This window comes from Aythya ferina, assembly GCF_964211825.1.
Source record: "Aythya ferina genome assembly, chromosome: 5".
NCBI lineage: Eukaryota > Metazoa > Chordata > Aves > Anseriformes > Anatidae > Aythya > Aythya ferina.
This window is the reverse complement of record NC_140301.1, coordinates 62,833,236-62,973,176: the sequence shown is the minus strand read 5'-3', so window position 1 is coordinate 62,973,176 and position 139,941 is coordinate 62,833,236. Positions and strand designations below refer to the sequence as shown.

The window sequence follows — 139,941 nt, the reverse complement described above, 5'->3', positions numbered from 1 at the left end:
AGAAATAATTAGCCGAGTGGGAAATCCGTTCCCAGCCAATTAATGGTAAGAGGCAAGGACTGCACGATAAAAAGTCAAGGCCATATTTAACTGTTCTCAGCTCATCCTGCTTCCAGTAGCACGAAAGCGAAGGAACAAATTCTTTTTTCATTAAAAATAATTGGATAATAAGTATCATAGCAGCCGTGGGAACCCGAGAGAGGAATTGGACTCACATTCCTCTGGACAGCACAAAAAATTGTCCTGAAGTGGCTCTTTCCACAGCACAGGGAAGGGGTGCTTGGAGCAGGGGGCTTCCCACACCTGTCCCACGGCGATGGGATGCTGGCCCTACTGGCTTGTGCAATAAAACAATAAAAAGATGGTGGCAAAATCACAGAATCACAGAATTTCTAGGTAGAATTTCTAGACCTCAAGATCATCGAGTCCAACCTCTGACCTAACACTAACAGTTCTCCACTAAACAATATCCCTAAGCTCTACATCTAAACGTCTTTTAAAGACCTCCAGTGATGGTGACTCCACCACTTCCCTGGGCAGCCCGTTCCAATGTCTAACAACATTGGTTCTTTGGTTCACATAAGAGAAAGAAAGATGCAAGTCTACAGCTCTGGCTGAGACATCCTCAGCACTGTCAGGCACTTGCGGACACAGGGTTGGGCACTGGACATCTTTCATACACAAAGTGTGAAGTATCACCTCCAGACAGCAAACATTTTTCTGCTGCAATTGAGCCTTCAAACCCACAAATCTCAGCAGCAAGTACCACACAAATCTTTAAAATGTGGCAGTGGGTAGGCAGTACCTGCAGGATTTGATGCTCTTGTAACCTTTGATGAGCTGCTGATCTTCAAACCGATCTTACAGCTGCTGAATTTCCCTCCCCAGAATTACAAGCGGCTGTTGGTTGTTGTTAGACTTTTATTTTACTTTATTTTACTTTATTTTATTTAACTGCTTCTTCTGCTTGGTGGGCACTGGTCCTGGTGATGCCATGGCCATGTCACAGGGGACAGAATGTTGGCGGTGGCCGTGTCACAGGGGGAGCAGCTATAAAAGGGCCACAGCAGGCCAGGACGGCCAGTCCAGCCGAGGAGCAGCCAGATGAGTTGGGGCTGAGGAGGGAGAGGAGAGGCCCTCCATGGCAATGAAGGGCGGCCGCTCCCCTCCAGCTGTTTTTTTTTATTATTTATTATTACAGATAGAATCCTGGAAAACGACAGAGCAAGACGGCCTTCAACATTCAACAGGAGAGATCCATGGACTCCATGGCCACATGATAAGGAAGGTCAACACCCAGTCCCTTCCCATATTGTGCCGCTGGCACCAGCCCCACTGATGTCACGGCCACATCACAGTGGGGCTGGTGACATGGTGGGCCCAGGAGACGCCTGGTATTACACATGGCGGTTCTCTTGTTGCCCGTACTTGCTTCTCTGCTAGACTCAGCGCTGGACACAGATGCGAGCCCATGACACATCAACATTCTACAGGACAGATCCTTGGACTCCATGGCCACATGATAAGGAAGGTCAACACCCAGTCCCTTCCCGTATTGTGCTGCTGGCACCAGCCCCACTGATGTCACGGCCACATCACAGTGGGGCTGGTGTCAGGGTGGGCCCAGGAGACGCCTGGTATTACACATGGGCGGTTCTCTTGTTGCCTAGCCTCAGCGCTGGACATGGACATGAGCCCATGACACGTCAGCATTCTACAGGAGAGATCCTTGGACTCCATGGCCACATGCTGAGGAAGGTCAACTCCCAATCTTCCCACATTGTGCTGCTGGCACAGGCCCTGGTGATGTCAGGCCACATCACAGTGGGGCTGGGGACAGGGTGGGCCCAGGAGAGTCCTGGTATTAGTCATGGCGGTTCTCTTGTTGCCCATACTTGCTTCTCTGCTAGCCTCAGCGCTGGACACGGACGCGAGCCCATGACACGTCAGCATTCTACAGGAGAGATCCCTGGACTCCATGGCCACTTGCTAAGGAAGGTCAACTCCCAATCTTCCCACATTGTGCTGCTGGCACCAGCCCCACTGATGTCATGGCCACATCACAGTGGGGCTGGTGACACGGTGGGTCCAGGAGGTGGGTGGCACAACACACAGGGGTTCGCTTGTTAGTGCTTTTGCTTCTCTGCTAGCCTCAGCGCTGGACAGGGACATGAGCCCATGATACCACGCTCCTGGCCGCCTCTCCTTGATGCACCGCTGGAGACGCATCAGCATCCTACGGGACGGTCCTACAGAGGAGCAGATGGTGCCATCAGCTGCGGACGAGAATTCTGCAACACCCCACACTTGCTATATGAACTTGTCTATATTTAACCTTTTATTAATAAAAGAACTTTTCTTAATAAAATGTAATTTTGAGAACCACTATGAATTGTGATGAAGTATCTTTTAGCTGTTTCCTGCTGATTTCCTGTATGCTGTTCTCCCACAAAGACCAATGGAAACTTAATACCCATTGTTCAGCCATGGGGCCATATTTACACTTCAATCCCTTGTATGCATAAAATATTAAACTGCTCCTACACATGTCTAGAATTAATTTATTTGGGAAGAAATCAAAAAGCTAAAACATTCTATCTTGAAAATAAAATGAAACTGGAAAGCTAACCCACAAAAGGTATTGTTATCCCTTCACACTTTCACAGAATCACAGAATTTTGTTGTCCCTTGTTATCCCTTCACAGTCATTGCAGCACTCCAGTCATGAGAGTGGTCCCACCACGTCTCCATGATGGCAACCAAGTCATAGCCTGCCTGCTGCACGATGGCTTCCAGCTCCTTCTGTTTGTTACCCATGCTGCATGCATTAGTGTAGATGCACTTCAGCTGGGCCATTGCTTTATCCCCTGGCCTTGCCATTGTTCCCCCTGGCACAGCTCCAACAAGCCTTGTTTCAGCCCCATCCCCCATCTTACCTAGTTTAAAGCCCTCTCAATGAGCCCCGCCAGCTCCTGGCCCAGGATCTGTTTTCCCCTTAGAGATAGGGACCCGTCTGCGGCCATCAGTCTGGGTGCCAAGTAAAGCACTCCATGGTCAAAAAAAACAAGATTTCTGTGCTGGCACCAGCCTCTGAGCCATGTGTGTATCAGGTGGGCTTTTCGTGTCCTGTCAGTACCCCTCCCTGCCACCATAGGGATAGACGAAAACACCACCTGTACTCCCGCTCCCTCCACTAATCGCCCCAGCCCCCTAAAGTCCCGTTTGATAGCCTTGAGGCTTCTCTCTTCACTGTCATCACTGCCAATTACTGCCAAATACTCACATCGATCACATCCTTGGGAACTGTGCAAACATATGTTTGGTGAAAGACTCCTGCAGCATGGAAATTTCTTCAGGCTTTTTTATGGGAGTTGCTTCCATGCATTCGGTGCCAGCACAGCCTCATGGATTGTCAGGTGTCCGATCACACAAACAAACCTCTGGGATCATCGGGTACAGCTGTCTCAGAATGGCTTGACGTGGGTGTCTGCATGGCATTCATCATCACAACAGAAGAACCAATGTTTTTGTCAAAATACCCAAGTATCTCACTGGATAATTCACACGTGGAAACAGAGACCAAATTCATCAAATAAATTGTCTGTGAGGGACAGTTTCCCCAGAGCATGGGTAGGAAAAGTTGCTGGAAACAGAATAAACTGTCAGCATCTCACTTCAAGATGTGAAACGTGAGCTGACAATGCTGTGACTTATGGAGAAACAAGGCTTATTTGGGGACAGATCAGTACACAGGAGCTGTGCCAGCAGAGGTGAAAGCAAGGGACTCGGCTCTGCTCGTCATCAAATTGCAAGGGCTAATATTTTATAAGTCCAAGAGATAGGCAGTGACCTTCCCCTTCAGAGTCTAAAATTGTTTCTGGGTTGAGCCTTTTAAAAACAAAAGGTATATTTTCATCCGAGTACAAAATGTCCGAGATCTTATCTACAACCTAGTAATTCACTGTGAGAAAACTTGGGTGAAAAGATTTAAGAGCACTGCTTGCCATGTACGAGCCTGCGCTTACAAATACTCATTTAGGAGCTGAGAGTTCACCTTGACCTAGAATATATAACAACGATAACAAGACATTAAATACAAGGCTGCTCCAGCACACAATGCAGCATGTTTCTCCCTTGGATGAGTGTGTTGAATAAAGATACGTCAAACCATCCCACTTACATGACATATTCCTGAAAATTATGGCTGTTTCCTGAATTCACAAACTTCTCCTCCAAGCTAAGGCTGTGCCATGAATATGGATCTGGTGAGCTGTGACCAGAGGGACCAGACTTTTCTGGGACAACAGAGGGGACAAGACACCCATGAGAATGTTAGCAATGCAATTGCCTCATATATTTTGTGCCAACCTGTTGTATTAACCAGCAGTTTCTTTGCCCGTGTGGGTTATTCTTGGCTGGGGACATGGTGCCTCGACATCACTGAGGCAAATCAAACCACATCAAGCAGTTGGGTTCCTCATGGGCTCTGTGTCCCTCTGGCAATGAAATACTCCAGCCCAGGTGTGTGGTGGTGAGCTGTGATTTTAGCATCAGTCCCAGGGGAGACCCTCAGGGTGGGAAATTTTCCCTGGGTCACAAATCCCAGCTGAGGCTTCTTCCAGTTAAGGAGCTTCAGACTTGGCTTGGCTAAGGCGATCTGGAACAGGAGGAACATTTAGATACTATGAAACTTCCCTAGAGAAAATATGATCCTGAGCACCTACATGGCTAGGCATCACCTTCACACCAGACAGCGCTGGATTAGCACTGGCACAGGCCTCCTAGTGAGGTGGTTGATGCCCCAAGCCTGTCAGTGTTTGGACAATGTCTTCATTGCTATGCACTAACTTTTGGTTAGTGCTGAAGAGGTCAGGCAGTTGGACTAGGTGAGCTTTGAGGGTCCCTTCATACTGAAATGTTCTGTTCTGTTCTGTTCTGTTCTGTTCTGTTCTGTTCTGTTCTGTTCTATTCCATTCTATTTTGCCCTAAAAACACTGTCCTGCCTGGCTGAAGCACAGTTCTGCAGCAGATACAGGTGTCTCTGGTGGCCTTTAAGGAGGGAAGAAGAGCATTCAAGCAGCCTCTGGTCCTCAAGGGCGGAAGCCAAAAATCCTATTGCTGGCACTTTATGTGTTCTGCTCTTGCAAAATTCACAGAATGAATTTAAAACTTCATGTTAGCCCCAAATCTGCTTGCTACGGTGGTGGTGGTCCCAGCCTCCATCCTGTCCTGTTCTCTGCAGCTTCAGTTCTGGGGTGAAGAAAGCTGCCTGAGAAACATCATGGTAGGACAGGTGTAAATCTTGTTCTGGCTCCAGAGAGGGGATTTCTCTTTGAGCTGGAACCTGGGAAGCACTGCATCAGGATGGATGGCAAGATATCAACAGCAGGGGACTGTGGTGGAAGAGCGATGGAGGAGTTGATGCATTGTCACATACTTTGATGGGTCACGGTGGGGTGGTTCAAAATTAGTGGGAAAAAAATATATATTCACAGACAATGGGCAGTATATATAAACTAGAGAATGTCATGGTGTTCCTGGTAAGATGGTGAGGCTGGGCAGCATCTCAAAATGCCAGGGGCAGAAAGTGGATTTGGCCATAGCACATAGTGCCACCAGGCAGTTAATGTGCATGTGGCCCCAGAGTTTGGTGGCAGGCTCCCACGGTGGCCTGTCCTTGGACATTTATGGGATACATTCCAGCCAAGTGCTTTTTCTTTGTCCTGTCCACACCCCAGTACTCTTTTTCCACCTCTCAAGTGAGAGGAGGATGGAAGATCTCACACTTAGATATTTACAAACTGTCTGGGAAACAGTATCACTGTTTCTGGTTCCTTAATCACTTAAGTAGTGACAAGAGTTAATGGTCCCTGATGCTTTTCTAGCAAATGTTCCTTGACATGCCATTTTCTGCACATCTCAATGATAGATGGGGAGCAAGAAGTCACTTTATGACAACCCTTCTCAATTATTTAATAAGTCAGATTCTAATAACCTGGGGGAGTCCACTAGAGAAATGATAGAATAAATGCAGTTTTCCATTTATTCTGCGAATAGCTAGAGAGGAGAGTGGATTGTCCTCTCTCCCATTGCCTGCCAGGTTGGGTTCTGGGACAGAGACCTTCTGTATTCCCGCCTCCATAGTTCTGGTAGTTTTCTGAGACACAAATGAAAGCAGTAAATGAAAATGAGGGTGCTCATGTACAGCAGTGTCACCATTTCTTGCATTGCAAACATGCATGCTCGTGCATGTTAGAGAAAGTAGGCTGTGAGTTATGCTGCCCTTGGTCCCATACATCTGTAGCATCCCTCTCTATCTCTTGAAAGGAACACCAAGCTGAGCATGCCAAATGCAGAGAGCATCAATCTGAGTGCAGCAGAAAGCCACTTGCACAAAGCCAAGGACACCTTCAGCTGGCTCCTGATGCCAGCCCCAAAGCCAGTTGCTGCCCAGCCTTCCCCTGCCTATTTAGCAAATAGGAGCAGGAGCTGGGAGTGCTAAATGGTTAATCCAGACTGTTTGTTGAAGATATGTCTCCACAAATGTTATACCATCTGGTGCTCTGTGCAAGCTGGAGGAGTGGGTGCTGTATTTTCATAACAATACGCCCTTCTACTCTCGCTGATTAATAACATGAAGCTATTTTGTCTTTGTTCTTTTGTATTTTAAAATATTTGTATGAAGTCTTCTCAATGTGAAATCCAGTAATTATCTTAAGAGCTGAGTCAATAGGTTCTTTGGGCAGAGAAATTACACATTAAACTGAACAGTAAAAAGCTCAATGGGAAGCATCTCCACACCAGCCCCAAGATCACTGAAGTCCTTTTTTGCCCTGGTTCTATTATTCCCATGAGCCTTTTACCAGATGTTGTTTGGGAGCAAGAGGGGCTGAATGCAAGCATTGAGGAGCTGCTACAGGAAAAGGATTGCATGGCTGGCTCGCCTCCACCTGAAGTCATGGGGCACTGGGTTACACCATCCACCTTCAGGCCAGGGTCACATCAGAGCAAGGTGGGTCCACTGCCTGCGGCCCCCACCTTAAATCTGCTCCAGGAGGGACAGCAGAGACCCAGAGCCCTACAACTCCTGCCCTGACATCCCCTTTTTCACTGGGGTGAGCTGCTGCAAAGCCTGGGGCAGGAAGGGAGGTGAAAATGTCTGCCTTGAGCCTCCTGCATGGGGTGGTGGACATGGACTTGCTCTCCTATGAAAGGGACGTTTAGGGAACACCACAGAGGGATAAGCTTCAAAGCAAACAATGTACTTGCCCTCGAGTCAGGAGAAGTCCATGGTCCACCAGTGATCTCCAAGCCTGCACAGGAACAAAAGCTCCTGAATTATCTATCTATTTATTTATTAAAAAATAAAGAACGAAAAAGGAGGGAAAAAAAGGTTAAAAAAAAGGTCATTCCTAATATGAACTGAACTGAGAGCCAATCTATGTAATGCTGCATATTTGCAGGTGTGCTAATGCCAGCCCCTCTTTAGCTATCAGTAAATCCGAAACAGAGATTTAAACCTAACCACAGATACTCTGCTGTCAAAGGCACAATTCTTCTTTTATTTAACATCCAGAAGATCCAACTCATCCAGGCAGAACCCTTCTGGTTCCAGCAATGAGCAGCTTGTGAACAGGGAGCAAGGTTAAAAATGTGCAACTGGAAGGGGGATGATTTAAATAGTGCACTTTGTAATGGTTACAATTAATAGGCAATTTCTCATCAAGATAAAGGTCCCTAGAAAACTTTTTTTTTCCCTCTGCAGGAAGCTTTATGACACCAAGCAGCTCCAGTTTTATGCTGGAAGACCCAATGAAATGCTTCCACCCTTCCACCTGGTGCCCATCGTATTTAAAGCAGTGGGAGGAAATCACGACAGCACAGCACATCCAGCGTCGGGTTTGGTTGATTTCTGCCCCCAAAAACACCCCCACCTGCTTCCCAGCAGCCACCTGCAGAATTTTCCCCTCATTTCAGAGTTTGGCTTCCCTTCTCCCTCTTTTACCTGTTGTGCCCATGACAAAGTTCCCAAGTACAAACGAAGTGACCCCAGTCAAGCAATAAAGAAACAAATCCTGCACCAGCTATCTCCTATCTGACAGTTGGTATGCGAATGCTTCACTGGCTTTACTGTTTAGCCATGAAACCTTCATCATAAGTGTCATTTGGCTTTAACTTTGCAATAAGGTAATTATAGCACCATGCTTATTAAAAACAGACTCCATCACAGCCGACGTTGACTGATGTTGGTTGGAGTTCGAACTTGACAGCCAAGTAGGATGAGCAAGTGCATCGGGGTGCTAACGACGTTATATTGCAAATGCTGTTTATTTTCTGTCAGCTCTAAACTATGCAGTAAATAACACATTATAAAAAAAGGAGATCCAGAAATAACATTAGGTTAAAATGGAACCATCGATTATCCCCCTTCTTCGGCGTTTGGAAGATTTCTTTCCTTTTTTTTTTTCTTTCTTAATTTTTCTTTTTTTATCTTGAAGCATTTGTGCAGGGCTTTTTTCTTTATTCATTAATTGCTTTCTTCTGACTCCTCTGTTCTGCTTCAGTGCCCATAAATCAATGTAAAAAAGATAAAATGCTACTATTATGAAATGAGTGTAAAACAGTATTTAAATAAATTTCCTTCTGCATACAGAGCCAAATATTTCCCTCTACCCTGGCTCCCAAAACATCCGCTCCTGCTGAGAATGAGCCCAGTTTTCCTACCCCAAAGCAGACCTCAGCTCTTCCCTGTTTTAAAACCCTCCCAGAGCAAGGTGCTGGAGGGCAAACCCACAGTCCAGTGAGCCATTTCCTCCTAACACCCAAAAGGAAACTCAGCACCCACTTACACCAACACCAAATACTCCACTTACAGCAATTGTCACAGCACCTTCACCCACCCCTGCAGGTGGACACAGCAGTGCTAGCACGGTCTGCCTGGAAGCCCAAAATATTCCTAATTGGAAAAGTGGGCTTTTCCAAAAATCAGCTCTTTCCCAGGAGGGTGTTTGAAGCTGGAATTTTTTCTGTGATTTTAAATTACAAGTTTTTCACTTTTTAATATTTTCCATCTGGGAGAAGCTGGAGCAGGAGCAGGGGAACTAAGAAGGAGTAGTGGAACACCTTCCTTTCTTCTCCAGGCATTCAGAAAGAGAAAAATGAAAATAATAAAAAAAAAAAAAAAAAAAAATCAAACTTGGTATTTGTTTAAATAAAAAAGTGTTTAAAGACTTTGCAAATTAAATCAGGCCGAGTGGGGGCTCAATTTGGGCAGTGGGACAGAAGTTGCTTTTAATGAGGCTGAGCCAGAAAGTTTGCATTTTACAGGACCAGTGCTGGAAACATCGGACAGCTTTGAGAAGATGTTAGAACAAGTATGAAATTTCCCATCTGTCCCTCTCTGAGAGGAACAGAGGCTGGTTTTGCTTGGAGATCTGTGGTTTGGGGGGGCTTCTGAAGATCAATATCCACCTCACAGCCAGAGGAACCAAGTTCTGTGGACTATCTTCAACACAAACAGGAGCACTTTGTACGCTTCTCTCAACTGGGTTAAAGGGTTGAGACACTGGCAAAGAAAATACCAGGAAAAATGCACTTATCGCTTGAATTAGCTCTGCATGGAAATTCTTGCGAGTGCTGGGATGAGCAGTGGGCATTTTCACCCATGTCTGAATATCTTTGAAACCTCACTGATGTGAGTAATATTTTATTTAAGCAAAAGCATTTCACTAACACTGGCCTGCCCTATTCCAGCACTGGCAAAATGATTTGATTTCTCCTCAGTATTTAATTTTTTTAAATATTAAATTTTAATTTTTGAAAAATTAAATACATTTCCTTAGGAAAAAAAATAATCCAATTTGAAATAAATAATTCTGTCCCCTAAAGCATCGCTAAAACAGATGGGTTCCTGGAACTTGTGCCAAAAAGCTTAATTTTTACTCCATTTCATTTCAGAATAAAATTATTTAAAGCAGCAGAATTTCTTGGAAAACAGTTTTCTGATTGCCAGCCTAGTGTAAACTAAGTGCTAGCTGATCAGTGTCATTTATAGACCCGATCCCTGCCCCTTGAAGATCTCTCCCACTTGTAGGTCAAGATCAAAGGGCCGAGGATGCTAAATATTCATCACAAAGAGTTTATTTGCATAGGAAGTACAGCCCAGCAAGATTTCAGCATTACCCGGCAGCTTTCTTCAGGATAAAACGATTGTGGGGTGGGGAGGGGAATTCTTTGCTGTTAACAATACGGTGCAAAAAGGTCAAAAAGAAATCCAGCTGCAAATTACCCAAGAGACCATGAAATGTGCCCTCTTCGAGTCCCCATTCCTGCGAGTGGCTCGCCATCCTCCCCCTCCGCTCGCTCTGTTATTTAAGATGAATCCAGGCAAAGCTGATGTCGAGCTCTCTGACCTTTTGGGGCAGGAGATGGGGAATAGTTAGGCTGGTGTCTGACACACAGTCAGCTCTACTCAGAATAAATTACTGCGTCTCATCTGAAGCATTCTTCTGGCAGCTTCTAAGGGCTGGGTATTATTTTAATTCAGCTTAATCGGCCACAGACAGAACATGGGATGAGAGAGGTGTCAGCTCGTCTCAAAGCTCACTGCACTCATGGGTTTCATGGGCACAACACCAGGCACAAGGCTTGGTCCCAACAAGTGCAGAAGAGTTTTTGTTGAAAATCTGTTTTGGGGAATCTTTTGTTGTTTCTTGTGAAATTATTGGCTTTAAAACCTATTTCTTACAAATGTGCTTTTGAAGCTACATTTTTCTTAATATTAGAAACATTTGAAAGTACTCATTGATGAAGGAAATTATTTTGAAATTTTTATCCCATAAAAGTAGGTCAAGTTAAGACTTGGAAACCAAATACAGGAGCTCTTCAGCTATCTCTGTATTGATTAGTTCATGAAATACTTCCACATAAAACATAGAGGATATTCTAGAATTTGTTGTTTCAATGCATCTCAGCAGCCAGTGAAGCAGAGCACTCAGCTAATTGTGTGATTTCCCATGACAGACCATGTCCCACCTGGGCAATCCTGACTCATCATCAAGAGAAGTAGTACAAACAGGAAAAAAATGTTTGGTTATTTTTTTTTCCAAAATAATTTTCAAAACGATGTTTTATATTTTTTTTTCTTTTTATTTTATGGGGAGATTAATTCTAATTTAATTTCAGCTCAGAACTGGAACAGCTGTTGGGTTGTCAGCATCTCATGTGATACAGAAATACAACCACATGAGTTCTGACCAAAATCCCAAAACCCAAGCTACCTATTAGCAAAAACATCCCTAAAGCTTCCTACTCTGAAAGGTGACTCCAGAAAATGGTTTATTTCTTCTTCAGCCTGCAACAAACATTCTCATCCAGCTCACACAGGAACAGAACATAGTCCTTGCAACCCCAGGGAGTTTGTTGGTCCATCAGAGCCACTGACCTAAAGGATGCCTGGGCTGTTTTGTTCCTTCTTGACAATTACTCTCCCCACACGCCTTTTTTTTTAATTTCTGACAGCCCAAAGATTGAATCCATCACATTATCTCTCCATCCTCTTTATGTAAAGTTGCTTAAAAACTTTGCTCATTTTTCCTCATAGAGAAATGATAAAATACCAATCACTGAAAGCAGCATGCACAATTGTGCAATCTACTCCTCCTTGTCTTCAGAGACACTTAACGTCTATGAATTCTTAACCAGGAGCTAACTCTTCATTCATCAAATTCATCAATCATCTCAGTTGATACAAAATATTTTACACGAGTATATTTCCATATTCTCTCTGACTGAATTATTTTAGGAAATGATTTGAGCTGCCTACTGATGCCTTTCTTTTAAGTAAGAAAATCCCACCACATGTAAGAAAAGTCCTCATCCTTCCTGAATTGGACTACAGGGTGGATTATTTCTGGAGCTGCACCGCTAAAGGAGACACACAGTCCAGGAAGAGCATCGCAAAGATAATTGCATAAGGGCCATACTCAAAGGCATCCGACCCATTTGGATATCACTTGTTAAAAATCTCCATTCACATTTCCTTTCCACTATCCTGTTACACGCCCATTCAAAGCTGTTATCATAATCTCCAGCCTGGGACAAAAGTCTGTGAATGTTCTTACGCAAGCAGTTGACATCTCTTACAGGCCATTAGTTTCTGTATATTTAACTTGAAAACCACTCCGTCATTTGGATACAATTCAGTTCATTAAAAGCTCATTTCACCTTCAAAACTGCCAAACTTCTTGCAGTGGAGACCTGGGATTCTCCTCCTATATCCTTCCCATCACTGATCAGAATTTACAGAAGTACCACAAAGCTTTCTTCCATTAGGGTTGTAAAGAAGTAATTCAGTAATTCTGCCCAACTTGTATTTAAAAATTTGAGAACATTTTCAAACTCCTACTTCAAATATTTGAAAGTAATATTCATAGATCATCTCCCTTTTCTCTCATGCGACCACGTTAACACTGCCTAGGGAATATTCTTGATATACCATATTTTAGATCATGAGCTTTTCTATATAACTGCTGTTGTTTGCATTTATTCATCAAAAGAGTAGACAGAGTACAGAAAATGTTTATGTTTTCTCCTTGTTAGCCCTGGCCTTAAAGAATACATCTGAAATTCCTATTTCTGCAGGCAATAATGCCACATATCTTCCACTGTCCCCATCACCTGTCCAGTCTGCGAGGTGATTAACTCTATGATCACTATAAAAATGTTTTATTTAGTGGATAATTGTAAGTACTGGTATCTACCATTTCCAAATCTCTTGCTTTATTATCCTTGTTCAAGAAGGTCTTAATATTTAAGTGATTTACTGATCACTTAAAATGCCAGCCTACCCATTAGAAGGTACATTTCACTATGCATTGCCTAATTTTATAGTACATTATTTCTTTATAAACAGACACATTACTCTGAAGCATTAATTAAACCTCTTTGCCCATTATGAACTCCATTTGGAAGACAACAACGTAACCAACGGCTCATCCTGATGGATGGGTCTGAGGCTCCACATTTGGCTCACACCAAAGAGCTTCCCGAAGAGTGGTGCTACCGGGGAACATTACGCCATGGAAAGCAGTGATTTGTGGAAAGAAAGAGTTTAATGAATAATACATGGCATTTGCACTTCAGCAACCCAGTTTGCTAAACTATTTTGCATCAATAACCTGGTACTAAAAGGCTCTGTTTATTATTGCAAGCCTCTAAGGCTTTTTGAAATAGAATTACATCAGCCACATTTATAATACTTAAAGTTTGAAGCAAACTGCAGCTCGTTACATCACTGGAGAGAGCCCTCTCCCAGGAGCATCTTCTGAACACATCTCTAGTGAAACTTTGAGGATTTTCATGTTTTCCAGCACAAAGACAGGACATTTACTGCCAAGTTGGACAGGAGTGGTCCATCCACCATCTCTTTATTTTTTTCTCCTGGATTAGAAGTCCTCAGGGCACGACCACTCAAGATGAAGGAAGACTACCCCTGAAAGCCATCAGTAAGTAAAAACTCTCCTCATTAGGCCTTCTACATGAGATTAATTCATCCTTCCCAGCACCATCACCCGTTACCACCAACATTCATGGAGTTTCTTGCAACACAGGTACCCATCCCACAGGCTCAGCCCATTTCCAAAATCTGTGGGCTCCCAAGGCAGGAGGCAACCCCAGACTTTATGCCTTACTGCTCCCAACAACACAATGCCATCTTGCCCTGGAGGGTCCCCCTCTTCTGAGCTTCTCTCCAAGACAGATAGCCTGATTTAGGAGATGGCCTGCAAAGAAATAAAAATCCAGTTCTCATTACTGGCTCTTGGGTGTTTCAGTCTTTACATATTTTCTTCTCAGGTGTGCATATCCTGAGTTATTGTCTTGTATGGCCCCCCCCCCCGCATCTCTTCAGAGGCCATGACAGCCACTCCACAATTCAAGGATTCAGGCATTCAGGACAGCATTGTGCCCTGCTGCGTCTTAACATCTCAGTTACTGTAGGTAAATGTTGACTTTCTAACACTGCAGGTGTATGCACAGATGTTCCCTGTATTTAGGATGGGAAATAAGCATGGTTTCTCAGGTACCACTGTGTGGAGCTGACTGGGAAATGATTTAGTGGTGCACATTTTAACTGAAAAAAGACAAAAAGCTATTAAAGGTTGTAGGAGAAGTGCTGTCACAGTTGGAGGACTCTTGGCGGAGTTGAAACAAAGACCACCCCATAGGGACTCAATTTATTATGAGCACAGATAACGCCAGGAACAGCAGCACATGCACCAGAGGCAGAGCAAAGCTTGACTTTGACTCACTGGAAACTCAACCACCACACTGGGCACTTCACCCTGTGCCTGCAGAAAGCAGCCCAGAGGGCTCCCAGTTAGCAAAGCCACATCTCAGCTACACCCAGAGCTCCACACAGGCCTGGAAGAGACACAAAATGCATTAAAAGACAAAGGCAATGCAAGCAGGCTGGCAGCTCACGTTGCTTGCCAGCTATCGGTGTGCTCCAGAAGAAATGAGCTGACAGAGAAGGATGGGCTGGCAGGGCTTGATGCAGACCTCAAAGGAGGTGGCTGAACTTCTCACAGATTTGTCTCACACACAAACAGTGGGCAGAAGCACATGCATGGAGCACACAGAAGCCATCCCACCACCTTCCCCACCATCCTCACTGCCCTGGGTCCGGGTGCGAGGCCACCAGCTGAAGCGTATTCATTCACACATGAACCCTCTTAACACAGAAATCTCCCCAGAGGCAAAGGGAACTCATTTGGATTCAACAGGAGAGCTATGAGAACAGCTGCAGAAAGTGATGGCTCGGGAGGGAGCTGGAGGCTTGGAACAGAGATAACGCCGGGGGACATTCATCTTCTGGCAATGAGAGGAAGACATGAGGGAGGAGAGCCAGGCTGCTGTGGAGGTGGACAGAGCTGCTCCAGTGCTCCCCAGCCCTTCCACAGACACCCCAACTGGTCAGACCCTCACCAACCAGTCCTACCAGCACCCCAGGGCTTCCTCCAACCTCCCAGTGTGTACAGCTTGCCACGTCAAAACAACCCAAGTGGAATAAAACTCCCCTCTTTTTTTTTTTATTTGGGCTTTATGTTTACAAGGAAAAAAAAATCCAAATCACAAATTGCAGCCCTCTCTCATCAGTTACATAATTACTCTGCTGCTGCTAATTAGCAACTGACTGTAAGCATAACTTTTATCCCAGAAGCTGTCCCCTGTTCGGAGCAGGGCTGAAGGCACAACCCAGCACCACGCTGGTGCTGAGCAGCCCTGCAGACACATCAGCTGGCCGCTGCTCTCCCCGCATTCAGAAGCTGTTGCAGGGGCGAGCCAAGAGAAACACAGAGCGATGTTCGATTGAAAATTAGGAGGAAAAGCAAACGCTTAGGAAAAACCCGCTCAGCTGCACAAAAAAGCTTACCTGGGCCAAACAGTGACAAATTGCTCACCCCACTGTCAGACCTGGAGACCTTTTCAGCAGAGATAGAGGAACACGCTGAGAAATGCCAAGTTACGCTCAGCAGAAAGATCTGGGACTGATGCAATTAAATCCCTAAAGGTCTAAGGGTAAATACAGCCGCAGTAATGAAGAGGGACATCGGACTCCAGATAATTAAATGTTCATTTTGATGCCAAGGGGATCAGAGTCCAGAAGCAGAAACCAGGATCCTGCCTGCAGCCAGCAAAGGGAAAGGCGGTGGGGAATGGAGTAAGGTGATGATGAGGACGGGGCCAGCCTCAACCCCAGAGCACCCGGCTGCAAGGGACACCACAGGGAACGTAGGGGGCAGGTGGGAGGAGGTCTGCAGGGACTTCATGCCTGCAGGAGCAATATTTGAGGGCAAACGACAGAAATCCCACAAAATCCATGCAGGATCTACAGTCAACACAGGGGGAAGAGCACAATTCCCCGCAGCACACTGTGAACAGCTGAGGAAGACTGGGGGATGTGGAGGAGTTTTCTCATTCCCAGTGACAGATATCAGAGTGCTCTCGTTAAGCCAAGGTAACAACCCCACGAGCAGGGTTTACAGTAATGCATGGAGACGGACAGCTTAAGAAGGCATTTAGCAGGGGTGAGGGTCAGGAGCATCACTGTAACTGGATATTTCAGTCACAGGTGCATAACCCCAGAATTTCCTGAAATATTCCTTGCAAAGCTCAACATAATTACAAAGGGTAGGCATTGTTTGCTACAAAAAAAAAATAATATAAATAAAACACAGATCCCTGGTGGTTGGATGGTGGCACTGCCTGAGCATCCTGAATTTCCCTTTTCCTTAGGCCCAATGCAACCACAGCACCTTGGGCTTCAAAGTGAACTCCAAAAGAGATTTAACTTCATCACCATCAGAAGCTGGGGGTTTCTTCATTGTGCAAGAATATAAGACAACTGTAATTTCATTTCAAGGGGAAGAAAAAAAAAAAAAGGCACGTGGCACTGCTGGTTTTGGCACAAGTTTCCAAGAGATTCTTCTTCCATCACTGCAGGAAGGGGCTCTGCCAGACATTGCCTGCAGTGCCTGGACCTACAGCACATCGATAGCATCTCCTTCCCAGATAAATAAAAATTAAAAATGTGTAAAAAATTAAGAAGATACTATTAAGAGAGGAGAGCTTCCACTACAAATGGGCATTTTCATTGAAATGATGAAAAACAGAATGGAAAAAAAAAAAAAAAAAAAGAACTGTTCAATGTCACTGAAGATTAGTCATTAGTGACCACTTCAATGAAAACAAGTATCAAATCATGTCTTTCTTCCCCCAGACAAAGCAGTCATGGGCAAATTAGGATTTTCCTCCTAGAGTGCTCGCTAGCATCACCAAGCAGGGGCATGGAGCAGGCAGCAACCTCCACCAGCTGATTGCTCTTTCTCCTGAAGGTCCTGGCTTTCAGGAGCATCCACTGCCTTCAGAGGGGCCTCGAGCATCCAACATGCCTCAAAGAGTGGCCATGGGGCAAAGCCAGAGCTCACCTGGAGCCTGCAGCCTGCACACCCGGCCCTTACCAAGCATGCCAGCCACGATTTACAAAGTCACGTCACTCCCTGCTGTGATCTCCTCTCAGAAGGTGCACGGCCACAAGACAGACCTTGCCAAGCCAGCAGTGAGGTCAAAATGAAACACCCTGAAGGACCAGCAGAGAGGTGATGTTTTTCTCCTCTTTAAGAATTCAGCATCTAGAAACGTGCGTGGAAAGGGAGCGCTCGCAGCAAGGCTCCCGGTCTATACTTAGACTAATTACTTGCATCTTAACTACTTTGCAAACCCACAGAGAGAACCAAGTTAACTATTTCCCCATCTGAGGCTTTATTTTATTAATGAAAGCACTGCCAGAAGAATGACATGTTTGTTTTAATGATCCTGTTCCCCTAATTTACACAGCGCAGTCACTCAGGCCCTGCGTAGATTTGCAGATCAGCAAATGAACCTTGTTAGTGTGTGTGTGCAGCTCACGCGGGCAAAAACACTAACTAGCTTGATTTGCTGATCAGCAGATTTGTGAGATATTTAAATGCCTGTACAGCTCTAATTCATTAAAGCAAATCTAATGATTTTCCCATCAGCATTTTCACACCACCCCTTGCTCCCCTACAGAAGCGGTGGCTGTAGCAGGTGGCGGCTCAGTAACGTGACAACTCTGCCAGCACAGAGCCGTGGGACAAAGACTTCAGCCTGCAGCACAGCAGCAATCCTGCAGCACCTGCACCCTGTGGGAAGCACCAAAAGGCAAACACGGGCCCCACACATGGCTCAGCCCCACCAGCACCCACCAACTACCGCAGGGAGGCTGAGCATCGGCTCCTGAGGATGCATCTCCCAGCTTGTACGCTCCTTTACGCTCTCCTCTGTTCCTTGCATACTCTGCTCAGTGCTCTTTGCAAGCTAATTCTCCTCCACCAAACCCCTAAACTTATATTTTTGACTGTGAACATGCAGCTTCCTTCAAGCATACAACCTCAGGTGGTAATCCCAGCCCTCCACCTTTATTCCAGGTATATGAATGTCCATCACTTATATTGTGTGAGCAGGGGGGGACAGGACCCAGAGCCTTGCAGAGCTCCAGCAACTTCACCTCAAGAGGCAAAACCTGGTGAAAGGGTAAGAACTTCATTATTGAAAGCTGCAGCTTCCCAAACAGGCAGGCAGCAAACCTGCACAGAGAGAAGCGGTGCCAGTCGGAGCAGCTGTTGGAAGGGTTTTTTCTTCTTCAGAAAACAAACAAACAAAAAATTAAAAAGACAGACACTGAAGATATGGGTAATCAATATGAAAAGATTTTCCTGAAATTACGATTACATTTTCTTTTGCTGTGATGCTTCCCTCTCTTTTCATGATTTATTTCCTCAAACAGTGAAAGCTTTTGACCATGGGGAAAGCATTCTCCGCATCCAGAGCTCTCCTCCAAAACATCGCTTTTCAGACAACATGAACAAAAAATAGCGATGCAGTCTCACCTCGTGGAGCTCCGCACAAACACTGCCTGAGGCTGCCCAGCCCAGCAGCTCTGTCCCAGCACAAGAGGACTGTGCTCTTAGAAAACACACATCCACCCCATCCCTCCTGCCTTCCCCCCACTCGCTCGCAAGCTCTCCTGCCCTTCCCAGGCTGCCTGTGCCAGGCTCAGCCTCCCCAGGTCCTCACCTCCACCCCAAAGGACTCGTGTCCAAGGCCAGCACTCACACTGGGCATTTCCTCAGGCTGCTCTAGAGTCTGCAGAAACCAAAGCCAAATCCCCTCCCCGGCCGTTGGCGGGTGCTCCATTTGGCAGATATCTGGGCAAACCAGATGGATAAATACCCAAAACGGACACTTAGCTCAGCCCTGGCATTAGCAGCTATACCTTGCACACAGATGGCATCTGAGCTGGCTTATTTGCAGAAGTACACAGGAATCGGCCCTGCAAGGAGCAGGCTGGGTTTTGGGGACACAGAAATCATGAGTGAAACCTGAGCCCCAGGTTCACATACACCTTGGAGCAAATATACAACAGAGGGATCTGTGGTAGTGCCTTCAGGTGGGCTGAATGCCCGTCCTTGTCCTGCCTCAGCCACCTTTCCCTTCCCACCTTCCCTTTCCTCACCCTTCCCTTCATCCTAATTCCATTCTACTGGATCCTCGCAGACATCCCTTCTGCAAACCATACCCAAATACATGCACAGTCAGGATGGAAAATAATTGTGCAGCTCCCAAGGAAAAGGAAATTTTTCCCAGTCCCCAGAGAGGAAGAAAATTCATGCACAAAATGTGCAAAGTGTTCTGCTTGCCACGGGGTTCATCAGCCCCTGATGTATCGGCAGGGACAGTGGTGTGGGCACTGCTCAGGGTCATTTCACATATCCCACAACCCCTGTTGGTCCACAAGGAGTGGGCACCGTGCAGAACGTAATTAATATAGAGCACAAGGAAAGGAAAAACACCCACCAGCAGGCACCAGAAGCAAGCAGTGCCTGCACAGGACACCACCAGGCTTTAGGTCTGACCCAAACGACCAGCACTTCTCACACTTGTTTCGAAGCAAGCCTTCAAGTGAGCAGCAGGAATACAGCTGGTCACACGTCACCGCTGTGAAATGCATTAAGCCATTTGATTTAATAAATGATGCAATTACAATTATACATATTAAACACGACTGGCCGGTGTACAGCCAGCTCCCGAGCAGCGTGTTTCAGAAAAGCTGCTCTGTCAGCGTACACCAGGCAAGATGAATTAACCAGACACACCGAGTGCTTCTACGGGGAAAGGCAGACGAGGCACGTCCGCGTGTCCATCTCTATTAACTCAGCCCCTGCTTGGATTTCTGCTTTTGTGGCAGGAAATGGGATTCCTGCAAGGGAAGGCACAGAGCACATCACCGGCAGACATGGGTCATCCAGCGCATATACCTCACTCATACAATGCACCCTGCTAACAAAGTCTCGTGGCATCCCTCCACCAGCACTGCACTTGGTCCTTTTAGGTACTGAGGGTCAAGAGATGCTACATGGATAAGCGTAAATGAAATTTCAGTGACTGAAAATACACTATCCTTTTCCTGCCCCAAATGTCATATCATAGTGAACAAAATTTGTTTTTTTTTAAATGTCCTGAACTTTGCAGAGATACAGATATGTAGGTATAGAGCACAAACCCCCATGAACAAATGCACCAGCCTCCTGCAAAGCAAACTAGAAATAAACAAAAATCTCGTGCTGTAGATTTACACCAGCCCCTTGCCACGTGCTTGCTGTTGCTGGGTGTGTGACCAGTCCTAGCAGTCAGAAGTGATCAGGGCGATTGTGGTGGTCAGTGGGAAATGGTCTAAACCCTGAGTGGGCCAGCTCAGCTTTAGTGGCTTTAACGAACGTTTGGCTGTTCCACAGACCACCTCTTCCTCCTCTGGGGCAGTTCCTCTCACTTGATCCAACGATTTCTACTTCTGAGCCACAAGTCCAACAGAAGAGGAGACCCAGAGCTTTTCCCTTCCTATAGCCCAAGAGAACCCACCCCATCGTGGAGACTTCTCCCAAAGCGGAGTCCAAACAAGCAGATGCTCCCCTGCCTTCGAAATAAACAGCACTAAAACGCCAGCAGCTTGGGTTGCCCTGTGTGCTCAGGGTTTGGTTTTGTCTCGTGCTCCATCTGGGTCCCTCATGCTGCTCCCAAGAGGCACTGTGTCAACGTGTTATATTTGGGCATGGGGAAAAAAAAAAATAAAAGTGAACAGCCTCTCTGGAATTCCTTCATTTGCCATTTTTATCATCTTTAAGAGCACCTACTTCCAGATGGAAATGCAGACTGGCATGAACTGCGAGCCTTCCCTGCTGCCTTCTGTTCACTCCTGCTTTGCCAGGAGAGATTATGTCCCCGGACAAGCTGGAGCTTCACGCCCGCAGCAGACAGCCCCACTGAGTCAGTCCTTCCCGGGCTCATTTTAGCCATTTGCATTAACTTTTGGCATTTGTTTACAAGCCCGTGGTCTGGGTCTGACAGATCTATGTTTACCAGACTACATTAGGATGCTGTCGGATTATTTCTTTTAAAATGGAGAAATAGGGTATTAAGAATCATTTTAAATGAGAGCTTTGACGAAAATATCATTACACTTCTCTGCGAGGGGCTCGGTGCCATCCCCTCGTGGCCGCACTGCCACAAGGGCACCTTGCAGAGCTCTGAAACCAACTGCGCCCACTCCAACTTCACCCCGGTGCCCCCAACCCCAGTAATTACTGCTGCAGATCTCCCTGTCCCCCAGCACGCTGTGCAAATTGAAAAATACATTCCTGTCTCCCAGCCCAAAGCCTCCTCGCTAGCAGCCAGCAGAGAAAATCCTCATTGTGGAGCAGCGCAGAGCCAACACACACCGAGCTCCGCAGCGTCGCGTGCAAACGAGGGACGGAGCTAACTCGATTTTAACGGCACTGGACTGAGAAGCCCAAATCTAAAAAAAGGTAAAATAGACAGAGAAGGATAGCCAGTTGTCATGGCAACAGCAAGATATGAAAGCAAGAGCTGATGGAACCTTTACAGTTATTTAAATGCTTATTATAACATTATGCAAAACGGCTGAGTAAAGAAAGCGGAGAGGTTAACGTACTTATAAGAAAAACAGTCATCGTGGGATGAGCAAGGTAACAATTTATAAGTCAAAAATAAGGCCTTGTTTAAATAGAGCCATTTGAAATAATGATATAATTATGCCCTCTTAAATTAAGAAGGGAAATTTGTTTTGAAGAGTGGAGGAAGGAGGGGATTCTTGTTGGGCCACAGCGCTGGGTGCTAACTCACTGCTCCCCGACAGCACAAGTCCTCCTCCAGCATCTGCCCTTTGCAGCCCTCAGCCCCAGAGGGTTGGCTTGGGGCAAGGCAGAGGCATTTCTCATGTGAACCAGCACTATTCGTCCTCTTCCTCACCAGTCTCACCATAGTGTTTTTATTGTTTTGCAGCAGCTCTGTTTGGGTTCCCACTTTTTCCCCTAGGGCACGTTGCACTCTGAGCAGTGACACAGCACGAGCACAGGTCACATCATGGCAACGCAGAGAAGATTTGGGGCCAGGACTTCCTCTGAAACTCATTTTGTGCAAAACCAAGATATTGCCACACACAATCAAAGGCAAATCAAGGTGTGTCAGAACAAGCTCAGCACCCACAGAGACCTGCTATGTCCCCGTTTTCCTGGTCACCCACCCCCTGTATGAGCTCCATAGGTCCAGAAGGATTTATTACCCTTCTTCCTGAGAAGAAAGGAAAGAGATTCTTGTGACTTACCTCTGCAGTCCCCATAATTCACCCAGAGCCTGGATCGGGCCAGCCTGGTGGGGACTTTCTTCTGGAGAGGCAGGCAGGAGCTGAGCAGAGTAAATCCCAACACATCTGTGCCCCAGTCTTCAGGCTCGGCTCCTTCCTACAGTCATTTGTCAAGCGCTTTTCATCTGAAACATGATTCTGGGATTCAATTACTTTATAAAGTCAATATTTTAGGTCACAGCTTATGCATCAACAAAGACATCTCCTGGGATTCAAGCTTAGCGCGATGCAGCTCAAAGTAATGTTCCCCGCGCTGCTCCAGCTAAAAAAGTCAATAAGGTGCGTTTGTTCCCCCCACATTTCACTCTCAGAGGCTGCAAAATTATTGTTCACTTTCATAAATTTAAAGCTTCAAGAAGGAGCAAGCATTCCTGGCCGCATTATTTCCAAGGAGATAAGAGAGGATTGCTCCCCTGCTTCCTCTCCACGTTCTTGGCAGGTTTTCACTCCCGCTGAGCTAATAAACAGGCTCCGGTCAAAAGATTTGCTCAGGATGGGTTTGCCCACGGGAAGGGTCAAAGCAAGGTCTGGAGCATCACCGAGCCCCTGTGATGAGATGAATTTCAGGTATCAGAGACAGATTTTCAGCACTGGAGGATCACCAAGCACCCAGCCCATGGCCTCAATCCGAACCCCCCAGCAAGGCAGAGCCCCAGCTGCACCCTCTGTTAGCTCAGGTGTCCCAGGAACATGCAGAGGGGCCAAAGATAACCCAGGGTTGGAGACAATGAAAATCTGAAGTTTTTGGGCACAGAGGAGAGGAAGGAGCCCTACTGAAGAACAAACCTTGCACAAGGAACCAGCATGACACAAAGCAGAGGTGTCAATGAGGGGAAGATATCAGGATAAGCTGGTTAAAAACACCCTCAGGCTGGAAACTGAGAGAAGGCCTCTAATAATCTAAAGGGAAAAGGCTATGAGAGCTTTTTTTGTAAGGAATAGGAGATAGGGAGGACATCTGCCTGGTTTTTGGGTGGCTCTGGATGGATTAAGGAAGGTGGCAGGCACAACCCTGCAGCAACAGCAGAGAACAGGAGCTGGAGACTCCCACTATTGCAGCTTTGTCACCACGCAGTACAAATATAACTCCTCAGGATGTTAATTAAATGCTTCAGGCAGTCTAGGAATAAAAGTTCCACATTTCATTTAGGATGGGGGCTCTGTCCCTCCTTGTTATGAAACTGAGCTCAATATTAAATTAAATACTTCAGATTATTTTTTTTCCCTCCTGAAATCATCCAAACAGTAAATTTTGAGTCTTTGTTTAACAGGCTATCTATTGATCTTTGCCAAGGCCACAGCACTTCATAAATCTCCACTGAAGCCAGAAAAGCATTAAAAAAAAAAAAAAAAAAAAAAAAAAAAGACGGGATTAGAAGTTAATGCAATTCAGATCACTTTCTGAGAAATACTTTCAAGTCCAGCAGCATATTTTCAGCAAACAGACCCCAAGGAAGCCCTCCTGCTCAGGGCACACCACAGCCACAGTGCTCAAGAAGACCCAGGAGCATGAGTGCACCCATTGCAAGGTTGGGGCTGGATTTCAGATTTCATCTGGCCCCCACCACCCCCTGCTCTCCTGTCTCGAGGCTCAGCGGGGAGCAAAAATGTGGTAAAGGTGCCTTTATGCCCTCAGAAGGAAGAAGAGCTTTCACCACCAATATTCAACAGGAATATTCAATCTGAGCTCCTTAGAAATGGAGAATTGCTAATTAGCTTAACAGCTAATGAGGATTACCCAGCCTAGGCACCTTACTGGGTTTGCTCCAGCTGAGGTTGGGGCTGAGCCTCCTGGTGCTGAGCAGAGCTCTGAGGGTGGCCAAGGGAGGTGGTCGGCCAGCCAGGGCATCCCCCAAAACTACCCCAGCCCCAAATCAGCCCCAGCAGGAAGAGATGAAAATCCTCTGGCCCTGCAATGGCTCTTTGTGCCAGTTTTAAGGCATGCTTTAGGAACTTGTTACCACCAAACAACCACGGAAGGCTATTCAATTAACAGAAGTTAGTTAAATGAGAAGACCAAACAGCAGCAGCACCACGTTTAACACCAGATAGAACAAACACTCTCCTTTGACACTCTTTACCCATTGATAAGGTTTGATAAAGCTGTTAGCTTCACAGGCATTTTCTGGCAAATGAGCCATAAAATAGGAGAGTTTAAGTATTATCCCTAAATGGCAAACCTTCCAATTATGCTCGAAGAAAAATTACTACATCCTGCTAATTATAGCATCCATGGCTTGGGTTTGTTTGAAGAGAAGCTCACTTCATTTAAAATAAATACCAATTTTGAAAGCAAGATGGGGGTGTGGGGAGAGAAGAAGGGAAATGGGAGATGAGAGACCTGGTGTATGTGAAGCAACCACGTGCAATGGGAACACACTGCAGCAGGTGCGGGGCACCACATCCATCCTGCTGGGACAGCCCCATCTCCAGCACCCCCTTTAAACTGCTCCAGAGCTGGCTGCCAGCCTCCTAAATTACCTCGGGGATGCAGCACATCCTCACAGCTCCACCCGCATCCCAAAATAGGGGGTTCTCCACCCAGCTTTGAGCTGGGACCCGCAGCCAGCAGGGCAGTGGCAGCAGCGGGATGTCCCACATGTGCCAGGATCTGTCACGGTTTGGGGGATGCTCTTCTCCTGCTGCCATGGGTAAGACGAGACATGCAGGTGGATGCAGGTGGAGTTGCGTGTCTGCGGGTGGAGAATGCCCCTAGGCTGCGTTCCCCACAAGGGGGGGCCTCCCCTGGCGTGACATGATAAAGGCAGCAAGAAATCCTTGGGCTTAATTCTCAACAGAAGGATTAATTTAATAATAAAACAGGGTGGTTTTTTTTTTTTTTTTTTTTTTGAAAACACCCAAGTTTTCAGTGAGAAGAAGCAGCAAAGGGGAAAAGAGCAGCAGGAGCAGGTGCAAGACCCACTGCTGCTGATAGCAGCACCACAGCGTGACCACACCAGGCTGAACCAAGACAGGGTTTTGGTTTCTCTCGTTGGTTTCTCTTTCTCCTGTGTCCTGCCCCACGTTAGCCCGGACTGCAGGGAAGCAGAGAACATCGTGCCATTCACCAAATGGGCTCACTCACTGGAATTTAGTGCCTTCTTTTGAACAGCATTGAGGCCTTTGGCCCTTCGCTGCCACATTCGTGCAAAGCTTGTGGCCCACCAAGGTGTCAGGAGCTGCTGCAAGCTTGGCAGAGGAGAGGCGAACAACATGTGGTAGAAAAGGGCCAGTTTCATGAAACATAAAAGCGTGATTTTGAGGCAACATGCTGGTTCTTTTTGGTTACAAACTGTTGCATTTTGTCAAGAGGTCAGAGGAGGACCTGTGCTGGGTTTTGCTCCATCCTTCCTTTTACTCTTATGCAGGGGCATGGGGATGAGGCACACAGGAGGAGAAAGGAGTTGGGTGCAAATCGCCAACAGACTGAGAAAAATACAAGTAAAACTCAAGAAATAAACCTTCTTTGAGATTATTTTTAAATAAAAATCTTAGAAGGAAACTTCTAACCCTCCATGAGGGGTTTGTGGGATGGAGGCAGGTGCCATAGGGAGCACCCAGCCCTGGCGGCTCATGGAGCAGATCTCTGGGCACCGTCAGCTCGGCTGCCAATCCCAAAGCACTGCTTTTTGCAAGGATCCCACAAAAGGCTCTGTTTTGACTGGCAGTCCTGCCTGCGAACTCCCTTGCCCAACACCGAAACCAAAACACTGCAAGGCGTGCAAACAGGCGAAGAGAAACAGTTCTGAGATGGGCAGGGATGAATATTCATGGCAGTATTTTGGTTGCATCCACACTATCTTTATAACACTCCAAGGCTGGAGCTCGAAACAGTGACAGCAAGAAGAAGCCTAATTAGCATGAGAGATAGTAATTAAGGATGTAAATGGAGTAGACACTGTAACGAGGGCAGGAGGGCACCAGTGACACCCTGCCCATCCCAGTGCCTATCCCAGCCCCCTAAGCTCAGTATTTCCCTCTGCTTGCACAAATAAAAACAGAGCCCAGCGCACTTAACACATAGACAGGTGCCCAAATCCTGACACGGGGATGTTTTGTAAGGAAAAAAAAAAAAAAATTGAGGGCTTTGCTGGCAGGCAGCCCCTCCTGCTCGGTCAGCAGCAAACACTGCATGGTGAGCAGACCGCACAAACGCAGGCTTTGGAAGAGCTGTTAAGAGAGACAGATTAAAAACTGGGGCTGTAGGATTCATTAACAGAAATGGGGAGGTAGTGAGGTGGTGGAGAGACTTCTGAGAGCCCCGTGCCAGGGTCAGCCTCCCCAGATCAGGGCATTCCCGTGGCACGTCGCCCACGCTCCCTGCTGCAGACACCTCGCTGCGTGGTTGTGTGCAGCCTGTTGGACCGGCCCGCGGGTCCCACCACAAAAATTCCCCCAAGCCTCACCATAACAGCTCCTAAAACAAAAGGACAAAATAAACTACCTGCCCTAAAAGTCAGAGAACAAGAGGAGCTGTCTCAGCAGACTCAGTGAAGCACGGAGCAGCCACATCTGGAGGCAGCCGCACACCCCTGGGCACAAGCTCTGCCATCCCCCAAACACTCTGGGATTTTCCATGTGGGCAAAACGTGGGCTGAACAGGATCAGGAGCTAAATCCCACTAAAAAAGGCACTAAATATGTTAATATCTATCCAACCCGCTGAGCCAAGTGACAGGTCTCCGGTATAAATGCATTGCCCTCGTGATAAAAGTGGTCATACTTTCTTCTAGGATTTTCTGAACCCTTTCACACCAGATATGTCACAGAAGGACTGGCTATTTTGAAAGCACTGGAAGTGCAGGCTGGTGATTTTTAATATGCATTGCATTTTATGGCTCAGCTACCAGGTTAATATGCAGTGTCAAGGATTTCAATGGGACTATATTTATAAGCATCATTAATTCATGTGAGTTCATAATAATCCCATAATATGGAATTAGCAGTATTCTGCTTTATCCAAGGTGCTATTAAGATATATATCATGCAAAGACCAAGGCTGTTCCACAAAGCAAAAATACAAAGGCAAAACAACTCCAGCAGCATGTTATTAGTAGATGAAGTGTTAAGGAAGGGAAGCTCGCTGAGCAGAGGTGGAAGCTGAATCTCCTCCGCTTTCCTGCATCACCACTGCTGCACAAAGAGGAACACGACCCAGATCTCCACCCTCGACACCGAGCCCGGGCAGGGCTCAGCCCACATTGTCCCCGTGCCACTCAGATGGGTCCCCAAGGGCACCTGGCAAGGACAGGGGACCTGGGCAGCTTCCCAGAGCCTGCAGAACAGGCGCCAGCCCTACTCAGGATCGCATTAGGTATACAACATCATTCAGCTGGGAGCAAAAGCCCTCCAGAAAGCGTTATTTCTTAACCACTGTTATATACTCTGAGAGGGAAGCATTCAGGAGGAATTAGGAAAAAAGCAGATAAATGAGCAGGGAATTCAGGACTGGGCTCCTGGGACTGGAATGGAAAAACCCACAGCGCTCGCTGTAAAACCTGCTGAAGATGACTGCAGTCGGCTTTGCTCCTCTAGCCCCAGGAAAGGGATTTCCTGGGACTGCTTCACAGTTGCTCAGTTTGGGAACAGCTCGAAAGAGGACACCCAGCATCGCCTCTGGTCCCGATGGCAGCCTGCAAGCTTTGCTGAGCATCATCGAGCAAAGCCCCTGCGAACACCACCGCTCACAAACCACACCTGTGCTTCTTTTTTTTTTCCCATAAAATTGTTGAATAAAAAGCAGAAGAGGAAGCAAAATATTTCACCTACAAAGTGCAGGAAAAAACCCTGTGTGGATGAACCTGCACCCAAAATATCAGCGATTTCCCACGTGGGGTGGCCATGGGACCTCTGCAGCACTGCGCCCACCAGCCACCAGCATGGCAGCCCCTGGGGGTGCCCCTGCATCCAGCCAATTCGCCAAGTCTGGGAGAAAACCCACCTCCAGCCCTGCAACAAACCAGCACACAGATCAAAACCTTGCTCTTCGGCTTTTGAGAATCTGATGGAAAAAAAATAATTTCCTTTGATGGATGCAGGGAGCGGTGAGCTCAGCCCCGTGCCACACCGAGGTCCCGGGCAACTTGCTGCCACCCTCAGGCTGGGCATGGTGGGCTTGCCATTAAGCTCTCCCCTCCTAAAAAATCCCTCCCCACCTTGGTTTTGGGTTTGGGGTTTTTGTTTTGTTTTGTTTTTACCTCCAAACATGTTGCTACAGCAACCCCAGCACTTTATCAGCACTCAGGGGAAAATCCAGCTCGGATTCGGCTGCTCCATGGAAACGCGTCTCAGCATCTTGGGCTCCACACCAGTGGGGACGAGGCAGGGGTGAGAGGTGCTGCAGGGGTACCATCGGCATGGGAGAGCACCCCAAAAGCCCCTTGCGATGATCACAGCCTCTGCAACACAGCTGCGAGGGGAGAAGTGTGGGTGTGCAGGAGCAGGAGCACCACGCTGGCCACAGTGCACACCCTAAGAGGCTCCTGTTGGAAATAGTTCCCTGGTTTCTTGAAATTTTAATGCTTGGTGGAGTAACTGCTGACCCCGACATGACATACAGGGCTGGGTTTGGCAATCCCATATAAATCCCACTTATCATGCCCCAAGACTTTGTCCTGTAGCGCGTGCCACACACCTGCCACATCTTTGGAGCATGTGACAGTGGTTTATGAGCTCTTTGGGGACCAGCTGGCACATAGGGCCATTAGAAGGCCACCTGAACTGCTGTTACACAGCAAAATCATCAATTTTGTGATGTCTTTGGGTATTCAAGTGATGGAAAGGAGAGGCGGGCTCTGCATCCCGCAAGAAGATGCCCACGTTGTGCACACCCGCACTGCCACAGCCATCTGAGGGGCAGCCAGCAGCAAACTGGAAAAATGGCCAAAATGGCCATTTCCAAGAAAATTAATGTGCTGATTAACGTGTGTGCTGAAGTAGCCACCTCTCAGCCCTGCACCACGGTCATGGTGCTTTCCTGCAAGAGCAAACTCTGTGGCTCCAAAGGGCTCTCTGATGCTGTGGATGGAAAAGAAAACCCCAAAATAATCTGAGCAAGCCTCATGAAGGTCTCTCCCATTTTGGTGCTGCTCCTGATGGCCAACACAGTCACGGTGGTGGGGTGACCTCAGGCTCCTCCATGACACCTTTTATGTACCTCAATTCAACACCCCCTAAAGGTTTCCTTGGCCAAAGTTGGAGAATACTCCCAGCAAAGTACTGAAGTGCTTAAAAAATTGATTTCTTCCTCTTGATTTTGCATAATTTTCTTTATTCTGTCCTCCAAGGTTTCCCTCTCCCAGTTTCCCAGCTTTCTGCTTTTTCCTAGGAGGGCAGAGTTCCCCCCTGGTCCCACCGTGCTGGGTTCTCCTTTCTTCTTCCCCAGCTGCCCCGCTCGCATCTCAACGTATTTCTCCTCCATCTCGCTAACGAGCAGATTTTCAGCCTGGTGGAATTTAAGATAAAATTAATATATTGGCAGATATCCACAGCAGCCTCTCAGGTGTTCATATTGAAAATTATTATTTTCAACAGTTCATGGCTCATTTCTTTAAAATTAAAATTAGTGTTGTGGCAGCCGGGGATAATTTCCCAGATGCCTGCATGGAGGAGAGCACAGACCTGGATGACGTGAGGAACCAGGCTCTGCTGCCCTTGGACGTGTCCAGCCTCGGGGTGTCCCACGTCCATGCTACCGAGGGGTGACCCTGAAAAGGATTTGCCCTAAAAGCTGCACTATAGCAATGCAGCTCTTACCAAAAGTTTAATCTGGTAGAAAATGTTGCACAGGACAGAACTGGGACCAGCAGGTGCGTGCACGATATCCCAGTCTGAGGGCATTTAGCGAAAATAGAGTAGACCCCATGCTACAGGCAGTGTTCTGGTTTGCATGGGGTAGGGTGGCATCCGCTGGGTGACCCAGCCATGGTGACAGGGACACCACCCATCTCTGCTGCTCTTTGGGGATAAAACTTGTGTTTGGGTGGCCACAGGGCTCTAATTTAACTTGGCTTTAATTTGTGCCTGTGCAAGAGCAGTTGCCCATCTACATCCTACTGTAATGCATGCCCACTGTGTCCTGCCACCTCCTGCCACCTCCTGTCACCTTCTGCCACCTCCTGCCACCTCCTGGCACACCAAGGGTCCCCACACAGCACCGGGCACTGCACAACCTGGGGTCCCAGAGGAGAGCTGAGGACCTGGCTGTCCCCTCCTGCCCTCAGCCACACAGCCCAGGGGAAACAGAGGCAGCGGGGACCGTGGGACAGCCTGGGGACAGAGGGACCCCAGCAGGTTTTTTCCTGGTGCTGAGCAAGGCACAGGCCCGCGTGGCACAGGAGCATCCTTACGCACTGTAAATTACCGGGAAACATTAATAAACAGCTCCATCTACTGACATCCTCACCTCCAAAACCCAGACCCCGTGGGAGCATCCTGTGCCATCAGCCACATCTTGCCAGGGCAGAGCCAGCCCTGGCTGCCACCCGGGCACAGCCCCACAAAGCCCACGGGTCCGGGAGCACCCTGGCAGCATTCCCTGGGGAGAGCAGCGGTGTTTTAGGGGGGAATTAAAATCAGCACCCCCCAGCCCACCTCGCCCCGGGCAGCTCAGCACCCACTGGGGGCAGCAGGCATCCAAAGGCACCTGTAAAATACAAAGGTACCAAAACAGAGCCAAAAAAAAAAAAAAAAGCAAAAAAGCAAAGGGGTTTAAAGGTGGGATGTGAGCTCTTGAGCAGGTTTCATGATGTCCTCCAGGAATCCCCTTCCCATGTGCCTATGGGATGAAGACCACTCAAAACCCTTCAAAAAAAAGACCAAAGCCCTTAGAAAACGAGCTGAATGGTGAGCTGCCATCCAAGAGATGCCCAGTGCTCCCTGGCTATAGGCAAAATGGGCTCGTTGCCCTTGTCACCCATGTCACCGTCACCAGTGCCACCAGCCCAAACAGATTTCCCACTTCAGCTCTTTATGGTAAGATGAACAGAGATGCATGAGAATCATGCTAAAACCCTGACAGAAGCATTTAGAGATAATTATCACCTTATAAACCCTGCCAAAAGACCCACAGGGACAGGGCTGCATCCACAGGGCTGGGAGGTTCCAAGCAGAGGAAGCCTCCTGGTGCCCCCAGCCAGCATCACCCCCTGCAGGACTGGGACCCCGTCAACAGATGCTCTTTCCCAAACCAAAAATCACTGTTTTGACCACAAAAAATGGGCTTTGGGGCCGGGTTGAAGCTGGAAATGGTGCCTGTGCTCCTGCAGGATCTGGGGGCCGTGCGGTGGCACAGGGCTGGGTTTGCAGCTGAGCAGAGATCACAGCCAGCACCGAGCACAAAAACGTTCCTCATGCAACTTTAACCTCGCTGCACAAACTTAGTTTCATTTCCTTGTTAAAGTTTTATGCCTTCCTGGGAGGTGTGTGTGGGGGGGGAGATCTGTCAGCGCTGCTGGCATTTTTTATTTGTGTTTCCACTCTCAGCAGATAAATCAGCCTTTATTGCCCAGCAGCCGCGCGAAAGCAGAGGCAGGAGGTTGAGAAAAGGCTGGTGGGGGGTCTCTGGCCACAAGGGATTGAGGTCCCACTGCTCGAAGCAAGTGGACACTGTGTGGCAGGGTGGAGAGCAGTGAGGAGGGCTCCCTCTCCTCTCTTCTCCTCTCATCTGCACACATCCATGCAGTGGCTTTGGGTCTGCAGAGCAGGCTGAATAACTCACCCATGGTGATAACCCCCCGCTGCAGGCTGTAAATAGGAGATTTTCCTGCACCCCCGTGCAGGTCTGGGACAGGTTGGGTTCAGCCCATGAGCACAGCCTTGCTTTAGCCCACCCTGGTGGTCCCCGAGGACCAGGAACAGGGGCAGAGGTCCTGGGCAGATAGGGACAAGATGTGGGACACAACATCAAGAGAAATTACTTCTCTCCCCTTGGAAAAGAACCAAATCAAATGAAAACAGGCGCTAAAAGCTTGCTGATGCATCTGCAGGAAACCTCAGACTGGCTGAGTTGGTTTTTTTTTTGCTCAGCTTTCACCCAGCCAAAGGGATGGAGGAAATATTAAGCCCACCCATGGGTTAAGTTAACATTAAACCCCAAGGCTTTGACCCATGTAACACCCAGAGGTGAGTTCAGTTCCCTTACAGCAGGAGCTGGGACAGACCCCAGATGAGATTTACCTGGTGGTATGCAGGGTGCAGGTCCTGGGGTTGTTGTGGCAGAGCCAGGTTCCAACAGCGCAGCCCCTGGGCTAAAATGCAAAGGTAAAAATAAATAAATAAATAAATAAATAAGGCATGCAAGCCAAACAGTAACACATCTTTTCAGCAAGGGCTGTCGTGGACCACCTGAAATTCCATTTGCCATTTCTCTCTATAAATAATAACTTCAGGCAGATGCTCTGCTATTAAGGGATGTTTTTTTTTATTTATTTATTTTTACTGCTACATAGAATAGCTGTTTGTTTGAATATATAAATAATCACCACTGTTGGGGTTCCCAGGGCCACTTGGGTGCCAAATTCTACTCCCGTGTGAGCAGCCTGCCCTGATTTCCTCCCCACCCACAGGAGCTGCCTCCTCGTCCTCCATCCCCCGTCCCCTTCTCCCACTGATGCACGAGTTTCCCTGAAAAAGCTTAATGACAGCCTGTACCAGGAGTTATTGTTCTTTAGATCCTAAGGGACCTTGCTGGGCACCGATCCTCCTCCTCACCAAGGGGATGCTTGGTGTGCTGGGTCGGGCTGTGAGAAACCCCAAAAGGCTCACAGGGATTCACTGCATGGGGCTGGGACTTTCAGCAGGGACAGTTTGGGAAGTGATGGGGAGAGCAGGGCAATGGCATTTCTGCGACAGCAGTGGAGGAACACACCAGAGGCATTTTCTCCCCGTGCCACAAGCCCTGCATCTGTTAATGACTGAAAGAGCCCCTTCCTATCATTAGATTTTGTGTAGGTGAAATGAATTTAGGCAGGCTGTGGTGAGCAATTAGGGGACTAATGATGATCTCTTTCTGCGCCCGTGAGGATGCTCAGGGAAAGCTGCATCCCATGACCTCGGTGAGAGGCAGGCACAGGGTAACTCCGTGTATTTGCGGACAGTGAGGGGAATGGACTGCTGGCAGGATTAATGCACCCACAGCTCCTTACAAGCACGAGCAGTGGGAGACAGCAATGCCAGGAAGGAGATGGTGCTGTGCAGGGAAACCTCTGCCCCCCCAGAACATCCACACGTCCCCCTACCACTGCTCAGGCAGGCGATGGCACTTATTCATCCTCACTCAAATCTACTTGCTTAGCTCCAGCCTCATCCCTAATCCCCCTGGGGCATGGGATGCTCTTTCCCTCGCCCCCACCAACCCTCCTGTTCTCAGAAATGCCCTTTGCTGGTGCAGGTTTGGTGGTTTGCTGCCTGTCCATGGGGAGGTGGGTTTGATGGAGTATCCCTTTTTTTAGTCTCCCTCTGTGAGCAGCTCTTGAGAAGAAACAAAACGCTGCAGCCCCAGTGTTTTATGGATGTCACAGCTTTAACATTCCTTTCAAAACAGGCTGCGGACATGAGAGGCTGGTTTGTCAACCCAGCCATCGCCCGGGGCTAAGCCGCTAATTCTGCTGCATGGCTGAGGCTTGCTCTGAACCAGCTGCTTTTCCAAGACCAGAAACTTTCCTACCTCAGCATGGGGCTGCAGGAGCAGCCATTTCTGGTCCTTAAACACCATCACTCTCCTTATCTCACCTGGAGCTCGTGGTTCCCTTCACATGCATCATGTCACCCAGAGCATCTCCCCAGTAGTGATACCCAACTTGCCAGAGCCCCTTCTGCCAAAACCCATCCTTGGGGGCTGCCTGGTCCTGTGTGGTTAATAGTAACCACATAGGGCTTCCAGAGGTATCAGATGAATGAAACCGAGTGTCCCAGGCTCTGCAGCGAGCACAGGGCTCTGTTAATTAAGAGTGGATGCACAAAATGTGGATGAGACCCTAGCAGGCTGCTTATCTCCAAAAACTCACAAGGGCAAACAAGCAGGTTCCCCCCAGGGTTGATCCCAGGCAAGAACATAAGAGTGCACCAGACTCTGACAGAGATGCCCACCCCTAAAAACCCTCGATAACAGCAGTTTCTCCCATTTATTTTCAGTGTTGGCGGAGCTCATCCCATGCACAGTTTTGGGTTGCAAAACTTATTAAATAACTCATGTTTTCTCTGTTCATGTTGGCACTTGCTCTTCTGTGTATTTTTCCTGTCTAATAAGGGCTTTGCAAACACTTCAGCCTTTCCTGCAGAGGAGTGCTGTTCAGAGGTCTCTCTCCTCTGCTTGGCCAGCTGTCCTCATAGCACGTGGAAGTGTAATATCTCCAGTGAGCTCCGCTTCTCTGCCAAATGAGATAGGAACTGGGCAGCAAGCTGAAGAATTAAGGGAAAAGTCAGCAATTGCTTATTTCATTTTCTCAGGAATTCAAACTAGGAAGTACAGCCCAACCCAGCAAAGTCTTTGGGGAGAGCAAACGTGTGTCCTTGTTCAATACCTCTGGGGAGGGGACCCCACCACCTCCCTGGGCAGCCCGCTCCATGAGATTTCATGCAAAAAGTCCTCTCTGGTTTTGCATTGAAATCACTCATTTTGGAGAATCAGGATAGACCCCGGGCAGCTTTAACACACAGGCTAAAGTTCTGTTCTGACATTCACATTTTTACACCATTCAAGCCAGAAAATAAAATTATTCCTGTCCTAAACCAGATATTCCATCTGAAAAGCAAGGTGTGGTCACTGGCCTCTGATGCTTAGTGCAAGCACTAAACCAGCCAAAAATGCATCCTCATGAAATACATCAGGCCAGTCCTACTTCTAAGGGCTCAGATCCAACGCCAACCCCAAACCATGGTGAGCTTACAGCCGCGCCTGGAAGCAGCCCCAATACATCAGCTGTGCAAGAAAGGGGGGATTTTCCTTCTGCCAAAGAACTCTGAACAAAAATAGAGGTAAACAGCTCCTTGGTGAGCACTGAAAACAGCTTCAGCTCCAGAAGCATCCAGCTCACAGATGCACCACCTTGAAAGGAGAGCATTTCCAGCAAGGTCTAATGAAAAACGGTGCTGGTTTATTTGGTATATCACGAGCTGTATCTCCCCGCTGTTCCCCAAGTGCCGGCTTTAGCAGGTACAACCCTATCTGTAAAATCTTCAAACATTGCCTCCAGGCAAGAAGTTAATCTTCTTTTCCTTTGTTGATAATATTTTTCCATAGGTTATATCTGTTAAAATGCAATTTGCACTCCCCAGATCAGAGGACGGGCTTCACGACAAGGAAGAGCCTTGCATTGGGACACGGATGTGGTTCCCCATCACTCACCCCAGCGATGGCAGCTGTGGATACCACATGTAACCCCTCTAAACATGATAAAATTTCATTGATCATTAAAACTGCTGCATTGAGGCATCCTCAGAGTGATCAAATAATTGTCTTTAAAAGCACTGTGTCCTTATGATGCTTTAACATGATGCTTTAAAAGATTGTTGGGAGATGAATCAAGTGCACAGGGGTAGCAGATTTCCACACTGAACAGTATAATGCCATAAATGTTGGAAAAAAATGGACAGATACATAGGGCTGAAGATAAGAAGAGCTCATTCACTTCCCTGGCCAGAATTTATTTCATCATATCATTCCTGTGATGTCTGACCTGTCTTAATAACCTTCCAGGCATTTCTTTCCTTTGTTAGTACAAGTGCATAAATAAAATCAGCACTGCAAAACAAATTTCAAACCCTGATTCCTGTGTCTACACCAGATATAGCACATGGCTCTTCCAAAGGAGCCCTCACCTGCCAGGGCACCAAGCCCAGGTCCTGCTCTCCAGCTCTGCTCACTGGTCCTTTCCTACCCCACTTTATGTATCTGACTGTTGCTGCTGGACAAAAAATAATAATAATAATAATCTCTTACTGACAACCTTCTGGTTTTCTCAGAACATTTTTTTAGGTAGTTTATTCCCACACCAGTTTTCCCATTTGGTTTTGTCATCTCCCGGTTGATGCTGGCTCAGCACAGCCGTGCTCATCTGCTCTGCTTCCAGCATGCCTGGAGACAGCTTCCCCTCGTGCCCTTTGCTCTCCATTTCAGCCTTTCAAGTTTTGCTTGCATCATTCTTTTATCCTGATTTTTAGTAATCAAGCTTATTGTCTGCTTCATATATGCATCTTTTTTGACTAAGACCAATGAAGATTTCTTTGAGCAGTTGCCCGCATTGCTCAGCACCTTCCCCGGAATGTCCCACCTGCCATTCCCCACAGATGCTACACTTTGTCTCCTGGAAATACATTATTTTTAGTGCAGGCTCTTCTTTCTTTCATTCCACAGGGACTTTCAGTCAATTGGCTTTTCATCTTCATTAAGCCAGCTCACCCCTTCCAGCTAGGCAAAGTCCAGAAGCTCCCTTTTTTCCAGTCACTTAGTCCACCTTCTATTAAACAAAATGACAGTAAATAAATAAGGAAAGGAAGGAAGGAAGGAAGGAAGGAAGGAAGGAAGGAAGGAAGGAAGGAAGGAAGGAAGGAAGGAAGGAAGGAAGGAAGGAAGGAAGGAAGGAAGGAAGGAAGGAAGGAAGGAAGGAAGGAAGGAAGGAAGGAAGGAAGGAAGGAAAGAAGAGAAAGAGCCAGTGGTCCAACAGCCTTCTTGACCAAGAGATGTCCCCTAACCATGGTGCATCATTACCGTGCCAGAAGATCACAGCACTGGGGCCCTTTCACTCTGCTTTAGGAAGCACTATCATCAGCTCAAGGAGTCTGAGAAGATAACGTTTTGTCCTGGGAGCAGCTCACAGGCATGTCAGATGCCATGTGGATCCTGGAGCCTGTAGTTCACAACAAACAACAACTTTCAACACCTCATGTTCAAAATCAACAGCCAAGAGCCAAGCTTCAAGTCTCAGCCATGTCCTCTTGGATTATCATTGGGCTTCAAATACTGCCAGGACAGTCAACTTCTAGACTTCGATGTCTAGACTGGGAGATGGCTTCTGCTCAGCATGGGTTATTTTGGACCCTGCATTTTGGCCAAGGATCTATGTTGTGTTCTCTTTGCTCGCAGTGGGGATGTGATAACCCAGGCACACAGTCATGCCCTAGCATCACATTTTGACATCCCCCTGGAGGGGACAGCAAATCCTATCAGCCTGAGCTCTCATTTTGGAGTTCACAGGAGCCAAGTGCCCACCTCAGGTCTGTCCGTGCTCGTCACTGCAGGAAATCTGAAGACTCAGTGCTTCTTCTCCAGTGGGAGAGAGCCTGCCCCTGAGCGCATGGGTAAAGGAAAAGGCAGCCAGCTCAGCGGCTGACAGAATAACTAGATGGAGAGACAACTAAGTGGACAACTTTAAGATGTATAAATTATCATCACTTGCCCCAGTACAGTTCTAAAAAAAAAAATCAATCTTTATAGTTGGAAAATGTCAGTAGCTTATTTAATTTATGACAAAAGCAAAGACAAGAGGAGAATAGCATAGAAGATTACACTTGCTGAGTGCGATGCTCTCCTGTAATGTAATGAAATGAGTTAAGAGCAAAGTGAATTAGTGCTACAGGCTGACCTCATCCCACTAATCCCGGAGCAGTAAGAAATGAAAGGTTGCATTCGCCAGCTTGGTTTTCAAGGTCAGCGAGGAACAAAGTGTCCGGTCTCCTTTCCCTCTGATTTTAGCATTAACCGAGCAGCTGGCTCTGATCCTTGTAATTTTTTCTAACAAGAAGAGCATCGGGTGCCATTGGGAGGTGGGTAACTCCTTTGGGAGTAAGGGGGGCATGAGAATGAGGGGCATCAATCATCTTCCATACTACAGCACATGGTTGTACCTCGACACATGGTTCTTTGCAACCAGAAATCAATGGAACCACAGCAAATGGTGGCTCACCCCGATGCATCCTTGCTGTTGGATGGATCCCGAGGTGGCTACCATTGTGCCTTTGCTCAGGGAAGTTGAGGATGCTTTAAATTGAGTTTTGTCCCAAAACTGCCACTTTGATGGTGGCAGGCAGCCACCTGCTGCGCTGGCCCTTCAGCAGTGAGCTCGTCCTCAGCACAGAGCAGTGGCACGAGGCTAAAGGAGGATGAGGACGGGCACTGCAGCTCTCCTGGGGACTGCTGACAAATTCACTGCATCAAGCTGCTGTGGGCTTTGATGGGGACAGAGTTGGAGAAGCTTTCTTGCAGTGAAATGCTGATGTGGCATTGTCTGCCTGGAGGGTGGACACCCCGATGGAAGCTGAGCTGCAGGGGACAGGGCAGAGGCACACGGAGGAGCTGCTCTTCTCTCATGTTCACGACCGTAACTATCTATCTTGTTGAGTTACGCCTGAGCTGTGATTGAAGAGGAAGGGAAGAGGGGGAAATCATTCCAAAGTCAGTGAGAGCACTGCTTCTGAGAAGCAAAAGCATCAGACCCACTGAGCAGAGCTGCGTCCTTCTGGAATGTGCAACAGCATCAGGCTATCAGGGACTGACCCCCAACCCTGAACACTCCCCATTCATCCCACAGATCCAAAGAAGTGTCCCTGGCAAAAACCTGGTGGGAGCAGAGCCCAGGACAAGCATTCCTGCAAGAAGGGACATCTTGCTCTGCCAACAGAGCCCTGAGCCTGAGCCTGCCTTATGCAGGACATGGGGTCAGGTTTGGGTAGGAGACCTGCCAGAATCGCTGGCACTTTGCCCCAAAGAAAGGACACCAAAATCTTCAGGCCCAGCTGGGTATGGAGGCTGTGTCCTCCTTGAAGAAGGAAATGGGTGGCTGGCCAAATTCCCAGCAGGAAACGAGTGGCTTCAATGCAGCTAAGATTTAATTTAATGGCAAAACTCATTATGTGAAGGAGGCTAGAGCCCCAGGCAGCCATCATTTGAACTACAAAGTGCAAATAACTTTTATTATCAGGGGCTTTACTTGGCTTGGATGAGCAATCAAGCCTCTATACCCTTTGGAAACTTCTTAAATCCCCAGATGTCTGCAGCTAATCCCATGGGATCTCCTGCACAACTCTTCAAAGCCTGAGACAATGCAAACTGCTAATGCCTGAGCGTGCCTGGAGAAATTCAGAGGCTTCACTGAGAAGCCTCACAAGGAGCTCAGCTAATCCATACCCATCTGCTGTCAGTGGGTCCAAAGGATGTGGAGATTTGCAACAAGACCTCCTGGCACACTTGGACCTCTGCAAGAGCTCAGGACATAGAAAGAGGTTACCTTGGCTCCGCTGCTTTGTGTGAGTACAGCCTGGATAATATGGACGTGTCCAGGGCCACCTTGTGTCACAAAGACCAAGGGCAAGGTAAAGTCAGAGCTCAGTGGGCAAAGCGTGGTGTGCATCCTGGCTGGAGGCAAGGCAGAGAAGTCCAGACACAATTTTCCCTAAAAGAAAGGCTTTAAGCCCAATCTTCACATTACAACACAATCCCCTTGTGCAGACCAGTGAAAAGCAGGGTTTGAAAATTCTTGGTAGATTTTTGCCAAAAAAAATAAACTCTTTTGGGGACTGGCGCTCACTACCTGTCTGAGCAACCCTGACCTTTGGCAACGTGAGGTTTCACGCTGCAGCTCTAGAAATGCCACCGCTGCTTCTCCTTCACGTTTCCATTCATCATTTCCTCCCTTCACATGTGGCATAATCAATGGGGACAAGTCCACCATCCCCCTAACTGACTCGTAATACTCCTCATTACACCCTTTGTTCCCTCCTTGGCTCCCCGTGTGCCGGGAGATGCCGAGCCCCCCACCAGAGCTGTCCTTCGGCTGTCTCTGCAGGGACAGCCCGAGCTGGGCCATCAATTAGCCAGAGCCAGGCTGCTGGCTCGGATACCTTCTTAGAGCAGCCTTAATTTTGATTAATATCTCTTCACGACTTTGAAACCATATCGGCATGATTCTCTACCCAGCCATGCTTGTTAAAACCATAAATCAATCTATACCCAGCCCTCTAGATGCGCCGAGACCTTTCCTGCTGCAGCTGCGGGCAGTTATTTACTGGGTCCGCTCCATCCCCCTGCGGAAAATAAATTCACCCACCGAAGCCAAAAAGCCAGGAACGTGTGCTTATTTTAGAGTAATTAAAAGTTGCCTCCCGCAGACAGCAGGCCTGTGAACAGCTCTATTGCTGCTGCCGGGGCTGGGAGTGAGCGCGGCAGAGCCCATGCATTTCTCTACTCTGTTGCTGGTCCTGGCACCCCCAGCCTCAGCCATCAGCCCCTGGAGGGGCACACACACACATGTGAGGGCACACACACACTTATCTGTGTCCAAAGGGTTGCAGCTTTAGGCAGCAGGCAGTTCAGGTCACCCAAAGGCAGGTGTCACAGCTCACGGCCTTATTTCAGAGCACGACATCCCTCTGGTTTATGGTGCCTGGATGCTCAAAGCCCTGCCTGGTTCCACCCACACAACCCTGGAGTAACTCTCACCCCTCTGGGAGGAAAGCACTGGGGAAATAACATTTCCTTCTGTATTTTTTCTTATATTCTCTTTTCCTTCACCCCAGCCTGGTGCACGGGTGTTGGGGTCCCCTCCTCACTTCCGTCACCCACGGGACTCTCAGCCAGCAGCAGAGGGGACAGCCTTTAGGGTGGAAACCTGCAAGTGGAAGAGAACTCATCTTTTTGCTGTGTATTCTGACCCACAGTGCTGGCAGGGGTAATATAAAATGACACTGCTCCGTAATAAAAGATACAAGGGTGATTTGTCAGTTCTCCCCTCCTTATCCCAGAAACGGAGGTTTCAGCCCTGTCCTCGATCTGTCCTCAAGCCAGAGAAGGTCGGGTTTGTGTCACAGGAGGACTGATACAGAGGGCAAGCATTAGGACATTAGGGCAAACCCTGATTTCCTCCTGCAGCCCCACAGCAAGGGGGCTTGGTAAGCCACAAAGCCCCATGCCAATGGGATTCTCCTGCAGTTGCCTTCAAGGGGGATGTGTTTCTGGATGTGTGATCCTAAAATATGACCTCCCTTCCTGCTACTTGCAACGGATTTTTTAATAGTATTAATAAACTTTTATTATAAGTTGTATTAATTAGCTATAACTTCATGTCTCACCTCACATAGGGCAAAAAAACATCATGTGCTTGTGGTCATTCAAGTCCAAACCAAATGCTCCCCAAAAACACGGAAATGTGCAAATCCCATATCCCCACAAAACCCATCATGAGCTCTATAAGTGATGCACAGTCAGACCCACACATCTGTGCCCAAAAACACCCACATCTGTGGGAACCTCTTTGTCCCACGGAGTTTTGGGAAGGACAAGACATGGGAGGTGGCCCAAATCCTACAAGCACAGCACAGCCCCGAGCCCTGCAGCTGGGATGGATGCTTCAGAGCACGGAGCTGGGCATTGATTTTGTGCCACCACCCTTACATCAAGCACTGGGAGAGAGCAGGGGAAACATAACCAAGTTTTACAGCTGATGCGAGTGCAGCAGTGCTGCAGACAAGGTGCTGTAAACTCAGGGTATAACTCCAGGGGATTTTCTGCTCTTCCAAGCCACAGACCATCTATTTGCTGGGGTTCGTGTAGTGCTTGCCCAGGGTATACACAACCAAAGCAGGGATAAACAGTGCCTGCACGTGCACAAAAGGATTTTTGTCTGTGTTCCCAGATCCTCAAGGAAATCAGCGGAGCAAGGAGCTGCCCTGAGTGAAGCTGTGCCCCAGGCAGGGGCTGGGTTTCACCCGCTGCTCCGAGCAGGATCACAATTTTCGTTGTTGCACTGGAGTTAGCAGAAAAGCAAGAAATAATTAAGCCATCAGAAGGCACCGCAGACACGGTAGGATCCCAGGTGTTTGGTTAGGAGGGGATTTCTGCAGTGCGTGTGAAATCCTAGTTAAAATTCACACATTTCCTACACGAAGTCCCAGCTCTGCAGACGGGTATTACCGGCACAGGAGGATGATGGAGAAGCACAGGACAGAGTGCAGCACAGAGGCACTGAATAAGCAAAACCCTTACTGCAAAGCACAAACCTGGCCAGGAGGCAGGACTTTGGCTACATTTTTGTACCCACACAGGATCGCCACCGCCTCCTGCCAGGCAGCCAGTGCTGCAGAGGGAGAGCACGGGCAGCTTCAGCCTCTTGCGGGATGCGAGATAAGGAAAAATTCATTTTGTAAGCTGTGAATAACCACATTGCTCAGCCCTGCTCAGCACCATGAATAGCTGGGTTTGGTGGTCGCATCCTTGGGACCTGGCTGGGGTGGGACAGGCAGGACACTTCAGTAGGGTAGTGGCAGCTGATGGCCACTGCCACTATCCCTGGGGGCACAGCTCTGGCTGGAAAATCATAGGTGGGGGCACAAACGCCATGAGCACATGGCAGTGCTCTGCGATTTTTGGCAGTTCTTCCATTAACTGTCACCCTGGGACAGGTGGCACCACGTGCTGCCCACCCTGGTGCCACCAGCCCTGCAGGCAGGTTTCCCTTTAGGGTCTCCAAAACCCTCTGCTCCCCAAGCCACCAACACAGCCCCATGCAGAGCACCCACAATCCCTCGAGACCCAAATACCTCTTCCAACCTCTCATGCTTGGGGACTCACCCCATTTAAAAGTCTCCTGGGCTTTAAAACAACAAGGCAGTGAGACACAGAGTTAACTCAGCACAATGTTATTTAAGACAATGCTGAGCATTTGGGGCAGCAAAGTGCTATTCTACCTGACCCGGCCTCAAAACAACAAAAATATTTGGGAACAGCGGCAGCAGCTCCGTTGCATTTGGACTTGGCACTCCAATAGTCAGTGCCATTAGAGGACATAAATATACAGAGGCTATTTGAACTGAAATTACAATAATAAAACACAGTGCTCAGCCAGCCAACGTCTGGAACACAGGGAAAATCCTGCTGGCGGGGAAGATGTCAATTTGATTTTTAAGTTTGTTTAAAGCAGTTTTAACACTAAACAAGTAAACATTTATAACTGAATAAATAGTTTTCAGTTTAGTCAAGGAGCATTCAGTGGATGTTGGCATAAATATTCAGTTATGGAAATTATTTGATTGAAATAGATTTTACATGCCATAAATAAACATTGTCTGCGACGAACACACACTCCCCACAAGCGGCGTGAATTAGAGAGCCACTGATGCCTAATGCCGGTCTTTGAGAACGTTTTATTTAGAAGCACTTCTGCTCGCCGTGCCGTGAGCCAGATCCCATCTGGCTGGCCTTTTCCAGGCGTTTGTCTCACCGTGCCATGAAGTGCTCAGAGCAGGGACGTGGTGGGGTGCTGCACCCCACGGCCAGGGGCTCCTCCAGGAGCTGGGATGGGGCAGCAGAGGAGCCAAAATCTGCAAAATAAGGGCCCACAATAGCTGAGTGTCATTGTGGAGTGTGCCTGCAGGGTCAGCCTGCTTGGTGTTGGCCATCTGCAGAAGTCAGGGTGGGAAATCTGTGCATTTTACCCATATCTGCTGGGGCTAGGGCTGAGCGCTGGTGTAGAAGCGATGCTCGCCCCCAAGCAGAGAGCATGCAGAAGAGCAACAGCCGAGCACTTAAGCACATGAATTGACACACAGGTGGGAGCTGAGACTTTACAAAAATGTATTTATGATTAAATGATCCCAGATTCCAGGGTAGTGCCAGCCCAGCAGGCACCCCTCTGCACAACTTCATGTAGTGACACGCTAGCTCAGGAGAAAGACAGTGATGACCTGACTGGGGATAAAGGGGGGTTCTTGCTTTGGGTAGGTTTTTAACCTTCCTCTCCAAAATGACAGCAAGTGCAGGACCAGAACACGAGGCTGGCAGTGAAGCACCTGCATTTGTTTTGGTTTTGTGAAGTGATCCTGCCAGGTATCAGTGAGATCAGGGCCATCCTGGAAACCGGGTCAGCTGGCTGCAGACAAAAACGTAAGGAACAAAAAATAAATAAATAAATAAATAAATAAAATAAAAAGGAGAGAGAGAGAGAAAAAAGGAGAAAAAGACAAGATTTGAAAACTCATTTTTGATGTCACAGTGAGAAAAGAAGAGTTTCTGGCCCCCCCTTGGCAGCCAGGCTGTGCAAAGCTGCCGCAGCAGCGATACCGCGGGCTGACTGTGCCATCTAGCTTCTGCACCCAGGCACAAACAGCTGTGCTGTGCTCAGTGCTCACTGCAGTGCCCACTCTAACCCTGGTGTGTGGGGCCGCAGACCCCCAGGTCCCTCCTGGTCTGGTGGATGGACAGGGCAGGGGGCAGGACCCTGCTGTTGGGTGTCCTGCTCGTGGCGGTCAGCTCCTGCTGGACCAGGTGGGACCCAGGACCCCACAGTGCTGAGTACTGCATTAAACACACATTTGGAGCAGCAGCTCCCACCCTGAGCCTGCTCGACATGACCTCAGCCAAACACCCCGTTTTCTTCGTAAAACTCCCCAAAATTCCCCGGCCCTTTTCCCCCTGCCTGTGGGGGCAGTGGCTCAGCACACTCCGCTCCGAGCATCACCTGCAGCTCACATGTGCTGGAACAAACTGCTCCAGGTGGAGCCTGCTCCCCCAGAAATTCAGGAATGGCGCTTTTTGGAACACCTACAGCCCTGGGCAAGCTGCTGTCCCATCCCAGCAGGGTGCACCTGGTGTTCTTCCCACCACACAAGTGCATCTTTAAGCACCAGCAGAAGAGGAAGGATCAGCTGTGTCTAATAGGAAAGCCATCACTCTATTAACAGTGAAAATGCCACAGAATTCTCAGGTCAGGGATCTCTGCAGCTCTCTGGTGGCCTCTGCTGACACCAGAGCATCCCCCAGACCTCCACACACCCCACAGGGTGAGGAGCCAGATCCAGCCGATGCGACAGGGAGCCCCTTGCCAGGCCTGGCACTCATCCCGAGATGCTGCAAACGGGACAACAGCCCAAAAAACACCTCAGCCTGGTCCCACATCCTCCCACCACCATAAAACTGATCAGTTGGTTGAAGACCAGCTCTGCACACAGGCTGGGAAGCTGTGCAGGAGGGCATCGAGGCACACAGGCATCCACAGCACCTGCGCTGCTGCGGGCAGCCTGAAGGCATTGCACTGCCTCCTACCCAAGCAGATTCATTTTTTTCTAGCCTCAGGGCAAGTTCAAAAGATGGTGTTCTACCTAAACCTTTGCAAATTCCTCTCGGAGCCTCTGATAATCACAGATTTTATCTGGTGCATAATCCAGCGCAATTTAGTGTTTCTTCCTACACTCCAAACCCCACATAAACTCTATTTCAGCAATTAGAGGTTCATCTCTTTCAAAGCAAAGGTATCAGTATCTCCTGCGTGGCTTCAAATAGGCAACATTATTTCCCCACAGAAAAACATGTATTAGTTGTTTGCTATTAAAGCAGTCCTTGAAGAGTACTTTGATTTTGCCTGTTCTTTAGGGGAATCGGCAGCTCTTTATAAATCATTTTGCTTCCAAATAAATTTGAGCTTCACATCTGTGCACCTTCAGAGCCTGTAACTGTCAGCTTTAGGAAGAAAAAAAAAATGCAATTTTCACAATGAGCTCAGGAAATTCAAGGTTTTGGCACCTAGCATTCTCTGTATATTGGGCAATAAATACCTGGCTAAGGCAGGAGTAAGGTAAAGAGGTGTTGCAATTTCTACTACGCCACTTTCCCACTAGACTTAAAAGATGGGAGCAGCAGAACAGGAAAAAGGCAGGGCCATTTAAGGCGCTTATAGAATTACCAAGTGACAATTTAGGTGTTTTAATGTGTGCAAAGTAATTCAAAAACATCTTTCACTTTTGTTTTCACGTAGGAATCTGCTTTTCGATGGGATTCCTTAGCTATTTGGTACAGAGCTTTTTTTATTACAAGTTTCCATCATGCAGCTAGCCCAGCAGCTCGGGCACTGGGCTGCCAGACCCGGAGCCCCAGTGTAATTCAGTGCTGTGCCCCGGCACCCACACAAGGCAGAGAAAGGAGGTGTCCAAGGGCATCTGAAATTTTACACTATGGTCAGGTGTGTATGACAAGATGACGGAATAAAAACAAGAAGCATCTTTCATGGTAAGAAGAGGTGTGTCTGGATATGCAGCCCCAGCCACCAGCAGTGTCAGTAAATTTTCCTTAACATCATTCCTTGGCAGAGTTTTGGTGCTCCATCATCACGCAGAGGGTTTTGTGCCCCAGGATGTAGCCAAGTTGGTAACTGCTCCAGACAGACCGTGTCAACCCAAAGAAAGCTGCTGAGAAAGCAGCTTTTACACCGCAGCTCCCAGCTCTGTGCTGGGGGCCCAAGAGCAGAGGCCGGTCACAGAAAAGCTGGCCATTTTCTTGCTTTCTTGAAACAGAACAAATCTAAGATTGTAGCATTAATTAAAATAACATTTAACTGGGCCTTCCAATGAGTCCCCTTTACATAAGAAATTCAGTAATTGGCTAGAAAGGCAATTAGTGGTTCCTGATTATCAGTGATGTTGAAGCCAAACAAACACACCCCGTAGGATTCACCTGTGTCTTAGCTGAAACTGGAAAATCAATCACCAGATGAACTTTTTTTAGCATACAAACTGAGTTTTACACTGGGAAGTTTTCAGCTACAGCTCGCTCCTGTTTCGGTGCCCTTCTTGCCCCACACTGCCTCAAGGCTCCCCCCTCTCCGGGCCTCCACTTTGACCACTCTCAGGGCTCCCCTCGTCCCCCCAGCCCTTCCCAGCTTCTTGTTACAGCTACCTTTCAATTTTTGTAGCAGGCTTTAACTATTAATTGATCTTGGTTAGCATCCCAGGTGTATCCATTCCTCCCCGGTAGTTCACTGCAGGTTTAGTCCCCTTGCGATGAAGCTAACATAGCAGCTCTTCAGATAATAGCAATACCTTCTTTTTGGGGAACAAATGTGCTAACCCACAGTTACTTTAGCTCACGTTCAGCATTACTTACCAAGTAGTGAAGCAAATTTCAAACTAGTTTCAGGTAATTCCTAAACCACTGGCACCAACCAACCATTGCAGCACGTGCTGCTGTGCCAGTTTAACAGGCCAGTTGTGGAAAAAAAAGATGAGCTTCATGCTGCTGCCACCAGCCTGCAGCATTACCCCCACAGCCCTTTGGCTTTTGCTGTAAACACACCTCAGATCCCTGCGCAGCTTCCTCAAGGAACATTTGACATTACAGCTCACCAGAGGCCACCAGCTGTGACCCCAGGCACGCCTGTTTGCTTGACAGGTCCGTGCTGAGCTCATGCCCATGGCATCTATCAGATTCCTCCGTGCTTCCATCACTGCAGACACCTGGAGAGGAGCTGTGACAGGATGCAGCCACGCTTCAGCTCTGAGAGGTACTCACAGAAGATGAGGATCCAGGTACACTGCCCTATTCACCTCAGGAGTGAGGCTTTAACACATGGAATAAATACTCCAGCCACCAGCAACAGAATTTGTTCCCACTCCCCCCCCCCAAACCCTGCCCCACTGTGTTCTGTGTCATTTAATAGTCACTAGACTGAAAAGAGAAAGGATTCCCAAACTGAATTCAGAGCACCCAGAAGGAAGGCATCATTTGCCGTTTCAGGTATCCCTCCACTTCACTCGTCAGTGATCTCCTGTGAAGTAACTTCAGGAGCAACAGTTGGGAAAAAAAAAAAAAAAACAGCCTGGGTAGGACAGCCCCAACACTTTTAACATTCTACCCTCACCAATCATTACGTATGAACCATAAGTAAGGGATAGTAAGTTTTTAAGCACAATCAGTAGTATTTGCATGACTAAAGTTCAGCACTCCACCTCCAAATTAGCTAGACAGGGGAAATGTTAGGATTCATATTACATGTAAGAGGACAAACATACCAGCCCAGACCAGTGGTGCACTACCTAAAAAGCCCATAGATTTAGGAGTAAAATGGCAGAGGGAGTCACTAAGCAGCTAAGAGCAGGCAGGCTGCTGCCTCAGGGCTCAGAGGCAGGAGCATCAGCACTCTTGAGACCGCATGGCTTTGTGGGGGTAAAGTCAGGACACCAGCACAGGACCATACAGGCCTGTTCCCATTACAGTACCCACTCCTACAGAAGAGACCCGGTAACAGAACATGAGGCACGAGAACTGCCCCAGAAAGCAGCTACACACACATCAGATTGGCGGGGAAACCATTTATTGAGCAAAGCCGCGCTGAGATGCTGCAGGTGGATCAGGGAGGCCCGGGTAAGGCCGCAGGAGCATCCGTCGACAGCCTCATTCTCCCAGCGCTCAATCCAGCTGCGAGAGGACGAGAAAGACGTGAGGAATAAGCAAAAAAAAAAAAAAAAAGAAAACCACGTTCCCCTGTCCGCCCAGCCCCAGCGCTTACCTTGATGAAGCCGATGTCCTTGGCGTACTGTCGGAAGCACTGCCGGCACATGTTCAGCCCGTACTTACGGATCAGGCCGTGGCGGTTGGAGCACACGCGGCTGTGAGGAGAAAACAGAGAGGGAGAGGGGGGGGGGGAGCGGTCAGGGCGCGTAATGGCGACGGAGGGGGGGGGTATAAAGGGATGAAGGGGGGCGGATAGATGAGCCCGAAGCCCCCAACCCCCCATGGAAGCGCTCTAACCAGGACCGCGAGCCCTGCCCGAACTTCCTGGGGTGGCTCCAGTAGAGCTGCTGGTGCCCCATGCTGCCCGCCGCGCCGCCGCCTGACCGAGAGGAAGATGGCGGCGGGCGCCTGCCTTAATCAACCCCGCGCCGCCTCCCGGCGTGCACCTCTCCCCTCCCCTCCCCTCAGCTCCCGCCCTCACGAAATGGCGGCGGCCGTGACGTCAGCGGCAGGAGGAGTGGAGTAGCGCTGGCGCGGGGCAGCGGTGGCCGGGCGCGGTGGCGCACGCCTGTAGTCCCAGCTGCTCGGGAGGCTGAGCCCGCCGGATCGCTTGAGCCCAGGAGTTCTGGGCTGCAGTGCGCTATGCCGAGCGGGCGTCCGCGCTAAGGCCGGCATCAATATGGTGAGCCCCGGGGAGCCGGGGCACACCAGGTTGCCTAAGGAGGGGTGAACCGGCCCAGGTCGGAAACGGAGCAGGTCAAAACTCCCGTGCCGGTCAGTAGCGGGATCGCGCCTGTGAATAGCCACTGCAGCGTAGCCTGGGCAACACAGAGAGACGCGGGCTCCTTTTGCTGCCCCCCCCTAGCACTATTTTGCCCCAGGAGCCCCCAAAAAGCTGCCGGGAGCCCCCCGAGCCGCGGTACCCACACCGCCTCCTGCTGGCGGGGCGCGGATATGGCAGCGCCGCCGCCCGCTCCGCAGCGCCTCCTGCGGGTGCCGGATTGTGGAAATCTGAGGGAAAAAAATTCTTCATCGCGAGTCTCCTGTTGTTTAGGGAGCCGGAGCCGCCACCAGAGTGAAGGTGGCAGGCGGCTGAGTGATTTTTGTGGGCACTCGAGTCCCTCCGCACACCCCCAGACCATAGTTTGGGGGACGAAGCCCGGATTAAGTTATCTGTCCCTTCATAAAGGGACAGATAACTGTCACTGGGTGATGTCTCTGCTGTCACTGCAGGGCAGAAATCTATGGGGCATGGCACCCCACACCCGTGTCCTCAGGTCCTTAATGTCCCCTTGCACCTAATGTCCCCATCTGCCCTTACACCCAGCATGTCCTCAGTTCCCTCCATGTCCCCTCACACCATGCCCCCAGCTCCCTCTGTGTCCCCTCACACTTGCCATGTCCCCAGCCCCATCAAAGTCCCCTCACACCCACTATGAAACCAGCTCATCCTTGTCCCCTCACACCTGCCATGTCCCCTGTTCCATCCGTGTCCCTTCACACACACTATGAACCCAGCTCCCCCACGTCCCCTGACATCCCCAGTTCCCACCATGTCCCCTGTACCACCCAAGTCCCCTCACACCCTCCATGCCCCCCATCTCACCCGTGTCCCCTCACACCGCCCAGCTCCCCCATGTGCCCTCACACCTGCCATGTTCTTAGTCCCCTGTATCCCTTCATACCTGCTATGTCCCCTGCTCTATCCACGTCCCATCACACTCACCATGCCCCCAGCTCACCCCTGTCCCCTCATACCCCTGTTTGCTCCATGTCCCCTCAATGTCCCCTCACACCTACCATGTCCCCAGCTCCCCCCACATCCCCTCACACCCACCATGTCCTCTGTTCCCATCTCCCCTCACATGTCCCAGGTCCCCAGTTCCCTCCATGTCCCCTCACACCCCCTGTGTCCCTGCCCCTCTGCATCCCCTCACACCTGCCATGTCCTCAGTTCCCCATCTCCCCTTACACCCACCACATCCCCTGCTCCATCCACGTCCCACCACAGTCACTGTGAACCCAGCTCCACCGTGTCCCCTCACACCCCTCAGTTCCCTCCATGTCCCCTCACACCCACCATGCCCCCAGCTCCCCCCTACCTCTTCATACCCCTCAGCTCCCTCTGTGTCCCCTCACACCCACCACGTCCCCAGCTCCATCCAAGTCCCCTCACACCCTCTATGCACCCAGCTCCCCCATGTCCCCTCACACCCCCTGTCCCCTCAACTCCTCCACACCTCCTCACACCTGCCATATTCTCAGTCCCGTCTCCCCTCACACCCACCTCATCCCCTGCTCCATCCATGACCCCTCACACCCCCAATTCCTCCCATGTCCCCTCACACCCACCATGTCCCCTACTCCACCCATGTCCCCTCACACCCTCCATACCCCCAGCTCCCCCATGTCCTCTCACACCCCCAAATCACCACATATCCCCTCACACCCCCAATTCCTCCCATATCCCCTCACACCCCCAACTCCCCCCACATCCCCTCACCCCCCTCCTTCTCCCCCCTCTCCCCCCTGCCTCTCCGGCCGCCACCCGCAGGCGGCGCCCGCTCCCGCCGCCTCCATCACCTCCCTCCCTCCCTCCCCCGTTCCTCCTCGTCCCTCCCTTTCCTCCCTTTTCCCTTCCCGCCCTCGAGCCCTTTCCGCCCGCCGTGCCGGGGCTGGGCAGCGATGCGGCTGCAGTGCGATGTGGAGGTGCTCAGCCGCCTCCTGCCCTCCTGCGGGCTGCGAGGCCGGGGCCGTGCCACCAGGGCGCTGCTGTCGCTGGGTCGCCCGCCCGGCGGGGCTGGGGGCGGCTCCGTTTACCTCATGGTGTGCACGGCCAGGGACCGGGCCGGCGCTCGCTACAAGGTGCGGGGCTCGGGGACGGCTTCCCTCGGTCCCTTTCCCTTCCCTCGATCCCCTCGCCCTTCAGATTTTCTTCTTTTCGTCCTCCCCCCTGCAGGTGCAGGAGAACGTCGAGCGGTGCTTCACCCGCTTCGTGGAGGAGGGCAAAGCCACCCTGCGGCTCCGGGAGCCTGCTGTGGATATCTGCCTCAGCAAGGTGGGTGCGGGACGGGCACGGACCCTGCTGGGGAAAAAGGGGCAGCACCGGGTCCCCAGCCCCGAGAAGCTGTGCCCTGAGCCTCCTTCCTTCTGCCCCTGTGGGAGAAGTGCCCCCTCTCCCTGTCAGGTCTCGTCCCTTTACTCTGAGAGAAGCTTTTCACCTGCCTCATCCCACTTCTTGGGCTGCAGGTCTCATGAAGCAGGGCATTGCCAAACTCTTTCTGATTAAAAACTGATTAAAACTGATTAAAAAACGTGCTCATGTTGGGGGCACACAGTGTGCCCGCTGCTGTCCCCAAGCTGGGACACATTCGGCGGGTCACCACCAGGCCTCGGTGCTGAGCTGAAAGCAGAACTCACCGATGTGTCCACGGCCAGTTCAAGGGGCACCTGGAAGATGTAAACATGTTTTTATTGATGCTGAACCCACCCTCCAAAAACACCACGTTAGCATTTAGTATCTGTGCTGTTATTTTTTTTTTATGTGGCTGTTCCTCTAATCTTTAGTACCCTCATAGAAAAGGAAAGCGGGACAGATCTTCAAAACTTTGGAGTTAGGCTGTGTAAATAAAAGCAAAAAGTATTGATTTATTACTTGGAAAATCATTCTTTCTGTTTCAGCTGTGGTCCTTTGACCTGAAGGAGATCAGTCAATAACTTCATGGTGTTGTACTGAGCAGCAATAATCATCACTGGTTAAGCTTCTTTCTCCCAAGTAGAATATTTTCTCAGAGAGGCTGAGGTGAGAGGCGTGGGGTCTGTCCAAACTGCAGCTCCAGCAGGCGCTGCCCCCAGTCTTGCCAGAGTTGAGCAGAGCTCGGGGCAGGCTGCAGGGTCTGCCTGAGAAACCAGGTAAATGAGTCCACACTTGGGACTGTGGCTTCCTGGAAAGAAAAAGCACTTGTTTTACTGGGATTAAGACCAATGAGTGAATATAAGTCTGAGTATAGTTGTGGTAGCCTGAGATTTTGCAGCAAGAGGCATGGTGGTACAATGATCTGGAAATACTTTGTGTGGGAGTGAAGGCCGTGGTGGTACGGAAGGCGGCCTCAGTCTGATGAGGAGAGTGGTTCACATTGCAGGGTCAAATATAAGCAGTACTTACCTAAATTCAATAATATTAAGTTTTCTTTGTCGAAAGCAAATGTGTGCAGCAAAAAAAGTCACGCACGTTGCATTAGATCTAAAACATTCTTGTTTTACATCCTCTGAGCATTTCTACTGCAGTGTGAAAAGTCGGAAGGTTTCTCAGAACACAGGTATAACAGCAGGCCTGGTGGAAGAAGATCTACTAGTGGTATAAAACCAGCAAGGAGAAGTCCAGTGTCTTAGTGCTGCAAGACCTAATTTAGAGCATTTATAGGGCCTGTAAGAAAACTGCATGCCAGTGCAGGGAATAATTTCACTAAGAACTAAATGTGTTCTTTTCTTTATGATAATGATGTTGTTTGGCTGAAAAGAATGTCTCCGCAGAATCTAATGAAGCAGGAGTTGGAATTCTGACCTTGTACAAAGCTGATCACAGTTGCTCCAAGGAAGTTAGATCCTTGCTTCTCGTGTTGTACACAAGGCTCACCTTCATACTGTCAAGCTCCAGGAAAAAATACACTAAATTCTTCCAAAGCCAGTGATTCTGTATGTCCCTCCTTAAATGCGCTGAATCTGGAAACCCAGTTTAAGATGATTGGTTATTTTTCTGTTTCTATTCTTTTCTATTTCTGTTAGTCATTTATAATTTTATTACAGAAAGGCTTCTGAACTCTCACGACAGACAAAAGCTTTGTAGAACAAGAAATTTCCAGGTACGACTGTGCTGACTGCATACAACTACAGCGTAAGCCGCACTCTTTGTGCTCTGCCAGGTGCTGTGATTTGCTGTGTTCAGCCCCAGCAAAAACTAAGTTGAGAAACATCAGTCTGGAGCATTTAACCCCGGAGCAAAAGCACTAAAGTCACTGTGCTTTGTTGGTTTGTTTGTTTGTTTATTTTTCCCGTCAGCAGGCCTGTGCCTGCTGCGCTGCATGCAAGGTCTGAAATCTGTGTAATCTCAGATTGCCTCGTCATCTTTCGTTTAACTCTGGACCTTTAAGGCAGAGCGAATTAATTTAGTTTTCCAACGTCTTTTCTGTGGTCAAGAGTTCAGACTTGTGGCAGAAAATTGCTTCCTGAGCGCTTCCAGCTAATTCTTCGCTTTTTTTCCACATTTGTCTTAGAATTTTTCTCAACATATTCTTACAGGTTTACAGATACATTGCCTTTATGTAGGTATTAGAGTGGAAATTTGCTTTAAGGATCTGAAACACAAAGTACTCTTATTTTCAAGTCACATTAATGGTGTAAACTTATCCTAGACATCCTAGAGAATTTGGCTACAAAAATCAGGTATCTGTCGTGTCTCACACTTCAAGAGCAAAGAGTTACTGCCTGGAACTTCATTCTAAGATATAATTTAACTTGGGTCTCTACAGGTCTGGAGGACCTCTTCTTACTTTTGAATGTATTTAGCTACTTGGAAATGTGACAAATGCCCCTGTAATTAGGGGGAGTCACACAGCTAAATGTTTTAGATTGGCTAAAGAGATAACGAGTGTGGGCAGTCCTGGATAACAAAGGCTTTTGCTGTGCAATTTCCCCATCTCTGGAGGATTTCACACTGGGAGTTAAGAGAACAGATGTGCATGGGATAATTAAGAAGACCAATAATTAGGTTAGCAATGCAGTCAAATGCGTTTGACCTTTTTTGCCTTTATTTGTATCACGTGAACATCCAGAAGTCTCTAGGATCATCGCTCTGTTGTGCTGCACGGGAAACTTCAGGTGCGCAAGTGGGGTCTCAAGGCACGAGCAGGTTGCAGCTGGGATGTTTCTAAGACATTTTCCAAGAACAAGCTGGCACGTTTGTTCTTTCCTGCAGTGAATGAGATGAATCGGGGCTGTACACGTGCATCATTTTTTAACTTTAGAATTTCCTGGGTAGCTTATTTGCAAAAAGGGCTGCGAATAATTATTCTCTCGTTTGATGCTGGCACAGCCAAGCAGTGCTGCCTGTGGCCAGAAGCACTCGCTTAACCTGCCGTGAAGCTTTCCACCTTGCTTTCCATCAAATTCAACCTCAGCTTCCACCTTTAGCAGCTTTCGGAAGTAAATGCTTCAGACTTTAGGTCTCTGCTTTGCCTCTTTGTGTTTTCATTGACTGCCCTTTTGTCATGTTGCAGGTTAGGAACATCCCGGCGCGTCGGGCTCTTTTTCTGTACGTTGCATTCAGCTGTGAGGCCTGTGCTTTGTTCCTTTTCTGAGTAACACCACGGTTTGTTCGATCTGGATTGTTCAGGGAGGTCGTAACTGCTCGTTCAGACTGCCTGCCGTTTGTTCTTAAACCCTGCAAACAGCACATGAACCAAACAAGCCTGAATTGTTTCCCTTCCCAGTTCTGCTCCCTGCTGAGTTAGTGTCTCCTGATACATGCACAAAATAGTTCAGAAAGTTGTGGTACAGATAAGTGCAAGAATAATAAACTTGTGATTCCACGCTTGTGTTTTTCTGCAGGCAAATGCCAGCAATTTAAAGAATTTCCTTTCAGCCGTGAGACTGGCTCACCAAGGGACCAACATCAGCGCTCTCCCGCTCTCAGCTCTGGTACCAGCGAAGACTTCAGAAGTGGAGAAGCCTAAAACAAAAATGATCATAACTTCCAAAAGGGACTACCCGCTCACCAAGAACTTCCCTTATTCCCTCGAGCATCTCCAGGCCTCGTACTGCAAACTCGCTCGGATCGACACGCGCGTGCTCTGCTTGAAGAAGCTCCGAAAACTCGACCTGAGCCATAACCACATTAAGCAGCTGCCGGCCACCATCGGTGACCTGGTGTTCCTTCAGGAGCTCAACCTGCACGACAATCACCTGGAGACCTTCAGCAGTGCCCTGTGCACCTCCACCCTTCAGAAGTCTCTCCAGTGCTTGGACCTCAGCCAAAACAAAATTAAAGCACTGCCCATTCAGTTCTGCCAGCTGCGAGAACTTGTTAATTTGAAGCTGGATGACAATGAGCTGATTAGGTTGCCATTCAAGATCGGCCAGTTAGATCATCTGCGCTTTCTGTCGGCAGCTCGAAACAAACTTCCTTTCTTGCCCAGTGATTTTAGGAAACTCTGTCTTGAGAGCCTGGATCTCTTTGGGAACCCTTTTGAGCAGCCTAACCCTCTTGTTCCCAACATACAGCTGAAAATACCATTGACTTTATTAGAGTGTGCCGCGAGAGCTACCGTAAATTACAGGTAAGAGCAGCACGGTGGGCACGCAGCTCGCCTACTCTGTCTCAAAGCTGTCAAGCCTAAATTTCCCTGATTTATTTTTTCCTGTTAGTGGCAGCTGCTCTTCACGAAGTTAGAGCTGCTTTGAATCCCACTTGCAGTTTAATCCCGTTATTATACAGGGTAACGCAGGTCCCAGTAGCAAAGCAGTGACTGGGAAGCATTTGGGGAAAGCCGTAGATGAAATGTTCTTTATCCACAAAGTGGGGGCACCGTAAGGAATATTCTTGCCCAACCACGGGGAAGGAGAATCAGCCCTGTAAGCCTGAACTACTACCAGCTCTTTAGAGTTAGGAGCTTACAGCACAGTGGGTTTTGTGCCACAGATCATGTTTTGTGTTGGGCTCTGGCTTGGAAAGTGCTCTCAAACAGTTACCCTTCACCTTGTGCTGACACCGAAGTGCACTGGAGCCCTGTGGGAGGTCTGTGAGCCCCTTCCCTTGTGAGATCAGTGCTGGCAAGAGCTGCCCTCCACACACACCGTGGAGCTACAGAGGTGGATCAGACTGCTTCAAACAGCACCCAGCACGAGCTGAGAGATGTTAGCAGGGTGCTGCAGGACGGCTGGGCCCCATTAGGCAGAGAAGCCCAGTTCAGGGGTAGCTTTAAAACCATTTAACACCAGGTCAACGTCACCCTCGTCAGGCTGCTGCTGGTGACGGGGTTTGCTCCTCTCCGCTCGCCCACGTGCCTCTGCCTGTGATTTTTCCGGTGCCATCTGGTGCTGCTCCCACCTCGTTTTTCTGGGTGGAAAAAGGAGCAAGAAGATGGAAGAGAGTCACGGGTACAGGAGGGGGGTGAGAGACAGCCGGGAAGGCCTCGTAATTGCGTTCCTTGCCAATTCCTGCCTTGGGGACGGGGAGTGCCCCACAGGTCCCGGGTTAATTGCTCACAGGTCAGTGCTAAAGGTGTCCACAGGCATGCAGGGCACGCCCTGGAAATGAGCTGAGCAACCGAGCGCTCAGGTGCAATTCTCAGGCACTCCTGACCTTGGAGATGTTAACAGGGTGCAAACTCCACGCTTCCTTACATAAACTGCCGGGGTTTTGCAATTTCTGCTTTCTGCTCCAGGAGTCTGGGTAAGACGAGGGGCTCCCCTCACCCACACACACACAAATGCCCCAGACCTTGTCTGCCATTAACACAGAGCAAGAAATGGGAGTGATGATAAGCTGTAAAAACCTTGTGAAGGGAGGAAAACAGAGAGAAGGCACAAAAGCAAACACTTGGAAATCAATCCTCACGGTGGCATTCTCAGCAAGCACCAGAGCTGGGATTGTGTGCGCCCTGATCAGAGCAAAGGAAGTCCTGAAATTGAGACGGTGACAAAAACAGAACCACAGGAGCCTCAGCTATGTGAGTGATGGCAGGGAGAAGGCACGGGGGGTGTGTAGGTGTAGCCTGGCTGTGAGTCACTCCTGTGCTGCGGGTCTCCAGTGACAGCAGGGCACGGTGCTCTCCGCAGCTGGCAGGTAACAAAGCACTGCGGGGAAATTCCTCGCGCTGGACCCCAAACACTGCCGCTCGGCTGCGGATTTAAGCAGCAGCAGTTCTTGTCCTCGTCATCGAATGTCAGTGATGCGATGTTGGAAAAGAGCAGCAGCACACTCGCCCGTTTCCTCCTGAATCCTTTCTTTAATTCTCTCTGTCCGGTTCCCTGGCACTGCCACGCAGGCTGCTGTGACCTCTGGGAATTCCCTGCTCTTCTTGGAGCATTTTCCGGAGGTCAGATCCGTGGTACTCAGGGACGTGGTTGCACATTTTAGATCTGGGAAGGGTGTTTCTGTTGGAGGTGGCTGATGGATTGTGCACTGAACTCACGCTCACTCCTCTCACCCCACAGACTCCCTTACGGTTGCCACCTCCTCCCCTCTCACCTCTGCGAAGACCTGGAGGTGGCCAAGACGTGCCAGTGCGGCGGCGCCTGCCTGAGCAGCTTCATCCAGATCACGGTGACCATGAACCTGCACCACGTCGCTCACACCGTGGTCCTGGTGGACAACATGGGAGGCACCGAAGCGCCCATCGTCTGCTACTTCTGCTCTCTGGACTGCTACTCCGAGTTCCTGGATGACACCTACCTGCAGGGCAGCTGTGACTACTGACGGGGCAGGGGCTCACCCGGGGGGCTCCGTCCCGTGCCGGGGCGCTCGCTGCTCACCTCCCACCCAGTTCCGAGCTCGCCTCCCACCCGCTTGGGTGCCGCAGGGGTCAGCCTGGCGGGGAGGGAGCAGCTGCGGCTGCACCCCGGGATTTCTGTGCTGGGAATAAAAAGGTGCTGAGCATCAACCCTCAGGGTGGCCGTGTGCTTGTGCTGGGGCCAGGGCTCCCTGGAGGAACTTTGGGGTGTCCAGGACCAGGGTGTCCCGGGTCCAGGGTGACTGGGACCAGGGTGACCGGGATGGGGGTGTCCTGGGTCCAGGGCTGTCCAGGACTGGGGGTGTCCCGGGTCCGGGGTGACCGGGACCAGGGTGTCTGGGTCTGGGATGTCCGGGACCAGGGTGACTGGGATGGGGGCGTCCAGGACCGGAGGTGTTCCGGGTCTGGGATGTCCAGAACTGGGGGTGTCCCGGGTCTGGGGTGACCGGGATGGGGTGTCCCGGGACCGGGTGTGTCCAGGACCGGAGGTGTCCCGGGTCCAGGGTGACCGGGATGGGGGTGACCGGGACCAGGGTGTCCCAGGTCCGGGGTGACCGGGACCGGGGGTGTCCCGGGTCCGGGATGTCCAGGACTGGGGCTGTCCCGGGTCCGGGGTGACCGGGACCGGGATGACCGGGATGGGGGTGACCTGGACCGGGGGTGTCCCGGGTCCGGGGTGTCCGGGACGGGGCTGTCCAGGACCGGGGACTGCCCCGTGGCTGCTCCTCACCCCCCCCAACCCCAACCCCAACCCCAACCCCAACCCCAAGCTCCCCACGGGGCTCCGGGCGCCGCGTCCCCCTCTCCCCGCGCGCTCGGCGCCCTCCGCTCCCGGTGCCGCTCCCGGTGCCTCCCCCCGGCGGAAGCGGCTCAGCAAATGGCGCCGGCGGCGGCCAATGAGGAGGCTCCGGCGGCGGGCCCGGCCGGGCGCCCTATGGCGGGCGGCGACGTGGGCGCGGGGGGCGGCGGCGGCGGCGCGCGCGGCCGGCGGGAGCGGCGGCGGCGGCGGCGGCGGCCGCCGGCGGCGGGAGGCGTTGGAGGATGAGGCTGCGGATCTACAAGCGCAAGGTGCTGCTGCTGGCGCTGGCGCTGGCGGCCTGCGCGCTGGTGCTGTGGAGCGGAGGGCGGCGGAGGCAGCAGCGGGGCGGCACCGGGGAACCGCCGCGGGCGAGCGAGCAGCCGCCGCCGCCGCCTCCCCCGCCGCCGCCTCGCCGCCCCGCCGCCAACGCCTCGGCCTCGGCCGCTCCCCAGCTCGTCCCGGTGCTGGCCGAGAACGGGACGCGGAGCTACCGCTCGCTCGTTTACCGGCTGAACTTCGACCAGCCGCTGAGCAACGCGGGGCGCTTCCCCGTGCGGGCTCCCGGTGGTGCCGGTGCCGGTGCCGGTGTCGGTGCCGCCGACGTGGTGCTGGTGGTGCAGGTGCACGATCGCGCCGAGCACCTGCGGCTGCTGCTGGAGTCGCTGCGGAGGGCGGCGGGCGTGGAGAACGTGCTGCTGGTGCTGAGCCACGACCTGTGGGCCGAGGAGCTGAACCGGCTGGCGGCCGGCGTGGACTTCTGCCCGGTGCTGCAGGTCTTCTTCCCCTTCAGCATCCAGCTCTACCCCCGCGAGTTCCCCGGCCACGACCCCCGCGACTGCCCCCGCGACGTGGGCAAGGCGGCGGCCCTGCGGCTGGGCTGCATCAACGCCGAGTACCCCGACTCCTTCGGGCACTACCGCGAGGCCCGCTTCTCGCAGACCAAGCACCACTGGTGGTGGAAGCTGCACTTCGTCTGGGAGCGGGTGCGGGCGCTGCGCGAGCACGCCGGGCCCGTGGTCTTCCTGGAGGAGGACCACTACCTGGCGCCCGACTTCTACCACGTCCTCAAGAAGCTGTGGGCGCTGCGCGAGAGGGAGTGCCCCGAGTGCCAGATCGTCTCGCTGGGCACCTACAGCCCCGTGCGCGGCGGCTTCGCCGGGCGCGCCGACAAGGTGGAGATGAAGACGTGGAAGTCCACCGAGCACAACATGGGCATGGCCTTCGGCAGAGACACCTACCAGAAGCTCATCGAGTGCACGGACGCCTTCTGCACCTACGACGACTACAACTGGGACTGGACCCTGCAGCACTTGACTGTCTCCTGTCTTCCAAAGTTCTGGAAAGTGCTGGTCCCCGAAATCCCCAGGATTTTCCACACGGGGGACTGTGGCATGCACCACAAGAAATCCTGCAGACCGTCCACCCAGAGTGCCAAAATCGACTCTCTCTTGAACAGCAACCGACAGTACCTGTTCCCCGAAGCCATGAGTATCAGTAAAAGGTACTCCATGGCACCCCTGTCCCCCCACGTGAAAAACGGAGGCTGGGGGGACATCCGGGACCACGAACTCTGTAAGAGTTACCGCAGACTTCAGTGAGGATCGCGCTCGCAGCCTTTTTTCTTTCTGAGTTGCTCCATACTGTCTTTTACAGGCACACACATGTATAAAAGCATTTATGGGTTGGTTTCTGCTTTAATATGAATAAACGTTCTTGTCAAAGGCGTCCCACGATGGTCATCTTTCATGTCCGGCCACCAGCCTTTGGAGACGGGCGGCGTGCTGCCGCTGGGCCGCTCGGAGCAGCCTCGACACCCATGCGCAGGAGGCGGCCGTCGCCGTCTTACCGGGAGGAGGAGGAGAAAACTCGTATTTAAGTGCATCTGTCCGGGTGCTCACAGCGTGTGGTTTTCGTTCCTTTTCCCTCCGACGTGCCCTCGGTGCAGCATGGAAGGGGCAGCGCGGGGTGAGGAGCGAGCGGACTGAGCCTCCCCGCGGCCCTCGGTACCTGCGTCCCGGTTGGTTTGCGATGTGTTGATGAATATATGAAGGAAAAACGAAACAACAAAAAAAAATCATTGTTTTTACTACAATGTAGATAAATATATACGATTTTTTTAGTTCTGCCAAAATAAAATTCAGTTGTTTTGTAATACCTGAGGAGTTCTTGATTATCCCGAACTGATCACGTCACCTTGCGTTGCTAGAAAGCCAGGACTGGGGCGGGCGGGTGCAGGAGGGTGGGCATCTGTAGTGCTGAACAGATGCCATCAGCCATTCCAGGAGGGTGCATTTAACTTTATTAAATTTTTAATGATGCTTACTAATTGAGTTAGACGAGAGAAACAAGCGTGTGATACCCGCACGCTCTTGTTTGGAACAAAAAAAAAGGTGCACTCCCAGATTAGCGAGCCGGGTAAGGTGACCAGTGACAATTGTGCTGCGTGCTGGAAACGCACCAAAGTGGGGCTGGCAGCCACGGGCAAGAGATCAGCGCCGTTCCTCAACACCGAGCACTTATTAGCCTGCTCTAAGTGTAACGGTACAGCTGCTCTGATGGCACCTCACTGTAAGGCACAACTGGCAGCAGCAGCACAGAAGGAGCTTTTTGTGGAACAGGAGGATGTCAGCAAAAGCAAACATTCAGCTAAGGTGACAGACAAACAGGTAGATTTTATGCTGAGAGATTTGGAGGGAGGAGAAGAAAAAGAAAACTTCCTTTTTTAATTAGCTAACAGGGGTTGGCGTCCTTATGACCCCAGCAATCACAGTTACTGATTGAATGGAAGGACTTGCAGCAAGGCTTCCCTTTTTCCAGCATTTGTCACCTACTTTATGGGTTGTGAGTGTATCAGTTAAATGTTCGTTTGGGAGAGCGCCAGGGTTTGTGAAATACTTTAAATAGCATGCAGATGTTTATGTTGAATGTGCCATGATAAAACATTTTTTGATGATTTTTTTTTTTTTTCAGCGGTAATTTTACTGCCAAGATTTTGTACGAGCTTTGGTAACTGCCACATTTTCAGAGTTTCACAAAGTCAGGGCTGATGCCGAAAAGAGCCGTGCCAGTTGTGTCAGCCCCTTGGTACCTCCCACGAGGAGTTGCACAACTGGGTGACAGAATTGATCTGGGTTAAACTTAACCCAGCGAAACACCCACCCTCGCTCAGCCGGAGCCGTGCTGCGCTGGCACAAACGCTTTTGGCTTCTGCTGAACTCGTAGAAGTATCGCATACGCTGCATACCCCCGTCCCTGCCAGCACTTGCCTGTAACAGAGCGATGTAGGAGAGATTCCAGAGCAGCTGTGAAACAAGTCAAAAAAATTTATTCCAAGGTACATTTTTGTCTCGTACAACTCAAAACAAAAAACCAGAAGTTATGTCAGAAGGAGTGAGAAAGGGAACCGAAAGTTTATTATAGATCCGTTCTTTTTGGTTATCGCACTTCAGAGACACGAACTAGTAAACAGCGTGCTGAAGCTGACAGAGAGCTGAAAAGTGAATCTAATCTGGATGAAATGAATCCATTTTACAAATTGTAAATACTTAGTAGCAGATGCAACAAGACAGGGTGTTTCTATTGTACAATCGAATTTGTTCGCTGACAGACTGGGGTATGTTTGGATGCTGCATAACTCAAGTAATATACCAGGGTGGAATACGTAGTATAAATGATGATTATTTCTAGGAGACTAATTAGAACTTCTCCGTGTAATTAGAAATTTCATTTGATTGCTAAAAATCAGTGGCAGTCTAATCCTCCGATTATCACAAAATGAAGGGTTTGGAAAAAAAATGATGAACACCGCTCATTTCTAGGTGGACTAAATACAGCAGTTCCTGTGGGAGCCGTTAGAAGGAGGATATGTACAAATAACCTGCGTAATTTAGTAAGAGATTAAGAAAGTTAAATAAGTAATGAAGATGCATTGTCTTCCAGGAGCTTAAGATTCACCTTCAGCTGCATCATTCTTGTCAGTAAAACTATTTCAGCGCATACATATAATTAAAGAGAACTCAGACCTACTAACTTGAAAAATTATTAACAGCTCAAGTATTCTAAGTTGAGGTGTAAGCAGAATGGTTTCAGTAGGAGCCTGCTTTCTGCTTTCAGCCCTGGAGCCCTCAAGCAGCGCGTGGAAGTCCCAGTAAGCAACAAACAACAGGAGGAAATCCTGGAACAATCACCCTAGTCCAGTTCATACAGCAAAGCATTCTGAAACGTGACGGCGCAGCGCGTGGTGTGATCCCTGGTGATCTGCACGCTCCCATCCTGCGTGCTCACCTCTCGGAGGAGCGGGGAGGCCACTCTGCTGCCCGAGCTGCGCGGCGCCCCGCGGGCTGGCTCTGCGTCCGCAGCTGCTTCCTCCCCTTCCATTTTCGCCTGCCCTCCCAGCAGAAGGCCCCCCTGTGTGTCAGATGCTGAGGACGCGGCCGTTTCGCCGACTGTGAGAGCGGAGTCTAAATCTGGTTCGTTGCTCCCAGATTTGCCAGGAACTGCTGAACCGGTGTCAGAGGGTTCACGCTGCAAACAATGGTGTGAACTACAATCTGCTTTTCCTATTGTTTCAGCTGGTACAGAAGATGTCGAAGTTGTGTTGGTTTCTGCAGCACGTTCTTCCACTGTGCCAGCTGCAGGACAGTTTGTCTCTGTCTTGGTTTGGAAGGGGTCATCGTTCGTCTTTTCAGCGGGATCTCCTTCTGAGCTGTTTGCTGTTTGTTCCTTTTCACCACATTCACTACCGGCTGCTTCCTGCGGCTGTTGAGGAAATAAATTGTTTTAAATTCAAAACCAACCATGCACACAAAACTGCTGTAACAACAGGCCGGGACACTTGTTCCTCCAACGCCTGCCACCAGAAAGCAGCCGGTATGGTGCCGAGGGTTTCCTGATCCTGTAAATGCGCGTGGGAACGAGTGGCAGGGAGGCTGGCTGCTCGCCTCCCAGAGGTTTCCTCTGCAGTAGGAAATGCTGCGGGGCAGCTGCCACTGTCCCAGCATGTATCGCAAAGAACCGGGGGCAGGGGTGAAAAAGGCCACTCACCACACCCAGGCCCTTGTTTTCTGGAACTCAGGGGATAAAAATCGGTCAAAGGCTCTAAACCTTCACTGCAAGAAGCGTGTGTTAACCTTACAGGTAAGGAAATTGCTGTCCTGTTGTATGAGACAGCAGTATCTGGTGCGTGAGCTGTCCCTCTCAGTCGGGCTAAGTGAGTTAATCGAGGAATTGTTCCTGTTTGCCCCAGGAGAGCACGAATTGCGAGACCTGCTGCTGCCTAGGTAGCACTTACCCAGTTCCACTGCTGGAGCAGTCGCTAGCTAACAAAACGTGGCAGGTACGCCGTACAGCCCCAGCAGGAGCAGCTGAATTCAGGGATTCGCAGCCCTGCGTTGCTCTCCCTTCCCCAGCCCCTCCTGACCCCAAAGCCACTGCAGGAACGTACCAGCCCTCAGCGCTGCGTGGTTCTCCCACAGGGAAGCAGGAATCATTTGAGCTATCTCACTTTCCCCTCCTTAGGTACCAAAACATCCACCTTAGCCCTCCAACAATCCCAATTTTGAATTTTTATGCAGTCCACACTAACTCCAAAAGTCAAGTCCGCCAAGTACTGCTGGAGGCAGCACTTTCTAATACTAGAGCAAATTTTCCAAACGATTTTTGGCAAGTTCTTTAAGCTTCACCTTTCAGTTTCCTACCTTGGGGAGGTCACTTCAATCCTGGGACAGACCTCAGAAACAGACCCCCCTGTATCCCTTACACAGAGAGGTGACCGAGGAAGAAGGGCAGCCTGAACGATGCCTTAAACATTACAAGCTGTGATTTTGAGACCAGAGTTTAAGATGAATAGTCGCGTGTTTAACTATCTACACAACAGGAAACCACCAAGTATTCAAACACTTGGACTGCACAGAGATAATGAGACCCCATTCTTCACAGACAAAATCCTCAAGGTTTTCTCTATCTTTGTGATAAGGCAGAGACAGTGAAACAGTGGCAACAACTGAGCACCCTCTGTCCATCTTCATGAGCCCCTTCTGTCTCCTGCTGTGCAAGCAGCTTCTTGGCCTCTCCTTCCTGCCCCTGCCCATGGCAGGGGGGTGGAATTAGAGGATCTTTAAGGTCCCTTCCAACCCAAACCCCTCTGCTCTATGATTCCATGACCCCAGGCCCCTGCAGGTACGCTCGGCTCTAGTCACCAGGCTCTACCTGTGCAAAAGGCGGCGTGCTTTAACCGCGGGCTCCGGTACCTGGACCCAAATTTTTGTATGCATGAAGGACATGGGGTATTCACTCATTTAGTGAATAATTCTGGTTCTGTTCTAAAGATACGTGCCATGATTTGTTTGCAGCGCGTTGTCATCAGCTCTGACCTGGAAGAACTTACTGTCTCTCTACGTGAGGGACACTAACTAACCACTCGGTCATTTTTTTCTTTCAATACCAGTGAGAGATTTAGTGTGTGGATGCCACTGTATACTTCTGCCAGGAGAAAGCACTGTTTTCAAAGATTTTGTCATGGCTTTCCCTCTTTCCAGTGAAACACTGGACATTTTGATCCCTCTGTCACATTAAATGGCAGAAGCATGAACCCGTTTCTACAAGCTGGCGTTTATACTTACAGATGCAGCGTACTCTCTGGTTTTCCCTGCTGTATCAAGACAAAACAGGAACAAAGCTGCTCCAGTCACATCTGATATTATCTGGCTGAAGGACACACATCCATCAGTGATGCATACGACTGCCAGCGATCCTTACCTTCAGCCTGATTTGACTTCTGTCCTCTGAAACATCAAGCACTTCAATTAATGGTTGACTTCCCAGTTCTGCCTCTGCGCAAACGGAAGGGCATAGAACAGTGTCTAGGAACCCATTGACGTTTTCTTCGCTGACAAACAATCTCTCCTAAAGAAAAGAAAGAAGAGGTTATGTTCTTGTTGTACTACACTTGAGTGCCACTGGAGCAAGAAACCCTCTCAAAGCAACGCGAGGACCCCGATTCACGAAGCGGTTTTCACAGCACGCTCACTTCTAGATAGACCCAATGTTGGACATTGAGAAGTGACGAGGTGAAACGAATTTGGACAGCGGTGCTTAGCTCCTTTTGATTACAAGTACGGATCCTCGTTATACACAGAGATAAAAAACTTTTATTTTCTCTCTTTGATACATGATTAATATATAGATTTAGGTTCCCTTTGAGGAACGATTCGCACCAGCACTGTTCTGCTGTCCTCACCCACCTTAACGCCAGGAAGGCCTCAAGCATTTATGGATTTGTTTCAGTGCCTTCCTTTAGGAAAATGTAAACACTTCCGACGTTCCTCAGGCTTCAAGATCAGACCTTCTAAAGCAAAAGCTATGAAACATGCATGACAATATCTGTTTCACATCCATCTGAGAAGGTTTCTCAGATCTCCACTTAGGCAAGAGTAAACACCGGTAGGAGAAAGCAGAGAGGCAGCACAATTACAGACAGTCTGGGGCAGGGTTTGAGGCCCTTGATGTGCCGTACAGAAGCAGGGCGAGACACGTCGCTACAGGTTTTAAGATGTAAATCAGTTACGGGTAATTAATGGTCCTAAAATATATCCTGGAGGAGCATTTCATAAGAATGACAGCGCTCGCCCTGTCCTTATATTCTTCTGAAAACATCTGCTCTAGGCTGTGGGTACGGACGGACTTCAGCACAGTAAAAATCCTCTGACTTGGGACTGTTCTTATGCTCTGAGAATTACCTTTCCCACTTAACAATTGTTTCATTGGAAACAGTAGGAAAAAAGTTGCAAGCCATCTATTTTAAGTCGTATCTTTAAATTTCTCCTTCCAGTTCTACCCTCTTGTCAACCCAACTCAGGTTTAATTCAATTATCACTGCCATCTTGCAGGCTGAGAAGCAAAAAGGCAATTCTGCACATTTTTGGCCCCCTACGGATGCAGCCTTATGCACAGTCAGATGCTGCACAGTTCCTGCGGTACAGAACCTAACTGTCATCTTTAGAAAAAAAATCTGTATGGGAAAAATAAAACAGCTTCCTTTTTTTTTCCACTATTTAAATTAGAAATCACAGTATGGGAAGCCCTAACGTATCTAGTGCTGGTTTTCAAAAGAAAATAAAATACATTTTCTATCCAGAAAGATTCAGTCCAGGCAAACATCCAGCAGTGGGTGCAGGCAGCCTGTGAGCAGGCTGAACTACGGCCCCGTTCCCCGATGGAAAACCCTCCTGTCACGGAGGTGCATCTCACGTTGTTACGTATGGAGCCTGAAGTATTTATTCCCTCCAGTTCCTTCCTTCCTCACCTGCCAGAGCGGGACCCTGCTGGTGCGTTAGGGTCACAGCAGCACTCTGGAGGGTTCAGAAGGTGGCAGGGTAAAGGATCGAGGCGTGCAGCACCACGGCTGCGATCCTCTGCTTCTCCCCAGCCTGCTGTGACTGTGCACAAGTCTGTTTGCCTTTGTTTTTCTGTATAAAATGGGGAAAACGTGTTTGTTTGGTTTGTGTGGTTTTTTTTCTCCCTCTGAACCTGTATTTGTTTTGTCTAGCAAGAGCATCAGCCTTTTATAAAAGGATTCTTCCTGCGCATTTGTGCTCCTAACAGCGGCGGTACCGATCCTGCTGATGTCTGTAAGCCAGGCAGCAACAAAACCAAATCCCAGGTGCAGGAATGCAGAGAGGAAGAGAAGCTTTAAATGACAACAGTTCTGCCACATCTGAACACACCAAACCACGTCCTCAGGTCGCGTTGCCTGAGCTGACTTCCACCGGCCAGTCCCTCGCGGGAGCTGTGGAGCCACTGCCCAGTACAGCCCAGTACAGCCCAGTACAGCACAGGGGGCTGAAACAGCATCACGGGGGCACTGGGGAAAGGGCAGGAGATGCGAGCAAACCCGAAAGGACCCCTCTGAGTGGCTGTGAGGGTTGGGAAGCTGCAGCTGGAGCCGCCTCAGCAGCTGGGGCCGGGAGTGCCAACAGCAGAGAGAGCACCAGGCACGGCGTCGCCCCTGGGCCACAAGACCTACCATTTATTTCTTCTGATTCAAAGCAAAATAGCAGTGTTTCCTGTGAAGAAAACCAGTTAACACCACAGAACGGAAGGCCTGCTGATTGTTACTCTAGACAAGGACAGCAGGGAGCTGCCTGAGCTGATGCCCGCACCCCTTTAACGACCACGAGCCCGTTTCTGCAGGTTCAGTCCCAGCTCGGCGATGTATTCCCCGAGCCCCACGCTCACATTTCAAGGAAGCATTTAAAATTTTGTCACCAGTGGCCTGTCATCAATCAAAGCACCGTGTGCTGGACACGCAAGCAGTGCCGTTTGTTACCAATGACTGTCGTTAGCGTGTTCAGGCAACCAGCAACTCGAACTCCAACTTTGCATTCACACCGAGCATAGGCCGAGGCATTTATTAGCACTGCAGATGTTATCGAAGCACAGAGTTTGGCAAAAAGTGATTCGGGGATTTATTTAAAGCCTGTTAGCTCTGGCTTGCAGGAGCAGCAGAGGACAGGCCTCCGCAGCTGATTTCAGTGACCCTGTGAAATAATGATTTGGTTTCAGTTTGCTCTGTGATATTTATGACAGGCCGGTAGCAACTTCGAATCACACATGGCTTTCCCCAAACACAGTCTTCTGTCATGTGCAACAGCTCAAAAGATGCTTTCATGAGCTTAATCAATAGGTTAATAGCCCTTCCTGACACAACTGTTCTGTGTAAGGACATCATTCCCATAATGTGCCTACCAATTAAAGGCTATTCAGAAATTAGATTGTTTTATAGCAGAAGAAAACTAACTATGATTTTTAAGTTAGAGAGGTTATATTGGAAAAAAAAAATCAAATAAGCCTGTTCTGTTCTCCTTTTCCAACCTCCTCTGGCCTCCCAAAAAAACTTGCCAAGAGTCCTGAAACGCTGAGCGCACAATTAAATGAACCAAAAATAAACTTCTGTCAGATTAGGCAGAACAGTCTCGGTTTCCAGCATCACCTTCTAAGAAGTGACCCCTAACCGAAGGATATTAACTCCTCACAGCAGTTCAGAAACTGAAAACTGTAGCACGGATTGAAGAACTGAAAGGAAGCACGGAACAGCTCAGAATGGCTTGGAAACGAGGGCAAAAGCAGAGCGAGCAGGAGCGCACCTGATCTCGCAGCCAGCAGGGGTCCAGCACCTCTGCCAGGATCTCCAAGTGCCCTTCAGGGCAGCATCCGCGCTGCTCTCCAGTACAGATTTCTTCCTGAAGGTCAGGGGCTTAAAATTGAAAGGTATCTTACACTTCCCAGCACAACTCCATAGGCTGCACGCTCGGTTGCCTCTGGAACCAAGACGGTTCCTCCACAAGAGCCCCAACCCCAGGACCACCGGGCTCGAGGAGGGCCCCAGCACGGGTCCAGGGGGGCACCCATGGGGGCACCCCCAGCCCACGCTGCCAGCAGCGAGCTCTGGAGGCCACCCCTCACCTTTTCTCCCAGGTCTAATGAGCTAACAAGAGGGATTAGTTAGAAAGAGTTCAGACTTGGGTCCTTCGGTTACAAAGACAGCTACAAAAAATCCTCTTCTGGTGGTTTTTTCTTGCACAGGGTCCCAGCAGGTGTTTGCCGTGGAGGAGCTGCCCCACAGCACTGCTGCTGTCGAAGCAGGAGACCCGAGTCCAGGGGTCAGACACGTGGCACTGGGCGTGCAGCTCACTTACCTGGGGTTACAGCACTTCTACAGTACTTACCAGCTCCTTTCTAAAGGGAAAAGGGTATCTGTGTTCAGTAATCCCCACAAACAGCACTGCTCGTGCTTATAGCTCAAACCATGAGCTAATTGGGAATGTTTCGGATAACGTTTCTCATTCCGTACCCATTAAAAATAAATAAATCTCAGTCAGAAGGAACAAGGCTCCCCCCTGTTCTCTGGAGCCCTGCCGGGGTTCGCTTCCTCAGCAGTCACCTCACCACGACTTCAATCTTAATATTCTCCATCACGTTATGTGGGATTTTATTACAAGAGGTTCGTTGGTTTGGGTTCACGTGAAAACGGGCACACATGACTCTTCTGGGGTCATGCACAATTAATTATCTACCAAACATGTTCCACGTGCCAAGAACGCAGACTCCAAGCCTCAGAAGCTGCGATGCACCCACCAGAAACTGGCTTTTATTCCTGTTCAGGTTGAAGCGTTTAGCCCCAGGAGACCAAACACAAGATGATGCTTCTCGAAGGCACAATTTCAGCTATTTCCCAACTCCAGCTCCGCCGTAAACCAGGACGTTCTGGGACACGCTGTTCTCAGAAACCTTGCCTGGCAGGCTCACAGGTTTTATTAATGGTTATTTAATTCTCAGCCATTCTTTTTCACAACATATTCCTCAGGCTCTGTTTCTTAAAATGAAGGGGAATTCTCTGATGCAGGAGTTTCCTTGGCCTGAGCTCCCAGGATTTAAAGAAGCGGAAGCAAAAGGTGCAGAAAAAGTCCAAAACAAAAGAAGTCCAAAGTTATGAAATTTCTACCTTTATAGGATTTCTGCTCACTGTGACGAGCGTGAAGAGACAGCACGGCCTGGCCAAGGGGCAAAACTACTCAGAAAGAAAAAGCAGCAAAGGCTGCAAGCGCTGACTACAAAGTTACGGCGCGGAGTCGGCAGAGCGCCGTGCGTTGTACGGGGAAGTGGTAAAAGCCAGAGGACATTAACAGCTACCAAACGAAGGCAGGCTGGCAATGACACACTTAAGGTCTGGGGGGTGGAGGGCTGCTGCACTGTAAAGATTTGCTGAAAATAAGCACTTGCTTTAGCTGGGGTGAGGATCCAGGCTGCTCAGCATCTATGGAAACTGCGCTCTAAATATATCGTCTTTCAGCACAGGGATTCAAACGCATCTGACTTCACAAAAGGAAAGCCAGTCCTTGAAATTGCGTTTCAAGAACGTTGTCCTAAGCACAAGCCCGACTCATTCTCCTGCCATTATCTGTATCAGTCCAATTTCTGAGGAGAAAAGAGGGCAGCGCGATAACAGGACCCTGATGATCGCACAAGGCAGGGCCGTGCAATTAGTGGCCCCGTTATCACTCACGTTGATCTGGCAGAGGCACACGGGCAATAAAAGCAAGCAACAGAGGCTGCACAACATCAGAGTCCAGGGACAGGGCTCCAAGGAGACGCATCCTGCTCATGCAGAGAACAATTATCCTATCCTGGTCATTTGGCACGTTAACAGGAGACACGGGGCAGCCACACGGGGTTTGCAGCAGCCCCTGTGGCAGGTTTTTGCTGTAACCAACCCAGCAAAGAGCCCGCTCCTAGCAGCCTGGAAAACAGAAATTCTTGGTCTCCAATACGAAACAGCTTCCCAGGAGACAGCAGAACAGGCATTTCCGACCCGTAAAAATCGCTGGTCTCTTCGGGAGCTATCCTCTGGCCACGCTGCTGTGGGGAAGCGACTACAAAGACATGGGCAGCAGCACAGCTGGGAGGTAAAGGACAAAATTCCTGCTCACCTAGGCCACCAAAAGCTGCCTAAAGCGATTAAACAGGGCGCTGCTGCTGGGCATGTTCCAGAAATACTCTCTTCTGTGACTGATGCAACTCCTCGCGGATCTCAACGCAGAGAATGTAGCTCTGATTTATAGGAATAGGTTCAAAGGAAAAAACCACCAGCGATCACGGCAGACAAATTGGAGAAATCAACGTAAGTAGAAGAGAAACGACCACAAGCAAATTGTTAATGGACAGAAGACGGCAAATAATAGCAGCTCTAATTAAATATTAATTTTTCTCACTTCACGCTGACTGGATGCGGCTATCTGTGCTGGCACAGGCACTTCTGGGAAACAGCACGGTTAAAAAAAAAAAGAAAGAAAAGGCAAACAGAACAAATGACTTCAGATTATTTCAGCTGCTTCCATTTGCAGGCTTGTATCCAAAAGGACTGCACCCCAGAAGCAATCAATCTTTTTTACTCTGCTGCATGAATGAATGGCTGGGAGGCCTATGACTAATTCCAAGTCTCCTCCTCCTACTCCATCCAAAACATTTGGCAATATATAATAAATTCAGGCCACTGAAAGATATTTTTTTTTTGTCACAAAGAGGTAATATTGCCTAAAATCCCATTACTGGCTAGCCTTATAACACCTTTCAATAGAACAACGTTCCCCCAGTCATAATAATGAATACACACACCAAGCAGCGTAACAATTAGACTGAGATCAAAGCGTGCAAACATGCCAATCAACCACGGCACTACAGACACACTTCAAGCAGAATCTCCTGTTCCCAAACTGAGTTTTCAGCAATAACTTCACAGTGGCATAAAGCTGCTTTTTCACTAAAATAAGTAGATCTTTGCTACAACCATTTAAAATGACAAATGCTAACAAAAGAGAGTATCACAGCAGCGTGTCCAAGCCTCTGTAAGCTCACCGCCTTCCTGGTTCTGCCAAACTCCCTGAAAAACTAAGCAGGCTGTGAGATGCTCCGGTGGCAGATTGCATTTAGGCCTGTTTGCCATAAAACAATGAGCAAGCAGACTGACGTGCACCATGGCACACGATGAAAGAGATGGAAATCCAGACAACATGAAAAAGCAGGTAAAATGCCTGTAGTGCCCATCCCTCCCTTCTACACCTATACAGGGCCAGCAGTCTGCAGGACGGCTTGCCTGATGCAATTTGACATTGTGTCAGCACCCAGCACCTGGTCACAACGATTAACGTGAGTGCCAAATGTTTTGTGGTCCCACCTGCACGGACTTGCAAGCTCCTGCCTTGGTAAAAGTCAAGGCCACGCACTGCAAACAGTTCCGTGTGGGTGGCTCTGGATAAATCCATCATCTTTGATACGCACCCGAACCGATGAGCTCCTTCAGAGGAGCTCACAGAAAAGGTGTGCAGCCTGCTAAACGGGAAATAAAATATGAAGATTCAGCTGCAGGTATGCTAGTTGGACAATTACATCTCCTCCAGAATCATGCAGTATTTTCTAATTGTAGGGACAGAGCAATTAAGACACCCCAAGCCATCATCCCACTGGATATACTTTGTCTGCTAGTTTTGTGGACTTGTGAACCAAGCTGCACAGGGTTTTGTTGTTCTAAAACAAAGATCAACTGACAATCACTGGGCCAAAAAGTTGCATAAGAATTACGCAGCCTTAATCCCTGTGCATGATACATTCTTTGAAGCACTCAGCTTCCAGAATAACGCAGCTCTCCACAAAACTTGTGTCAGTGCTTCTTCACAGCAGGAGTGCCACAACGTGAGCATCTTTTTGGGGAGACTGCCAGCTCCGTTAGCACTGTCAGCCAGATGCAGCAGACACGGCACACTCCTCCCATCACACGGAGCATCCTCTGCCTAACAACCCATAAAACAATAAGACACCTAAACCAGAATCATATTGGGATTTGTAAGGAGAGGGGATGAAGAACTAGGCCAGCAAAATGGCAATCAGCAGCTGCCCGTTCACAGCTGCTGGTTGCAGCATCGCCCTGGTTGAACCAGCAGGTGTTCCTGCTGTGTAAATAGAAATTCTGCCCTGAAAGGCAGACAGGTATACACACACACCTGCATTTCAAGAAATAGTATGCATGTATGTACCTCTGATGTGTTATAAACACCTCCTCTCTTCATGCACACAGGTGGGCATGAACCAGATGGTCGCTTACACGGCCTTAAAGACTAAAGCTAAGGACACAGCACAGGCTGTTTTTACTCATTATCAGTGTTTCCCTTGGAAAAAAAACACCAGCTCAGGAGGCAGAAGCCATTTCAAGCTCCAAGGACACAGTTATCAGCTCCGGGACGTGACCGCTGCTAACCGTGTCGTTGCACTGACGCCTGGTCACAGCTCTCGGAGGGCAGATAACCTAACAGCTCCCGGAGATAGCATTTATAAACAGCTCCAAAAGCAGGAGCTGCACGCCGGAGAGTGAGGCTGTGACGTGGCGGGGAGCAGGCTGAGCAACCTGCCTGGAGGGCTGTTACCTGCAGAGCAGAGGCGTCGAGGCCGAAGCTGAACTTCTCCCAGTGCCCGTCGCTCCCGGGGGCTTTGGCCAGCCCGATGGCAGCGTTGTGGGGGCTCACGCTCACGCTGGTCTCGGGGGCTGCCAGCCTGTTTGCTGGGGGAAACCTCAGGAAGAGGGAGTAGGAGGTGGTGGCACTGGAGAAGCGGAGGCTGTAGTGGTTGGTGCCCACATCCCCCTGCAAGCTGTGGGGCTGGATGCAGGGCACGGGCAGCAGCAGGGTGAGGGAGGCCTCGTCCTGGCGGCAGCGGAAGGGAGGGCACAGGGCAAGGGGAAGGCTGGGGGCCATGGCAGCCGGGTTGGCCTCAGCCTCAGCCTCCAGCGGGGCTGGGCACGGGGGGGAGCCCTCAGGGAGGCCGCTGGGCTCGGGGGAAGCAGCTCCGGAGCCGGGGGGATCTTTGGAGGGGGTGAGGGGGTCCCCAGTGCTGCTCCACGTGCTGTAGGAGGAAGGAGGAGGGGAAGGAGGAGGAGAAAGAGGAGGAGGAGGAGGAGAAGGAGGAGGGGAGGAAGGAGGAGGAGCAGCCCCGCTGCCTCCCCCCTCATCCACCGGCTCCCCACCGGGGCCGGGCTCCTCCAGCCGCCCCCCGTCGTCCCCCTGCGGCTGCTGGGGAGCGGGAGGGGGGTCGTGCAGGACGGGCAGGGTGACGAGCAGCCTCCTCTCGGCCTTGTGGAAGGCGGCCCGGCCTCGGCTCTCGTCCACGGCGTAGGGCAGGCGGAGGCGGAGGCGGTAGGCGGGTCGCCGAGAGTCGAGGCGCAGCTCCCGGGGCAGGACCTGGAGCACGGCCCCGGCGGCGGAGCGGAGCAGAGGCAGCTCCACCGTCACCACCAGCTCCCGGGGCACCGGGCTGGGCACGGAGTCCCGGCAGCAGCGGTAGTCCTGCAGCTCCACGTAGGAGCGCTGCAGGAGGCTCCAGCGAGGCGTGGTGGGGCCGGAGGGGGGAGAAGGAGGAGCGGGGACGGGGACAGAGGGGATGGGGGGCGCAGCAGGGGCAGGGGGGACGGGGAAAGGTGGCAAAGGGCTGGCGGAGGCGGAGGGGGGCGGCGTGGGGCCGCCGGGCAGCGGGGTGCGGATGACGGGAGCCTGCGGGACGCCCTTGTAGGTGGCCCCGCGGAGGACGGCGGCGTTGGTGCGGTCGAGGCGCAGGGCGAAGCGGCGCTCCACCGCCTCCATGGCCGTGTCGCTGAGCAGGCGGCGGAAGCGGGAGCTGCGGGCGGCCAGGCTGAGGGCTGAGGGATGGAAAACCACGTCGTACACCAGGCAGCGGCGGTGGCCGCCCCGCATCAGCTCCTCGCGGCCCGGCGCCAGGCTGTAAGGCAGAGCCCAGCGGTGGCCGCCGGGCTCCCGGCGAGCCTGCGGGCGGTCGATGTGCGGGTTGCTGCAGATGTTGAGGTAGCAGCGGCGGGAGCCGGCCTGGCTGGTGCGCAGCACGTAGCCGGGGGTCGGGTGGATGAAGCGCACTTCCACGCCGCGCTCCCGCTCCAGCGCCGTCACCTCCTCCTCGTACAGCCGCCGCTGCTCGGGGTCGGCCAGCTCGGCCGCGTACTCGGCGAACAGCTCGCGGAAGCGGGGGTCGCGGAAGGCTTCCCGCAGCCGCTCCGCTTCCTCGGCGCTGAGCTCCAGCTCCTCCGGGCGCCCCGCGGCCGCCATCGCCTCGGGGTCCGGCTCGGGTCGCCGTGGAGACGCCAAACAAGATGGCGGCCCCCGCCCGTTGCTATGGTGATGGCAAACAAGATGGCGGCGGGACCCCGCGGCGGGTTGCTGTGGGGGCGCCGTGGTGGTTGGTGACTCCGTGCATTCCCCTCGTGGTTTTTTCCCTCAGTGTCCCAGCTGCCCGGGGTGGAAAAGGTGGCAGCTCTCCGTTGTAAGGCAAACCGTGTGCATATATGTGATATATATGTAGATATAGATAAGATATATAGAGATATAAGCACTGCCTGGCCCTCAGTTCTCCGCCTCTCTGATCACTCCTGTGGTGGGATTTCCAAAAAGCACCCACCAGCCTCCCCAGAAATGTCAAAGGACCATGTCCTTGTTCCCCTTACACCCCTCCTCACCATAGCTGCCTATGTTATTCACTAATTATATTGCCCACAGTAATCAGTGCCTCAACTTTTCTGTAGACCTTTCCTGTCCAAAGAAAAATCCCAGCCTGTATTTCCTGTATTTGCTGCAAATAACTAGCTATCAGTTAAGAACAGCATGGCAAAAACCGAAGTTCTCCTTATCTTCAACTTCCTTTTTAAAAGATGCCTATTTTCTATCTGTTATACATGTGTTGCTTCCTCCAGTTGCCTTCATTTATTACATTGTGGCGATCTTCATTGTGACTACGTTTTATCTATGCCAACACCAGAATATTTTTCTGTAAAAATTTATTGACGTACAAAATAAGCCATTTTTGGCTTTGACATTCATTATGAACAGTCTGTAATACATTATAAAATCAGTCCATCTAAAATGAGTGCTACAGTCGACTTTACAAAGACTCCATCCCTTTTTTGCCATCTTGTAGGAAATCACAGCCCCTGAAGCTTGCTGAAAATACCAAACAAAAACAATATTTAGTTAAAAAATTCACCATAACTGACATATTATTCTATTTCTTGATCTGTGAAAAATTTCATAATGTTTTAAACTATTTAAACACCTGAAGCATCTCGTGATATTTTCTATATTCAAATAAAGGAGGTCTATCTTAGCAATTCCCTTACGTGGAGAATTATGCGATTCTATTTGAGAAAAAGCTTCTGCAACAAGATGTGAAATTGAATCAGAGAGACAGACAAGGCAAATTTCAAGTTCCCGTTGGGTTATTTCAAACATGCACATTTTCCTTGCTGCTGTAAGCCCTTTGATACTTTTTCGGTGTTGAAGTTGGCCTTTTTTCCAGTTGTTGCAAGATCACAATTGGAATGAATAAGCACGGATGTAAAATACATGAAATCAAAGCATGAGAAGTGGCTTCTGAGTTTGATTATGATCATAAAATGAACGAAGAATTGTTCCTAAGTGCAATTAACCTATGCAATAAGCATCATCTCCAGAAACAGATTAAATCTGTTTCCCAACTGGGTCTCAGTTATTAAAAATGATGTAGTACAATCCATCTTTCTATTTTGGATCATGCTTCTCATCACTGTTACTTGACTGTAATTTCTGAATTTCTTATTTTAGTTCTAGGCATTCTTACACTAAGTACAAAGCACAAGTCTATGTTAACTGCTAGAACATTCACTGTTTTTACAGTTGATTTGCTGTATTCTTCCTGGTAATTGGAAAGTCAGCAAATAAAGAGATGCTTTCTGTTAAATGAGAAACTGAATATATTTACCTGTCTTCAACTGTCTTGTTGGAGGGGTAGAATACCTTGAATGAAAACCCACTTCTTGGAAATGAACCCTGTAAAGAAAAATACACCACGCTTGTGTAAGTATACCACTGTACAGATGGTAAGAGACACACTTAAACATAACTGCATCCCCTTTGGCAGTTGACCAGTCATTTTCATGGTATTTAAATTCATCCATTCAGTAAATTAAAGGTTGTTTATACAGGTCCAGTACATTCTTATTTTGGTAAAGCATAAGGAAGTCTTACAGGATTTATACAAAGACAGTCGGTGTTGGTGACAGTGAATGGGTCGTATTTATCCGCAATGACAAGCATGTCTGGCAGAGGATACACCCTTAGGGAGTAGTCGTAGGCCCAGTACACGGGGCTAACGTACAGCGGAAGCGGTGTCAGGTGTCCTTGTGATAATATAGTCTTTACAAACTGCAAGACAAGCAGACAGATAGTTTGAACCATTTTCTACAAGTCAAATGTATTTCTGCAGATGCTGATGCTCTGTTAATAAAAAGGTTTTTAACACAGAAATATTTTTTATGCATCTCACTCCCTCTCATTATTATGATTTCTATAGTAAAGCAGTGACTCCACTACAGCAACTAGCTCAAAAGATCTCAAGATCAAGATCTCAAAACTATTACATCAATCAGACTCTCCAAAACAAAACAAAACAAAAAACGCACAATCTGCTTACTTGTTTCTCCAGCCCAAGAAATACCAGCACTGCCATAATTTTGGGGTACAATTTTTTCATTCCTCCAGACTTTCCTTGCAATTCCAGTTAACCAGAAGACCCACACTTAAACAGTCTTTACTGTGAACTCATGCCTTTGATTCCCAAATAGTATCTTTTCCCTTGACCATTCTTACGGTAGTTGCCCTGCTCTAGACACTACCTGACTAGCCGCCTCCTTTGTAGTTCCCATTTTCATCTGGCAGAATTTGGCCAGGGAATTTGGGTTCCTGAAGCCCTCCACTCAAGCCCCTTGAAAGCTTTTATTATGTTTCCTCAACCATGTAGCTGCAGCTAGGATCTGTTTTCCCCAAAGGCCTAAAATCACTACAGCAACTAGGTGAGAGGGGCTGCTGTTAAAACAAAATGACGTACACAGCAGAGGCCCAGCTATTCCAGTGGTACTGTATGAGGCCTAAAGACACTGTTGATTCAATCTCATGTTAGTAACACAATTTCCCACTCATTCACGGATGGCATAATTAAGATATTAATGACAGGCAGAAAAGGCAGAGAAGAAACAAAGGATGCAAATGCAAGCCAATACTCCTATTTGCAGAAATTATTACAAGACATAAATTGATGTTTCCTTCATGACTCCTCTACCAAGCAGAAGAAAGCCCTGTATGAGTGCAGGGAAGTGAAGGTGTACAGTGTACACAAACATATGCAAAAATGCACGCAAAAAACAGGTTGATCAGTGTCCATGGTGGGATTTTTTGTGCTCACAAAGAATCTGAGCACTGTTCTGATGGAGAGAAGGAAGAATTAACAGGAAGTTTCCAAGTCAAACAAGAAAAAAAAAAAAAAGTAAAATAAATAGAAGCAAACTCCATCCATCACTGCAATGAGCCAGTATTGTCTGGATCATTCTCATTCAATTATATCAGTAAGTCCCATCAACTCCTGCTGTGCATTCATTAACTAGAATCATAACTCAGAGCGCTGTGTCGATGTATCAAAAGGAGGATTAAGACTTCAAGTAAAAAGGCAGGGGAAGCAGGTGACCTTTCGGAAAAAGTGACATGCTGCTTTCCTGCAAATGTCACTGGTTAATTGATCAAATCTTAAAAAGGTAATTTGTATTAAGCTTTGCATTTAGGAATCAATGTTTTGTGGTACAACATTCGTGGCTGGTGCATAAGCACCAACAGTCAGCTGCAAGGAAGTTCTGAGTTCAAGGGCACCTGCAAAGGGACAGCCAGAATGACTCAGTGACATCAGTCAGTATCCTGGTTTCGGTTATTTTGCTGTCAAGATGTAAATGAAATTACTAATAATAAGTGTATAGATCCCTCTTCACAATGCTTTTAGCAAACTTAGTTACTCTTTCAAAACATCAGGAGTATGCAGATCAGAGTACACTAAATGCAAATCTGCTGATCAAAAGATAAAGAGTAAAGCTCTTAGCAGAAAGTGTTGAACAAAACTCACTCACGTGGTTGGGAATATCCATGTTGCTGTTAGGGAAGCGGACACAGTTTCTGCACATCTTGTTTACCAAATCTTCACGAAAGATAATTATTTCTTGGGTGCAATATTGAATCCTAAATGGAAAACATTAACGAAATTAAATTATGACGAAACACCAAAAGATGGAAAGTTGTATTATGAAGTCAATCTTACTCTGATACAGCAAAATTAAAAAGTACATTTCAATTAAAATAATAACTTCCCATCTTCCCTTCATTACACCTCCAGATTCAGAAAAAAACATGATGCTTTTGAGCAGGTCGTTATACTCTGTCATTAAACTTCTGGCAGTACGTCTAAACCATCTTGTTCAGGATAGTTTCAGCAGTAATTTATTTATGCATTACTGTATTTAAAACTAGTTACAATTAATGCAAGTAAGGAATTCTCGTAATTTAAAAATGTTAAGGCCATTACATCTGCACATGAACTAGTCATTCAGTATGAATAAATAAATAAACAAATAAATAAAACAGCAGCAAGTTAGACTGTTACCTGCAAGGATTTGTGGTGAAAACTGAAAATGGCACTAGCTGCCTGAATTCCTCAGTAATATTTTCAGCCAGAGGAGGTCTAAAATAAACAGCAACAGGTGTATCAGCCAAGATTCTGACCGTCCTTAACTATTCAATTCAAAGTTTCAAAAACTGAAAAACAAGCAAACTGACCGTGGTAAAATAGAACCAGGACCAGGATCTTCAGGGCCAGGAATAAACACAAATCGACTACTGCAAAAAGATCAGCATAGTGCTTTTATATAAAATAACCCCACGTGTATCTAAACATTGGTTCCATGCTTCTATACGTGCACTACTTCACAGATACATGCAAATAACCTATTCTGGGACAGACTTGACAGTTCCCCCTGTTGAAGACTTCCCCTCGTTCCTTATAAAGAACATAAATCACCGCAGAGACAGAAGATGCATATCCACCCCTCCCTAGTGGAACAACTCTTAAAAAATGCTCACCATTACAGAAAGGACAAGCCCGGCTGCCTCCCTGTTTTAATTTCTTTCATATGTTCTAATCTCTGTAGAAAGATTTAGTTCTCCCAGGGATAGAAGGGATAAAAAAAAGGATCTCTTTCCAGGCCTGTGTTTCAGTTAGCTCTCAAACTAGCAGCCATGGAGAACCGTGTAGGCAAGAACAGGAAAGCAAAAAGCAGATACTGCTGGTAGCAGCACTGAGACCTAAACAGCAGTTTATAAAAGAGCACTGCATGGGCAGAACCCTGCTAATTTCAAGGGAATTCCAGAGGAAAAGAGGCTTGCCCACGCAGTGCTTTTCAGGAACCGTGGGCCTTGCTTAATGATGTGGAAAATGTTCCAGAGAGAGGCAGTTTCACCTTTGCTCATTCAACAGCAGATTCCATGACCAAGCTATTCTAGATAGAATCAGAGCTTTATGCTGCTCCCAAAACAACCTTACAGGCCTGTTACCTGATCACAGCAGGCTCACAGTAACTGGAGAACAGGTTATCTGTCAGTTTCTTAAAGTAATTAAAGCAAAGCTCTTCACAAAATAAGCATATTTCTCGTTTTCATAGCACTTTGCTGGGTACCTTTTATGAATGCTGGGATATTCACAAATTATATCTGCAAGAGCCTTCAAAGAACCTAGAGTCAGAAGAAAAATATCTATGATACAGCACCTGGTTAGGCAACAAATACACAGTATATGAATCACCTGCACACTTCCGTGCACCAAAAATGTGTCACTTAGAAAATATGTGATTCTTTTCCGCTCCCCTGAATTGTTTTGCCATCATAATTTTAATTTAACACACACGTCTGACTGCAAAGAATTCCTTACCTTTCAGAGACTGAATCTGATTTTTTCCATATGGTGCAGATGAAAAATTTCCACAAAAGAAAAAGCAGGTTGGAGGTGCAGAGGAATAACCTGGGAAAACAGAGCATCTGTGAGTCTAACATCCACCCCCTCCACTACCTTTCATCAGTCAGCCTGCAGAGCATTTCATGAAAGGCAGAAACCAAAGCAATATTTGAAGCTCTGCTGCTATTAATACCCCAAACTATTTTCTCAACACAGGCTTTCATTATTTACAGACCCAGTTCCAACAACATTGGTTGTGTGTATGCACCTAACTGCTGACCCAGCCATATAATTACGCAAAGTACAACTGTAATAAATAGTACAGTTTAAGAGCACACTCTTCCCTTCAAGAGAAAAATAGCATGTAAGTAAGTAGCAATGGATTACCATTAACCTCCATGCGCCATTCCAATTCAAGGGCTCTGCTAATATTTAATTCCCTCTTTAGCATTATGAAGCAACAGTGACTGCAATTGCCTGAGCGTTTTAAGAATCTAATGAATTCTCACCGGATCACGAATCACACAGAAACACAGGCTTTACAGCAAAGGCTATGAGTCTATGACTGAAAAAAAATAAAAAAAAAAGCCTTTTGCAAACTCTGTAACAAAAATAAAACCTCTACTCAGGCATTTGCCTCATGTTCCAGGTTACACTCCAGCTCCCTGGCCTTCAGAACCAGACTTGCCTTTCCCTTGCTGCTTTACAACCCAGCAGATAAATACAACGGAATTCCTTATACCAGAGAAATGGCTCATCAGGATTTTTTCCTTTCTATTCCTCTCAGCTATTATTTTTAGTTCATAATTATGAAGCTCATCACTTGTCTATTTAAAAAAATCTGAAAATAGTAAATGCAATACACACATCTTCGCCAGTCTGATTTATTAAACTGACCAAAGTCCCTTTGTTACTTCAGCATCTGAAGCCTTAGGTCAGGTTCGGTTTGGTTCAAGGATTTTGCCAACTTTCATCCAGATACAGAACTGATTTCCTAACTTCAAAGTTAACTTCCTACCTTCCCACTAGATATTGTGATAACGTGTCCAATTTTCTTTAAGTGACTAGCAGCGTGCCACCCTTCATTTTACATTGCTTGTTTTTTAAAGCAGACAGCCTCTCACATTTCCATTCTACCTAAGGCAGACAGGACAAGCTGTTCCACAAGTGTTCTGGATTACAAAGAAGCAATTCACAGATCTCACAGATGCTCGCTATCCAAATGTTGTCATCATTACCGATGTAATGATGCGTGCAAGAAACAGTTCATATTTTGAGACTAACAGACATTTTCTCCTTGGTAAAAACCAGAAAGCATTCAAGGGAGAGTGCTGATCTCTGATGAAGGAAAATGTTTTCCTTAAACTAAGGCTCGAAGAGTTCTCATGAACACTCTTGTCACAGCACCTAAAATGGCTACTGCCCAAAACAATATTGGTCCTGAGTGATTTATGAAAAGGGAGTGACAGCTTGCAAAAATACAATACAATCCAATTTTTAAATCTGTTAGAAAAAGATCCAAAAGAAACAGAATAGTAACCATGAAATGCAAACAGCTATCACTAAAATTGCAGGGAGACTTCACTGGCTTTAGGCTTGGGTTTAAAAGAGAATGAATGAAAAAAAAAAAAATAGTTGGGCTTATTCTGGCTTTCTCAGAATTTAAGTTCCCCAAAACCACACGATATGGTAGTAACAGAAAATTGTTACTCAACTTTGAAAATCGTTGCTCAACTTTTTCCTTTAAAAGAATCCTTTTGACCAAAGGTACCAAATCCACTGTTTCACAGAAGAGCACCTTTAGATCACAGTTTGTCATTAAAGCTGGCCTAACACTTGGCAGCTCCTACCCAGAGCAGGCTTTCTGTCAGTAACAGCCTGTCCAGCTTCCCCTGCATGGGCTTCACACCCAGCAATGCTGCTCAGCTCTAAGGGAAATGGTAAAAACGCTCTAAAACCAGGCTCTGAACCAAAGCAGCCACCACCTACCTGAAAACATCATATGCAGCTTTTCTAGTACTTCTGCTTGGTCCAGCCATACATCGGACAGAAATACAAACATGGCATCTTCGTTTTCATCCTCCAGCTGCTTTAGTTTCGCAGAGGCCTTTACTGAAGTTGAGGAAGGCCCTCCAAAGAAGTTTATATTTCCATAGAAGGCTCTACAATGTTAAAATACTCAAGTTACTTCTGTTTTCTTCCCAAGTCATTACTAGTTTTGAATATGGCTCACTGGAGCCACTTTAATTATTATTATTGTGAGAGGTAGCTCAGATGGTATCAATTATCATTTTGTATTTCAGAAAGAAAAGAAGAAAGAGAAATGGCAGTCACCTAAATCTAAAGCACGGGTGCTGCCCTGCCATATTATACAGATCATCTCCAGGTAATATTTATCCTGGCTTCTCTCCCACAGTCATTCCTTGAGCAATAAGGAGTTTCTTATTCGCGTGTATTAGTTATCTCCTTTGCAATTGAGAAGGGTTTAGATCTCAATTGTTATCCACATGAAGAATCCCACGGCCTTTGGAGGGGTTTTCCTGCTCACATGATAGGCTTTAGAACCAGCCCAAGTAGACCTGCAAGGCCCAGAATTGCCTCCTTATTTATTTGGGAACATTTGGGGAGGGGAAATAATAGCATACTTCACCAGCATAGCATGCTTATAACAGAAGTTATACAACAATAACGTGCTCACTTGGCAACCCACAACACAACACAGTCAAGAGTGAGGCTGCCGAAAGTCAGCTTCCTACCTAGTGGTAGCAGACGGCTCAGTAGGCGGAAATCCAAAAGCGTTCACGTGGAAAACCTCATCTTCATACCAACCTAAAACATTTTTCAACAACAAAATAACCTTTAGTTTTTTCTAACAACATCATGTCCTAGACATGAGTCAGACGGTTGGCAGCTGTGCTGCACAGCCCGTCCCAGGCTCTGTCAATCCCTCCTGTGACAGCACCGGTCCCTGCGCTGTGCAGCGGTGGTGAACCAGAGCAGGGAAATACCCGGCTGAAAAAACAGGCTGAGCAAGAAGCCAACTCCTTTTTACCCCGTCATTTCTCTGAATGGATTTGCTGCCCAGCCACACAAATGACCTGCTCAACCCAAATGAGTAACAAGAATGTAGGGAAACAGGAATCATTTTTAGTGGCCTGGCCCCTGAACTACATGAAACTGCACCCTTTCTTGAGAGCTGTCTTATCTTAAAAGAGCAGAAGTAACAGGGTGCTTCTTGTCCCCCCTTGCTATTGACTTCTACTCAGTTTATAAACTGTAAGCAGAAATGCATTAACAGAAAATAAACTGGGGTTATGTGCATCTCACAGAGTAATATCCTACAAACGGCAACGTCCATCGTTGCCCTGAAACATGTTTAAGGCTGCAGAACTGCAAGCGCTTACACTGGCTTTGTGAGAAGCCTCTGAAGGACTGAGGCTTTGCCAACAGCAAGCAGCATTTCCATATTGTTAACTCACTGCTTGGTTATTTTAGTCCGTCTTCCTAATCTAGTCATATCTTTTCCAAGCATGTTGTAGCCATGTTAACTCGGGCCGATCCTCAGCACTGCTACAGATGCTCTCATCCCACTGATGTGACTGAAAACCACAGAATTTCACAGAGCTCTGCCTCCAGAGCCCACAAGATAGCAGGAAAGGCTTAGGGCCAAAATCCTCAGTCATAAACTTAGCTCATGGTCAAGCCTCACCATCACGAGACTGATCTTTTCAGCCAGATCTAGCAAATATCTAACTGCAGCAACAGCCACATGCAGAATAATTTATTCCAAGTTTAAAAAATAAATTAAAAAAAACAAGTCTACTTTACCTTCTGCCAAAACAAAGCATGACTCAGTATATAAACCGCTGTGGAACTGGTGCAGGGAGGTTAAGAAACATATTTTTCTTAGATCAGGACTCATAGGCTAGCTCATTAGCCCAAGTTTGCTTTCCAGCTGGTGTTAACACATTTGGACTCTACTGGGAGTTCAGGGGCTGCCTGCAGAGCCTGGTGATCACCTGGTAGCTGAACAGGTAAGCCCATAAGCAGAACAGAAACCTTCCACTAGGAGGAATACTAACCTTGTCCTAAAAGTCTTCGAAAGGGCACTGAGCTGCAGAAACCATGTAATTTGCAAAAGAAAGAGAGCAACAGAGCTGCAACTCTCTATACATAATTTTTAACGGTCAATATTGGTTTGTTATTCTAATTGAAATTCTCCAGATCGACAGGAAGTTTATTCAACTCTTACATCACAGATAAAGGATATTGCTTTACTAAGGTCTAGCTGGACGACTCCTGTAGGATCTTCTAGGAAATACTTTCCCTAAAAAAGAGGATTCATTAATGAAGCAAAGCATATCCAAACACATAAATGCTCCAAGCAGAAGCACCTACAAGCCAGTATTTAGAAGCAGTTTAGCAAAGTGTTTAATATCTTAAGTTTAGAGCATGGGGCAGAACTAAAAACAATGTAGTTTCCAGTAAGGGTATCATAGCAGCTCCCCTTAGATATCCTACAGTTTTGATTGCTGGGGCGCCCTTCCCCTATAATTACAGGCCAATGCAACGACAAACCCACACTGAGGGATTTGAGGCTCCAGCTTTTCAATAAGGAGCACGCTCAGAAAATATAAGCCTCTTTTTGGGGAATGAATCTTGTACCACCACACAGCGGGATAAAGCTGTAAGACATTTAAGCCTTCCCATTTTCTAAAATATTACAACACTGAATGGCTGCTGACCCAGATATTCCGCAGTGAACAGCAACCTACCTCCTTGAGCTGAGTTATCATCCCGAGGACAATCACTTCCCCCACCTTCGATGTATTGCCCAACAGAGTTTCTATTGTTTTAAGCTGGAACCAAAGGCAAAGAATTATGTAAGAATTAAATCTAACTCTCCATGCAGCTATTCTAAAGCGAGCAAGACAAAGCACCAGGCAGCACGTATTCCCACACAAATACACGAACAAGCTGGGACAGAATTCAGGCTCGTTAGAAAATCAGGGACACGTTTCTGATGGTCAAATGTGGCAGAGTTTAGGGAAATATTTCCAATTATGGCTGCTAGCATAAAAAACGTGCTTAGCAAGTAAATATTTGTTGTGGTTATTTTGCTTACAAATGGCTTAAAACTGAAAAGAACACGTGACAATTTCTGCTCTGGCAAATGAATGTCAACTGCAGTAATCGGATCTTCAGTGGGATCCAAACTGAACCCCAGGGCCAGCTTGTGCCCACACAGCACCGCTAATTCCTTTTATTGAGGAACCTCAGAGGGATGACAGAATATTCCAAAGTAACACCAGTGATACTGCGTACACGCTGTCTGTGGGTTCTGGACAAGCTTATTTTGGTCTGTGAAGCTGCAGTTAAGACAGACAATCCTCCTGTAACACCAGCACAATGAACTCGCCACCGCTGGCAGGGAGGACAGAAAGGTGTCAAGAGCAAAAGATGCCTACACAGCCTGGATGGAGACACGGGCGTGCCTCAGCTAAGGGCGGTTGTGATTTTCTACATGATCGTACACTGAACAAGGAGAAACAGGCAAGCTGGTCAAAGAAAAAGCTTCTATTTGGTGCCCAGAGACACACACGTGATTTTTTTTTTTAAATATATAATAATTATATAATATGGGGAGAGCATTTCATATGAGAAAACTGAAATGGGAACAGAACAGCATGAAGTCGTGACCTTACTCAACTGTAGGCTGGTGACTTTAGTGCTGACAAAAGAAAAAAGCAAGAAAAATGTTCCCAGCACAGAGAAGCAAAGTGCTGTAAGCTGAACAGGGAATGGATTTCCACCTCGGGAAGCCGTGTCTCCCCTGCATTTCATAGCTGCTTTTGAGTAGCTTAGTCATCATGCTGATCTAAGCCAAATAACTGCGTTTTTGACACACAGGCTAAAAATGATAGGGAAAAAAAACTCATTTTCATTGATTACCCATACTGGATGTAAAAATAAGGTGTCACTGGAGAAGTATGACTGCATTGAAGTGTAACACCAAGTGCAGCTCCCTTCGCAAGAAAAGAAAACAGATTTTTTTACCTGGAATTTGCTCCTACTGTCATCAGGATGAACAACAACTGCTGCGGGTGTAAACAACTCATGTCTGTGAATCCTCTGCAGAAAGCAAAATGGAAATAATCCATATTTAAAAAAAAATGTGCGTAGTCAAAAAGCCAGTTCACTACAACCACCATACAAAACACTTTCTAAAGTTATCTTACTCTGCTTTACCCAGCAACATTTGAGTTGTTGAGCACAACCAGTTCTTTCGACAAAAATTTGCTTCTAAGAAATAGATTATCAGTAACACGAGACAATAAAACTAAGCTCAAAAAGCAACAGTGCATCTCTAATGCTTTTAAAAATTATTCCTGACCATCTGGAGGAAAGGGGTAAGAGAGCAAAGAAGGTTAACTCTATGAAATGCTAGCCATGTGGAAAAGAGCAGGTTCTATCTTCAGAGCAGGACCTATTAAAAGTAGACTTTTTTTTTTTTCTTAACTAACAGGAGCAAACTACAGTGAAAAATAAACTGCAGAGGGCATGAAGAAAATGCATTGTAGAAATTTTCACGTCTTTCCATGTTTTTCATGCAGTCTAAATACCTCCCCTTGGAACAAGCCCATCGCTACCAGCCCATGTCACACGTGCAGCAGTTACTACCTGCAGCCTTCCCCCCCCGTGACCCAAACCCTCACTTTCCTGGAGGTCAGAAAGGAGTAAATATGACAACAGAACACAGAGCCTACGTGAAAAACTAGCAGGCAAAGAGGTGCAACAGCACAATAGGAAACAAACAGGCTTCAGGACATCCATCCCCACTTGACACCTCCAGCTGCTGTTCACAGAACCCAACCTGAGCGTGCCAGCACCAGCAGGCTTCACCAGCCCTGAGCACTGCTTGGAGGAACTGAACCTTTAGCTAATGGTTAACCAACCACCCAGGGCAGAGGTTCCCAAATTGCAGTACGAACACTCACAGCAGCAGCAAGCCTCCTGGGGACAGAAAGTTGCTGGTATTTTGGTGTTTGGGACACTGTGCATGCACCTGCCCACGGTCTGAAGGACAAGCGGGTCACGCAGGCTGCCCGTGGGGTGGCACCAGCAAGAAGCCAGCTCGCTGCCTGCCTGCGTCCCGGCGCTGTGCTTACCCCTGGAGTCAGGGCCAGGCAGCTCTCTGTGCACAGCTCCTGCAGCACGGAGCATGATCTGTGTAGGGGAGCAGCTAAAGCAGGCACCCGATAAGCAATTAAGCCAGAAGCAAACTTCAGTGCTTCAAGGAGAGGCTGAACGTGAGCTTCACAGGGTTTGGGTTTATATTATCTCAACAAGTGCTCCGTACGATGACACGCTAATCAAACCCAGCACAGAGCCAGCCTACACGAGACAAGAGCGAGACACAATCTACTCTAGGGACACCCAATCCACTCTTATGATGCTAAAATGCAGAAACACAAGCATCGGTCACGCTGTATGGTATCAGCTGAATAGCCTGATCAAATTTAGTACAGATCTTGTTCTTATTCAGATTTTATTGAAACTGGAGCTCCCAGCAGCACCTCCAGACAAAGCACTGCCATATACACAGGTATGAACCCAAACAACTGCATTTTGTTCATGTGTTCTGTTGAACAAAGCAAAACTGTTTCTCACCTGCTGTAAGATGGAGTAGCGCTCACGGAACAACTCTGCTTTATCTCTGGCAGATCCAAATAAATTTGGTGCAGGCAAGTTGGTCATTGACAGACTGCAAGAAGTTTAACAAAATCGAGATTAAAAAACATACCCTCCGCACACAGAAATGACTTATTGATCTCAAAAGGTGTGGGAGGCTGCAGAAGTTACAACACTACTGCATAATATATTTAGCCAATGCCTAAGATCTCTGCTAGGGACCCTGTGTTTCTGCATTCTGAAGGCTACCTCGGTTTAATTTCCTTCCTACTCACAGTCCTTGAGGCCTGTCTTTCAATCTGAACGGGACTCTGCAGAAATCAGTTCTTTAAAGGCAGTTAAGTTTCCTAAGTGGCCATGAACAAGTATATCTTCTTCTTGTTGGTTGGCAGATTGTCTTCATGGGGTTCTCTGCTTCCAACAGCCTGGAGAGCTAGAAAGTGGCACTGGAGCTAACCTCCTCCTGCAAACACACTGAGTGGTGGTGCTGGACCAGCAGAATCACGAACCAAGACTAGAAAATGAGCTGCACTTTACGTGAATGTCGCTGTAATGCCTCACAACGAGTATCACTACCCGCTCTGCAGCTAACCACCCTTCAAGCTTTAAGAGCACAGGCTCTTTTTGGCTCAGCAGCCTGGGCTGCTTGCTGTTCAATGCAAATTCTTTAGCTAGCAGAACATTTCACGGCCAATTCCTGCAGCTACTTCTTTCTTTCTCCACTCTGGGGGATCACTCCTCTTTTTTTTTTCTTTTTTAAGCTCTCTTTAGAAATCCCTCTTGAGCTTCAGATATTGCGAGCTACAGTCTAGGGAATAAATACAGGCAACAGACAGGCCACATTTATTGAAATAAAATGAAGCAGACAAATACAGAAAGGAAAAAAAAAAGACAAAAACACACTTCATCTAGTGATGCCCTTAGCCTCATGATCTCTTTTACTCGTTAGGTGACATTAACACGGTCTGAGAATTTTTACTGCCTGATAAACGCCCAAGCTTCAGAGGCAGTAAGATCCGTGGCAGCACAGAGCACGCTACCACAGAAGATACAGATGGCCATTTCAACTTCATCCTGCCAGGCGAGGAGAAACCCAGTGGCACATTTATTTATGAGACAGCATTTATCATTGTCTCTGAAAAGCCAGCCGGGCTCTGAGAAACAAAATTATCTCATTTTCTCACACAAGCTTGAGATGAGTGAACCCCAGAGGGGAAGATTAGAAAATAGACTTTCAAAGACAGCAAACAAGACCTCTTTCTTAAAACACGAAGCAGTTGGAACTTAAAATATGCAACACTTACGGTAGAAACCTCTTTCTTTCCAAATTGTAAACATAGCGTGGAATATCAAAGGCTCCGATAATGTTGAAAACGTTTTCTCTGAAATGAGAATCCATTTATAGCGTTATCTTAGGTGGAACTAACAGACACTACGGAAAGAAACCAACTGAACAAAACTATATTCATTTTGTTCTCCATCACCCTGCGTTAGCACCACTTCTCCCACTCCACTCTACCTGTTGGCTACCACAGCATCTTCGGATTCAGAAAAAGGGAACTCTTCAGACGTTTATTTAGAAATGTCAGAGGGATAAATCACTTTGCATTGTCATCCTCTGGTATCTCTCTGGACAGCAGAAGAGCCTTGGCATGGTTAAAATTAATAGTTTTAAACGTGCACAATCTTCAAACTATTAATTGTGCTGATACATCCCGTTATATGCACTGGAGCAGCTCTCTGACGCCTCCCATTTTACTGTAAGTGCATCAGACTCAGCAGAATAGATAACAAACAGCCCATGAACTTTTGCTAAGGCTTACAAGCACAGGACAACCAGCACTGCCTAGCAGGCAATGGTATCTTAGGCTTCAGACTGAATTTCTTGCAAAACTCTGCCCTGAGGCTCTCTGCGCCGTAATTCAAGAGAGTTTTACAGGCTGGTCCTGTGGTCTGTGAACTATTCCCTCCAGGACGCTGCACTAAGAATCTGTGCAGACGGGAGTGAAAAATGCATTTAGGTATGGAAAGTGACGAGTGAAAAATGCATTTAAGTATGGAAAGTGACATAAGAAAAAGTCCCACTCAAGCTGTCTGCGTTGCAAAGGTGCCAATGCCTAGGAGAAAAGTCAAAAATAAATTTGCTTCATACTGAGGCACCACGGGATCACGGTATCTGACATGCCCAATAAACTATTTATTTTCATGATTTGCATTTCAATGCCAGCACGCAAAGTAAACACTAAAGAAAACACATTCATCACAATCACAAACAAAATTCTCAGAAGCACAAGTAATTGCTCTCTGCTTTGTTATCACCCAGTGAAAATCAAGCAGAACAGCCCTGCTATACAAAAACAAAAAGCAACAAAAAGCAGCACCCTGGAGGAAGGTGTTCCAAGTGCTTTCAGAAACGAGGTGTCTTAAAAAGCCGCAAAAATAACCTCATTTAATTTTCATCTACAGAAAAGAAAATAAAGAAATGAACAGAGAGGTAACAAGTTCTCTCGAAATCCTAATTATTCGTTTATTTTATTGGTTAATATTCAGCCTGTGTCAGATTTAACACATAACCGTATAATTTTAATTCCAGAATCTCAGCATTATATTTAGAATCCCCTAGAGGCCTATCCATGAGAACGAATTTTCTAAGAAGGAACATTACTAACCTTCAAAGGCAGCATCAGGAAAAGCATAAAGCAATTACTGCACGTGTAGCACTGCAGAAAATGCCTGACATTTATTTCCCAGCAAGAAATAAGGGAACACGTACCGACTCCCATAAACATCACATTAAAAAATGTCACCGTACATTGTTTCGTCTAATGCCTGGCTACATTCCTGGACAGCTGCTTCCACCGTGGATAGTTCAATCATATTAGTTGACACTGAAAAGAAAAATTCAAAGCATTAAAACCACAGCCTATGGAAAATGTTAAGGAAGTAAGCAGGTCTCAAATATTTTACCAAAAGGGCGCAGTATTCTTAGAGGAATAAGCTCCACAAATAAGCATATTTTCAATAATGTAACAACACTGCTTTCTCTCTGCAAATGGAGCTTAATATTCTTACCAGAAGGACACATCTCTGGCTAAAAAATAACCCCCACACATATTGTGCCCGCCATTAATTCACTAAACATGGAGAACAAGACAATTATAGTTTATGCAAAGCTGCCAAATATACTACAAATGTGTTAGATGAGAGCTTTCACATTCTGGAGGTTAATTTTGTTCCAGAACATTATCACACAGATTGCTGTCATAAATAAGTATTCAAACAGCCTAACACAATCTTGGAGACAGGCACATTGTTGTCTTCGTGGACGTTAAACTGCTAATTGAAATTCAAAAACATTTCTAAACACCAATGTTTTCCTGAACTTGCAGGGGAATCCAACGCGTGGATTCACAGAAGGGCTTGGTCAGCACTGCCAAGCCTCACTGCTGAGCTCTGGGAGAAGAAATCAATCAGCGCACAAAGAGCAGCCCTTGAGTTCCCTTCTCAGGGCACACAACATCAAATCACAGCTCCTGGAAGGCAGTGCTCAACAGCACAGCACAAGTGAGCTGGCAGGAGCTGCAGGGGATAGATAGCAGCCTGTCCGAACTGCAGTCTCAAGCAACTCTTGGCCAGCAGCTGGACAACACTGGAATTTATTGCACAGAACAGCAGCTTGCACAAAGAGCATCGCTAGCAAGTACACCAACCGCATGTGCTACATTGGCTCTGGAGTTTCTTGCACTGATTGAAATTTGTTCAAAAACGTGGATGCGATCATTTGTACCAGCAGGCTTCACGCTAGATGGGGAGCAGCTCTCCAAAAGTGGTTTTGCTCCCCGTTTGATCAGCTCTGACATTTTCCCAAGGCTACTGTGAGAACACAAAGCATAACTTCTGTCGTGGGTGCTCCAGTTAAACTGCATGTAAAGCAAGCAAATGCTTGCCCTTGATTTAACTTGGTTAATAGAAGCTGGGAAAGTTTCCTGAATTCATGTAAAGCCTAATACTCATTTTAGATCACATTTATATGGATTTGAACATCCTCAGTCAAAAACTGGAAGTGAGCTCAGGTTTCCTGGTGTTCATGAGCTCAGATCAGTAAATGCACACAGATTTTAGGCACCTCTTTCAGCCATGTTCTTTAACTAAAGATGCTACAACTCCCACTTTGGTGGTCCAGGATCAGGGAAGCTGGATCTGTGTGCCTGAGGACAGAGTGTCCCCATTAAGTAGGGGGCAGTACCCAAACGAGATGCTGCTGCCAAGATGATGGAGTTTCAGGCGTGCTCAGAGAACGATCAGGTGCTGGTTAAACTCCTTCCACAGTTGGTTTAAGTTACTATGCTGGACTATTGCACAGTTGCACTTGCACTGCCACCCCATCTGCATCAACCTCTGAATGAAGGGAGGTGACCGGTCCCTTCCTGCGGTCGCAGCAAGGCTCTGAAGGTTACAGCTGTCAACACCTCTAACCCTTCTCTGGACTTGGACTACCAAAAAACAAGTCAAATAATTTTGTGCTACATATTTAATATTTAAAATGACAGTTTCACATGCAAGGATGTCCATGGTGTCCAGCCAGGTGGTCTCAGGAGCTGGCATTGAAGAATTTCACTCCTTTTGGAAAAGTCAGGGGGTACCAAGCTGCCAACTTTTCAAATGGCAAAATTATGCTATCCTTTGCTGACATCAGTATTCACTGATAACTTCAGTATTTAACAAAACAAAATGACAACAAATATGTTTACCTTGATCCACACGGTGTGACCAGAATGACACTGTAGTGCATAAGCTGGCAGTAACTCTCTGTCTAAATAACATCACAATTACAAGATAAACTTAGCAAGATTAAGAAAAATAAGATACTTACAAGGCTGCTTTTCAACAGCATCGATGACCTTTTCAATTACATCTTCAAGTTCTACTTCACTGAGGGACTGAAGAGCTTCAGTAAGGTACTTTATAGCTTCCCTAATTTCAACGAAGAAAATTAGCTCCAAAAGGAATTAATACTAAATAAAGTTCATACAAACAGTGCCAATTTTGGCAGATGTGCACATAAGCACTAAATGCCTTGTGATTAAAAATGTAGAAATAATCAGTACTGCGTAATACAGTCAGACAAAAAATTCACCAGGACTGAAAACACTGAGCACAGGAAGCAGGTACAGAGATAGAGAAAACTTTGTTTTCATGGATGGAGATGTTACAGTTTCAGTGTCTCAGTGTTTAACTACTCTGATTGTGAACATTTTTTTTTTCACGGGATTCACTGGGATTTGATTCCCCTGAGCCCTCTCAGCCTGAGGCTGAACAAACCCAAATCTCTCACCTTTCTTCCACAGGTCAGGTTCTCCGACACTCTAATCATCTTGGTGGTCCTCCACTAGACCCTCTCCAACTTTTTAATCTCTGTCTTGAACCGAGTGAACTAAAACTGGACAAGTGGGATTTATTTTGTTGTATGCTGTGCTTGCTGCCTTTCCCTTTCCCTGTGCACTGGCCCCTCTTTCTCCCCATGTCCCCTTTGGGCAGCTGAACATCGCCACCTCAGAATCACAGAATCATTAGGTTGGAAGCGACCTCCAAGATCACCTCATCCAACCTCTGACCTAATACTAACAAGTCCTCTGCTAAACCATATCACGAAGCTCTACACGTATCACTGAGCTCCTCTGGCTTCCCCACACACCTTGAGCCCCTGCACCTCAGCACCCCAACCATCTTCACTCCACCAGTCCCCCAATATCGGCGTTGTTTTCATTCGAAACAACACGAGAATTAAAAAACCACTTCTTCCCTCATCCTTCGACTACACTCTGGCCATTACAGATAACGATTTTCTTATTAACATCACCCGTCACCCCATCAAAGGTGGCATTTGGTTGACGGCCTGACCTTCCTGACGTCTCTGCTCATTTAATGGTGCAAAGCAGGGGCTCTGAACTTCTCTCCCCTCACTAATGCATTCGCCAGGACCTTGTCCCATGATGCCAGGAATAAAACAAAACTCATATTTAGCATAATTGTGACAGGAGAAATAAAGGCAGAGGAGCCCCAGGCATCGCTCTGCCACCTTCCCCTGCAAGCAGCACGCTCTCTCCCTTCACTGCAGCCTAGCCACGTTACCACAGCCCTTTGGGCATTCAGAAATATCACTTCAGGAGACCCAAACCCGTAACTGCGGCTCCGGGGGCTGCCAGAGGCGGACAAGAGCCCCAGCACCAGCAGGGCGGGCACCGAGGCCTGGCCCCGCCGAGCCCCGGGCGGCGCCGCGCGGGCAGCCCGAGGAGCTCCCGAGGCGTCCCCGGGCCGTGCCTCGGGTCCCCGCCGGCCTCCCCCCGCCGCCTCCCCGCTACTCACGCCCGCAGCAGGAGCCCCCGCACCCGGAACGCGGTGCCCAGGCGGCGCCTCAGCCGCTCCGGCTCCATGGCGGCCGCGCAGCCCCGGCCCCCTCACGGTCCCGTCATGGCCCCGCCGCGGGGGGCGCTGCCGCCACATGGCCGCCCCTCAGCGCCATGGCCGGGCTGGAGGGAGCCCTGTGGGCCCCTCACGGGACAGGACGGGGTGGGTTTTCCCCGATTTGCCCCGTTTTGCATTTCTTTTCGACCTGTCCAGGTTTTAGCAGGTCTGGATGGAGGCCCTCAGCACTGCCCGGTGGGTGTAGGGCTCCTCTGATATGGCTGCCTCACCTTTACCTGCGCCTCTGTCTGCAGGGAGGGTACCCTGCAATCCTGGTCCCTACTGTGCTGTAGCTGCCTCACCTGAATGTCAAGTTTACTAGGACAAATGTCAGCTGCCTCAAGGTTTAGGATATGGTAAACTCTTAGTTCTTTGGTCCATCACCCCACAATGCAGACTGCCCATGGCCCAGCACGGTTAGATGGAGATCCCCTCCAGCTGGCTCCATCGTGGGCAACAAGCATACGGCTGTCCCCACGGCTAACTTTACATTTTACACATCTAACTTTACATTTAACCAGGGAATTAGCCCTACACGCGATTTTTCCTTTGGGCCTAAGCAGTTGAAGTCTGTTGCAGCATACCAAATCCTGGTACAGAGCGCAATAAATGCGCCGCACCTCTTACGGTTCCAGTCTCGTGGGGCAGCTGCCTTCTCTCCAGCCAAAAAAATGGTTGGAATATTGGAAATTGAAATATTGAAATTGAAATATTCTCAGCCCCATCCGTCAAAGTACAGCTTTGTTCCACAGAATGCTCAAAAAGTAACTGAAAGTTCCTTGATCAGAAGACTGTAGGGATATAAAACCAGATAAAAAATATCAGCCTATTTTATATAGTCCATTCTTGACTGCGTCATTTATAACCAGTCCTCATCTGGAGGAAGCTCATGGGTGAAGCTGAATCTATCTACTCCCTTTAGACATAAAACTACCATCTGACAGGTTTCAGCTATTTTGGCAGGAAATACGATTCATTTTTTCATTCTAGGCATGCAGTTAGGTGTGAATTATGAACCCTTATGTAAGTTCTTCTATTTGCTAAGATTACTGCTTTTTCTCCTTTAAAAAAATAAAATTTGTCAATCCGCTCATGTCTCACCTAGAGAAGGAAGGTAGCCCTCTTCTAACAAAAGCAATTCTTTTAAGATACATGACCAAAAACAAGAATATAAAGCATACTCCTGTGGCACCGTGCGGTACTTGGGGTTCTGCTAGGTTGCCTGGAGCCTCCCACCAGAGATATAAAAGTATTCCAGCGTGAGCTGTAGACTTCTGTTCCACTGAGCCATCTGTCTTGTGCTCTGGAAGCCATGCCCAGCTCTTCATCCCCGCTGCTTTTCATGCCCTTTATCTGCAATGACTTTCTTGGACATCAGCACCACGGTGTCAGCACACGTGGCTTGAGAGCAGAGAGCTGGCTGAGACAGGGTAATGGTTTAAGATCAGACAGCACATCCCCCTCGTGCCAAAGGTGAATTGATGGAATTGTTTTGTTACACCAAGCACGGTAGATAGCTCATCGTTCATGTCTGTCACTGCTCCGCTGGCAAAAGCCACGGGCTGCTGACTTTGCACTGCTCCTGAGTTTTCTGAGAGATCACGTTGTAGCTCTACTTGACCTATAGATTATAGATACAACTTGGAAAAAAAATAAATCTTAACTCTTTCAAATGTTTATTCCTATGTTTTATACATCATCCCAACGTGTCATCATTACATTTCATTTTGATATTAGCAGTCACTGACAGGAATAGTTAACGTCTTCCCTTCTAGATCAGAGGAAGCGTGTCTCACTTTCACATCCTTTTACAGATGTTAGAAGTGCTCAGTTCTCAGAAGCTCTATTCTTCCTGAAGAGCTGTACCTGCTTTATTTTGAATTCCACTCATTCCAAATTGATCCATACTTCAGCTGGAACTCACGGGGTTGTCAGTCTAACAGCATAAGAGCTAGAATAGGAGTGTAAGAGGCTATTGCCTTTCCCAGTCTGCTGCATAATGCTAGGCAAATATTTAGGAAAAAAATTATATAGATGGGGACAGCAGGGACTGGAGAGCTCTTAAATAGCGACAAATGTGTGGTTTGACATGATAGATGCGCTGCTGGGATCCCAACATCACTTTTATTCTGTCAGTTACCCATAGCTCAGCACCAGCCCCAAAACACAGGCCCTGAGTGGCAGCTCTGGGATCCGCCACACCGGTTTGTAGCCTCGCTTCATCTGCTCCAGGTCAGATGGCATTCACAGGATAATTCTTCCTGAGGTCAAGAGTTTGAACTCCTACACAGTTGTTTTAATTAATATCAGCCGCTGTTTCGCAGGTGCCGTTTCTGGAAGGGACACATCACATCTAACCAGCAGGCAGTGGCATGACTGCCCTAACCCACCTGCCGTGTGGAGTTGTGTTTGCAGACCCCCCTCTGCCTTCCCCTCTTGCCCTGGATCTGTGTTCAGGTGCCCTATTTCCAGCGCTTTCCCCCTTCTCTCCTAGCCCTTCTCGATAGGCTCCTACACGCTTTATCAAGCCCCCAACCTCCCGCTTTGTTTCCCCCGTGCCTCAGCGGACAAGCACGGAGCCCTGTGTCCCCCAGCAGCCTCCTCAGAGCCTCGTTCCCCCCCCCGGGCCCCCTCCCAGCACCGATCAACCCCTCAGGGCACCCTGAGGCGCCCACCCCACCCCGGGGCAGGGGGCGGCGGCGCGGGCAGCCCGGTGCCGCCCCACATTTTGGACCCTCCTCGCTTCCCGTCCGCCTGCGGGCAGCGAGCGGCGGCGGCGAGCCGCAGCCTCTCCCGGAGGAGGCGGTGAGGCAGCGAGGCAGGCAGGCGGCTCCCTCCTCCTCCTTCATCCTCCTCCTCCCCGTCCTCCCCCTAAGATGGCGGCAGACCCCGCGGAGCGCTTCTGCGTGGCCGAGGAGCGGAGCGGCCACTGCGCCGTGGTGGACGGCAACTTTCTCTACGTCTGGGGGGGATACGTGGTAAGGAGGGCGAGCGGGGCAGGGCGGAGGGAAGCGGCAGGAGGGGACGCGAGAAGCGGGGTGCAGCCGGCGGCGAGCCCCCACACGGGGGCTGAAGGGGCGCCGAGCCGGCCCCCCCCCCGCCATGCCTGCCTCCCCCCCCCCCCATGCAGCGCTGTTTACCTCAGCGCGGCCGCTGATTGGCCGGCGGCGTGGCGCGCGCGCCGCGGGGGCGGGCGTTTCAAATGGCCCCCAACGGCCGCGCTGAGGGGATGGCGGGGGGGCCCCTCACGGAGCGCCCCCCCCCCCCCCCCCCCGCGGTCGTGGGGCTCGGGCAATGGTCTGGGCTGAATGTTTTTTTTTTATTTTTTTTTTTTAAGGGTGACAGCTGTAATTGGCGGCTGTGCCTCACCCTTACGTAATCCCGGCGTTTTTGGGGCGTTAGTAGTTGTCTGACGGAAAGGTGTCTGCTGCCTGTCATCAAAAGACCGCCACCGCTAAATGCTTCTGACTCCTAGTTCTCAATTATTTCAGTCTTAAACTACAAATGATGCTACGCTACATACAGCCGGTTCATTAATCTACAGTATCTGCACACTGGGCATAAAATGTGAAAGTCACTGTGCTTAGTCTTACTCCAGTTTAAATCATGTTTCTATTACATTTTCAGTTTTTATCTCTATTTTTTTCTTTGTGGGTTAAAGTCAGCTTTTAAATGTGAAAAACCTCTCCTGTGCTCAAGCAGAGTTCCAGTTGGAGCATCCTGGGTTTAAACTTTAAAACATGGCATGTGCTCAGTGTAGGTGGTAGCAGGGGGAGGATGCTCTTAGGGCCCTCAGGTACCACTGCCCAATAGCCTCTGGTCTCTTCCTGAAGTGCATTAGGGTTTGGTTTCTGGAAATCAGAATGTTATTTTCTTGGAACTAAAATTTTGGGCTTAAAAGATAGGTAAGAGCCGAGCAGCCTGTGCAATTCGAAGAGTTTTTCTGCTCCTGAGCTGGGTTCATTTGACCTGAAAGGAGCTGTGCTGCTGGTGGCTGCTGCGAGGCTGAAAATACAGCCCCCTTGTACTGAAATAAGAGTCCTGAGCTGTGCTGGGAAGCCAGGCAGCAGCTTTGACTGCCAGGTATTGCAGGGTCTGGCTGGGATGTTAACTTACCCTGGCACAGCCCTTCTTGCCCAATACCAAAACTGAAATTGAGGAACCTGTAAAGTATCCTGTAAGCTATTTCTACAGCTTTCCTTCACTTGGGGACTTTGCTAGGGGGCGTTTCCTGAATACCTTACGGTGTCAGGAAGTTAACCACCTCCAGAATAAGCATATATAAATAAATGTGAATGATCTGTAATGTACAGGAAGTTCTAAAGTTCTTCTCTGGCCCTAAATTCAATAATAGTCTATAGCTATGCAACGCCTAAACCACTGGAAATATTCAGTACTTCTCTGTGCTGTAGCCTTAAAGATTGGGTTGACTACTGCAGTATTTCCAAAGGCTTTCTGATGAAAGATTATAGGTTCCTGGCACAGACAAAATACCATGTGTGTTGAGTTTTGCAGATAAAACTACTAAATGCATATACAAAGTGTATTTACCTGTGTACTGTGAAAATCAGTAAGTTAATGTTTAAGCAGCGCTTTACAAAGCCAAATCACTTTATGTTTTTACGTGTTGTATGCTGAATGGTAGACTGCCACCCAGCTAACTTACTCTTGGTATCAGTGTTTTTACTCCAGGCTGGTTCTCTAGCAACTACTTGGCCTCTTACCACTGTTGGGTTTAAATTAAATGTAGTGGACTTTTGCACTTTCTGAAGTGTGCAAGCTGCGTGTAGTGGCATAGCCTTCCTTAGGAAAGGTGCCTGGCAAGATAAACTAGAGCAAATGAATTCCTTGCTTGCCTAATTGGCACCTCTCAAATTGAGAAGGTAATAATAAAGGCAAGTAATCAATATCAGTAATAAATAATTAAGCTTCAGTTTTGTTTATAACTTCTTTTCCTCACATTGATTTCGCTTTTATCTCTGCTTTTCTTTTTTCTTTATTTGGTTACCGTCTCTGGCTGCTTATTCCCTTAAAGTGTTTAATTTCTTTCTAAGGCTAAGAGAATAACAACATAATTGTCACCCAGCTGGAGTTCTGCAGTTGCATTCCTTTAGACTTCCTTTTCCTTTTTGTTATTCTTCCTCATCGTTATTTCCCAGATTATTTTTATATAGCCTCTTTCATAGCTCTGTTTTTCACACAGGAATTAGGCTCCTCCTGATGTCCCTAACTACCTGCAGGAGGGTGCCGAGAGGACGGAGCCATGCCCAGAGACCCCTCCTAATTTGAAGTATCTCCCAAAACAAAAGATAATGCTTTCTGAATATCGAAATGCTTATCTCCCTACCTCTAATTTACTAATAGACCAAATTTAATTTCCTTTTAGGGCACTGTGATTATAAAAAGTAGTGATTAAGTCTACTATTCACAATCAGCAAAACTCAATGACACGAGGACACACCTAGCACAGCATTTTTAATAGCTTCGAAAAGTAGAAACATCTATTTTGAACTTCCAGTATAAATTGTAAAATATTTAAATTATTGAGCTGCCTGCTCATAAAGGTAATGATCAGAGCAAGAGTGCTGGAGTATGACTTATGCTCTGGTAAGATTATCTCCTTAAGAGTATTCGGAGTTGCTAAGTAACATGATTTGGTATTCATTTAAAAATGTATGGTGTATAATGCATAATTGATTTAACATTTGTGATTTTTTTTTTCCATTTTAGTCGATTGAAGAAAATGAAGTGTATTTGCCTAATGATGAGCTCTGGATCTATGAAATGGATAGTGGGTTATGGTAAGTTAAATTATTTATATTTGATTGATAAACAAAATTGATATTTGCAGAGGTTACAATTAGCTGCTGTGTAAAGGTTTCCTTCAGTTACATGAGCTATTGGTCATGTTCCTTGGCGTTTATGTAGCAAATATTTAATATGAAGACTGAAAGACAAGCATACGTATTTGGAAATTACTCTAGGAAACGTTAATTTCGTAAGTATAATTGTGTGTGTTTTTTTTTCCTGCCAGATGTTTGAAATGGCCATCTCAGGGCTCTCTTGTTAGAATAAGTGCATTTTACTTGTGCTTAATTCTCCATATATCAAATACTCCTTTTAACATTAAACATCAGGTAGTTGTATTGTTGATCTATTTACAATTATATATATTTGTGCTATTATTTAATTGTGTATTTCTACAAGTAATTGATAGCTATACAAATCCTGCACATCGCTAGCAATTTAATCTTTGTTTATATTTATTAAGTTTACACACTGTATGGGGGGAGAGATTAACAATGCTTCTGTTTTAAGTTTTCCAATGGTTTTTATTACAATAATTGTCTCCAGCCTAGTAGAGCAGTATTCATTTAGGTTCATATGTGCTTTCTGCCAGCTGTCTAATCTCCCAACTGTTTATGTGTTCTTTGCATATCCATAGTCACGAGATTTCTTTTGAACCCATATTAAAAGCAACATTTTGAAATTGAGGAAAAAGGGGAGGAGGACTAGATCAGGAAGGAGTCTTACGTATGAAATTCCTAATCTGTTCAGTCAAGTCACCGACTTTGAAAACAACATTTTGCCTACAGCTAGCTGTGCGGTTCTAGCAAGACTTCATTAGTGTTTTGTTGTTATTTTTGGTGGTTTGGGTTTTTAAGAGTGTAACCTCACTGTCTTTTGATGTCTGTTTCTTCTGGTGAAAGGGTTGGCTAAAGCAACCTCATACCCTTTCGTGTTCTTAACCCCCTGATGTCCCTGTATCAGTTGTCCTGGTACAGCTCTTTATATGGTCACGTAGGAAATTGGATCGGGAAAGTGATCTGAGTTAAATATAACCTTTCTTTTTTCAGAGCTATTTTTAACATGGATCAGTTCTTGAACTCATTCACTTACAGCACAAAAGTTGTAAGCATACAGCAGAACACACAGCCTGACACAGGAATGAGCAGGAGCAGAGAAGGGGAAGGTGGTTTTGCCTGTGGTAGTGCTGATGCCAGAACAAAGGTATTTGGAAGCAGAGCCATGACCTGCTGTTTGTTAGCACAGCTTTCAGTAAGGACAGGTTACACATGCATCATTCGCATCTGGTGATTAAGGACATAAACAGCTTTTCCTTTTAAAGGCTGCTTCCAGTTCTTTTAGGTTGGGATAAGGTCAGGAGTCAGAACTGAACGCTGTAACAATCCTTCTACATGGTCGCCAGTGCCAGAAGCTGAAGGCATCGGGTCTAAGTGCAGGTGCATCGATGAAGGGAGTGAATGGAAGTGACTGCTTCAGAAATCTGGTGACGTTACACCTAGCAGAGAGAAGAAAATCTGGAGCTAGGCTTTGAAGGTGGGAGACTGGGCTAGAGACCCAGGTGGAGAGCTGAGAAGTAATGGGAATGACAAGGGAAGGGAACTTTGACCAGAAACTGTGGGGTGAAAGCAGTTGAGACTTCGGCAGCAAATCTGGAGAACAGAGTTGGAGTGTCAGCACTGAGAGTCTGGGATCTGGCTGGTGTATCTCCAGAAAATGAAGGTGTGGAGACAAGGTGTAAATGCTAAGAAAATCCCATGTCCTCTGGCTGTGTACGTGTGAGAGAGGGAGGGGTAGGTCCCCATCTTCTGCAGAAATTTAAGCTTCTAGCAAAGCTGCTTGCAACGTGGAGTAATGATGCTAAGCACAGGCTTGGCCTGGTGCTCAGCCATGGGAGTTTGGCAGAAAGTGACTTTGGTCAGCCAGTTGCATGGCGCTTCCGACCGCGTGGCGTTAGGATTTGCACCATGGAAATCACAGCCTTGTACGTGCAGCTAGCAAGAAGGTTGGGACTGCTGATGGTGGCTGAAGAACAGAGCGCTCACTGCTGTAACTGGCATTGTTGGAGCTTTTTTATGGTGCTAAATGCAGTGCAAAAGGCAGTTTTAGAAGTGACATAGTGTCAAAACCAGTGAGTACTTGTGACCTTTATTTCTACTTCAGTTATTTCTAACGTAACAGCATTGCTGTATTCTCATTTCAGGAGTTTTTGGAGTTATTGCTAATAACACGTCCAGTTTTTGAGTAACTACACTTTTAGCCCTAATAAAGCTCTTTTACTATGAGATACTTCATAAATGTATACGCAGTGTTCAAGCGAAAATACTCTTCTACCACAGGAGCCCAACTTAATAAATCAGCTATAGTTTCTCCTCCTAGTTATGGCCAAAATATTGCAAGTGTATTTTTAGCTTTAAGTGCAAAAATTATTTATACCTCTATACTGTGCTTGGAAACAGCATTATAACACCTAACGTATGTGCTAAATTGCAGGACAATGCACCTAATGGAAGGAGAGCTCCCTACCTCCATGTCAGGAAGCTGTGGAGCAAGCATTAATGGGAAGCTGTACATTTTTGGTGGATTTGATGATAAAGGATACAGTAATCGGGTATTGTATTCTTCTGTTTTCTTTCACAAAGGATTGTATTGGAATGAATAGTAATGCTGACCCTATTTTCTGAAATAAGGAGAAATTTAAGGAAAATCTTTTAGTTTTGTAGACAAAACATACTTTAAACTGACAAAATAAAAAGTTTAATTTCTGTTTTACTGTTCAACTCCATTTATTTTTCTGGGAATTTTTGTTGAATCATAGCTTCAGAACCAGGCACAGAATGTGAAACTTTTTATTTCTAAGAATTGCCAGCGTTTTCCTAATTACTTTTAAAAAAAAATGTATTGTCAGCCTTAATTGAAATTGATCTCCTATATCCCTTTGGTGATTACCTTTCTTATGTGGCCAAGCAGTAATTAAAGTTAAAATATAGCTACAGGATTTCGTAGTAACCAAAGACTGAAGTAGCAAAGTCACAAGTACGCTATCATCTAGTGTCAGCGATGTCAGGCTTCAGACTAGAAAATAACTGAGCTGGAGCTTGCAGTCACATCTGTTCAGCACTCCATTCACAAACACTGCTGATTTCTGCGTGGGCGTTCTCTTCAGGTTAGGCAGAGCTACTGCTGGTTGGAGAATTGAAGGAGCAGGGTAGTATTATACAGGTCTGACAGAGGGAAGGCAAGGAAACTGCTAATTCTCACGTTTTAACTGTTCTCGTGGTGAATCGGACTCTTCCCATATGCTGCTATGTATCGTAAATTTCACTGACAGTTCCTTTTTTTTAAAGGAAGTAAGTCGCGTATTCTGGGGGAGGCGGGTTGTTCTCTTTGCTGCTCAATTGTGCCAGATTCTTCAATACCATTTATACTGAGAATGTTGTATTTTTTTTTTTTCTTTTCAGCTGTATTATGTTAATTTGCGAACAAAAAATGGAACCTATAGGTGGAAAAAAATCACAAATTTTAAAGGCCAACCTCCTACACCACGTGACAAGCTTTCCTGCTGGGTGTATAAGGACAGGTAACACATTAAGAATATTTAATATGTGTTGATTGCAGAGAGGCCATTATATCAAGTGAGGAGAACACAGGTTTGTGATTCACAAAACTTTAATTCTTAGCTTGACTTGCTATGGGATTTTGTGCAACTTTCTTAACTTTGTACCAGAGTTTTTTCACAAGTAAGCTGAATTAATGGTAAATATAAGGTGGCTTTGGGAGAGAGTTACGAAATTCCGTGGAAGTTTCTGGAATGCTTTGAGACTTGAGGTGAAACTTGTTATGCACATATTACCTATGTTTTTAATTTTAATGCACAACAAAAAAAAAATCAGTATAGAAATGACATTGAATTTCTGTTGTGTTATGGAACCATTAATTATTTCATGCAAAAAAATGTATTTTGGCATTTGTATGCCTTGAAAAATACACTAACAATTACAAGAACATTTCAGTGAGTATTTTTACATTATAAGAACCAAGTCAGGCTAGATACGTGTTGTAAAAGTTAGTCAACATATTTAGAAAAAAAGCTTAATCAAACCTATTTTAGGCGGCAGAGTGTAACAAGCATAACCTTTTAATGTAACAAACATATTTGGAGACAAGCTATGCACCTTTGTAGAAGTATACCTTAAAAATTCACAAGGTGTGAATTTGCAGATCAGGATGTCTTGGTGTGTTGCACGATGCTTTCAGTAACTCTGTTTCCCCAGGAATGTGTCTGGAATGACCTGCACCATGCCATCAGTTCCTAAATTGCCTTCTCCCGAGATCACTAACAGCTATATCAAATATCCTCAAATGTTGAAGTTAAACAAAACTTTAGGAACCATTACTTGTGGATGGCCATTTCATGGGTGGAATATTAGGCTGGGAGGTGTGTAACGCTACTTGCAATGCAATATGTTCAGTAGCACTTAGCTGAAAGAATCTCTTCATAAGCTTACAGAAAGCAAGAGGAAGATGTTGTGAGTCATAGCCAGTGAGCTGACCTTTGGGAACATTTGTTGAAAAAAGCTTAATACAGAAGGCTAACAAATATTGTAGAAGCAAAGGGATGTTACTGTTGTGTGTAGTGCATCGTTTTGACTCCTGTCTGAAAATGACTGTGATGAGCTTGGGGATGGAGGAATGCAGAACAAGGGCTTTGAGGTACCTTGAAGCTTCCTCCTTACTTAAAAGGATTTCTGTCAGGCACATTGAGGAGTGTAACAATACCACCTTCATGTTGGTAAGGTTTTCTGTATGATTAGATGCAGTATGAAATATTTTAATCTGTTTGTATTATAGTACAGCAGGTAAAGCAATATTTGAGGCTAATTATTACAGTTTATTAATTTGAATTCTATTCTAAAAACAGCTAACAACTTTTTTTTTCTTGGTGTTTTAGGCTAATATATTTTGGTGGCTATGGCTGTAGGAAGCATAATGAGCTGAGTGATTGTTTTGATGTCCACGATGCGTTTTGGGTAAGAGATTTGCTACAATTCAGAGTGTTTTGTCCTTGCTCATGAAAGCATGATCTCTTTTACTATGCTCAGTAGGTACAAAGAATCATGAGAGCTGTAAACTTGACTATTCTGCTTTGATTTGGAATTTCAGGTGTTGCATGTTGCTGGGAGGTGTTGGGTGTTCAGTGTATTCGAAGTGCTAGACTTTGAATGCAATGAAACAAAATGCTGTCAGAGAGAAAACAAAGGCAGTATTTTAAATCTGAAGACCCTTTTTTAAACATGGAGCTCCCAGAAGATTTTAGAATTGCTTTTCTTGAAGTAACAGAAGGGAATTTATAGTTTCACAACTCCAACGGACAAGCACTCTCAGTTAATTTCCTTAATTTGTTAACCAAAGTAAATGCCATATGTTTTAAGATGCCTGGATTAGCTAGTTTCCTATAATGAATTCTTACTAGAAAGAAGGAGGCTGATTAGAGTCTTTTCACACGAATTAATAGATACATATCCACGGAGTCCTGACCCTTAACATCGAATGTTAAATATTGACTTACAAGAAATGTATTACCTTGTACAATCTAAGTGTTTAATTCTTAGTATGTTGTGGCATGATGTAGGCTTTGCCTACCACAGTGACTAATTTTGGAGCCCAAAGCCCATTTTCAAAAGTGTCATTATCCCTCATCATACCTCCAACTAGACCTGAGTTGCTCTATCACTTTGAAAATGTTAGTGTATTTCTTTAAATAAAGTTCTGTATTTTAGTTTATTTTCTGTTTTGATAGATCACTTGTAGGTTTGTACCCTTTAACAAGCACAAAGATTTTAAAATAACGCTTTTAATTTTTTAACTTCTCTTTCAGGAAGGACAGATATTCTGGGGATGGCACAATGATGTTCATGTTTTTGATACAAACACACAAACTTGGTCTCAACCAGCAATTCGAGTGAGTGTTCTTTAAGTCTTATCTTTGGAGACAATTGTGACCTTCCTGCATTTTGAATAGTTACTGAGCTCTCGAAATTCATGTTGGGGCAAGTAATTTGAATATGCTTCATTTTCATTGTCTTCTAACATAGCACAGGAGGACACTCAATGAATCAGAAAAGTGGAGAATTCAAGATTGATGTCATGACTTTTTTTCTCTGCAGGATGTAGACTGGTGTTTGTTCTATAATGTGGTTCTGAGCCAAAACATAAAGTAAGCTTCAGAGAGGTATTTGACATCTGAATAGATTAGGAGGTGATGCAGTATCCTGTACCTAGGAGGTCAGGCTTTGTATTTAGGTTTTAAAGTACATGTTGGGAATATGAAATTCCCATCAGCTCTCTCTGTTGCTGGGAAGCCACGGCACTGGCATGCTCCGTGAAACCATTCAGCGTGACTCCCAGAGCGGTGCTGAGGAGCAGGAGGTGTTTCAGCAGCTCCTCACAAAGCCCCCGTGGGCCCTGCCAAACGCATTCTGGAGGCTGGTTGGGAATCCCTGAGGGGTTTGCCAGTGTCTTGGGTTGGGAAGAGTTTCTTGGCTGGAGCAAAGCTGTTGACCCACGGCGCATCTCACCTAGCAAAGGCTTCCTGGAGCAAAGCGAAGGTCTGTGGGCAGCGTGCAGCACAAACGTACGTGTGGTTTTAATCATGCCAAGCTGAATTTAACCAGTGTCCTCCACCTATTTTGATACAAAGCTATTTGGTTGACTGCAGCTGTGTATGTGAACCTCTAACACTGATAAGCTATCACAGGTAACTGGGAGTTGACCATATACATGTGGATTTCTTCCTCCCTTCCCACCTCTCCTTCAGAAAGCTGATAGGTCAGTGTGAATGATAGCTGAAAGAGCAACAGTGGTCTTGAACCCTAGTCTCTCTTGATTCTCTCTTGATTCTTGATTGCTCTCACAGAATTAAAAAAAGATTTAAAAAATCTCCCTATATTGTTAGTTTAGGCCTTCAGTCTTTATTTGTGAAGTAAAGATGTGTGTTTGGTATGATGTATGTTTAATACGCTCATTATTTGTTTGTTGTGTACATGCAGTTGCTGTATTCCCTTCAAGGGCTAATGTTGAAAAATCTTTTAAACAAGTATCTACTAGTCATGCAATCTTGTTAGAATAAACAGACCAGATATTATTCAGCAATACATTACTTTAATAGTCTTCCAAAGGAGCATGTGTACTCAGTTTCCCAGTGAAATAGCAATGTGCACGTCTTTATGTACTGACATTAAACGTGATAGTGTAGTGGAGAGCTTCATAAAATCCTGGGGAGCTTACAACTCAGTCGAGTTGTATTGCAGTGAGGTCTGACACTGTTTTATGCTGTTTATAGGCTGTACTAAAACTCCTCCAAAATTAAATGCAAAAAAAGAAATTACCATTGAAAAGTAAAAGGCAGTTTTGCTAGCTTTATTTCTGATTTACCCAGGGAAGACTTTTTAGCCTGTGGCTGTTGCATGTTGCATCACAACTTAAGATCTGATTTCTAGAGATTTTTAGTACCAGCTCCTGACAGTTTGTGCTTTGGAAAAATAAAGCGGCACAGGACACGCCAACAATAACTGATGTGTTATTTTAATTTTATGCTTAGGAATTAAAGATAAATTAATTGAATCTCACTTGAAAGAAGCCTCAATGTCTTAGACCAAGAGGGAATACATTACACGTTAGCAACTGAGGAAACTCAATTAAAGATTCCTTAGCAATTATGTGTATCTTCTAATGGCTGTGGAATTTTGGACGTGACTATAAATTATTTAATTTGAAATATGAAAAATATAAATGTCATTTATTGGTTCTTTCAGGGTGGAGATCCGCCTCAGCCTCGAGCAGCTCATACGTGTGCAGTGCTGGGAAATAAAGGTTACATCTTCGGAGGACGAGTGCTGGTTAGTGTTTAATTAAAACATTTTATAGGTAGTAGTTTAGTAGGAGTTATTTTTGTTTGGTTTTGTTTTGCTTTTCTAATAGCAAATTATTGTTGCAGTAGAAGAAAATCCCAAGTGTTTTTGGTCTAACTGGTATGTTTAGTAGTGGTGAATTCAGGATACTTTCTTTCATTCCTCTGTACCTTAGAAAAAGAAGTCTTTCTGTCTCTAGTATTTACGATGAAGCATACTTTGTCCCCAAAAGGAGAAAACAGACAAGGAGTAAATTTACGTGTTTATAAATCAACAAAAATGGTTGACCTCTGTGTAAGATCTGTAGGAGATGCTTCTTTCAGAGTGGGGGAAAAGCAAGCCCGATGATAGATCAGGTTTTTATAAATGGTGAGATGCTAGCATCCTGTGCTTAGTACAGCTCTGCAGGTTTATAGATCCCTTAATGAAATGGTAGCAAGAAATAAATACAAATAGGATTTTAGCTTGTGATTTTTTTTTTTCTTAAAGAAAGGGGAAATGTGTAAGAACAGTCATTTCTCACATACACGCCTCTCACCTCCTGATTTTTACCTTCTGGGAAAGTAAAGTTTAGAATAGCAGGTTTGATACGGTATTTTAGATTTATAATTGCAACGTGTGGTCCCGAAAGGTAGGAAACAGCAGATTTCAGTTGGCTTTATAATTTAAACCTTTTTTTTTTTTTTTTTTTTGCATAGAAGTATTTGAAATACACTCATGTGGACAAGCAGCGTGTGATTATAATGTTTGTATGCAAAGCCAGCGTCTCTGTACGTTGAGGCTGGCACAGGGAGCTGCAGCACGTTACCTGATAGCACAGGGTACTGCAGCCACCCGTCACTTAAGCCTCTCCGCTGCTCTCTGAATGCCAGTTCTGCAGTCTCAGTCTTTACCTTCAGCATGTTCCGTGACCTTGATAAAGAAAATGTGGAGCATCCTGTAGAGATTGCTGTTGGCAGCTCTTTTCTGTGCATCCCATAAGGCTCTTGACCACAAGAGTAAGGCTCTTGTGTACTTTCTTGGTAACTGATCCAAAGCTGTACCCTTTAGTACATTATTGGAGGATCTTAAATCTGTTGCCCTGTAGGTAATTGAAGGCATAAGATCTGCATCATATATAATCAGTGCATATATAAAGCAAGAATAGATTCTTGCTATGTAATCTTAACTCTTTATTTTTTCTAGCTTTTTTTTTAACCTAAAAAGGAAAAAAATCATAGGTATCATCCTATGGTTGTCTGTACCTAACAAACCTGAAGTCATCACTGGAAACTTGGGAGATACCAAAACCTCAACATTCAATTTTTGTAGCATTGATTAGGGGAAGTTTTCTTTGTTCTGTGCTAAAGCATTAAATAAATGTGAGAATTTAAACCTGAGGCAGCAATTCAATATAAAATTAAAAAAAAAAAAAAGTATACCTACTTGTGTCTTAAAATAAGACTGGTAGGTAGTAGGTAAAGTAGGTAATTTTGACTAGAGCAGGCTCCACCCATGAGCTGTAATTTTTTTTTGCCAGTGTAGTTTTGTTATGGAGTGGATAATATACTAACTCTTTTTAGAACTGTTGCAAAAGCATAGGTAAGATAATATTCGTGTATGACTTCGTATGAGCTGGAATTTATGAGGAATGCGAGAAGCAGAGTTTGCAAGGCAAGTAAAAAAAATAATCTAATGTAAGTTACTGTGTATTCAACCATAGTTTTAAAAATTGTTATGGTTTTAGCCTTTTTTTTTTTTTTTTAACCTACAACTGATTTGTAGCCTTTAATCATATTCAGCTAGCCGATGAGACTTTGATTTCTACTGCCATGAAAGTAACAGTGAAGGTGCTTTTGAAAGCACTCAGTGCTCTATTTCTGTAGTTTTCCTATATGAAAAAGGAGTTAACTGTTGGTTGGAAATGTCCTACAACGAACATACACCAACTTCCTCTTAGAATCTGCCATAACCTAAACCTTGTATTCTGAAGGTATGAAGCTTTTTTCTGAAGCCAAGTTCCCCGTTTTTTTAAGCTCTATTACAAAAGCTCTGCAGTGGTGCAACCTTCTTCTCAGGGAAAGTCTACAGTTCTGTTACAAAACGGCTTACTCCTGCTTGCTCAGACAGAAACCAGACCCAGACCGAGGCAGGTTGAGAATGCGCGTGCCAGCAAATACCCAGCCAGTTACTCAGTTTGAATTGCCTCCCACAGCTGCAGGAAAAGTTTTTACCTAAGTAAAGTGTTACTTTTTCAGAGCATTCAGAGAAGAAAGCCACCGAATTTGCTCCTGTTTATCCTAACCGGTCACGTTGCCCTTGGTACAGGCTCACAACCTCAGGATTGTTGCTAAAGCCCCACCTCGGGCTGTGACAATTGCACACGGTAGCTTCCAGAGCTGTAGGTTTCGTCAAACATATTTGCAAACGACCAAGGAAATAAATGGATAGTGGAAAAGACTGACAAAGTATCTGGTTTTGATCAAATCCTGTGTGTCAGGGTGAGCCATGCTGGGCTAAGTGAGCTCCGTGCTCCTGCTAGAGACGTGCTGTTTGATGTCTGCTGTGTGAATGAACTCTTGCTAACCACAGCTGACCCGAATCCTGCCTCTCATTTAGCAAGCCCACAGATGTGAGAGGGAGAGAAAGCAAACGTGAAGAACTAAATGTGCAGCTCAGGACCTCCTGGCCTACCATTTATTTCTGAACGCTTCCTCAGCCTTCAAAGCCTCGCTCCCGCTGGCTTGCTGTGAGCGAGGGCTGTCTGTGTGGTGCAGACGTCTTCACACCACAACAGAACAGCACTGCACGTTGTGCCCAGGGTTGCTGCACTGTGCCTGTTGCAATTGAACTGCTTTATAACCCAAGCCACGATTCCCATGCAGCCTCTGCTACCTGCACGAGAAATTATTAGTAAAACTGGAGCTCACCTGTGATCCCTCTGCTGTGCTGTTGCATGGTTTGATGTGCCCTAAGAGGACGTGCCCTCTGGCTTCTAGTTACCCATGTCTATTTGACAGCAGGGTTCAGAAATACAAGAAGGCTCTGAGCTGAAGGTTTTTCTCTTCCTCGGGTAGCATCTGCTTCCTTAATAACCACTTGCTAAATTTCAGTGAAACCACTTGGGAACAATATGAGAGAAGAGTGAAATTTTGGAAAGCTGTATTTAGCTTTGTAGGAAAGCAGCAAGTGTAGTTTTCACCTTAGTGATACCCAGTTATTGATTCACTTTCTATCCTAGGAAAAAAAAAGAAGGAAAGTTACAGAGGTTAGGGTGCATTCAGTGGGGCCTGAGGAGTTAATGTAAGTCGTGAAGCAGGAAGGAAAGCTAAAGACATCAGAAAAGGCTTGCGTTTCCTGACAACAAGAGTAATTCCTCCCCAGAGGATGAAGTCTTGCTTTTCTCCGCAAATTAAGGAGCAAATACGGGGTTGCTCTGCTCCTCCTTCTCCTTCTAGTTCACCATAATACAAATCTTCCCAGGGAAAAGGCTCTACAAGGAACCAGAAAGGGCCAGGAAGTGTCATGAGGCTTCTCCTATTCATCTTTCTGGGAGGAAAGGGCACCTTTTTCCAAAGTTGGAGCTAGAGCTGGTAAAAGAAGATGATGATGATGGTGATCAAAATCAATTGTACCAGGAATCATTTGAAAACAGGCTCAGAAGTGTTATGTGGACTCTGTTCCTCCAGGTAAGCCCCTGACAAACAGAAATGGGAGAAAGTGGGAAGGAAGGAAAGTTAGTCCAAAAGTTGATGCAAGTCTCATGGTTAAGTGGAAAGTTTTCATGTAAAGAATGAAGTAATAACACAAAGTCTTTTCAGCAGCTCTTCACGCATCCGATGCCTTAATGTATGCATGTTTATATTTCTTTTTATCCTTCCTGTCACTGAAGATAAGAAGATAGATTGAACTGCAGTCCTTCTACAAAGATCTGCGTTGTAATAGCTGTTTGATTGTAAATCTGAGACTGGAGAGCTGCACAGAGCAGTGATCTGTAAACATGTCACCCGTAATGCCTTTCATCATGCCAGAAAGCTGGTCCCGAGACAAAGCAGATCCTGGTTAATATTTACTGGGCTGCAAATAAATGAACATGCCAGAGATAAGAAAGATGTCTTCGGAGTCCTTGTGGCTCAGACGGAAATGCAAATGCTCTTACAAGGCTCAGTGCTTTCAAGCCAGCTAAGAATCAATCTAGGATCATCAGCTAAATTATTGAATGTAGTAGGTAGCGTTTATGGTTACAGGAGAAACTGCGAGCAAATTGTGCATGTGGCAAGTGATGATAGCCTGACCGGGCCTTACAGCTGCCCAAATAAGGGCTGGGGAGAAAGGCATTTTCATTTGTTATTTGTTAGAGGACCGAATCTTAGGCAGAAATGTCTGACTGATGCCGAGTTGTGAATTCCAAACGAGGTGGGTGTCATTTCTCATCTGTCAGTCTGTTGAAATATTAGCATGTAAAGATGATAACGCATTGATTTCCCAGGGACCAAGGAACTGAAAACTACTCCATCTTCCGCCTCATGCCTAGCTTTGTAAAGAGAGGAAAGTCAGCTAGGAGGTCTTGAACAGCATCTTCTTGAAACCTTAATTTCCAGCGTAACAGCAACTCGCTCTCCTCCCTGTCTTTAATCAATGTCCTCTGTATTGGGCTGTGTGACTCCGAGATGATGAAATGTTTGCAGTTCTGGGGGCCAGGATGCTGTTTATTTTCTCCCACCCTATCCCCAAGTGTCTGGCTGTGTACAGGTGCAGCAGAAGATACTCAGTAACCGCCTTTTGCTTTCTGCATGTATGATTTGTTCCTCGTTTCCTTCGAAGCAACCTGAGGGAGCAGGAAACTGGATAGACTTGTCATGGAAGGCAGATCAATCCGCTAGCTGTCAGTTGGACCATATTTTATTGTTACATTCACCCTCTTACGGGAGTAAAGCTTCTCAGGCAATGCACAAAAGCACTCACGTTCTGCTTTCCTTTAGCCCGCTGCCGGCTCTGAAGGCATTTTTAAAATGCCAGTTAACATCATCTTCCCTAGGACAGAAACGGGCTAGCACTTATGTGATCAGAGGAGGCCACAGCTATCCCGAAATCCTTGCGGTTCCCTGAAATACACCGAGAGACCTTCCACAGCTCGGCTTTGGAAGTCTCTCAAACTCACTAACTGGCTGAGTTCTCAGGGACAAAGCTACTCCTATTCTGACTTAAATGACAAGTCTAGTTTCTGCCTCAGAGGATCTGCAAGCTGGAGAAAGGCTTATTCTAATAGATCTATGGACTACCCTAGGAGAAAAGAAATTGTAAGGTAAGGCAAGCTATATTTCCCTACTTCTCAGATACTGTTTAGTAGTACCTAGAGGAATCACAGCTATCAGCCAAGCATATTGGAAGCCACTGAAAGTATTGCTACCATCTAAAGCAAATAAATTTTCGTATATTCTCTCCCCCCTGCCATGTTTCCAAGGCAATTATTTTCTTCACCTCAAAACACAGGCACATATGCAAGTGTATCGATTTCCCATTCTTCTTACTGATATGTTTTATTATTTCTATGGCAAATGCTAAAGGGTCACGGAACCTTAATGTTGCTAGTATTAACTTGCTGAAAGGGCTTGCCATTCAGAAAAGACAGATGTAATGAACTGCTTGAGGCCTGTCATGTACTGAGTATGCTGTTTATTAACATATTCCAAGAAATCAGTGAGCAGGCAGCCAGGAGGATGCAGAGTCAGGATCAGAATGCAAATAAAAATAATGAGAGAAACTGCGGGTAGAGTATTGAGATGAGCAGTTCTGCAATTACCCACTGCAGGTTTTGTGGATTGAGATTCAGTGCGTTTCCAGGAACTGAGTATCGCAGTTCTTCACTATTAAGCTACTATTAAAGAGTAAAACTGGCCCCGTAGTGCCATTGCATTACTAGAAATGTTCTTGACAGGTTATTTTCAGTTGCCTGTTTTCTTTGTTGCTTTTTTTAAGAAAAAATGTTTTTTCATGTGCTCTGTAGTACAGAGTTGTTTTAAGGCATATGGGTACAGTTTTCTTTAAATTACTTTCACTTAAATGCTCTGTCCTATGAAGGCCTCACTGAAATACTTTGCTCTTTGTTTGCTTAATATAACACAACTGGGATTTTATTTTTTATTTGTAGCAAACGAGAATGAACGATTTGCACTGCCTGAATTTAGACACGTGGACTTGGTCTGGAAGGTAGGTTGCCCTCTCTAATGCTTAAAATTGAATGTAGCAGATTGAAACATGCTGTTAAATAGTTCCAATTTTAATTCTGTATTTTTTTCCAAGAGGAGAATGGGAGTTTGGGGACTTCAACAGCTGTTACACTGTAATTTCGATTGAATTTAATTTGATAGGGGTTACCATGCTTTTTCTGTTCTGCACCACAGCATTGTTAATGCTATTTTAAGCACAGCATGTAGTGATTTAACATGCTCATTTCCAAGACTGGTACATTCATCCATATGGAATTTTAGGTTTGATGTCTTTTTGAATACTCTTTTTTACTATATCCATATATTGCTCACTGTGGACCAGATTGAGGAAAGATCTTTTTTTCTCCTCTCAAGCGTCTTTTATTTATTTAGGTAAAACAAATCACCGAAATATTTCAATTTTAAACTAAATCAGGTGTTAGTGTACTTGTTCAGGTTTGCTTGCATACATTTGTGGTAGTGCTCACTTTATTTATAGCCAGTGGCTGTATTGTTCGCTGACAGACAAACCAGAAGACGAGCAGAAACCAGTTGGTGATGACCACTGTTCTGGTCCTGTCCTCAAGTTAACCTAGTAGTAATTTCACAAAAGACCCCGAAATACAACTTAATGAATACTGATTCTGCTCCAGAGCTTTATGTGCTGTGTGCACCTGTGTTGGGCGCCTTTCTCACCTGTGACTTGCTGATCAGTCGTGCACCGAGCGAGTTTCTCTACCCTCTGAACCAAATGCAGAAGGAGGGAGCAGGCAATCCTCCACCTATTCCTTCCCACTGCTCATGGCAGCAGGACGAGGAAGTCTCACAAGTGGCCCTTCAAAAAAAACTTCTCTTTGGAGGTTTCTTTAACGAGCACTTAGGATTAAGTAATCAGCTGAATTTCCCTTTTTCTTTGCTGGTTGTTTTTAAATGAATAACATGCTGCCTACATGATAGCACTGTCCCACTTAGACTGCAGACTTTGCCTCTGAGTGGATTGATTATTCCAGTTACTGGATGCAACTGCTTCCTTTTTTTTTCGGTTGTTGCACGAGCCGTTGCTGTTTGACTTGCTTTGTATTGCTTTAAAAAAGGAAAGCCATGACAGCTGAGTGACAAGTCAGTAAGAGGAACTCAGGCCTTGAAGGAGATGTGTCAGTGTTGAAGTTCTAAGTCCTAGTCAGCCATATGAAAGTTTGTATCTGTCATATTGCTATCTATTCACATTTTTGCTCCAGTTTATAGACTGCCTTTGCACAGATTGCTTGGGAAATGAATTCTGGCCACGTGCTTCCTTTCATAGAGTCAATAGTGGTGGCTGTGTTAGAAATGGAGCTTTTGTGGGGATCATCTCCAATACAAAGAACTGGGTCCCAAAAGTCTGTCGATTCCACACAATGCAGAATAAGGCAGTGTAGATAAACAGGCTGAACTTTTTTCTCTCCTTTTATTATTATTATTTTTTTGTTTCCTAAGAATTCTACTTTGTAGATTGGCTTGGATGAAACTTCCATAGCAAAGAAATACTGGCTGAGACCAGTGAAGTTAGGTATTAAGATCTTGAAATAAACCAAATCACTTCATATCCTCTGAGCTTCAGGAATGGATTTGAATAGTTCTCATCAGACAGTCTATTTCCAGCTAAAAGCTGCCTCTTAAGAGCCCAGCATTGCACAAGTGGGGAAATTCCTTCAGAGTTTTGTGTTATTAGTGTGAATATTTTCTGCTGTAGGTGCTTCTTGCATCAGCCTTTGCCTTTCTTACGCTATAGCTTCAAGCTCCTCTGATGTGATGACTAATGAGAACTTGGGCAAGTTGCAAGGTATTTGATCTTGATAACAGAATTACCTCAGCCATTCTGCAGCTGCTGTTTTGGACTGCCCGTGTGAATTACCACCAGAGGAGGTCAAGCATTTTATATAGATTTACAAGTTTGGCTCTCTGAATGCTGCTGGTGTTTGAGATTCTGTTGTAAAGTCCAGATTTCCCAGCAAGGAGGCGCTGGTTTGCACAGCACAACAAGTTCACTTGTTGAATATCCTCTCCTAAAAACAAACACCAAATGTACTGATGATTTTATTTAAAGCCCCCTGGCTTTTCATTAACTGGTGTGCTGTAATGATCCATCACACACCCATTTCACCAGGCTGTTTTCCCAACCAGCCATATCAAGTTTTTTTCTTTTTCATCTCTGTGTTGATTTCTCAAGGAATTGCATCACATTAACGTATAAATCCAGGAATACCTTCCAGCGTGGGGTTGCAATATTGTCTTTTCAAGCTCCATATATGAACTGTTAAGCTTCTTTCCAAATACTCTTGCATTACATAGATACAGCTTTCACTCACCGATTTACCAACCAGCACAGCAAGCAGGCTGTAAGCTGGGGGCCAAACCTCTCCTAGAGATAATTATCATTGCAAAAGAATTGGAGGAGAGGAGCCCACCTTGCAGTCACCTCTCAGGTTTGTCCTCAAACCTCCCTGTTACTATTTTCAAAATCTTAACCAAATATACCCAGTGTTCACGCTGCCAGGTGCTTTCACAAATGCAGCATCTGCGAAATGTGTTGAGTCCCACCCAGGAGGGTACAGCCCATGTCTGTTTTGCAGTGCTAGCTGTCTGGCATCGAGTCAGGTGCTGGGGAAAGTTGGCAGCACGTTGCTTTGTCCTTCCTCAGCCTTTTTAAGTGCTGATGTACTGCTGCTATGTAGGGAAGGGGTCTCAGGCACGAGCCGTCCCACAGTGAGCGATCTCCTGTAGCTAGAAGGGGAGGAAAAGGACAGGGTCCCAGATGATGAATACCCCAACCATGGGCTGCCAAAGTGAGGTAGAGGTGGAGGAGAAGATTTCTGCCACCGCCCAGAATTTACATCATCTCCCCTGAGCTCCACCAGCCTGTTAACTGAAACGTTCAATATTATGGTATTTCTGTTGCTGTGATCATTTGTGGTATCAATTGCGTGAAAGATTCAAATGCTCTCACCCATCAGTTTCTGGTAGATGTTTTTCTAAACATCAAAGTGTGTTGTATCTTGGCAGTCTGCCTCTTTTGCCAATTTCAGAAGTCTCTTATACAAGAGTTGTGCAAAGCAGGCATTTAAACACTGTCGACTTGGCTCCAACTTTCACACCAAATTTAGTAGGACAGTTTTGCAATCAGTGTTTAATTAGCTGTGATTCTTCAGTCTCTGCTTCCAGATGGAGAACTGCTTAACAGTCACCAGTAGTGAAATTCCTCTAACAGCTGCAGCTGCCTGTATTATTCACCCCAGGCTCCCTCTGTGCTCAGTTAAGAGAAATAGGCACTTCTCGGGCGTGAGGTAACTGCTGCTAAGGTAGACAGATGAAAAAAAAATCACAAGGAAATCACAAGAGCACAAGTTGTGCTCTTCAAGGACCTGTTTCTCTTCATTGATTGTAAAGGAGACACAGATTGCAGTCTCTGCTGTCTCTCTGCCACATTCACATTATAGATAGAGCACACGTTACATCAACCCCTCTTCAGCAAAGCAGGGAAAAAAAAAGTATCTGGAGATACAATCTGTGTGAACTGCAGAAAAGTCCTTTCTTCACCACTTAGGGACAGTCTCCGACTAAGAGTCTGACCCCACAAGAGACCTGATTGGTGTTCGTAGCTGCTCTTTTCCTTATCTTTCCAAAATCAGGACATACCGAGTGTGTGCTGGCCTAGATTCTGTGTGTCTGAGTTTAGGTACTTTTACAAAAGAAGTTGCCTCTTCGGTTAGATCGAGATATTACGTGGTCTGATGCCCTCTGGAGGTCCTTAGTTTTCTCTGCTAACTCCTGGGATCCATCTGAGACAGCTGTACACTGAAGTGCCTGAACTAAATGGTGTGAATTCAGGCCACCCTGTATCCACCCCTAATGCCCAGGTTCTTTATTGTTCAGATTCCCATCTTCAGCATACAGAATTGTGTGACTAAAATGAAATCCACAGATAAAGTCTGGAAGAACTAAATTGTTGTAATGTGACCAGAATTTAAGAATGGTGAACCCTCCTCTGTTTTGTGCTTAGGTATTGCCCTTTTTACTAATGTTTTTCTCAAGGTTTGGATGGCCTCACTCCTTGAAGGTAAATTCAGATTGCTTGAATGCAGCTTTTCCGCTGGGAAAATAAGCTTGTTCAAAGACAAACTAAATTAACTACTACGTTTTCTGGCAGGTTCATTTTCATCATTCTTTGAAATTTTGTTTTTGCTTATTTCTTTCACCAAGAATTAATATCAGTGGAGAGAAACCAAAAGATCGATCATGGCACACATTGACTCCGATAGGAGATGACAGACTCTTTCTTTTTGGTGGACTGAGTTCTGATAATGTTCCTTTAAGTAAGTAACTTTAAAATTGTGATTCTATTATATGCTTTGATAGTAACTTAATATATTGTGCATATTTGTTGTCTTTCTGAAAACTGTTTACATGTAGACTATTATTTTTCCAGAATTTTAATGATGCTTGAGTATTTCTTGAGCCATTTTACCTTTTAAAGAAATGTAGGAGCACATTGTGCAGTACATTGTGCAGTACAATGATAACATTTAATGATCAAACTAATCATCCTTTCAAATCAAGGACAGTTTGATTAAAGATCAAGGCAAGAGTCTCTCACATTCGGATATGTGCAGAGGATAAATTTTGATCTTGCTACGAATTACAGTTAGAAGATTCAAATAATAATGTCGACATAATGTACATTTTTGGATGAATCATGTCCACAAAATATTAGATGGGAAGTAAGGTGGTCTTATTACACTGTGTTCCCTTTCTAGAAAAGGCAATCTTCTCATGACAAAATATGAAAATAGCTTTGAGTGTCACAGATGCATTCCATTGGGAGGGGACAGTTTTCAAAGGGACATTGACCTGCTTTTTAAGGGACATCGACCTCCTTTCTCAATATACCAAAAAGAAAAAAAAAAAAGTCTGTGTGTTTAAATTCCAGATCTCAATGCAGCAAGCTTTTTGTAACTGAATGGTTAAGTTTAAATTGCAAAGGTTGAAAAGATTGACTGATGTTTTTGTTATCTTTATATAATGTTCTCTTAGAACAGAAAGCTTTTGTATAAATAAAAAGAGAAGGTAATGCTTTGTCCAAGGAAAAAGTCCTAATATATGTTCTTATTTATAGGTGATGGCTGGATTCACAGTATTACAACAAATGGATGGAAACAACTTACCCATTTGCCTAAGAGTAGGCCGAGGTATACGAAAATAACACTGAAATTTAGACATTTCAAGTTAAGGAATTCTAAATTAAAAAACAGTGTTTTAAAACTACATTATAGAAATACTTTACAAAGCGAATGTGGCATGATTGAATAGTTTGCACTGTTCCCTCATGTGCCTCCATACCAGCTGAGGCATTATTACTTTGTGTTTGTTACAGCTGATTCTTACTTTCTTTATGGTGATTATTTGCAGTAAGAGATTCTGATGAAGGATCTGGGTGTCCAGTTAACCTGGTGGTATATAACCAAATGATTTTTGTATAAGAAAATGTATAGTGCTTAACTTTTGAGGAATTTAATAACCAAGGAGAATGACTAAAGTTAATTAACATTAATACATTTTTAGAAACATGAAGAAGACAGCAGTGAAAATGCTGATGCACCTTTTGGGAATTAGAAATAGCTGCTGTGTTTGTTTTTTTTTTCTCTGATCAGAAGCAACAAATTATGATTACAGTTTTTCAAACCTGAATTTAGTACTAAAGTACAGTAGCTAGATTTAAGCAGCACAGTAAATGGAGCTTTTTTTTATTTTGGGAACTTAACTGCCAACCAGAAAGACCTAGCTCTAGGATGTGTATGGCTGTACTGTCTCTTCCAGACCATAATCCCCTTTCCTTTCCAGTTTAAGAGCACAGAAAAAGATTATTTCTGTCTTTAAATAAAAAATAAGTTGCATGTTCTAAACCTGGGCATTATTTGAAAGCTGCCATTAAAAACAGATGCCTGCTGTACAGCTTTTATTTTTATCCCAGTCTTCGCAGCATTCTCTGTATTATAATGTGAATACTGTGGAAATGAATGGTTGTATATATTAAATATTCAGTTTTTCATGGAGTTCACTCAATATATTCATCCAGGTATTCTCAGCACAATTTCTTGTCATTCTTTTAGTGTATGATTCTAGTCTGACATTTGTATGCTTCCTGCCTTATGTTCTGTTTTCTATTACTGAAATATCCTTACGTCATTGAATTTTCTTCTCATTTTATTCTGTTCTAGGGCGTTCTTAAATATAGCAGCCACTGTTAGACCAAGATTTCTGCTTTCGTATATTTCAAACTATTTCAAGACTAAATAAACTCATACCTTAGGTTCACAAAGTATTTTCTTTTTATGATCAGTGAACTGACAAGTGAAGACTGACTGCCTTAAAAAACAAAGCACATAATTAGCAGTCACAACTCATACCTGTCTTCCTGTTCAGTTCTTTATACAGATGGTTTCCTAAAAGTTGACTGCTGAAGTGGACTGCCTCCCCTCAGGTTTTTAAGTTTTATCGGTGCCCCATGAAAAAGGACTGGGAAGGGACAGGATGTGCTCTCCTACAGGCAGCAGGCCAGGGACCTGCAGCTCAGCCTTTACTCTGTAATTACACAGGGATAATTCGTGCCTCAGGTGGTGGTGGCAGCTGCCTCGTGAGCCCCACATGGCTTACAGGCAGTTTGAGGGCAGATCCCATGCTGGGCTACAAAGAATAACCTCTGTTTGGCTGTGCTGGCAGGAGACTGCTGTGCAAGCCCCTGCCTTGCTGCTGCAGAAGCACAAACAGGGGTCCCCAGACTGATGCTGATTCCTCGGCTGGGGACTCAACCGCACACGCAGCCCCGACCCTCCTGGAGAACGGAGCTTTTTGGGTTCTGTGCTGATGCCAGTCGGCTCCCTCAGTCCTGCATCTTGTTCTCTGCCATCTCTAGCTCTTGGTGTGTGCTTTGGTAGGCTGAGGTCAGGTGCCTTGCATTGAGCTAAGCCTTTAAGTCAGTAAATGCCCCCCCCGCCACTGCCTTCCTTTTTAAAGGAAGATAATAACATTTTTTCAGGAAGTTTTGGAAGTAAAGGTAAAAGGAGCCATACCAAAAGTCTGCCTATATACTGAATTAGTTTGAACGAGTATGAAGTACTTGTACCATAATTATGGCCCTACACTTGCACAGGATTACTGCAGGGTCTCTGCAGACAAAAAAAGGTTTAAATCAGTTCTATTGCTCCCATGCTTTTAACAGTAGGACTTAATATGTAATGGCAACAATACTTAGATATGTACTTAAATATATTTCTATTATAAAAATACACTATGTATCATATATGCATTAGTATATTTTCCCAACGCTTCTGCAAAATTGATTCTCTCCTTATTTATTCTCCTTATATAAAGAACAATTCCTTTAATTTCTTTCAGCCTCCCTTTTTAGGAATTTCTAATAAATTGTCCTCCAGGTTATAGACCTGTAATTCTGGTGGAAAATATTTGGTTCTTTTGTCCATACATCATACTTCAGAAAGTATTTTGCATACCAGCTTGATATACAGAACAAAATGTGTGTTTAATGTACAAATTCTTAGTGTTTTCATTACAATGTAATTCTCTTAATCTATATTCTAGTTAGAAGAGCTGTATAAGAAGGTTACATTGATTCAGCTTCTGTATAATTTAAATAACGTGCTTTATTAGAATGTTTAGGTGATAAGTTAGAGCAGCTGTGAGAGGACATAAACTCTGTCAGTCTGTAGAAAAAAGCATCAGGTTGCAAGCTAGGATGTCAACAAAATCAAGGCAGGAAAGGCTCCCCAGTGTTCTTCGGTGACGAAGTCCAGGCCAGAGTTTTCCTAATGCAGATAAGGCAGAGACAGATCTATCTCCAGGTATGAGGAAGAGAAAAGGGTGGGATACAGTTTAGCTTAAGGAGAAGAGTGAATAATAACTGAAATGAATGGAGTAAGAAAGTGAGAGCGTTTACTTCTGCATGAAAGTTCTAGCTGTGTGTATTTTTTCATTTAAGTAAACGTAAAGGGCCAGAGCTTTGGTGATAATCATCTTGTGATACTTACTTCAGTGGTGATACACCAGTAGAAAAGGAACAGACTTTGATCTGCTGGCAATAAATCAAGCAAGGTGTAGCTACTGAAGCAGAATCATTGTTCTGGCAAGATTATATAAATCGGGGTTTTGGGTTTTATTATTTCTTGTACAATCTGCTTTTGTATGTACAAATTACTTGTGGGCATGATGAAAGTAATTGGTGCACAGAAAATGATCCCCGTGAGTCTTCGGGCTTAGAATGTAACTGCCACGAGGTAATTGGTGTTGTGAAGCTCTCATCCTGGTGTTCAGGGGCAACAGTCAGTACTAAAAATCCTGCAGTCTGAAAGCCAATAGAATTACAGTTATGAATTACAGAAACAGTGGATTTTTTTAAAGGCTGTTTTTGGCAAAAGCATGTTTTCTTAACTTTTCCACTGTAACATTTTTTTTGAGCTACTGATAAATAAGACAAGTTATATATAGGCATAATACAGATAGGTCAAACAGTGACAAAAAGATACTGGTCTGTATGGAATGTAACCATTCACCAAAACTGTCATGAGATGGATAGTCACATTACTTTTGTCCTTTTATATTGTTAAAGAATTGAATAATAACATTCTAATGCATTATTTTCAGATTTGAAAACCTTTGAAATAATGTCTTGGTTTTCTAAAAAGTAGGGGTTCCATTAGAGTACTCTGTGCATGTGCATCTCTCTTTCCCATGCACATTTAGAATCAATCAACCTATCTCAGTAATATTGGACAAATTAGAAACCTCAGAGATGCTTCACAACATAATCTTTGCAAAGAAATGATCAAACAGAAAAGAGAGACTCTCATAATCACTTCAGTCCTTTAAGGCTTAGTGCTTACTAGCAAAGACTGGGAGGTGTTCCTTGAGATACAAATTGTTAAAAAACAGCCTGTATTGTTTCTGCACCTCAAGAGCAACTTGTAAAACAAATTATTTAAAATTGTGAAATTCTTCTGGGTAAATAGTGTGAGATAATAAGACTTCAAGTCTCTGTGCTTAAGTAGTGGAATCACAGGATTTAGGAAATGTGACCTTTCCGTTTTAATTAAAAGGATCATATATCCTCGTAACAAAAGTTGTTTGAAAAGAAACTTGAATATGAGGAATGTAGGAAAGTCTGTGTGAGGTAATTAATAAATGAATAAACTTCCTGCTCCCCTGAAGCCCCTTAAAATATATAGTTCTTAGAATTGTTTTGCTGATAACACACAGCTGCTTCTTGTTAGTCAGTCACTAACCCTGTTTACAATTTTGTTGCTAGATTGTGGCATACAGCCTGCCTTGGAAAAGAAGGAGAAGTGATGGTGTTTGGTGGAAGCAAAGATGACTTGCATTTCATGGACACGGTCAGTAAACTGAGTAATGAAATCCTAGCTCTAAATAATTAGAGCTGAAATTAAGTTAATACAGTTGTTGATATTATTGGATTCATTCATATCATGCTATTGTGAAGATGTGACTTCAAGTGTTCCTGAGATGTAATTTAGGAGGGGTTTTCATGCCTCTTTTAGGGTCATAAAAATAACTTGATGGTCACATTCTTTAAAAATAATTATTTAAATATCCACCGCTTTAAATTATGTATGTGGTAATAAATGTTACATTAATCCAGAAAGTAGCAGTATTTCTGAGATAAGCTGTTTATCATTTTAATGTTTGTTTTCCTCTCTCTTTATCAGGGTCATTGCAGTGACTTGTTGATATTTCAGACTCAACCTTACTCGCTTCTCAGGTGAGTTGAAGCTATCAGTACAGGCAGTCTAAGAGTAAATTGTTGTAGCACTATGCTTTTTTCATGCACAGGTTTTAACTATTTAATCCCAAGTAGGCAGGTAAATATAAAATCACCTTCTCAATAAATATTTGAAACATGCAGTGTATGACTATCCGTAGCAGTTTAAATGTTGGTATTGTATAATACTCTTCTTGCACATGCATGCACAACACGTGTAGTGACTATGTTCATAGAACTATGACATCACAAGCAGCTTTTATTCAATAATATTTTTTGTCTTTAGGTTATAGGCCACTTACTTAAATCTCCTTTTTTTTTCTCTCCCTCTTCCTCAGGTTGTGTCTTGACTGCATTGGTAAAAACGCAGCCCTCTTAAAAAATCAAATACCTTGCTTGCCATCCAAACTTCTGCAGCAGGTGCTGAAAAAAATAACCTTCTGGGCTGCAGTTAACCACCGGCAAGAGAAGAAAGCTGAAACTGAACGACAATGTCAACTAAACACCACATGAACAATGGCAACGAAACTGTTGAACACTGGTTTATTTACACTGTACAGCAAAGTCTTTTGTTAGTGAACTTTACTAATGCTACAGAGCAACAGTATGTTAAGCTGAGTTTCTAAGTGAAGTTTGAGAACAAAGAAATCCTTTTTATGGAAGTCTTTTGTTTTCTGCGTTATAGGAAACTGAGAAAACTTGATTTGTATATATTGTTAACTTCTGCTGTTGTGGTCTTAATGAGACAGTCCATACAACTTGTTCTTTTTGAAGGTGACATGCCATAAAAATGTTTTCAGTTGACCAAAATGTGGCTTAAGTCTAAAAACTTAACTAGAGCCTTATCACATCAGCCTTTTTGGAAAAAAATAAGTTTAACACCATCTTTGGAAGACTCAGACTTGTCCATCCTGAAGAAGGTAACTGGAAGGTAACACCACCGAATCTTATTATTTGATTCCACTAGACTCTGTCATATGAATACGTAGTCAAGTGACAGAGCTGAGCATCGTACCCACCCCATGAAGGGCGATAGCTGAGCGGGGGACTTGAAGAGCACTGTAAGGAGCAGCATTACAGCTCGCATAGGAAAGCTCACATGCTGCTCATAATGTGGTTTTGCTATGTTTCTGTAATCAACGAGTCCTTTTTGAAATAGGTTGTATATTGTATTTTGGATGTGTAAAGTTTATATTTAATTCTTGTTTAAAAAAAAAATGCTTATTTATTGTTTAAAGAAGAGCATATGTAGTACTTGCTATTTTTGTTTCGAATACCCAGTTAACAGGAGCACAGTCATTAAAATTTTATAGAGTTGGAGACCACTTTTGACTGGTTTTGACATTTTTACGATCCGCAAAACCCCTTTGATTTGGGGGGGGGGGGGGGGGGGAGGAGTCTTTCGGGCTTATTTATATCAGAAAAGGGAAGTTTCGTGACGGGGTGTTGGAAGAGAGACGGCATTTTGCATGTGCTGAAACTGACGACTATTTACTGTTAGTTCGGGTGTTTGGGGGTCTGTAAAACCCCGGTATTTCGGCCGAGAAGGGCTTTGTCGTGCTATAAAAACACCTTAAAGTCGTTTTTTTTTTTTTTTTTTATGGCGGGGGCCGGCGGGGCAGGGCCCTGAGGGCGGCGGGGCCTGTGGCGGGCGGGCGGAGCGGAGCCTGCGCGGCGCTGACGGAAGCGGCCCCGGCGGATGCTGGCGCTGCGCGGCCCAGCTGAGGCCGAGGGGGCCGGGGGGCAGCGCCGGGAGGGCTCGGCCCTGAGGTAACGGGGCCGGGGGGGAGCTGAAGGGACCGGGAGGGGGCTGAGGGGGTCGGGGGGGAGCTGAGGGGGCCGGGGGAGGCCTCGTTTGGAGCCGCTGGGGGGTGCGGAGGGGGCGCTGCCTGAGGGGGGGCTTCGGTGTAAAGGCGGAGCTCTGAGGTGCGTGCCTCGCGGGGTCTGCTTCTGGGTGTCTTTAGATAATCTTTAAAAAAAAAATAAGATGGAGATTTTGGTATAAACAGGCAGCTGAAAACCTCGTAAATTTTTCAGCAATCCGCACCCGCAGCGCTGCTGGCTGAGGGGACAGCTTGCACCCAGAGCTCCCTGTGAGAGGCACCACAGCGCGGCCTCTCGTCTTCCCCTCCCCTGCTTTTCCCCGCTGGTTTTCGAAGCCCCTCACCGTGTCGTTCTGCGCACCTAGCACCCTGTCGACATGGCTGATGACAACGAGGACCTGCAGGCCGACGAGGAGCTCCCGGCACCGGCTGAGGACAGCTTCGAGCAGCTGGAGAACGACAGCCCCGCGGAGCGCAGCGGGCATGTGGCCGTCACCGACGGGCGCTGCATGTATGTCTGGGGAGGCTACAAGGTAGGTGGCCATTGCTCACAGGCACTGCGTGTACATCTGGGGGGCTACAAGGTACGTGGACATCACCTACAGGCACTGCATTTATGTCTAGGGGGCTACAAAGTATGTGGCTGTCACCCACGGGTGCTGCATGTACGTCTGGGGGCTACAAGGTACACCCCTGCTGCCTGTGGTGCTGATAATTGGGTCCCGTTAGTTTGGAAATTAATCTATAAAATTATCCCTCCTCTAGAGAAAAAAAAAAAGTATTTAACAAATTAGAATATGGCATTTAAGAGGTTCGAGTTACTGAAATAATCATGAGCGTTAAATACAGATCTCGGCACACAGATAACTTCTGTGGGATGCTACGTGTCGTTTGGCTTCCTTAACTCGTGCCCCTGTTGGAAGAGGAGGAAACGCTGTCTGATTTGAAGTGTGCACCATGCAAAATGGTGCTTTTATGTCCACCATTATCAGCACAGCTGTGTGGTGCACGTTAACGAGCACGAGTTGGTTGTTTAGCATAAGAGGGGGGTGTAGAGCAAGTAGCACCAAGCTGTCCTATGGTTTTGACAGCAATGAAAATTATTTGACAGCGATTTCAGTAGATAAACTAGCTCAAGATAAAGCTTTTGGTGAGTTCTGCATTTTGTGGAAGGGATGGGGGATGTAAAAAGAAGACTTTGGCTCATTCGTGCACCCTGTCCTCTTTGGGATACAAACGGGAGGATTAGCTTCTATTTGTATCAGTGTCTGCCTCTGCTGGGAGTTTGTGTGGTCCCCAGCAGAAGCTAAAATGATTTAATACCTGCTCTTTGGGGCTGCTCTGCAGGTGAGAGGTACAGGACTACAGCAGGCATTGTTCCTGCAGATTAGACATCTGAGGGGTTTTAAACGTTCGCAGGAGTCTAATTCAAGCATCCTTCTTTTGCTTTTTCTTTTCTGAACTGTTCTGCAGAATGCCCAAGTTAGGGGATTTTATGACTTCTATCTGCCTAGAGATGAAATCTGGATCTACAACATGGAAACTGGAAGATGGTACAGTAAATAATTAACTTAATAATTTTTGTGTTGTGGGGAAGAAAGAGAGAAGTTCTTAAATTGGTACAGAAACCATGCTGAGGGTCTGTGAACAGAGTGAATTTTCTGATCTCTTTATTCCCACGTATCAAACTGTTGCATAAATGTGTGCAGTGCTTCCAGGGTTGTTAGTTTTTGTTTGTTTCTTTTGTTTTGTTTTGTTTTTCTATGTGGAAAACAATTATGCTTTCACAGGGGTGAGATAGGTGAGGTGGGAGAGACAGCTCAGGCAGCCCATACAGGAAAATGTGATCAACAGCACAAAGTTTTTTTGGGATATCTGGTATAGGACATAACACCTGGAAATTGTACTTGAACCACTCACTGGGGAAGAGTGCATTGAGGGTACCGTATGTTTTTGTTTCTTGTCCTTTTAAGGAGTTGTTTTTAAATATTGATGCTGCCAAAGAAACTACTGTGTCTTCTTAGACCAGTAGGAACCTGGAAGTTGTGTGAAACCTGCGTGCCTGATGGTACAAGAGAAGGGAAAACGGTGCTCCAATTCTGTTCCTAGCTGGGGCCTTGCTCTGTGAGACCTGGCCCCCTCAGTGCTCTGCAGAAAATGCAGCTTCAGCACTGCTTGCAGTCACCAGAGTGGTTGAGGAGAGCCTTGAGCAGGGGGTGGAAGCTTTTCTTTGTGTTTACAAGCATTAAAAAAAAAAAAAAGGTAGCAAAACAGAAAGCCTCAGTTTAGACAGGTGCAGCCTCTTTGCCTGGGGATCTTTCTGGGATATTGAACAAGAAAATCACTCCAAACTCCTGAACTGGGCAGACGGGATTCCTCCCCCAGAAAACACGTGTTAATTAAGGTGGCCTTTCCCCACGCCACCCCTTCATCAGACCTGCCTCGTGCTGTGAATTGTTAAAGTGCACGGGGCTGCAAAACTCCTAACTGAAGGGTCCGCAGGGACGTGTTGTAATGAGAAACGTACTGGTAGTGTTATAAAGTTCCACTGCAGAGAAAATTGTTGTTGTTTGGTTTGATCAGATGTAATATTTTAAACTGTGCTTCTAGGAAGAAGAGTAAAACAGAAGGAGATGTTCCCCCTTCCATGTCTGGAAGTTGTGCGGTGTGTGTAGACAGAGTGGTGTACCTGTTCGGAGGACATCACGCACGGGGCAACACCAACAAGGTCAGTGGTTTCATAAACTCTTCCTCACAGAGAAGTTTCTGGTCGTTAGCTTTGGTCCCATTTCGTAGGAGAGAGAGGTGGACTTCTCAGTTAATTAATTCCCATCCAAAACAAGGAATGGATCATAACAAATCACAAAAGCATTTTCTTCTGAATCACTGGACAGGTTGAATCCTGTTTCAGAGCTTAAATGTCAGTAACCAGAGATGCTGAACATGCATCTAATCACCGTGCCCTCCATGGCTTCTGCAGGATAATATTTTCACCTCCTGGAAGCAGATAACCAGCTTTCTCATGCTGTCAGCAGTTTCCTCAGATGCGAGCTAACTGAAGCCATGTTCCTTTTGTGCTTGCCAGAGAGATTTTGACTAACAAAATATGGTGCTTAGCACTTGAATTATTTTTTTTTCCGTGCAAGTGATCGGCTGGCACGCTTTTATCAGCCTAGTTTTTAGTTTCTCTGCAACAGGTCAGCTAACCTGAAGTTTGGAAAACAAGTTAGCCTTCAGCTCTGCATCATTTCACATGGTGGTTGCACCCCTGTTGCTTTCCACCACCAAAGGAGCACCGTGACCTGTTTGGGTGGCGGTTGCTCTGAAGCAGCTCACCCCATAAATTGTATTGCAGTGGTGCTTGTGAGTTTGATTCCTCTGAAACCTGGGAATTTCCAGAGCTCACTGAAACAGTATCAGCAGGTGATTTGTAAATGCTTTGAAATGTTACTCACTCTTCTCTGGAGTACCTGAAAATATTTTGATGTTCCCAAAGTGGGGTTTAAAGTAAATGGTTTCGGTCTCGCTCTTAAATATAAACTGAAAGTAACCTGAAAGTAACCTGCTGCAATACTTGTAAACAGGCTGAACCAAACTAAATTTATGAAGTGTGAGTTGCTTCCTTCCTGCTGGGGGTATTCTGACACTTCAGTGTTTGCAGTGTTTATGTGTGCACCATCTCTCTCCATGTAAAATCACACAACACACAGAGAAGGGATGAGGCAATAAAAACATTTATTTTTGATTTATTTTTTTAAATTCTGAGACAATTGCTATATTATGCACGCCTTCATTTTATCCTGGTTCAGCTTCTGGATGGTGCCACTCAATGTTAATGGTCCTGTGACTTTTGTAAAAGAAAGTTTGGGGCTTAAGTCTGCAAAAAGACAAGGATCTTTAGATCCATATTTTGTTCCAAACGTTGTCAGTACTCTGTGCAGCTAGGAAAAGAACTTTTGTAGTGTTTCTGTACCAATACATGCTAATTAAAAGTAATTATTTTAACATCAGTCAGACTTAAGCTTTAAGCTAACCGTGTGGGTAAAAAACAATCTTTTTATTTTCTACAGTTCTACATGTTAAATTCCAGATCCACGGACAAAGTGCTGCAGTGGGTCAGAGTAGAGTGTCAGGGGGTCCCCCCTTCATCAAAGGACAAACTTGGCGTTTGGGTTTACAAAAACAAGTAAGGCTCCAGCAACGAAGTCAGCACAGCTGTCCTTGCGTGTGTGTGTGCTTTAATCACTCTTAGCCTTGTCATTGTTGTGTCTTTTTGTTTAAACAAGGGCTGCAGAAAGATTTCTTGCCTGCAGCACATACGTGCTCCAGGAAGATGCTGGATTTGTTCCCCAGCCAGCCTTTTAAAGCTGCTCTGTCCTTTAACTGTTGATAAATGGAAAACCTCACTCCCAGTTTGGGTACGTGTAAGCTGCAAAGTATCTGGGTGAGTCACGATCCGAACTGTGGGCTCCTGACAGGCAAATCTTCCACAGTGCATTCTCAGTACATCCCTGCTTCCTCGTAGCAGTGTTGTTCCCCTTGGCAGTTGCATCTGGATTTATTCTCCCAGAAGCCTGCTGTAGGATTCCTGTTACATACAGAAGGCAAACTTTTGGCCGTGTCTTGTGGGGCAGCTTGTTCCTGATAGTCCAGGAGCAAGAAGCCATTTCAGTCAAAAGCCACGTGTGACTCTCAGCGCCGCACAAGCTCCGTGCTGCGTGTTTTGTGCTGGTTGCGCAAAACCAGAATGCATGGGATGATCTGCTGGCGATGTTATCCGACCTAATGTGCTGGAGTGGTGTCCCAGAGATGCCTTTTGGCATCGCGAACCTTGGAAAAGATGAGGAGGACAAGGAGGAGGTGTCGGAGCCAGATGAGCTGACACGCAGAGCGTTGCCTTGCAGCCTCCCCCTGCTCAGTGCCGTGCTAGTCCCTGCAGGGAGCTGCGGGATGAGATTGCTGCAGCCTCCTGGCGCTGGGGACAGGCTGAGGAATGCCCCTGCTGTGGTGGCTTCCCCCTTCCACCAGTGCCCTGCACCCGGTGCTCAGCAGTTTGGGGGCAGAAAGGGATTGTCTGGGGGCAGGCAGGAGCTTTTGGCTCTCTCCTTGGGCTCAGGGCTGGTTTCTCGGGGGCTTTCCAGCTTCCAGAGAGCAGGACCCAAAAATCAGCAGGTGACAGCTCACATGGCCAGACCCGTGCCCTGCAGGAGGGCTGGAAGGGCTGCTCCCCACGGGGCAGGGCTCTGCAGGCTGTGAGCAGGCTCGTGGTGCTGCTGGGGCTGAGCTCTGCTGCGAGCAGGCAGTGGTTGGGGCTTCTACTTCTTGTTTTCAGCTGGCAGGGCTCGGAGGCTCAGCATCACGTCGTGCCGGGGCTCTGCAGGCTTTTACTTGCAGCCTTTGGAGACCCAAACGTAACGTAAATCACACTTAGAAGATGACAGGAAAGGAAGAGCAGCTGCAGGAGTGCTCTCAGGAGCTACTCTTCGGGCTTTGAAACAAAACAGGAGTGCAACGAGCAGTGTCTTGCCCCAGGAACCCGAAACCCTCGCAGGCAGCTCCAGTGGCTGTGGGTGCATTGTGCCTCGCGTGGCCGCCCTGCCCTGCCCAGCCCAGCTCACCCAGGCAGCACAATCCCATCCCCGTGCTTCTTCCAGGAGTGTCTGTGAGCATTTTGGGGTCAGGGCAGGGAGCTGCAGGCCTGGGAAGGGTGGAGGCAGGACCCTTCAGGAGCAGACCCCGTAGCTGCCCCGTGGGAGCCCCGGTAACAAAGGCTGGAGCGCAGTGAGCAGGCGGCAGGCCTGGCAGCTTCACAGTTGGAACCAGAGCCAAATTTGGAAGCCTGGAGCCTGGAAAACACCTACAGAGGGATTTACCGGGGGTGGTAGGGTCGATGAGGCAAGAAACAGGGCCCACACCTGGAAAACTTGCACTGTTGACATATTGGAAGCAATGAAGTCAAAGGGGCTTCCCTGGTTTCCCTGCCTTCTGTTTGAGCCCAGCCTTTACAGGGCTTTACTTGCTAGCACCAAATGGGATAATATTTCTAACAGACCTTGTGGCTTGTTTTCTTTCAGGCTAATATTTTTTGGAGGCTATGGCTATTTTCCTGAAGGGAAGCAACGAGGAACTTTTGAATTTGATGAAACCTCTTTTTGGGTAAGTTAACTTCTCCCACCTTTGTGCAATTCCCGTTTAACCTCTAGTATTTCATTAGTGCTTATTAAATCTCGCTTCTTATTGAATATTATTCATTATTTTTAAAGAATTCAGGTCTTCCAAGAGGGTGGAATGACCACGTGCATGTTCTGGACACTGAAACTTTTACCTGGAGCCAGCCTATAACGACGGTAATTACTCTTACACCAGTTGTTTTCGTTACAGCTCTGTGTGCCATTTCTCTTCTCATTTCCCCTGAAAATACACATGGCTCTCCTAGGCTGGAGTTCACTGATTTAACTTGGTTTAATTAGAAGAGGTTGCTGATAAAAGCAGCCTCACTGTGGGGCGTTAGCAGAGGCTGTCCCAGCCCTGGTGGCTGTGTGCTGCAGATGTCCCAGTGCCTGCTGTGTGCTCAGCTAACCCGCAGGACAAAACGGGCTTACCCGGTCGTATCCTGCCTGCTGCAGGGTCCCACCTCCAGCTGCCACCTCCCAGGCATTATTTTAGAAGATGTGGTTAACTGTACCCAAGCGAGAAGCATGTAAATTCACCCAATTTTTTTTTTTTAATTTTATTTTTTCACTTTCCTGCTGCGCCCCGCAGCCTGGTTTATAGGTCACCAGCCTTTAACTGCCAAGCGAGCAGTCCTCTGGTGCTCCGTGATCCTGCCTCCTTCAGGGTATATAAACCAGTCCCCGAGTGTCAGGAGTTAAAGAGTTCCTTCTTTGTGGAAGGGCTCCCTGAAATGCCTGGTGCTGGCTGGCGGGAGGACACGAGAGGCGCCTCGTGGGGTCACGAGATGGGGCGCTGGAACAAGGGGACTGTGTGGAGCTGATCTGCTTGCTCTGGTGCTGTGAAGTTTGTTTTCACCTTGGATGATTCCTGATCTGCTGCCTGGGAGCCGCTGTGTAGCTGTGGCTGGTGCTCTGCCTCCCCTCCTGAGACAGGCAGCCTGCCTGATCCAGCCCTGGGAGGAAACCAGGAGCTAAAGCTTAGGGCTCTGTGACCTGGGCTCTGCTCCCTTCTCATGCTTCCCGAGCGAGCTGTCTTAATCCCCCGCACCTTGCTTATTTGCCAGCAAAGTGTGGCTGTTAACTTCTCTCCTCTGCATGGGTTCTGGGCGGTGTCAGCTGTGTTTGCAGCCTTCCTACAAGCTGTTTGTGGGAAAGGACTGCTAAGAGAAGGGTTCAAAACACTGTCAGTAGGGCTTGCTTGGAAACATCCACAAAAAATAAAAGCTCCCTGCTTGCCTGCTCAGTGGCATTCCTGAGACCACTTAAACCAAATTTAAGTCATTTGTTTCACAGAATCACAGAACGGGTCAGGTTGGAAAAGGCCTTCATGGATCACCAAATCCAATGATCAACCTGACCTCCCGAGTCCCACCACTAAGCCCTGTCCCTCAGCATCTCTTAAATACCTTCGGGGTGGGGACCCGGACTGGGCAGCCCGTTCTCTTCATGCTTGGTGAAGAAATTCTGCCTCAAGTCTAGTCTAAACCTTCACTAGCCCAACTTGGCACAGTTATTGAATGCTTGTTTACATTATTTACCTGATCCTCTCCTCTCCAAAAACAAGAAACTTGCCTTTTGTTTTGCTTTTTCTTTAATTTTTTAATTTTTTTTTTTTGCTCTTCATTATTTTTCCCGTTGGGTTGCTTTCTTTCATGCTTCAGTAGCGCTGTTCTCCTGGGGAGCTGAGGAAAACAAAATGTCTGGTTCCCTGTCAGCCTCACTGCAGTGTGACAGTTCGGTGCGTTCCGCTTGGGTGCTGGATCACGGGCAAAGCAAAACACGGTTATTGCAAACAGACCCCGTGTGAAGTGTCCCAGGAGGACTCAGGAACAGGCAGTTGGAGTGATGCTGCTACAGAATTGGAAGAAATCAAATTAGAGTTAAATAACTCCTTGCTCACATTACTGAAGAATTGCCTTGTCTTAGTGCAGAAGGATCTCAATTATGTCAGAAGAGTAATTTACCAAAAAAAAAAAACAAAACTGATTCATTGTATCCCTGATTCATTGTATCACTGCCTTGTTTAGAGTCTGAGGTCCTCTGTGACCGTCTGAGCCCTCTTCTAAAAGTAAAATTTGTACTTTGAGGCATAAAAAGAAAAAAATATTTTTTTAATGAGTTTTCTGATCTTCCAGCCAGCAAAAAAAGCAAGTTTCTGAATGCAAAATGACCTGCTGCATGTTTTTTCACTCCCTGTTCCTTGTTGACCTTAAGTCTGACTGTAGTTCAGCCTCTCACCTCCTTGGGTGGCTGACGTGTGGGAAACTCTCTGTCTGTGTGTGAGCTCCTCCCTTTCCTTGACCCACTGCAGGTTTCTATTGCGATGACATCGCCTTTCTTTTGTTACTGTACCAAATGTAACCTCCTTCTTTCACTTTTTCTGTCCCCAGGGTAAAACTCCGTCCCCGCGAGCAGCCCATGCCTGTGCTACAGTTGGGAACAGAGGCTTCGTGTTCGGTGGCAGATACAGAGTAAGTCCCAGCACGATTTACCAGTGCGCTGCTGCAGCACAGATGGAGAATTTCAACCTCGGTCTGCTTTATTGTAGGAGTCCCGAATGAACGACCTTTACTACCTGAACTTGGATACGTGGGAGTGGAATGAAATGTAGGTACTAAAACTCGAGTTCTTTTATAAAGCAATATGAAGACGTCATTTTTATCTCCTTCTAATCAATCCAATGAAACTTAGCGAACGCCACTGTGGGTAAACTCAAGTGGAGCTGAGCCTCCTGACTTTGCTGTCAGCAGTTTCCAAGTACTGATAGGAGCAAAACTCTTTTACCGTGTCTAAAGCAATAAACTCGCTGGTGGGTCATGAACTGTGCACAGTATGAAGTTGCATAGCTCAAATACCTGAAAAACAATGAACAGGAAAGAAGAGCAGCGTTTTATCGTAGCCCTTCTGTAATTTATGGTGCTTTTATTGCAATACAGAATCACGCAAGGCATTTGCCCGGTCGGCCGATCCTGGCATTCTTTAACACCAATTTCCTCAGATCATCTCTTTCTCTTTGGAGGATTCACCACAGACAAGCAGCCATTAAGTAAGTCATTCCAGAAGGATTTTGTGTTGTCTTTGTGTTCTTGAATAGTTATGCACAGGCCTGAGTTATTGCCTAGTCACCGTAAATTCTTTTCACATTCCTTCCACGTACTTGTGATCCGGCTCCTTATGGTCACCAGCTCAACTGGCAGAGTAGGAGTCGCTGCGTGTGTTGAGACTCTGCTATTTGTGGCACTTCGGCTGCTCTAAAAATGTGTCTAATGCAAATTGCAATTAGTAAGAGCTTTACAGTTCTCCATCTTTCCCTCCTGACTTCACTCCTATAAACCACTGTTAAACTCCTGTTTTCAGATAGCCAACCCAAAATTTTGCAGGGTTTTACCTGAAAAACTTAATTTAAGAACAAAAATAGACTGTGTTATACCAAAGCACGTGTTTACTGCAGCAAACGTGAGAGACCTGATATAATACTGCTTGTATTTGGGGTTCTGCTTGTTTCCAGGTGATGCTTGGATTTATTGTATCAGCAAGAATGAGTGGGTGCAGTTTGAGCATAACTATTCTGAAAAACCAAGGTACGATACACACTTTCTTGGGAACGAACACAAAAAAAAAAGTGAGGAAGCTTCCTCACTTGGGCTGTGAGAGAGAGGATTCACATCCCTCCTCACAGCACTCGGCTGTCTTAACCATACAATACCTCGTAGCAGCAGTTCCAGCCCCAGGAACGCTGATGTGCTGAATCTGTGCACACAATGGGAGATTAACACCACCGTACAAGTGGTGCGGGAGGCAGCGTGTAGCTCAGAGCCTTGTGAAACAGCCAGAAACACGGGGATTTGGGGCTTGGTGTGCTCTGGCTGAGCTCTGAGCACCAGCACAAGAGCTGAGCAGCACCCGTGTGCTCCTGCTGGGCCACCAAGCACGCGCTGCTTTGCGCGTCCTCGCTGTGGCTGGCCCTGTGCATGCCCAGAATGTTTTTGTCTTCCGTAAAGACCTGCTGGGCAAATTAGAGGTGATGACCAGCAATTTAAAAGCATCAAAGCTACCGTGATGCATGCGTGTGGCATCAAAACCACCCGTGTCAAGTTAATGTGCTCCCTCTTGTCTGGGGAAATGCTTTGGTTTGAGGTTAAATGACCTGGAGCAGTGGCACTTCCCGCTCTGCCCCTCTGAGCATAAACTCCTGAACTGCTCAGCTCTGCAGCGCGGTGGCGGAAAGGCAGCCTGGCAGCTGGAACCTCCACGTACAAACCCCAAACAGTACAAATCCCAAACACGGGCTTTTGGGTGGGGCTGGGTTTTTGTGTAACGCCACGCTCTTGTTGGCAGGTTGTGGCACACCGCCTGTGCGAGCGAGGAGGGAGAGGTGATCGTCTTTGGGGGCTGTGCCAACAACCTACTTGCCCATTCGAAAGCCGTAAGTTTATGTCGAGCTTTTTCCCTTCCTGTGCAGCCCGGCCCTTCCTGCAGGAGCTGTGATTTCTCAGCGCTCCTGCAGGTTTGAAATGCTCACAGGCAGCAGCGCAAAGTACCGAGGCCTGGCAGAGGTGCATAAACAAAGCTCTGAGGGGAAATGTTTTGCTGCTTTTCTAGAAAACGTCGTTATTCAAACAAACTGTGACTGGCTGTCCCTCAGGCTTGTGTTTCACTTGGAGCCTGTTCTTATCCCCTGGCTGTTTCTTCAGCTTTGCCCTGTGCCTCTCACCAGGATGTTTTCAGGGAGGGCTGCTGAGAACGGGCTGGACGTTGAGGGGCTCTCCAGCTGGAACAGGGGAGCGCTGGGGGCTGTAAAATCCCCCCCCTGGCTGGAAGGGGCACAGCAGCACCTTCTGGTGGCAGGAGCTGTGGGCAGCAGGTGGCAAACAAGAGCGGTGCAATTCTTGGTGCTCCGTGCCACGGGGTGCAGGCAGGATGGGAGCAGACGTGGAATCATTCAACAACACGCCCCTGTTCCCCTTCAGCTCTTCGTATAAAATGGCCCTTGGGCTGGTTTTTAACCCAGCTGTAGTTCCCTGAGTGCTGATAACCACAGGCGCTGTAGGATTTGGTGAGCAAGTTCATCATCAGCTTGTCTGCTGCCTCTGTGGCTTACATGAACTCTTGCTGTTTGCCGGGGTTCCTTTGTGCACGAGCCTTGGCTTTTTTGGCTCCTGCTGTAATAATGTGAATCCACATCGTCAAACTGCTCCTCTCTCCCTCCAGGCTCACAGTAATGAAATTCTCGTGTTTTCGCTACAGCCAAGATCTCTTGTAAGGTAAGAAGGCAAGGCTTAAATGTTAAACGGTTCTGTCCCCTTCTAAACAAACAGTGCAGGCCTAGTGCCAGAGCTGGTTTTTAGGGTGCTAAAATACTTGAAAACATTTCTTCCCCTAAAGATGAAACCACAGCAGCCAAGTATGAGGCTAGAGTGAGATTCAGGTGTATGCATTTGGTGCTAAAGATGAGAACAAGCCCTAACTCACTAGCTGTAAATAATTAGCTTAGTTTGCAGGCCTTGTTCAAATCCACGTTAACAACAGCTGCCTATTCCTTCTCCCCAAGGCTGTGCCTCGAAGCAGTCATTTGCTTTAAGGAGATGTTGGCCAGCTCCTGGAATTGCCTCCCCAAGCACTTGCTGCACAGCGTCAATCAGCGGTTTGGAAGCAACAACACCTCAGGCTCCTAAGCCCTCTGCACTGGCAGTGTGTGGATGAGCAATCCTGAGCTGTAGTAACTGTACCGAGTGTGGCAAGCGTTAACCCTGTATAGATGACGTAGCTGTCCTGTAGGTAGCTGCTTCCCGCCTTTAAGTTGCATGTGAATGGCCTAGAGAGAACCTATTTTTGTGTAAAGATGTTTGCAATAAATGTATTTAATGCAAGTGGAGGTGTATCCTGTGCTTAAGCTTCAGCTAGTTCTGGGTTTGGCCACCTTGAAGTGTTTGTGAGGGCCAGCCCCACGCAGGGAGAGGAGGTGTGCATGCGTAGGGATAGTTTTGGGGCTGTGCAGGCAGTGCAGAGGCACACCACGGCCGTGGAAGGGGAGCGTGGCTTTAGTCTAGGCTGAGGAGTGCCGTGATGGGCGAGGCCCGTTTTAGTCTACAGCATTAGGAAAGTGCTTAACATACTTTTTGCCACAACGAGTCAAGGTCAGAGCAACAGGATTTGAGAATTGTACGTTATCGGAGTTGGTAAACTGTTGTAAACCTTCAGATGTTAAAGCACCACTACTCTGCTTGTTCCTAGTTTGTTTTTTGAAACTCTTTTATGTCGTGGAACTTCAATTGTGAACCTTAGGTAGCAGATATTCTGCCCTGAGAAGTGTAACTAAAAAGTGCTTGAGCCTGTTGTCAGCTGTGTCAGTAACCCGTGGAGCTCACCTGCAGCCGGCCCAGCCCGAGCCCCCGCAGACTGCAGCAGGGTGCAGGGCCGCTGCGAGCAGCTGTGCGAGCTCAGTGCCTGCCGCTGGCAGCTCAGCAGCCCCAGCAGGGGACAGCTGGGCCAAGGAGCAGGCTGTGCTGCTGTGGGGAAGGGGTTAAATCATGTTTAAGCTGTCCTCAAAAAAAAAATATAAATCAATAAACAACTGACTTCTAGAACAAACAATTCCTGTACTGGAGTTCTGTGCTGATTTCTTGTGTAAGCTTTAGCTGCGGCTTCAGGAAGCGCTGAGGGAGGTGCAGACAAGCACCAAGATGCACTTGGAGAGCTTTGGGGGCTGCTGATACAGCAAACGCAGCGTTGTTTTGACCCGGGCTCCAGCTCTTCCCTGTGTGCTGCTCTCCTACGGGGGTGAGAATTACACAGCAGGGAGCAGGGAAATGGCTACAGCTGGAACTGGGCTTCTTATC

General features: G+C 46.7%; 7 protein-coding genes and 1 long non-coding RNA gene across 18 annotated transcripts; 4 read left to right on the top strand and 4 right to left on the bottom strand.

Moving 5' to 3' along the window:
* Nucleotides 1–9,265: 9,265 nt before the first annotated feature.
* Nucleotides 9,266–23,583, bottom strand: LOC311437127. Of its 2 annotated transcripts, XR_014693313.1 has the most exons (4): nt 23,087–23,583; nt 22,262–22,846; nt 10,289–10,412; nt 9,266–9,565 (listed from the first exon to the last, which is right to left on the bottom strand). It is a non-coding gene; the product is annotated as an uncharacterized lncRNA (long non-coding RNA). The 2 variants fall into 2 exon arrangements; XR_014693312.1 differs by having other exon boundaries at nt 22,262–23,583.
* A 24,768-nt stretch (nt 23,584–48,351) lies between these two features.
* On the bottom strand, nt 48,352–48,989 carry RPS29 (ribosomal protein S29). The gene is made up of 3 exons (XM_084521529.1): nt 48,806–48,989; nt 48,564–48,663; nt 48,352–48,472 (listed from the first exon to the last, which is right to left on the bottom strand). The coding sequence occupies exons 1-3, from the start codon at nt 48,865–48,867 to the stop codon at nt 48,464–48,466; spliced, it is 171 nt and encodes a 56-aa protein (XP_084377655.1). The 5' UTR covers nt 48,868–48,989; the 3' UTR covers nt 48,352–48,463.
* A 2,151-nt stretch (nt 48,990–51,140) lies between these two features.
* On the top strand, nt 51,141–58,167 carry LRR1 (leucine rich repeat protein 1). 2 transcript variants are annotated; one of them, XR_014693719.1, is made up of 5 exons: nt 51,160–51,373; nt 51,468–51,566; nt 55,115–55,842; nt 57,026–57,234; nt 57,722–58,167. XR_014693719.1 is itself a non-coding variant. In XM_084521528.1 (4 exons), the coding sequence occupies exons 1-4, from the start codon at nt 51,194–51,196 to the stop codon at nt 57,981–57,983; spliced, it is 1,269 nt and encodes a 422-aa protein (XP_084377654.1). In that variant the 5' UTR covers nt 51,141–51,193; the 3' UTR covers nt 57,984–58,167. The 2 variants fall into 2 exon arrangements, 1 of the variants encoding a protein (XP_084377654.1); XM_084521528.1 differs by lacking the exon at nt 57,026–57,234 and having other exon boundaries at nt 51,141–51,373.
* Nucleotides 58,168–59,003: 836 nt separating this feature from the next.
* Nucleotides 59,004–60,968, top strand: MGAT2 (alpha-1,6-mannosyl-glycoprotein 2-beta-N-acetylglucosaminyltransferase). Its single transcript, XM_084521527.1, has one exon. It carries the CDS (start codon nt 59,059–59,061, stop codon nt 60,412–60,414), a length of 1,356 nt encoding a protein of 451 aa, XP_084377653.1. The 5' UTR covers nt 59,004–59,058; the 3' UTR covers nt 60,415–60,968.
* Nucleotides 60,969–62,119: 1,151 nt separating this feature from the next.
* Nucleotides 62,120–75,605, bottom strand: DNAAF2 (dynein axonemal assembly factor 2). The gene is made up of 3 exons (XM_084521515.1): nt 73,789–75,605; nt 65,573–65,719; nt 62,120–63,574 (listed from the first exon to the last, which is right to left on the bottom strand). The coding sequence occupies exons 1-3, from the start codon at nt 75,472–75,474 to the stop codon at nt 63,005–63,007; spliced, it is 2,403 nt and encodes an 800-aa protein (XP_084377641.1). The 5' UTR covers nt 75,475–75,605; the 3' UTR covers nt 62,120–63,004.
* A 579-nt stretch (nt 75,606–76,184) lies between these two features.
* Nucleotides 76,185–97,727, bottom strand: POLE2 (DNA polymerase epsilon 2, accessory subunit). 7 transcript variants are annotated; one of them, XM_084521521.1, is made up of 20 exons: nt 95,279–95,353; nt 94,248–94,352; nt 93,786–93,886; nt 91,725–91,800; nt 90,217–90,294; nt 88,892–88,985; nt 87,278–87,352; nt 85,996–86,079; nt 85,491–85,547; nt 85,049–85,097; nt 83,977–84,049; nt 83,210–83,382; nt 81,197–81,286; nt 80,946–81,000; nt 80,050–80,109; nt 79,877–79,954; nt 79,347–79,455; nt 77,425–77,601; nt 77,159–77,226; nt 76,185–76,362 (listed from the first exon to the last, which is right to left on the bottom strand). In XM_084521521.1, the coding sequence occupies exons 4-20, from the start codon at nt 91,787–91,789 to the stop codon at nt 76,344–76,346; spliced, it is 1,404 nt and encodes a 467-aa protein (XP_084377647.1). In that variant the 5' UTR covers nt 91,790–91,800; nt 93,786–93,886; nt 94,248–94,352; nt 95,279–95,353; the 3' UTR covers nt 76,185–76,343. The 7 variants fall into 7 exon arrangements, with proteins under 7 accessions (XP_084377647.1, XP_084377642.1, XP_084377643.1 ...); XM_084521516.1 differs by lacking the exons at nt 94,248–94,352; nt 95,279–95,353 and adding an exon at nt 97,518–97,724; XM_084521517.1 differs by lacking the exon at nt 94,248–94,352 and having other exon boundaries at nt 95,279–95,400.
* A 362-nt stretch (nt 97,728–98,089) lies between these two features.
* KLHDC1 (kelch domain containing 1) lies at nt 98,090–126,431 on the top strand. The gene is made up of 13 exons (XM_084521526.1): nt 98,090–98,355; nt 101,108–101,178; nt 103,676–103,793; nt 104,644–104,762; nt 106,134–106,212; nt 107,061–107,144; nt 108,997–109,080; nt 115,223–115,281; nt 119,520–119,632; nt 120,433–120,505; nt 124,636–124,720; nt 125,054–125,106; nt 125,445–126,431. The coding sequence occupies exons 1-13, from the start codon at nt 98,254–98,256 to the stop codon at nt 125,617–125,619; spliced, it is 1,215 nt and encodes a 404-aa protein (XP_084377652.1). The 5' UTR covers nt 98,090–98,253; the 3' UTR covers nt 125,620–126,431.
* A 306-nt stretch (nt 126,432–126,737) lies between these two features.
* KLHDC2 (kelch domain containing 2) lies at nt 126,738–139,696 on the top strand. 3 transcript variants are annotated; one of them, XM_084521524.1, is made up of 14 exons: nt 126,738–126,876; nt 127,295–127,462; nt 128,403–128,482; nt 129,540–129,657; nt 131,000–131,115; nt 133,004–133,085; nt 133,193–133,276; nt 135,493–135,573; nt 135,651–135,709; nt 136,039–136,148; nt 136,611–136,683; nt 137,441–137,528; nt 138,314–138,366; nt 138,654–139,696. In XM_084521524.1, the coding sequence occupies exons 2-14, from the start codon at nt 127,307–127,309 to the stop codon at nt 138,775–138,777; spliced, it is 1,224 nt and encodes a 407-aa protein (XP_084377650.1). In that variant the 5' UTR covers nt 126,738–126,876; nt 127,295–127,306; the 3' UTR covers nt 138,778–139,696. The 3 variants fall into 3 exon arrangements, with proteins under 3 accessions (XP_084377650.1, XP_084377649.1, XP_084377651.1); XM_084521525.1 differs by having other exon boundaries at nt 126,750–126,876; nt 127,144–127,462; XM_084521523.1 differs by lacking the exon at nt 138,314–138,366 and having other exon boundaries at nt 137,441–137,558; nt 138,632–139,696.
* Nucleotides 139,697–139,941: the final 245 nt, after the last annotated feature.

Bases quoted from the DNA above. Each gene is read 5' to 3' on its own strand.
- RPS29 (XM_084521529.1), bottom strand. From the start codon at position 48,867: ATGGGGCACCAGCAGCTCTACTGGAGCCACCCCAGGAAGTTCGGGCAG. The intron at 48,664-48,805 runs GTTAGAGCGCTT...TTCTCCTCACAG, and splicing joins GGGCAGGGCTCGCGGTCCTG to CCGCGTGTGCTCCAACCGCC.
- KLHDC2 (XM_084521523.1), top strand. From the start codon at position 127,307: ATGGCTGATGACAACGAGGACCTGCAGGCCGACGAGGAGCTCCCGGCA. The intron at 129,658-130,999 runs GTCAGTGGTTTC...TATTTTCTACAG, and splicing joins CACGGGGCAACACCAACAAG to TTCTACATGTTAAATTCCAG. The intron at 135,574-135,650 runs GTAAGTCCCAGC...GCTTTATTGTAG, and splicing joins TGTTCGGTGGCAGATACAGA to GAGTCCCGAATGAACGACCT.
- DNAAF2 (XM_084521515.1), bottom strand. From the start codon at position 75,474: ATGGCGGCCGCGGGGCGCCCGGAGGAGCTGGAGCTCAGCGCCGAGGAA. The intron at 65,720-73,788 runs GTAACAGCCCTC...TCTTTTCTTTAG, and splicing joins TCGACGCCTCTGCTCTGCAG to GAGAGATTGTTTGTCAGCGA. The intron at 63,575-65,572 runs GTAAGGATCGCT...TTTCCTCAACAG, and splicing joins GAAGTCAAATCAGGCTGAAG to CCGCAGGAAGCAGCCGGTAG.
- MGAT2 (XM_084521527.1), top strand. From the start codon at position 59,059: ATGAGGCTGCGGATCTACAAGCGCAAGGTGCTGCTGCTGGCGCTGGCG.
- LRR1 (XM_084521528.1), top strand. From the start codon at position 51,194: ATGCGGCTGCAGTGCGATGTGGAGGTGCTCAGCCGCCTCCTGCCCTCC. The intron at 51,374-51,467 runs GTGCGGGGCTCG...TCCCCCCTGCAG, and splicing joins GGGCCGGCGCTCGCTACAAG to GTGCAGGAGAACGTCGAGCG. The intron at 51,567-55,114 runs GTGGGTGCGGGA...GTTTTTCTGCAG, and splicing joins TGGATATCTGCCTCAGCAAG to GCAAATGCCAGCAATTTAAA.
- POLE2 (XM_084521516.1), bottom strand. From the start codon at position 97,621: ATGCCATCTGACCTGGAGCAGATGAAGCGAGGCTACAAACCGGTGTGG. The intron at 93,887-97,517 runs GTAACTGACAGA...CGTTGAAATTAG, and splicing joins GGGCTGGTGCTGAGCTATGG to GGAAGCTATAAAGTACCTTA. The intron at 77,227-77,424 runs GTAAGACTTCCT...TTTTCTTTACAG, and splicing joins ACTGTCTTTGTATAAATCCT to GGTTCATTTCCAAGAAGTGG.
- KLHDC1 (XM_084521526.1), top strand. From the start codon at position 98,254: ATGGCGGCAGACCCCGCGGAGCGCTTCTGCGTGGCCGAGGAGCGGAGC. The intron at 109,081-115,222 runs GTTAGTGTTTAA...TTTTATTTGTAG, and splicing joins TCTTCGGAGGACGAGTGCTG to CAAACGAGAATGAACGATTT. The intron at 120,506-124,635 runs GTATACGAAAAT...TTTTGTTGCTAG, and splicing joins TTGCCTAAGAGTAGGCCGAG to ATTGTGGCATACAGCCTGCC.